The sequence below is a fragment of the Pan troglodytes genome, chromosome 1 (genome assembly GCF_028858775.2).
Source record: "Pan troglodytes isolate AG18354 chromosome 1, NHGRI_mPanTro3-v2.0_pri, whole genome shotgun sequence".
Taxonomy (NCBI): domain Eukaryota; kingdom Metazoa; phylum Chordata; class Mammalia; order Primates; family Hominidae; genus Pan; species Pan troglodytes.
The window spans coordinates 24,806,798-24,928,693 of NC_072398.2; the positions used below are offsets into that span (position 1 = coordinate 24,806,798).

At 40.7% G+C, this 121,896-nt stretch overlaps 2 protein-coding genes and 1 non-coding gene across 10 annotated transcripts; 2 read left to right on the plus strand and 1 right to left on the minus strand.

The window, feature by feature from the left end:
* Positions 1-43,845: 43,845 nt before the first annotated feature.
* WDR26 (WD repeat domain 26) lies at positions 43,846-92,940 on the plus strand. 6 transcript variants are annotated; one of them, XM_054659338.2, is made up of 14 exons: positions 43,846-44,650; positions 46,553-46,652; positions 46,753-46,857; positions 53,672-53,808; positions 58,717-58,814; positions 59,916-60,072; positions 66,761-66,899; positions 73,739-73,879; positions 77,252-77,371; positions 79,286-79,431; positions 79,727-79,805; positions 80,094-80,223; positions 84,291-84,476; positions 88,459-92,940. In XM_054659338.2, exons 1-14 carry the CDS (start codon positions 44,229-44,231, stop codon positions 88,482-88,484), a joined length of 1,986 nt encoding a protein of 661 aa, XP_054515313.1. In that variant the 5' UTR covers positions 43,846-44,228; the 3' UTR covers positions 88,485-92,940. The 6 variants fall into 6 exon arrangements, with proteins under 6 accessions (XP_054515313.1, XP_054515314.1, XP_063665841.1 ...); XM_054659339.2 differs by having other exon boundaries at positions 46,753-46,809; XM_063809771.1 differs by lacking the exon at positions 88,459-92,940 and adding an exon at positions 85,406-86,499 and having other exon boundaries at positions 46,753-46,809.
* Positions 79,989-80,101, plus strand: MIR4742 (microRNA mir-4742). The gene has a single exon (NR_106630.1). It is a non-coding gene; the product is annotated as a microRNA mir-4742 (primary transcript).
* Positions 92,941-101,967: 9,027 nt separating the features above from the next.
* On the minus strand, positions 101,968-121,355 carry CNIH4 (cornichon family AMPA receptor auxiliary protein 4). 3 transcript variants are annotated; one of them, XM_001136032.5, is made up of 5 exons: positions 120,986-121,355; positions 117,414-117,482; positions 111,987-112,099; positions 106,556-106,696; positions 101,968-102,166 (listed from the first exon to the last, which is right to left on the minus strand). In XM_001136032.5, exons 1-5 carry the CDS (start codon positions 121,052-121,054, stop codon positions 102,139-102,141), a joined length of 420 nt encoding a protein of 139 aa, XP_001136032.2. In that variant the 5' UTR covers positions 121,055-121,355; the 3' UTR covers positions 101,968-102,138. The 3 variants fall into 3 exon arrangements, with proteins under 3 accessions (XP_001136032.2, XP_009439837.2, XP_009439838.2); XM_009441562.3 differs by lacking the exon at positions 106,556-106,696; XM_009441563.3 differs by lacking the exon at positions 101,968-102,166 and having other exon boundaries at positions 106,556-106,649.
* Positions 121,356-121,896: the final 541 nt, after the last annotated feature.

Below are 121,896 nucleotides of genomic sequence, written 5' to 3' on the forward strand. Positions count from 1 at the left end.
AAAGGGCAAATCTAAGAGTTATTGGCCTTAAAGAGAAGGTAGAAAAAGAGATGGGGGTAGAAAGTTTATTCAAGATGATAATAACAGAGAACTTCCAAAACCTAGAGAAAGATAACAATATTCAAGTACAAAAAGGTTGTAGAAAACCAAGCATATTTAACCCAAAGAAGACTACATCAAGGCATTTAATAATCAAACTCCCAAAGGTCAAGGAAAAAGAAAGGATTCTAAAAGCAGCCAGAGAAAAGAAACAAATAACATACAATGGCAATATGTCTGGCAGCAGACTTTTCAGTGGAAACATTACAAGCCAGGAGAGAGTGGTATGACATATTTAAAGTGCTAAAGGGAAAAACTTTTACTCTAAAATAGTATATCTGGAAAAAAAAAATCCTTCAAACATAAAGGAGAAATAAAGACTTTCCCAGACAAACAAAAACTAAGGGATTTCATCAATACCAGACCCTTCCTACAAGAAATGCTAAAGGGAGTTCTGCAGTCTGAAAGGAAAAGACATTAATGAGCAATAAGAAATTATCTGAAGGTACAAAACTCTCTGGTAACAGTAAGCACACAGAAAAACACAGAATGTCATTAACACTGTAATTGTGGTATGTAAACTACTCATATCTTAAGTAGAAAGATGAAAAGATGAACTGATCAACAAAAATAACTAAAACAACTTTCATGACATAGACAGTATAATAAAATATAAACAAACAACAATAAGTTAAAATGCAGGAAGACAAAGTTAAAGTGTAGAGTTTTTATTAATTTTGGGGGTTTTGTTCATTTGTTTTTTGCTTATTTGTTTGTTTATGCAGGCAGCGTTGTCATCAGTTTAAAATAATGGGTTTGTGGGCATTTCAGTTACTCCATCTAAACTATAGGACTGGATTTGGGGTTCTCCAATATAAGCAGGCAGAAGAATCTCCTAAAGAATTTGTTTGAAATTCAGAATTTGACTTAGGAGATTAAGATGGTGGATACGAGGAAAGACTAGCTTGCGCGTCCCACTCAGATGGACAGAACAGCATGTGGAGACTCACATCGTGAACTTTTGCTCCAAGAACTACCATAGGAACATACCAAGAAAGCTGAAAGAATCCACACACCCTTTGAAGGAACTTCATCACCCCTACAGGCTCCCTGAGATGCCAAAAAACTGTGAGTCTGCTTGCTTTCTCAATGGGGAGGCTCATGGGGAGGCTGCTTGCTTTCTCAATGGGGCAAGTTCTCAGCCCTGGTCACCAGCTGCTTAGAAATAAACTTGGTGCTGTTGCAGGGGCATGGTGGGAGTAAGATCAGCTTTAGGACTGTGGGCTGCTTGGGAGCAGGGTGAGGCCTGTAACTGCCGGCTTTCCCCCAGTTCCCTAGCAACCTGTACCTCGTATCTCAAAACTAACATTGAATGTAAATGTCCCAAACACTCCACCTAAAAGACACAGAATGTTCTTTTTGCTTAGGATAGCTTTGGCTATTCCAGGTCTTTTGTGGTTTCATATAAATTTTAGGATTTTTTTTTCTATTTCTGTGAAGAATATCATTGGTATTTTGATAGGGATTGCATTGACTCTGTAGATTGCTTTGGGTGGTATGGACATTTTAATAATATTGATTCTTCCAGTCCATGAACATGGACTATCTTACCAGTTTTTGGTGTCTTCTTCAGTTTCTTGCATCAGTGTTTTATAGTTTTCATTGTAGAAATCTTTCACTTATTTGGTTAAATCCTAAGTATTTAACCCATTTCCTATTTAGACAAAAAAAGTGCAGCTCGCTGCCAGTGCTCATTTCTCAGGGCAAATGGGTAATGGGTTAAATTTATTTGTAGCTATTGTAAATGGTATTACTTTCTTGATTTCTTTTTCAGATTGTTCACTGTTGGCATATAGAAATGCTACTGATTTTTGTATGACGATTTTGTATCCTGAAACTTTACTAAATTTGTTTACCAGTTCTGATAGTTTTCTTAGTGGAGTCTTTAGGTTTTTCTGAATATTAGATGTATTATCTGCAAACAAGGCTAATTTGACTTCCTCCTTCAATTCTGATGTCCTTTATTTCTTTCTCTTGTCTGTTTGCTCCAGTTAGGACTTGAATAACAGTGGTGAAAGTGGGCATCCTTGTCTTGTTCCAGATATTTGAGGAAATGCTTTCAGTTTTCTACTTCAAGTATGATATTAGCTGTGGGTCTGTCCTAGATGGCTTTTATTGTATTGAGGTATGTTCCTTTAATACCCACTTTTTTGGAGGATTTTTATCATGAAGGGATGTTGAATTTTTTTGAATGCTTTTTCAGCATCAACTTAAATGATCGTATAGTTTTCGTCCTTCATTCTGTTGATATGATGTATCACACTGACTGATTTGCATATGTTGAAACATCCTTGCATCCCTGGGATAAACCCCACTTGGTAATGATGAATGCTTTTTTTAATGTGTTGTTGAATTTGGTTTTCCACTATTTTGTTGAGGATTTTTGCATCAATGTTCATGAGGAATATTGGCCTGTAGTTTTCTTTTATTGGTGAGGCTTTGTCTAGTTTACTGGTAATACTGGCCTCATAGTGCATAGTTTACAAGTATTAGGTTTACAAGTATTCCCTCTTCCTCTATTTTTTGGAATCATTTGAGCAGGGTTGGTATTATCAGTTTTAAAATATTTGGTAAAATTCAGCAGTGAAGCCATCAGGTTCCAGGCTTTTCTTTGCTGACGAAATTTTTATTATGGCTTCAATCTCATCACTTGTTATTTGCCTGTTCAGGTTTCGGATTTCTTCATGGTTCAGTCTTGGTAGGTTGTATGTGTCTAGGAATTTATCTGTTTCTTCTAGACTTTCCAATTTATTAGCATATAATTGCTCATAGCCACTAACCATCCTTTGAATTTGGCAGTATCCATTGTAATGTCTCCCTTGTCATCTCTGATTTTCTTTTTTTTTTTTTTTTTGAAATGGAGTCTCGCTCTGTCGCCCAGGCTGGACTGCAGTGGTGCAATCTCGGTTCACTGCAAGCTCCGCCTCCTGGGTTCATGCCCTTCTCCTGCCTCAGCCTCCCGAGTAGCTGGGACTACAGGCGCATGCAGCCACGACCAGCTAATTTTCTGTAGTTTTAGTAAAGACGGGGTTTCACCATGTTAGCCAGGATGGTCTTGATCTCCTGACCGTGATCCGCCCGCCTCTACCTTCCAAAGTGCTGGGATTACAGGCTGAGCCACCGCGCCCAGCCTCTGATTTTCTTTTTTTTTTTTTTTTCTTTTTTTTTGAGATGGAGTCTCCTTCCGTCGCCCAGGCTGGAGTGCAGTGGCGCGATCTCGACTCACTGCAAGCTCCGCCTCCCGGGTTCACGCCATTCTCCTGCCTCAGCCTCCCAAGTAGCTGGGACTACAGGTGCCCGCTGCCACGACCGGCTTTTTTTTATTTTTATTTTTTTGTATTTTTTAGTAGAGACGGGGTTTCACCATGTTAGTCAGGATGGTCTCGATCTCCTGACTTCGTGATCTGCCCGCCTTGGCCTCCCAAAGTGCTGGGATTACAGGCGTGAGCCACCGGCCCGGGCTCTGATTTTCCTTATTTGGGCCTTCTTTCTTTTTTTCTTAGTCTGGATAAAGGTTTGTCAATTTTATCTTTTCAGAAAACCAACTTTTTGTTTCATTGATCTTTTGTATTGTTTTCTTCATTTCAATCTCACTTATTTCTGCTCCGATCTTTATTATTTCTTTTCTTCTACTTATTTTGGGTTTGGTTTGCTCTTGCTTTTCTAATTCTTCAAGATACATCATTATATCGTTTATTTGAAGTTTTTCTTCTTTTTTGATGTAGGCACTGATACCCATAAACTTCCCTTTTTTGATGTATGTCATAGTTTTTGGTATGTTGTGTTTCCGCTATCATTTGTTTCAAGAAAACTTTTTCTTGAAAAACGTTTTTTTTTCTTTTGAGGCGAAGTTTTGCTCTTGCTGCCCAGGCTGTAATGCAATGGCACAATCTCGGCTCACCGCAACCTCTGCCTCCTGGGTGCAAGTGATTCTTCTGCCTCAGCCTCCCAAGTAGCTGGGACTACAGGCATGCGCCACCATGCCCAGCTAATTTTGTATTTTTAGTAGAGATAGGGTTTCTCCACGTTGGTCAGGCTGGTCTTGAACTCCTGACCTCACATGATCCGCCCACCTCGGCCTCCCAAAGTTCTGGGATTACAGGCATGAGCCACCATGCCTGGCCAAAACTTTCATTTTTTTATCTCTTCATTGACCCACTGGTCATTCAGGAGCATACTGTGTAATTTCCCTGTGTTTGTATAATTTCCAGAATTCCTCCTGTTATTGGTTTTTAGTTTTATTTTATTGTGGTCAGAGAAGATATTTGATATTATTTCCATTTTTTGAATGTTTTAAGACTTGTTTTGTACCCTAACATAGGCTCTTTCCTTGTGAATGATCCATGTGCCAAGGAAAAGAATGTGTGTTCTGCAGCCATTGGATGAAACGTTCTGTAAATATCTATTAGGTCCATTTGGTCTATAGTGCAGATTAAATCCAATGTTTCTTTGTTGATTTTCTGTCTAGGAGATGTGCTCAATGCTGGAAGTGGGGTGTTGAAGTTTCCAGCTATTATTGTCTCTCTCTCTCTCTCTTTAGCTCTGGTAATATTTCCTTTACATACCTGTGTGCTCTCATGTTGGATGCATATATATTGATAATTGTTATATCCTCTTGCTGAACTGACCTCTTTATATTATATAATGACCTTTTTGTCGCTTTTTATAGTTCTTGTATTGAAACCTATTTTGTGTGATATAAGTATAGCTACTCTTGCTCTTTTTAGGTTCCCATTTGCATAGAAGTGGTGAAGTGTATTTCTTTTAGGCATCAGATCACTGGGTCTTGTTTTGTTTTGTTTTGTTTTTAATCCATTCAGCCACTCTATGCCTTTTGATTGTTGAGTGTAGTCCATTACCAATTACTTATTATTATTGATAAGTAAGGACTTATTCCTGTCATTTTGTTGTTTCCTGGTTGTTTTATGGTCTTCTCTTATTTCCTTCCTTCCTGTCTTCCTTTTAGTGAAGGTGATGATTTTCTTGTGGTATGTTTTAATTTCTTGCTTTTTAATTTTTGTGTATCCATTGTACATTTTTTAATTTGAGGTTACCATGAGGATTGCAAATAATATCTTGCAAACCCATTATTTTATTTATTTTTTTAAATACAAACTAAGGCTTTTTCTTCAATTATCTCTATCATCCAGAGTAAAAGGAAATAAGTCACCTGCAACTGATGCCGAACCCTCCTGCCAATGAGAGATAAGCAGCTCTGGGTAATTTCACATAGCCCAACAAAGACAGTTTCCTTGAATTCTTATGAAAAATTGGCCCTAAAATCTATCAGGATGACTTATTCATGAGAATCATCTGAGATACCCATTACAAATATAGTTGTCCAGAATCTTAGGTGGTTGTGGGAGAGAAAAGCTCCTGTAATTCTGAATTTTGTGGTTTTTTATTTTTAATTTTTTTATTTCAATAGGACTTTTGGGGAATAGGTGGTGTCTGGTTACATGAATAAGTTCTGTAGTGGTGATTTCTGAGATTTTGGTGCACTCATCACCCTAGCAGTGTACACTGTGCCCAACGTGTAGTCTTTTATCCCTCACCATCCTCAATCCTTTTCCCCAGGTCCCCAAAGTCCAATGTATCATTCTTATGCCTTTGCGTCCTGATAGCTTAGCTCCCACATATTAGTAAGAACATATAATGTTTGGTTTGCCATTCCTGAGTTACTTCACTTAGAATAATAATTTCCAATTCCATCCAGGTTGCTGCAAATGCCATTATTTCTCTCCTTTTTATGGCTGAGTAGTATTCCATGATGTATACATATATACCATGTTTTCTTTATCCACTCATTGATTGATGGACATTTGGGCTGGTTCCATATGTTTGAAATTGTGAATTGTGCTGCTATAAACATGCATGTGCAAGTATCTTTTTTATATAATGACTTCTATTATCATATAGAAAATGTGATATCACTTAATTTTAAATGGTTTTTATGCAAAAGACAGGCAATAACAAATGCTGGTGAGGATGTAGAGAAAAGGGAATCCTTATACACTGCTGGTGGGAATGTAAATTAGTACAACCACTATGAAGAACAATTTGGAGGTTCCTCAAAAAAACAAAAATAGAGCTATCATATGATCCAGACATCCCATTGCTAGGGAAATACCCTCCCTCCCAAAAAAAGGAAATCAGTATATCGAAGAGATATCTGCACTTCCATGTTTACTGCAGCACTAGTGACAATAGCCAAGATTTGGAAGCAACCTAAGTGTCTATGAACAAATGAATGGATAAAGAAAATGTGGTACATATACACAATGGAGTACTATTCAGCTATAAAAAAAAGAATGAGAGGCCAGGCACGGTGGCTCACGCCTGTAATCCCAGCACTTTGGGAGGCCAAGGCTGGTGGATCATGAGGTCAGGAGTTCAAGACCAGCCTGGCCAAGATGGTGAAAGCCCGTCTCTACTAAAAATACAAAAAAATTAGCCAGGCATGGTGGCAGGTACCTGTAGTCCCAGCTACTCAGGAGGCTGCAGCAGAGAACTGCTTGAACCCAGGAGGCGTAGGTTGCGGTGAGCCAAGATCACGCCACTGCACTCCAGCCTGGGTGACAGAGCGAGACTCCATCTCAAAAAAAAAAAAAAGAGAGAGAATGAGATTCTGTCATTTGCAACAACATGAACGGAACTGGAGGAAGTTATGTTAAGGAAATAAGCTAGGCACTGAAAGACAAACTTTGCGTATTCTTACTTATTTGTAGGAGCTAAAAATTAAAACAACTAAACTCATGGAGATAGAGCATACAATGATGGTTACCAGAAGCTGGGAAGGGTAGTGGGGGAGTGGGGAGGAAGAGGGGATGGTTAATGAGTACAAAAAAATAGAATGAATGAATAAGACCTAGTATTTCTGCCAGGCACTGTGGTTCACGCCTGGAATCCCAGCACCTTGGGAGGCCACGGCGGGCAGATCACATGAGGTCAGGAGTTCTGGTCTCGAACTCCTGAACCTGTCTCTACTAAAAATATAAAACATGAGCTGGATGTGGTGGCGTGTGCCTGTAGTCCCAGCTACCTGGGAGGCTGAGGCAGGAGAATCACTCGAACCCAGCTTGCAGTGAGCTGAGATTGTGCCACTGCACTCCAGCCTGGGCAACAGAACGAGACCCCATCTAAAACAAACAAACAAACAAAAAACCTAGTATTTGCTAGCACAACGAGGTGACTATAGTAAAAAATAATTTAATTGTACACTTTTAAATAATTAAAAGAGTACAACTAGATTGTTTGTAACACAAACGATAAATTCTTGAGGTTATGGATATCTCATTTATCCTGATGTGATTATTACATATTGTATGTCTGTATCAAAATAGCTCATGTACACCATAAATATACATACCTACTATGTACCCCCAAAAAAGAAACAATGCAAGCAAGAAGACAATGGAACAACATCTTTAAAGAACTGAAAGAGATGGCCAGGCATGGTGGCTTGTGCCTGTAATCCCAGCGCTTTGGGAGACCGAAGTGGGAGGATCACTTGAGCCCAAGAGTTCAAAACATAGGCAGATCCCATTTTTACAAATAAACAAAAAACAATAACAACTGAAAGAGGGCTGGGTGTGGTGGCTCACACCTGTAATCCCAACACTTTGAAAGGCCGAGGCAGAAGGGTCACTTGAGGCCAGGAGCTGAAGACCAGCCTGGGCCAGACAAGGAGACCCTTGTCTCTACAAAAAAAGTTTTACAAAATTAGCTGGGCCTGGTGGCACACACCTGTAGCCCTAGGTACTTGAGAGGATGAGGCAGGAGAACCACTTGAGTCCAAGAAGGCTGCAGTGAGCTACAATCGTGCCACTGCACTCCATCCTGGGTGACAGAGTGAGACACTACCTCTTAAAAAAAAAAAAAAAAAAAAAAAAAAAAAGGCCGGGCACAGTGGCTCATGCCTGTAATCCCAACACTTCGGGAGGCCGAGGCAGGTAGATCACAAGGTCAGGAGATCGAGACTATCCTGGCTAACACGGTGAAACCCCCCGTCTCTACTAAAAATACAAAAAATTAGCCAGGCATGGTGGCGAGTGCCTGTAATCCCAGCTACTCAGGAGGCTGAGGCAGGAAAATGGCATGAACCCAGGAAGCGGAGCTTGCAGTGAGCCGAGATCGCGCCACTGAACTCCAGCCTGGGCAACAAAGCGAGACTCTGTCTCCAAAAAAAAAAAGAGAAGAAGAAGAAGAACTGAAAGAAAGAACTGCCAAGTTTAAATTATACACCCAGTTTTTTAAAAACCATATTTCAAAAATGAAAATAAAGATGTTTTCAGATTTTTTAAAAATCTGGCAGAATTCATCACTACCAGACTTTAAAAAATATTAAAGGAAGGCCTGAAAGTAGAAGGAAAATGATACCACATGGAAATATTGATCTAACCAAAGGAATGAAGAGTGTCAGAAATGGTTACCACACAGGTAAAATATGTAAGATGTTTTTCCTATTATTTATGTCTCTTTAAGAGATAATTGAGTCCTCAAAAAAATATTAATAAATTCAGCAATATCAAAAAAGAATTAGCCAGGAACGATGGCACATGCCTGTGTCCCAGCTACTTGGGAGGCTGAGGCGGAGGGATTGCTTGAGCCTGAAGTTTGAGATTACAATTAGCTATGATTTGCACCACTGCGCTCCAGCCTGGGTGACAGAGCAAGACTCTGTTGCTATAAAACAAATAAATAATAAAAAATTCTTTAAAATTATACATCATAACCAAGTTGGACTTATTACAGGTATGCAAGGCCAGTTCAATATTTGAAAATCAATCAATATAACCCATCATATCAACAGGCTAAAGAAGAAAAATCAGGCTGGGCAGAGTGGCTCACACCTGTAATCCCAGCAGTTTGGGAGGCCAAGGTGGAAGGATCATTTGAGTCCAGGAGTTCAAGACCAGCCTGGGCAATATAGCAAAACCCTGTCTCTACAAAAAAAATTAAAAATTAGCTGGGCACGGTGGCATGCACCTGAAGCTCCAGCTTCTCAAGAGGCTGAGGTGGGAGGATCACTTGAGGCCAGAAAGTAAAGGCTGCAGTGAGCCATGATTGCACCACTAAACTCCAGCCTGAGTGACAGAGCAAGACCCTGTCTAAAAAATAAAATAAAATAAAAAAGAAGAAAAGTCACATGACCATATTGATATAGAAAACGCATTTTACAAAATCCAGTCCCCATTCACATGCACAAAAAAAAAAAAAAGTTTCACAAACTAGGATTAGAGAGGAACTGACTCAACTTGATAGAGAGCATCTACCAAAAAACTACAGGTAACAGCGTAATTAGTGGTGAAAGACTGAAAGACTGAATGCTTTCCCCCTAATATCAGGAACATGGCATCACCATTCTTTCTTTTTTTTTTTTTTTTTTGAGACAGGGTCTCACTCTGTCACCCAGGCTGGAGTGCAATGGCAGTGGCATGATCATAGTTCACTGCAGCCTTTAACTCCTGGCCTCAAGTGATGCTCCCATCTTCTCCTCCCACAGACGTACTCTCATCATTCTTATTCAACACAGTACTGAAAGTTCTAGCCTATGCAATAAAGCAAGAAAAACAATAAATGCAGACAGATTGGAAAGAAAGAAATAAAATTGTCCCTATTTGCAGATGACAATTATCTACACAGAAAATCCTAATAAATCTATTTTTAACTGCAATTTTAAAAATTAATAAGGAAGGTCACTGGACACAAAATCAACACACAAAAATCAACAAACATGTAGAAACCGAAGCTGAAAACACAATACCATTTACAATTGCTACAAAGCAAATGAAATACTTAGTTATAAATCTAACAAAACATGTATAAGAGCTGTATGCTGAAAATTACAAAATGTTGATGAAAGAAATCACAGAAGACCTAAATAAATAGAGAGAAATACTGTGTTTATGACTTAGAAAACTCAACACTAAAAACATCAATTTTTCCCAAATTGATTTACATAATTCCTATCCAAATTCCAGCAAGGCTTTTTATAGATATAAATAACTTATTCTAAAATTTATATGGAAAGGTAAAGGACCTAAAATAGTTAAGACAATTTTGAAAAAGAAGAATATGATAAGAAGAATCATTCTACCCAATGTTAAGGCTTACTAAATAACTTCAGTAATCAAGACAGTAGGGTACTGGTGGAAGAATAAATATGTAGATCAATGAAATATAATAGAGGAAACAATAGAATCACAAAAGAATGTACAACTGATTTTTTTAAAGAAAAAAGGTACAAACATGATTTAATAGAGGAAGGACGGCCCTTTCAACAATTGGTGAAGAAAAAAAAAAAGTCTGTAGGCCAAGAAAAAAAAAAGAAGAGCCTCATACCTTTTACAAAAATTAACTTAAAATGAATCATTGATTTAAACATACCATGTAAAACTATGAAACTTTTGGGAAAAAAAAAAAAAAAAAACAGGAGGAAATCTTCAAAACCTACGGCTGGGAGAACAGTACTTCGACTTGATATCAAAACTATGATCCCAGCCAGGCACAGTGGCTCACGCCTGTAATCCCAGCAATATGGGAGGCCGAAGTGAGTGGATCACCTGAGGTCAGGAGTTCGAGACCAGCCTGGCCAATATGGTGAAACCCCGTCTCTACTAAAAATACAAAAATTAGCCGGGCGTGGTGGCACCTGCCTGTAATCCCAGCTACTCAGGACGCTGAGGCAGGAGAATTGCTTGAACCCAGGAGGCAGAGGTTGCAGTGAGCTGAGATCGCACTATTGCACTCCAGCCTAGGCAATGAGAGCAAAACAAAAACAAACAAACAAACAAACAAAAACTATGATCCAGGAAAACTTGATAAATTGGACCTCTTAAGAATTAGAAAATTTTGCTCTGTGAAAGCTCCTGTTAAGAGAATGAAAAGGGCCAGGCATAGTGGTTCACGCCTGTATTCACAGCACTTGGGGAGGCAGAGGTGGGCATATGGCTTGAGTCTAGCAGTTCAAGATCAGCCTCGGCAACATTTCCAGCGGTTCAAGAAATGCCTCTACAAAAAACAGAAAAAATTAGCTGGGTATGGTGGCACACACCTGTAGTCCCAGCCACGTGAGAGGCTGGGGTGGGATGATCACTTGAGCCCAGGAGGTCAAGGCTGCAATGAGCCATGATCACACCACTGCACTCCAGCATGGGTAACAGAGTGAAACCCTGTCTCAAGAGAATGAAAAGATAAATTACAGACTGGGAGAAAATATTTGCAAGCCAAATATCCAACAAAGGATTTATTATCTAGAATATAAAGAATTTCCAAAACTCAACAGTAGAAAAGCAAACAATATAATTAGCAAATGTACTAAAAACATTTCACTGAGGAGTAGATACAGGTAACAAGCTAATAAAAAGATGTTCAACCTCAGTGATTAGGGCAATCTAAGTTAAAACCACAGTGCAGTATCACTACATGCCTATCAGAGTGATAAAATAAAAAATGTCAAATTCTGGCAAGGATATGGGAAAAACTGGATCACTCTTACATGGCTGGCAGGAATGTAGAATGGGATAGCTACTCTGGAAAATATTTTGGCATTTTCTTTTAAAACTAAAAGTGTACTTACCATACAACCCAGCAATTGCACCCTTGGGCATTTATCCCAGGCAAATGAAAACCTATATGCGCTCTGCAATCTATACATGAATGTTGATAACAACTCTATTTGTAATAGCCAAGAACTAGATACCACCCAAATGTCCTTCAATGTATAAATGGTTGAAGAAACTGTAGTACATCCATACCACAGATACTACTCTGCAACATAAAGGAAAAAACTACTGATAGAATTAGGCCTGGGCTGGTTCTCAAGGGAATTATGCTGATTGATTTTTTTAAAAAGCTACACACTGTATGACACTACATAAGTGATTCCATTTACGTAATGTATTTGAATAACAATATTAAAAGATGGAGAACAGACGAGTGGCTGCTGGGGTTATGGACTGGGGAGAAAGAAGGTAGATGTGACTATAAAGGCATCAGGGAGGCTTATGGTGATGAAATGGGTCTGTATCTTGATTGTGGTGGCAATTACACAAAGCTACACGTATGATAAAACTGCATAGAACTACATACACACACAAATGAGTGCATGTGTAACTGGTAAAATCTGACTAAACCCTGTGGATTGTACTAATGCCAATTTCCGGGTTTTTGTTTTTCGTTTTTTGTGTTTTTTTGAGAAGGAGTTTCATTCTCATCACCCAGGCTGGAGTGCAATGGCGAGATCTCAGCTCACTACAACCTCTGCCTCCCAGGCTCAAGCGATTCTCCTGCCTCAGCCTCCCGAGTAGCTGAGATTACAGGCGCCCACCACCATGCCCGGCTCATTTTTGTATTTTTAGTGGAGATGGAGTTTCACTATGTTGGCCAGGCTGGTCTCAAACTCCTGACATCAGGTGATCCGCCAGCCTCAGCCTCCCAAAGTGCTGTGGTTACAGGCGTGAGCCACAGCACCCGCCCAATTTCCTGGTTTTGATATGGTATGTAGTTATGCAAAATGTCAACATTGAGGGAGGAGGGGTGAAGGATGCACAGGACCTTTCTATACATTTATTTGCAACATCCTGTTTATAATTATTTCAAAATAAAACATCTAAAAAAGAAAACTGGCTGTTCAAGCAAAAATACTACTATAGACTGTGGTTTATAACAAATGTGTAAGTAAAACATATGACAACAACAGCATAAAAGCTAGGAGGAGGGAAACAAAGGTAGACTCCTGTAAACTTATGTTATGTGTGAAGTGATACAATATAACTTGAAGGTAGACTGTGATGAGTTAAAGATAATTCTAACCAGCCAGGCATGGTGGGTCACACCTGTAATCCTAGCACTTTGGGAGGCCAAGGGGGGCGGATGACCTGAGGTCGGGAGTTCGAGACCAGCCTGACCAACCCGTCTCTACTGAAAATACAAAATCAGTCAGGTGTGGTGGCGCATGCCTGTAATCCCAGCTACTTGGGAGGCTGAGGCAGGAGAATCGCTTGAATCCAGGAGGTGGAGGTTGCGGTGAGCCAAGATTGTGCCATTGCACTCCAGCCTGGGCAACAAGAGCGAAACTCCATCTCAAAAAAAAAAAAAAAAAAGATAATTCTAACCATCTTGGCTGGGTGCCTCAGCTTACGTCTCTAATCTCAGCACTTTAGGTGGCTAAAGTGGGAGGGTCGCTCAAGTCCAGAAGTTTCGGACCAGCCTGGGAAACATGGTGAGACTGTTTCTACAAAAAATCAAAAAATTAACTGGGCCTAGTGGTACACACCTGTGGGCCCAGCTACATGGGAGGCTGAGGTGAGAGTATCACTTGAGCCCAAGAATTAATGACTGCAGTGAGCTGTGATCACACCACTGCACTTCAGCCTGGGCAATAGAGCAAGACCCTGTCTCTAAATAAAATAAAATAAAATAAAATAAAATAAAATCTTTAAAAAAAAGAATAATACAGCTGGAAGACTTATGCTACCTGACTTCAAGATTTATTTAAAAGCTACAGGAATCAAAACAGTGTGGTTTGGTATAAATAAGGAAAATAGATAAATGGAACAGAATATGGAAATCAGAAATAGATCCATACATAAATGGAGAACTAATTTTTTACAAAGGTGCCAAGGCAATCCAATGGAGAAAGGAGAGTTTTTTCAAGAAATAGTTCTGGAACAATTGGATATCCACATGCAAAAAAAGAAAGAAATGAACTTTGATCCATAACTCACACCATACATAAAAATTAGCTTAAAGCCAGGCACGGAAAAGTATTACCTATTCAAAAATTAAACTAACTAGCTGGGTGCAGTAGCACATGCCTGTAGTCCCAGCTACCTGGGAGGCTGAGGCAGGAGGATCCCTTGAGCCTAGGAATTTAAGAACAGCCTGGGCAACATAGAGAGACCCCATCTCAAAAAAAAAAAATCAATTCAAAATAGAGCATTGACCTAAATGAATAACCTAAAACTTCTAGAAGAAAACACTGGAGAAAAATTTTGTGGCCTTGGGGCAAAGATTGCTTAGACATGACACCAAGAGCATAACCCATAAAAAATAAATATAAAGTGAACTCCATCAAAATTTAAAGGTTAAGCTCTTCAAAAGATACTCCGAAAAGAATGAAGACAATCCAGGTCGGGCACGGTGGCTCATACCTGTAATCCCAGCACTTTGGGAGGCTGAGGTGGGCGGATCACAAGATCGGGAGTTCGAGACAAGCCTGGCCAATATGGTGAAACCCCGTCTCTACTAAAAACACAAAAATTAGCCAGGTATGGTGGCACGTGCCTGTAGTCCCAGCTACTCGGCAGGCTGAGGCAGGAGAATGGCTTGAACCCAGGAGGCAGAGGTTGCAGTAAACCGAGATCGTGCCACTGCACTCCAGCCTGGGCGACACAGCGAGACTCCCTCTCAAAAAAAAAAAAAAAAAAAAAAAAAAAAGAATGAGGACAATTCATAAGCTGGGAGAAAAATCATCACGAAGCACATATCTGATAAAAGACTTGTATCAGGCCGGGCACGGTGGCTCACACCTATAATCCCAGCACTTTGGGAGGCTGAGGCAGGCGGATCATCTGAGGTTGGGAGTTCGAGACCAGCCTAACCAACATGGAGAAACCTCGTTTCAATTAAAAAATACAAAATTAGCCGGGCATGGTGGCACATGCCTAACCCCGGCTACTCGGGAGGCTGAGGCAAAAGCATCACTTGAACCTGGGAGGCGGAGGTTGCTGTGAGCAGAGACCATGCCATTGCACTCCAGCCTGGGCAACAAGAGTGAAGCTCCGCCTCAAAAAAAAAAAAAAAGACTTGTATTCATGCTAATAACTCTAAAAATTAATAACGAGAAAACAACACAATTTTTTAAATGGCCAAAGGATTTTTAACAAAACATTTTAACAAAAGACTGACCATCCCAAGAGTCAGCAAGGATATGAAGAAACCGGACTCTCACACATCATTGGGAATGGAAAACGGTACAAGCACTTTGTAAAACATTTTGGTAGCTTCTTAAAAAGTTAAACAGGCCAGGCACAGTGCCTCATGCCTGTAATCCCAACACTTTGGGAGGCCAAGGCCGGTGGATCACGAGGTCAAGAGATCGAGACCATCCTGGCCAACATGATGAAACCCCGTCTCTACTAAAAATACAAAAATTAGCTGGGTGTGGTGGCACACGCCTGTAGTCCCAGCTACTCGGGAGGCTGAGGCAGAATTGCTTGAACCCAGGAGGTGCAGGTTGCAGTGAGCCGAGATTGCGCCACTGCACTCCAGCCTGGTGACAGAGCAAGACTGTCTGAAAAAAAAAAAAAAAAAAAAAAAAGTTACACATATTTTGGGAAACCAAGGCAGGAATATCACTTGAGCCTAGGTGTTTTGAGACCAGCCCATGTCTACAATAAAAATACAAAAAATTAGCCAGGTGTGGTGGTGCGTGCCTGCAGACCCAGCTACTCGGGAGGCTGAGGTGAGAGGATCACCTGAGCCTGGGAGGTCGAGGCTCTGGTGAGCCATGATCACACCACCACCCTTCAGCCAGGTGACAGAATGAGACCCTATCTCCAAAAAAAAAAAAAAAAATTGGGTCCAGACCCAGTGGTTCACACCTGTAATCCCAGCATTTTGGGAGGCCAAGGCGGGCGGATTGCTTGAGGCCAGGATTTCGAGACCAGCCTGGCCAACATGGCAAAACCCCATCTCTACTAAAAATACAAAAATTAGCCAGGCGTGGTGGTGGGCGCCTGTAATCCCAGCTACTCAGGAGGCTGAGACAGGAGAGTTGCTTGAGCATGGGAGGCAGAGGTTGCAGTGACCCAAGATGGGGCCACTGCACTCCAACCTGGGTGACAGGGCAAGACTGTTTCAAAAAACAAAAAAAATTTAAACGTAACAGGATTTTTAGGGCAGGGAAACTACTCTGTACAACACTACGATGGTGGATACATGTCATCATTAAAGGTTTGTCCAAACCCATAGAATGTACAACACCATATGAACCCTACATTAGGGTAAGAGTGAACCAACCCTACTGTAAACTATGGACTGAGTGATAGTGATGTCAATGTAGGTTCATTGATGGTAACAAATACACCAACCGTGCGGATGGTGATAATAGGGGAGGGTTTACATGGAGCAGGGCAGGGTGTATATGAGAACACCCTGTACTTTCAGCTCAATTTTGCTGTGAACCTACAACAGCTCTAAAAAGTAAAGTCTATTTTTTTAAAAAAAGGAAAGAAGTACTGATAAATGCTACAATGTGGATGAACATTGAAAACACCGTGCTAAGTGAAAGAAGCCAGTCACAAAAAACTATATACTGTATGACTCCATTTATATATGTCCAGAATAAGTAAATATATAGAAAAAGAAAGTACATGATTAGTGGCCTACAACTGAGGCATATGGAGGAGACAATGGGAAATGACTGCTAATTGATATGGGTTTTCTTTTGGGGTGAAATATTCTAAACTTAGATTGTGGTGTTGGTTGCACAACTTTGTTAATCTACTAAAAACCAATGAATTGTGTACACTTTAAATGGGTGAATTTTGTAGTATGTTAAAATCTTAATAAAGATGTTTTAAAACTGTTTAAATCACTATGGTAACTGAAAAAAGAAATCATTTATGTAAGGTATATGCATGTGAGGAAGAGACATATACTCAGAAGTAAATACATATGTCCATAGATTCAATAAATTCCTTTTAGTTATGATCTTAAATCAGAGGTAAGCAAAGGGAAGCAAGTGTGCCTTGTGTGCTGATACTATCCTATAGAATACTGGTGTGCTTATCTCCCCTTAAAGAAAGGGGAGTAAAAGCCATACTGGCTATAAACTCATATTGTTTAAAATGTATAATGAATCAAAAATAAGTCTGTATTAAACATCCTTTGTTTAAAATATACAATGGAGGCCGGGCACAGTGGCTCATGCCTGTAATCCAAGCACTTTGGGAGGCAAAGGTGGGTGGGTCACTTGAGGTCACGTGTTCGAGACCAGCTTGGCCAACATGGAAAAATCCCGTCTCTACTAAAAATACAAAAATTAGCTGGGTGTGGTGGCGGGCGCCTGTAGTCCCAGCTATTCGGGAAGGCAACGCACAAGAATTTCTTGAACTCAGGAGGTGGAGGTTGCAGTGAGCTGAGCTCGCCCCACTGCACTCCAGCCTGGGTGACAGAGTGAGACTCCATCTCAAAAAACAAAAGAAAAAATTAAATTTAAATAAAATATACAATGAATTAAGGGTAAAGTCATAATAAAAACAACTGGCTGGATGCAGTGGCTGTCGCCTGTAATCCCGGCTACTCACAGCTACTCAGTAGGCTGAGGTGGGAGGATTGTTTGTGCCCAGGAGTTTAAGGCCATAGTGAGCCATAGTCACGCAATTGCACTCCTGCCTGAGTGACCGAATGAGACCACATATCTAAAAAAAAAAAAAACCCAAAAAACCTACCACATGATCTAGCATTCTACTGCTGGATATATACCCAAGAATAACACAAAGGCACATACACAAATGTTCGGAGTAGCTTTATTTTAATAGCCAAATATTGGAAGTGATCCAAATGTCCATCAACAGGTGAATGGATTAAACAAACTGTACAGATGTGGTATATCCATACAATGGAATGTTATTCATCAATAAAAAGAAAAGAATTGACACACACAAGACACAAGAATCTAAAAAATAATTATGCTGCGTGAAAGAAGACAGACAAAAGAAGAGCACGTACTCTATGATTCCACTTATATAAAACTTAAGAAAATGCAAACGAATCTGCAGGGACAGAAAGCAGTTCAGTGGCTGCCAGAGGGAGGGTTTTCTCAGGGGGAAGAGGCCTGAGAAAACTTTTGTGGGTGATGGATATGATCCCCCTGTTGATTGTGGTGACAGTTTCACAGATGTAAACATATGGCAAAACTTATCAAATTATCCACTTTAAATATAAGCAGTGTATTGTATATCAATTATACCTCATTGTGGCTGTTTTAAAAAGATGACTCCAAGCTTAAGAAAGATAAACCAGGAGGGGTGGATCATGCCTGTAATCCTAGCACCCTGGGAGGCCGACGTGGGTGGATCACTTGAGCAACCTGGTCTTAAGCTCAGGAGTTCGAGAGCAGCCGTGGGTGGATCACTTGAGCAACCTGGTCTTAAGCTCAGGAGTTCGAGAGCAGCCTGGGCGATATGACAAAACCCTGTCTCTACAAAAAGTACAAAAGTTAGCCAGGTGTAGTGGCATGGGGCTGTAGCTCCAGCAACTCCGGGGGCTGAGGCAGGAAGATCGCTTGAGCCCAGGAAGTTGAGGCTGCAGTGAGCTGTGCACATACCTCTGCACTCTGGCTGGGTGACCAAGCGAGACCCGGTCAAAAAAAAAAAAAAAAAATAGGGGTTCCATGACTCTAACAACCCCTCCCCACCCAGGGTGTGCAGGGGAACTGAACCAAGAGCCTCAATCCTGGCCTTGCTTTTTCTGAGCTCAGGCCCAGGGCTTTGCACAAGCTCAAATGTGCATTTTACAAAGGCAATCAGAGCAGCCTGTCTCTCCTCTCCGATACTTCTGGGCCCTCCACATCGCTACCCCCATATTTAAACGGAAGCTAAGAGACACTACTATCTATGTGCTTATGAAACCCCAGCTTCACTCCACCCCCACCCTGGGAAAGACTTCAAATTCAATAATTCTAAGGAGAAAGATAAGCACAAACAGATCTATTTTATTCTGTGTACAAAGTTCTACCAGAAGAAATGCCTCGCCCAAGATACAAGTTGTTATTTCTTTCTTTACTGAGAGGTATTTGCCCCTTTGCCATAGTATAGATGAGAACAGGAAAATACTTGGATATCGCTGAGGGTCACGTTATCTGTTATAATGAGGTTTGGCTCCATGGAATAGAAAAGTTGTTTTCATACTGCAAGGATTTCTTTTCATCACTTTGTTAAAGACCCGGAATAAACAGTCAGGAACTGTTTTGGCAGCTCTGTGAAGTCATCAGGGTTTCGGCCTTCTGTTTCCTCCAGCATGTGACATCCATCCTCAAGGTCACATGATGTCTGCTGAAGACTTGATCTAAGCAGTAGGAGGAAGGAAGAGGGGAAGGCAAAGAGAGGGGCCCTGGATGTCCTAGAAGATAAAAGCCAGGCTACCAGAGAGGAAGTCAGGTGTTTGGCCATTTGGAGTCAAACAGATAATAGACACTGGAACCAATCCTGGGATGGCATTTAGGCACCTTGGAGGGTGTGCCCTAAGAGAGATGATCACTGGAGCTGAACAGGGCCTCTGGGTACAAGGACTACATAACAGTATGGTGCTTAAATTTTCCCCTTTTCTTGAAAAGTTGCTGCAAAGCGCTCCCCTCCTAAGTTCTGGCCCCGTCTTTCCGGGACTGTATTAGAAGTGCAAGCAGGGCCTCTCCTAACTGTGGACCAAACAGGCACTGGGAGACCCCACTGACACTTTCCCTGAATACCTCGCATCTTCCTCTGAGCACTCAGCTACCCAGTGTGTCTGATACCCATGGTGAGTTGGGTACGTGGGTGGATCCAAGCAAGACAAAAGTTTGCTGTTCCTGAACACACACTTGAAAAGTGGTAAGGTCTCAACAAATTCATAAAAGTGAGTTCAGTATGTTATCATTAGGGGGAGTAGTAGGAAAGTGGTAGGAGGTCTGTTCAACAGTGGAAGGTTGGAATCAGACAGTAACAGCCACAGAGAAGGTAGTCAAAGGGTGGTTGCTGTCATCAGACCAGGCTCTCCTGCCCACCAACCGCAGGCCACAATCCCAGCCCTTCTCTCTGATGTCAGGAGCTGGGGAGCATCTGCCTTGCCAAGCCTTGTGCGATCGGCTCCTGGCAGCCTCACACCTGGTAGGATGAGGGACTGGGAGTGAGCCAGAGCCCCTCTGCTAAGCATAACTTTGGTAAGTGGGCAGCCTGCCCCTGAAGAATCAATACTGACAGAGCACTGCTGCCTTCCCTGCTGACCACACAGGGACTACGGGACCTTTCTCGGCTTTGGCACCCTAGCCACACGATGCCCCAGAACCAGTTTCTACTCAGCTCTGAGCTCTCCCACCACTGTCAGTGAATGAGATCAGAGTGAATCCAGCCGTACGTCACTCCTTAATACATTCAAAAGCACAGAGGACGTCCCTGGATGCAAAACCAGGAGAGGGTAGGAGCCCTGGAAGGGAATATCCTGCCCAAGTGCAGTACTTCACTATAATTATTACAGTAATACACTATTTCTGTTTAAGACCATCTCAAAGGGCACTAACTGGCATAAAGTAAAATAAGTCTGCTTCCTCCCCACACCTAGCTGCACTCCCTAGGGACCACCATCTATAGCTTCTGGTATACCTTTCAGAAATTTTCTATCCTAGTGTATTCTGTTGAATGCATGTGCAAGGATTTTACTTATAGATCATTCAACTAACAATAATCACTAATTTATAAAATGCATATTATTGACACTGACATTGGAGGTGGAAAAACAACTAAAAATGATAAAAGTGAACGTTTAATTCTTCCAGAGTGCAGTTTTTGAAATGACCACCAGGTGTCAGAGTTATCAACAGTAATCCCCAAATTACGACTGGAAAGTTACAAGAACAGAAAAGTGCCTGGCTGGAAATGAGACCGCGAGATTCCTCCCTTAACAGGATTCCTTGGCCCTTTGGCCCAATATTTCGTCTACTTAGTGTTGCAGGGAGGGAGGAAGGGAAGCTACAGACAAAAAAAAAAAAAAAAAAAAAATCCCCAGACCACAGATTCCCATTCAGTTGGGTACCCTTTGATCTTTAGAGAAGCTCTGTGAAAGCACTGTTAAATTTTACATGGGAAACGTAAAGGCTAGGCAGAGTCAGTCCTCCTACAGCTGCAAGGCTACTTTTGGAAGCCAGAGCTATGTCCTTTCTTCAGTAGGGGCGGAGAACAGAAGAGGACATGGACACACACACACACACACACACACACACACACACACACGAGAGGAGGGCTCAGCTACGGCCATCCTTGTTTTAAAAGGGAAAATCCAATTCTGTTTGTAGGAGCACCTCCTAGTTTACCACCACCATCTCTTACTCACTTCCCACTGACTCCTCACATGCACTTCCTCTACCAGGCCTGACCTGCCTGCTGTCCTGAGCTGCTGACCTAGAAACATTCGACCTCCATGCTTGAGAGCAGGGTGTGGACCGTCTCCCCTCGCCACATCCAGGCTGTCGTCCAGGGGCAGTTACACCACCCTTCCTCCAGGGCAGAGGCCTGAGCGGGGTGGCCTTGCTGCTCCCACGCCCTGGCACCACATGCCCAGCTCTTGTAGAGCCAACATACCATGGAGGGCTCCAGGCGACTCCCACACAAGCCTCTTCCTGTATCTTCTTGGATCACTGATATCTGCACTGGCAGACCAGGAGAGTGAAGCAGTTACGACAAGGCCTTGTGCAAGGAGGGCACGAGAATGGCACAAGTGGCTGCAGAGTGAGCTAATGTCTTCCCTGGGAGGGCACAGCTGAAGAGTGTCAAAAAGACAGGGGAATCTTTGGCCGGGCACAGTGGCTCATGCCTGTAATCCCGGCACTTTTGGAGGCCGAGGTGGGAGGATCTCATCAGGCCAGGGGTTTGAGACCAGCCTGAGCAACACGGTACAATCCTATCTCTACAAAAAATACAAAAATTAGCTGGGTGTGGTGGCACGCACTTATAGTCCCAACTGCTTGGGAAGCTGAGGTGGGAGGATGGCTCGAGCCCGGGAGGTCCAGGCTACTGTGAGCCGTGACTGCACCACCGCACTCCAGCCCAGGCAACAAAGTGAGACCCTGTCTCCAAAAAACACTTAAAGAAAGAAAAGAAAGGGGAATCTTTACATGTCCCATTGGCACTTGTCTAGGCTGCTCCCTGGACCACATCTCATGTCTGAGCTATGGGGCTAGGGAAGGGATCAGACAGGATTCAGACCCCCTACACACTGGAGCTTTTTGTGGATGGAACGTTGCTATGCAGAACAATGCAGAGCTTGTGAAAAGAAGCAGGAGGTGGTGTGAGGAGAGGGGAGCAGGGAAGAAAAGAGTGCCCTCTTCATGGACCATATTATGCATGTTTCAATCCTACTTGAGATGTGACTTCCACGATTTCTGACAGATTAAGGTGACCTTTTTATGTGAGTTGAGTAACCACATCTGCTAAACTGGCACATCCCATATTCACCACATGAAGCAACAGTAATTACTTTAGTCACTATACACTTTAAATGCTATATAGAGAGAATTTAAAATGATACACCTGTGGTGCCACAAATATAATGTCAGTTATTATTAAAACACTGTAGTATTCATATTCAATATGACAATACACTATGTTTGATGTTTCAAACATAAGGTTCAAGCCAAATGCTTCATATAAAAATATCAAGGGGTAAAACAATGTTTATATCTGGACCACCATTCATTTACCATGACTGATATAGTAACTGTTGCTTTAATGTGGCCAACACAGGTTTTGCAACTGAGATTTTCCTCCATTATCTTATAACACATAAGGGATACAGAACAGAAAGAACCTCTCATAATGCTATTCCTATTATATCCCCTTCCTGAGTAGGGTCAGACTAAGCTTTGGGCAGGGACCACCCAGCATCACCCTCATCTACACTGGGTGTGTCTACCTCAAGGAAGGGTTAATAATGGGCCTCCTCTCTGGGCACTGAACTCACTGTTTGGTGACATTTGGATAATCCTGGGTCTACTAGATTCCTGGTAAGTCAAAGAACATTCCAAACCTCTCCAAAGTCTTCCTATCAGTCACAAGTTCTACTTCATTAGGCCATTCAGATGGTAAGGGTTTCACAAGGCCAAGACAGACTTCACTGGTCTATGTGTATCTTGAGGATGGGGTGGTGAGAGGAGGAGGAGGGTGGATTCAGGCCCCCACCTCACTCATTCAAATACAGATGGTCCCTGACCTATGATGGTTCAGCTTACAATTTTTCAACTTTATGATGGTGTGAAAGCAATACACATTCAGTAGAAACCATACTTTGAGTACCCATACAACCATTCTGTTTTTTTACTTTCTGTACAGTATTCAATTACATAATATTCAACATTATTATATAATAGGCTTTGTGTTAGATGATTTTGCCCAACTGTAGGCTACTGTAGTGTTCTGAGCACGTTTAAGGTAGGCTAGGCTAAGCTATGAAGTTCTGTAGGTTAGGTGGATTAAATGCATTTTCAACTTACAATATTTTCTACTTACAATGGGTTTATTGAGATACAAACCTACTGAAAGTCAAGGAGCATCTCTGTACCTGCTTGCCACCACCCCCTCCAGGTTATTCATGCTTTAAGTAGGTGAGTCAGAGGAGGTGGGTGGTTATATTTGGTTTTGCCATGTGTATGGTATCCTAATGACAGTGACTCCTCCCTCTAGTTAATCCTTCCACAAGCGACTCCACCTCCAAGCCCTGCACTCAGCCAGGTAAAATGCCTAACTGAAAATCTCCGGTCTCTTCACCAGTACCAGAGGCCAATTCTCTTCTAGAAAGCAAGGAAGGAAATCATTGATGTGAACACAGAAGCAGAAGACTTTCTGAGCCAGTCACGAGCTTGGGTGCAGAGTGAGGCCAAGCTCAGACAGGTCACTGACCATAATTATCCCTCCCATAAGGGCAGCCTTCCTCACCTGCAGCCACGCAGCTTCTGAGGCAGTGACAAATAGCTGTGCCTGTCGAAACTACAGAGGAAACATTCCTCACCAGGTCTCTCAGTCCAAGCTTCAGGGACGGGACCAGAAATGTAAACAGACTACATCAATAGAAACAAGACAGAACTGGTTCTCCTGCTCTCTGGATGGTTTATGACATTTCAATTATGTTCAACACAATATAGTTGAATTATTTTTAACCTTACCAAGCCTCCTAGCTTTGCAAAAGAAATATTAGTTGATAGAGTGGAAGGACAGCTAGAAGCAGAGATCTGAAAAAAAAAAAAAAAACTTACTAGTAGAAATGAGCCTGTAAATGATACTACTCACAATATTGGGTAGATAAAGCATAGCACCTTTTACTCAAGGAACCATGAGTGAGGGACATTTTGGGTGTTGCTTATTTGTAATTTACTTCTTAGAATAATATAGTGCGTTTTCTTCAAGCAGTTTTGCTGTTATTTCAGCAAATGGAAGAGAGGAAACCTCAGTTCTAATTTCCCCAGTAGCTGTGCTGTCATGATTACCATCCTACTAGAACAGTTCAAGATAATTCTGCCTAAAGTTAAGACAGAGATTCTTAATGCGCAATCTTTTGGACAATATGACTCAGTGTCTAAACAAACTGATCTCGGGTTTTAATAGTTCTGTTGAGGGGAGGGAGGATAAAGAAGGGTCCCATTTCTTCTCTTTGTTTCACTTTTCTTCTCCCCTCAATGCTATGAAAATCTTTCAAAACTTGTCAAAGGTAGCAGGGCACCTGTAGTCCCAGCCATGAAGGAGGCTGAGGCAGAAGGATGGCTTGAGCCCACAATTTTGAGGCTGTAGTACACTTTGATCATGCCTATGAATAGCCTGCACTCTGCACTCCAGTCTGGGCAATATAACAAGAACCCATCTCTAAAAATTAAAAAAAAAAAAATCCCACCTTGTCAAAGGCATGCAACAACCTCACAGTGAAATATCCAAAGTTCTTCTGATTATGGTGTTAGAACTTAGCATAAGAGTTGCAACTTCCAGTGACTACAGGTGCCAAATAGATTTGTTTCATAGTATCATGAAGCCAGGTAGAGTGGCTCACGTCTGTAACCCCAACACTTTGGGAGGCCAAAGTGGGAGGATCACTTGAGCCTAGGAGTTCAAGACTAGCCTGGGCAACACTGTGAGAAACCGTTTCTACAAGAAAAAAGAAAAAAGAAAAAAGAAAAAATGGCCAGGCATGGTGGCTCATGTCTGTGGACCCAGCTACTCAGGAGGGCGAAGCTGGAAGGACTGGAAGATGGGTTGAGCCCAGGAAGTCGAGGCTGCAGTGAGCCATGATCACACCACTGCACTCCAGCCTGGATGACAGAGACAGACTGTCTCTCTAAAATAAAAATATATATACACACAATATATATATTATATGTGTATATAATACATATAATTTTTTTTGAGACGGAGTCTCTTTCTGTTGCCCAGGGTGGAGTGCAATGGCGTGATCTCAGCTCACTGCAACCTCTGCCTCCTGGGTTCAAGTGATTCTCCTGCCTTAGCCTTCCCAAGTAGCTGGGATTACAGGCATGCGCCACCAAAACCGGCTAATTTTGTATTTTTAGTAGAGACGGGGTTTCTCCATATTGGTCAGGCTGGTCTTGAACTCCTGACCTCAGGTCATCTGCCCGCCTCAGCCTCCCAAAGTGCTGGGATTACAGGCATGAGCCACCGCACCTGGCCATAATCTTAAGCTATCTTCTTTTGGCCCTGAAACACTTTTTTTTTTTTTTTTTTTTTGAGACAGAGTTTCGCTCTGTTGCCCAGGCTGGAGTGCAGTGGCACCATCTCGGCTCACTGCAAGCTCTGCCTCCCAGGTTCATGCCATTCTCCTGCCTCAGCCTCCCGAGTAGCTGGGACTACAGGTGACCATCACCACACCTGGCTAATGTTTTTGTATTTTTAGTAGAGACGGTGTTTCACCGTGTTAGCCAGGATGGTCTCAATCTCCTGACCTTGTGATCCGCCCACCTTGGCCTCCCAAAGTGCTGGGATTACAGGTGTGAGCCACCGTGCCCGGCCAACACTTTACTTTTTAAAATATCCATTTCTTCTTGAAATACAGCCCACTTTGCTGGGCACAGTGGCTCACACCTATAATCCCAGCACTTTGTAAGGCTGAAGTGGGTGGATCACTTGAGGTCAGGAGTTTGAGACCAGCCTGCCCAACATGGTGAAACCCTGTCCCTACTAAAAATACAAAAATTAGCCGGGCATGGTGGCACGCGCCTATAATCCCAGCTACTTGGGAGGCTGAGGCAGGAGAATTGCTTGAACCCGGGAGGTGAAGGTTGCAGTGAACCGAGATCGCGCCACCGCACACCAGCCTAGGCAACAGAGTGAGACTCCATCTTAAAAAAAAAAAAAAAAAAAAGACATTGGTAAAGGAAATAGTTCACTTTCGTCTTAATTCTACTATTAGAAAAATAATAGTGCAACATGGAGGAATTTCAAAAGTAAAAATAAATACAAGTGGCAGCTGACAGTCAACCTCAGTATCTGGGAGGCAATAGGAAAGCGTGGCGACTCTGGTAATTTGAAAAGCACATAACCTGTATAGAAGCAGAAGCCACTATGAACGCCAACCATCTGTTTTTCAGAAGTGTGGATCCAAGTCTTTGAAGAGAAACCAGAAGTCCAGATTCCTATGTGTAATCTGTCAATTTTTAAATATGGACTATTAGCTTAAAAGAAGTCATCGGGTCACCACTTTGCTACCCCCCTTTACGAACCAGAAGCAATCTGACTGGGGATAGAACTGTTCTGGAAGTCAGGGAGCCAAGACTGTTAAAGCCAGCTGACACCAACCTATTTTCTTCCCCTGGGCCAAAGATCTAATCATTCTGGGCCTCAGTTGCCTTGTCTGAAAAGTTTAGAGGTCCAAAATTCCTTTCAATCCTAAAATATGGCATATGGGTGAATAAGTTTTCTAGATAGTCAATACTCACAAGAATAACCAGGAACATAATTAAATGAAAAATAAAACTAGATCATTGTGCCATAGCAGGCTCTATTACATTGTCTAGACACAGCCTTGGTGTGACCAAGCTATTCGGTTAACATAACCACAAGAATGGGAACACGTTTATCAGAACCGATCTAGTTTCCAATATCTACCCACCCACTGGGGAGAGAAAAAAAGTATGGATCTCTAGTACATCATGACTCTGGCAGGAGCACCCCTCTATGAAACAGAACTCTTGGGTCTTTTGAACCCAAACCCAGCGTTTCAAGGGAATAATTCTGAGTCAGAACAAAGCTGACCAAGAGGCTGCCCCGAGCCACAGCTCTTGCTTGGCAAGTTCATGCTCAGCCTACCTGCGATGAGCTTTGTAGTTGCCACATCATGGTCTCCTGCAGGAGCCAACTGCACTAGGAACAGCTCTTGTTACATAACCCTCGGCCATACCCCATGACTGTGCACGAGGACATGGCTTTGCCCTGCACAAAGGCACACAGGATTTTAGACATGGCATCTTGTTTTTCAGGGAGCACAGAAAGGAAATAGAAAATATGAGGCTGGAAAATAATAAGGAATAGATAAATTAAGGGCCTTTCCCACTGTAAAGGTTAAAAGCATATTTCAGAACAAATAAAAGTGTTCACATTCTTGTGGTTATATTAACTGTGTGCCTTGGGCAAAGTGAAGGCCCAAAGAATAATGGAAACCCACATGAACTATAACTGGTGGCTCTTCACACAGGCCATCTTGACACAGACTGCATGGCTCCAAGTGAAATGTGGAGGGGGTGTCTGCTCCCTACATTCCTAAGTACTTTTGTGCATCAGTTGTGAACAACAGGACCTTTTTTATTTTGCTATTAGCAGCTGCCAATAAGTATCTAGTACATCTTAAAGAATAATTTACCTTAGGCTCCACAACCAGCTATGATCTCCCTTCGGTTCTATCTCCCTTAGAGGCATTTTCTTCATTGTGTCCTTTTAATGCCCTGGCTTTAGCTAACCAGGGTGTTTATTCTAAAAGTCAGTTCGTTCTTACCCTAAGTCCTTTGTATTATCTGTTCCCTCTGCCTGGAATGCTTTTTACCCTGATCTTCACTAGAGTAGTTCATTCAGATCTCAGCCTCAAGGGTACCCCTGAGAGAGGCCCTCCCTGGCCATTCAGTAGACAGGGTCTTCCCACGCACTATGTCATGTGGTCCTTCTTTAATTCTCTGCCTAGCACGTCATACCATCATACCGTCACACCACCTGATACATTTCCTGTTTCTTTCTTTTTGATGCATTTCCTGTTTATTTATTTCTTTTTGCTGGTCTTCCCTAGGAGACACAATACAAGACTAGAATATAAGTTTGTGTAAGCTTATAAGAATATAAGCTCCATGGAAGTAAAGATTTTGTGTCTTGTTCACTGCATATTTCTAGCACCTTGAAGTGTCTTGCATATAGCAAGTGCTCAAAAAATATTTGGTGAGGGAGTCTCTGAACCTATTCTGGCTCAGGGGGCTTCCCAATAATATATACATATATGTATGTGTGTGCGTGTGTGTGTGTGTGTGTATAATGTGTGTATGTGTGTATATACGTGTGTGTGTGTTGAAAGAATGAATGGATGGTTTGGATGAATGGAAGAATCCATTCAGCAAATATCCACAACTGAAAGCAGGCCACAGGTTCCAGGAGCCCCAAGAGGTCTGGAGTGACTGGAGCCACAGGTGAGGGACTTGAGGGAGACTGGGCCTCCAAAGACAGGTATTGGCCAGTTCTTAAGAAGCCATGCAGACCAGTACCTGGACATTAGATTTTATCATGTAAGCAATGAGGGCCACTGAAATCATTTTACATAGTTTTAAGTAGGGAAGTGACATAATGGTTTCATGCTTTATAAAGAAAATTTTGTAGCCGGGGGTGGTGGTGCGTGCCTGTAGTCCCAGCTCAGGAGGCTGAGGTGGGAGGATCACTTGAGCCTGGGAATTCAAGCCAGCAGTGAGCTATGATTGCCCCACTGCACTCCAGCCTGGGTGACACGGCAAGACCCCCTCTCTTGGAAAAAAATAATAGTAATTTTGGTAGCAGTGACGGCAACAAATTAGAGAAAGGAACAAAACATTTAGGAGGCTACTGTCTAATCCAGGTAGAATAAAAAGATGTAAACCCAAACTATTAGTGGCAATGGAGATGCAAGAGAGGAGACAGATTAAAAGCTATGAAAAGGGTAGGATCAATAGAGTTTAGTGACACAGGAGATGCGGGAGGTGAAAGAATGGATGGGGTTAAAGAGAATCCCAGTTTCTGGCCGGGTGCGGTGGCTCACACCTGTAATCCCAGCACTTTGGGAGGCCAAGGCAGGCGGATCACGAGGTCAAGAGATCGAGACCATCCTGGCCAATATGGTGAAACCCCATCTCTACTAAAAATACAAAAAATTAGCAGGTCATGGTGTCAGGCACCTGTAATCCCAGCTACTTGGGAGGCTGAGGCAGGAGAATCACTTGAACCTGAGAGGCGGAGGTTGCAGTGAGCCAAGATCATGCCATTGCACTCCAGCCTGGGCAAAAAGAACGAAACTCCATCTCAAAAAAAAAAAAAAAAAAAAAAGAATCCCAGCTTCTGATTCGTGTCAGTGGGAGAAATTGTGACATTCTTCATGGAAATGAATAGCTCTCAGGCAGGCACGAGGCCTCTGGAGCTCTAAATTCACTCTGCCTGTGAGGTGACTGAATCTGAGTTGGCTTGCTTGCATGAGCTCATGGATACTTGCCCAAGTGGCTATCTATGGTCTTAGCATAAATATGAGTTTATCTGCTGAATAAGTAAATGCATACAGAAGTCCCTCTGGTGTGGGTACATGAAATGTGCAGTGCTGGTGATTTATCTGTTCATAACGATACACGTGGGATTGCACTGCACGGCCATTTTGGGAGGCACACACTGATCCATCACCACGGACGCATGACTATTGGTCTAAATATAGATGTGCCTGTCACCTCAGAGAAAGAACAGACCAGAAGTCATGATCCCACTTACTCCAAGAAAACTTTAAGGTGACAAACTTGAAAACATCAATGAATGTAATGTTTCTTAAGTCTGAATCTGATCTAAAGACCAAATTATAATTACCTCCCCTGTTTCATTTTTCTTGACTTTAATTGCTAATTTAACCCCAGCCTCTTCCAAAGTAGCCCCACTTCCATTCCAAGATAATTCTGACAGTCCTCAAGGGACATCTCACAGGTACTCAAAAGCAAGTACAGTCAGCTATCTATCAAGATGCTCTGTGAGGATCTCCAGTTTATTTCTGATGTTTTTTTGTGTGTTTTTTGGGAGACAGGATCTTGCTCTGTCGTCCAGGCTGGAGTACGGTGGCACGATCACAGCTCATTGCAGCCTCAACCTCCTGGGCTCAAGCAATCCTCCCACTTCAGCCTCCCAAGCAGCTGGGACTGCAGGCATCCACCACCATGCCTGGCTGAGTTTATCCATTTTCTCCTCCTCCAGCCCCCATCTGCTGCTGCCACTTGAAAGACTATATAATGTTAACAGCATGGGCTCTAGTGACTGCCAGCTTAGGTTGGAATCCTGGCTTTGCCCTTGACGAGCTGTGTGACCCTGGGCAAATTATGTAGCCCCTCTGTGCCTTAGTTTCCACCCTTGTAAAAATAATAATAATGTTATTATTTTCATTAACTAACCTCTAGCCTACCTTGTGGAGGTGCTTGTGATGATTAAATGGGTTAATATTTATAAAGTACTTAGAATAGTGCCTAAAGCAGAGCAGGCACTGAATAAATGCCAGCTATTATTTCTACACCTTCACTCCTACTGGCCATGGGGACACCTCTGGTGGTCCTGCCATAAGTTGCCAAAGCAATGGGGGTTTATTACAAGGTAAGGGACAATGCCCTCTTTGTAATATGACATCAAAGGCAGGTACAGCTTATGTCCAGTGTTTTCTGAAATTACCATTGTGATGGTTAATTTTAGGTGCCAACTTGACTGGATTAAGGAATAGAGAACTGGTGAAGCACTGTTCCTGGGTGTGTCTGCCAGGGTTTCCACAGGAGACTGGTGTGTGAGTCAGTGGACTGAGTGGGGAAGACCCACCCTCAATGTGGGCGGGCACCGTCCAACTGGCTGGGGGCCCAGATAGAACAAAAAAAGGAGAGAAAAGGATTTCCTCTCTCCTGGAGCTGGGACACTCTCCTACTCCTGCCCTCAGTCATCAGAACTCCCGGCTCTCTGGCCTTGAGACTCCAGGACTTACACCAGCAGCCCCCTAGGTTCTTGGGCCTTTGACTTCAGTTTGAGAAGTACACCATCAGCTTCCCTAGTTCTAGGGCTTTCAGACTTGGACTGAGCCACACTACCAGCATCCCAGGGGCTCCCGCTTGCAGATGCACCCTACTGAGGGGCTTCTCAGCCTCCAGAATCCAGTGAGCCAATTCCCTAATAAACCCTCTCTCATATATCTATAGATCTAGATCTATCCTATTGGTTCTGTCTCTCGGGAGACCCCTAACACAATTCCTAAAAGTTCTTTACATTTTTACTCGCAGCCCTCCCTTCTTATACCATCCTCCAAAGGACTGAGATGAGCTATGAGTCCATGGGCACCCAGGCTAGAAGGCAAGTGAGTGACCGACACCATCTACCCTCCCTCCCTCAGGGTTTTGTTACGGGCTCAGCTGGGTCCAGTCTGGCTCCAGCTCCCTTAGGATGAGTTCTGCCCAGGAGACTCTTTCCTTCCTCACCTAGATAGACTTCTTTGAATCCCCCTCTTCCCAGTGCTTCCAAAGGGGGAATTTAAATCTGATTCTTTAAAAATAATGAAACACCAGCTGTATCATTAAATTATTTCTAAGTGGAATTCAGACTTAATTTGAGTCTTTTAACAGTAGACTTTTAAATGAAGCTCCTTAACTCAAGACTAAATACTACTACTGATGTGGGCGTTCATCTTTGATGATGAAGTCCCTGTTGATAGTCTTAACATTAGGACAGGAAGAGAAAAATGAAATTTTAAACATACCATTTACGTTAGCATCAAAAAACATCCGATACCTAGGAAAAAGATGTACAAGACTTCTACACAGAAAACCATGAAACATTACTAAGAAAAATTAAAGACTTAAAGAACTATGTAAGTAGAGAAACATGCCATATTCCTAGACACAAAGATTCAATGTTATAAAGATGTCTGTTCTCCCCAAATATTTAATGCAGTTCCAATCAAAATTTGACAAATTGTTTTGTGGAAATTGATGAGTCTATACTTTATATGAAATGCAAAGGGCCCAGAATAGCCAAGACAATACTGACAAAAAAAAAAAAAAAAACAAAGTTGAAATAATTATACTACCAAATGGCAAACTTACTATAAAATTACAGCAGCAAGTAAGTCAGTACGGTATTAGCACAAACTTTTGCCAGTTAAAACATAAAGATATGTGAATACAGCAATTGAGCAGAGAGTTTAGAAACACATCCACACATATACAGTGCTCTAATTTATAACAACACCACTGCAAGATAGAGGGGAAAGGATTTTCTTTACCCTGTGGTGTGGGTCAACTGGACATTCACATGGAAAAACAATGAACCGTGGCCCCTACCTCACACCAGTCAGAAAACTAAACTACAGAATGGTTGTAGACATAAACATGAAAGGCAAAACATTGAAACTTCCAGAGGATATAACACAGAAGAATATATTTATGCCCTTGAGGACAAGAAATGACTTCTAAAGTAAAACACAAAAAGCACAAACCATAAAGAGAACTGATGAACTGGATTTCATTAAGAACTTCTGTTCATCAAGACAACATTAAGAAAGCAAAAGCAAACCACACAGAGGGAAAATAAATTTGCAGTACATACATCCTACAAAGGACTCACATCCAGAATATACACAGAATTCCACAAATCAATAATAGAAAGGCAACACAATCTTTTTTTTTTTTTTTTTTTTTTTAAGCAGAGTCCCACTCTGTCACCCAAGTTGGAATGCAGTGGCATGATCTCAGCTCATTGCAACCTCCACCTCCCAGGTTCAAGCGACTCTCCTGCCTCAGACTCCCAAGTAGCTGGGATTACAGGCATGCGCCACCACGCCCGGCTAATTTTCGTATTTTTAGTAGAGACAGGGTTTCACCATGTTGGCCAGGCTGATTTCGAACTCCTGACCTCAGGTGACCCACCCACCTTGGCCTTCCAAAGTGCTGAGATTATAGGTGTGAGCCACCACACCTGGCCAAAAGGCAACACAATCTTAAAAGAGGAGGAACAAGCAAAAGATTTGAAAAGGCACTTCACAAAAGAAAACATCCAAATAGCAAAAAATGTATATAGACATACATATATGTAGGACTATACATACACTTACTTATGTATTTATATACACACACCATTAGTCATCAGAGAAATGCAAATTAAAACTACAATAAGATACTATTGGGGTCCTGGTAATGTTCTATTTCATGACCTGGGTGATGGTTTCACGGGTACGTTCACTAGAAAAAACTGAGTTGTACAATTAAGGATGTATATACTCCTTTCTACATATTATACTTTAATAAAGATGTTTACTAAAAAAAAAAAAAAAAAAGGGCCAGGCGTGGTGGCTTATGCCTGTAATCCCAGCACTTTGGGAGGCCAAGGTGGGCGGATCACGAGGTCAGGAGTTTGAGACCAGCCTGACCAACATGGTGAAACCTCATCTATACTAAAAATACAAAAATTAGCCGGGCGTGGTGGCGCACACCTGTAATCCCATCCATTCAAAAGGCTGAGGCAGGAGAATTGCTTGAACCCGGGAGTCGAAGGTTGCAGTGAGCCGAGATCGCGCTACTGCACTCCAGCCTGGGTGACAGAGCAAGATTCTGTCTAAAAAAAAAAAGAAACCAGCCGGGCGCGGTGGCTCATGCCTGTAATCTCGGCACTTTGGAAGGCCAAGGAGGGTGGATCACACGGTCAGGAGTTTGAGACCAGCCTGGCCAATATGGTGAAACCCCGCCTCTACTGAAAATGCAAAAATTAGCTGGGCATGGTGGCACAAGCCAGCTGCTCGGGAGGCTGAGGCAGGAGAATCACTTGAACCCAGAAGGCAGAGGTTGCAGTGAGCCACTGCACTCCAGCCTAGGCAACAGAGCGAGACTCTGTCTCAAAAATAAAAATAAAAATAAAAATAAAAAAAACCAAATGCCACATGTGGGCCTTTTTTAGATCCTGCTTCATACAAGCCAACTGTTAAAAGAAATTCTGAGACAGTTGGAAAATTTTGAGATTAATTGCATATCTGATGACAATATTAATTTTTTAGGTGTGATGATGGTATTAAGGCAATATTTTCAAAAGGAGGTTTTATCTTTTAGAGCTATATACTGAAGTATAAGTAAATATATTATAAATAAATAATATCCTGGATTTACTTCAAAATAATCAGGAGAGAGGACAGATAACACAAGCATAGATGATAGCTATCATAGCTGGATGGTGGGGACATGGGAATTGCTACACCATTTCTTTACCTTTATGTATGTTTAAAATACTGCATAATAAAACTTTTTAAAAATCTAGAACAAATCCAAGGTTTTATACTGTTTGCCTATTTATGACTCTTGTCTTCTGCCCCTACCTGGGCTAATCAGATAAGATTATGTAGTAGCAATGCAGCTTCCATAAACACTTAATCCCTAGGCTATAGGGACCTCAAGAAATCATCTTGGCTATCCCCTCACTATCAGGCAGTCTCTGAAACAGAGGACATCCCAAACCACATCTGCACACTGACCAGCACAGGCGACAGTGTCTCTACTCTCAGAGAAGCAGCCTAAAAAAAAAAAAAAATATATATATATATATATATATAAAATTGGGCAGAGCAATCATTTACCTATATTCTTTGGGGTGTATGCCAAGGTAAGGTCTCTAGGTAGCCCGGTTGCTTTGTCTAAAACAGAAGACTCTTAAAAGAAGCTCCTGTATTCTCCCTGAGCTGACCTTTCCTGTCTTGTCCCTCGATATTAAGCTTATGCTATCGAGCCTCATCTCAGTTAGATATCTGTGGCTTCCTTTGCCAGCTGAGCTAGCTGGAGCTGCTAATGGAGTAATCAAGTATGAATTCCTGTATAAATCAAGTCTGGCTCTTATTCCAGGGATCTAGACTACTACAGGCCTACACAGTTTAGAAACCCTCATTAGATAGATGCAAGTAGTTGTAAATATAAACCTAGCTAGGGCCTTCTGACTTAATGTGTCTCCCAGGAAGCCCTCCAGGTTTGGAAGCCTTCTCAGTTCACAGGGAAAGAAAATTCATTTCCTCCTTCTCGCCTTCCTTTGCCATTTCAAGATGAAGTGTCCTAAATTGATAAATCTCCAAGTTAACGCCTAGCTTAGTGTGCTATCCCTACTGGACATAATGTCTGTTTCAACAAGGATTTCTTGGAGAAATGAACTCTACCTTTGGTACAAAGCATTCAGGTACCCCTTGTGATAGCTTCTGGAGGAAAGAAAATCTTTTAGTGTCCCTAATGGGCTTACTTACCTACTACTAATTAGGTTAATGAAATGATACAGGCTTCAAAGGTGAGGAGCCGAAGTTTCATATACCCAAAAAGGGAAAAGTTCAAAAATGAACATATAGGACTTGCTCCATTTTTTCTTTTAACCCCTAAGGAATTTAAACAGTGGCTACTTTTCGGACTAACACAAGCCGTCTCCAAAAAGTCATGTAATGAAGGTGTTGAGAACACAGCTCTGGAGCCACGCACCAGCTATATGACCTCAAGTTTTCTGTGCATCAGTTTCTCACCTGTAAAATGTGGCTAATGAAAATACAGCCTTCATAAGGTTGATGGGAAGATTAAAAGAGTACAATATATGTAAAGCACTTACAACCTTGTCTTCCTAGTGTTAGCTCTATTATTTCATTATCACAGAAGCCCTGCTGTGGACATGCGCCATCACAGGGAAAAAAAAGGCTAAGAATGGAACAACTGGGCACTAGGAAACAAAATGAAAAGAACAGTGTTGTTGACACTCTGGCTAAATCTTAAAAACACATCTACTTCTATGCCACAGTATTTGTCAATAATCTGGGGACAGAGAAAAAGACATTCTGAAATAAGGGGTCAGAGCTGTAGCAGAAAATGTACATCCTTATTTTTCAGGAATTTATAGAGAAAGGCTACTGTTATGTGTGATGATACAAACCCCAGTAAGAGAGGCCAGGCTCTTGCCTATAATCCCAGCACTTTGGGAAGCTGAGGCGGGAGAATTATTTGAGCCCAGGAGTTCAAGACCAGCCTGGGCAACATGGGGAGACCCTGTCTCTACAAAAAGTTAGCCAGGTGTGGTAGTGCATGCCTGTGGTCCCAGCTACTCGGGAGGCTGAGGTGGGAGGATTGCTTGAGCCCACCTCAAGGTGGGTGCAGTGAGCCATGATCGTGCCACTGCACTCCTGCCTGAGCTACGAAGGAAGACCCTGTCTCAAAAAAAAAAAAAAAAAAAAAAATTAAGGGAATCAACAAATCTCCCAAACTCTGTTAGTCCTGAGTTGGCTAAGCACCCCTCCACTAGCCACAAGAAGCTAAGAGTTATTGTTTTGCTTTTTGTTGTTAATGACTGACATTCATGGTCTTTCATTCAATAAATTTTTTAAAATTTAGGCTATTATAATATTTCATGTTTGCCTATACATTTAGTATTATTTAGTAAAGAGCATAATTTTAAAAAATAATAATTAACTGAAGAAGCCTCGAGATCTCTTCAATAATTTTTTAAACTTTATGAATAATCTACTACAGTCTTTAAAATTTTTCTGTTTTAAATGCCTAGTTACTGGTCCATTACATCTACAGGGGATGCATACACATATTCAGTAACATTTTCTTATGATAATTAGAATTTGTTGTTAACAGTCATAATTGTGTTTTACCATTGATTATTGTGATTATCATAATGTCAGAGGGATGAACAACACATTCGAAACTGAGAAGAAGGAAGACTGCCCAAAGGGCCTGTTGTTAGAGTCTATGCAGGGACTCCTGGGGCTATTAATTATTTATCTACTTTTCAAAGTTAATAAATAGGAATGCGTTTTTGCCCTTTATTCCCCAGAAGAACTTAACCAAATGAGAGATGGGGTGGGTGTGTGCAGAGATGGCAGTCTGAGAATATAAGAGGTATGGGTAATGAGAAGGAGATTTTAGAAAAACAAATACTTACTGTCAAATATACTTAATAACATTGCCTTATCTGGCATGTTTTTATTATGAACATTTTGATGTTTTTTGAGTGTTCTTTTAAAAACGTGTGCTTTAGAAGCATAACATTAATTAAAAAGACAGAAAAATTATATACAATCTCACAACCCAAATAACCCCTTGGCACTTTTTAAAAATACTTCATACTGGCCGGGCACGGTGGCTCACGCCTGTAATCCTAACACTTTGGGAGGCCCAGGTGGGCGGATCATGAGGTCAGGAGATTGAGACCATCCTGGCTAACACGGTGAAACCCTGTTTCTACTAAAAATACAAAAAATTAGCTGGGCATGGTGGCAGACACCTGTAGTCCCAGCTACTCGGGAGGCTGAGGCAGGAGAATGGTGTGAACCCGGGAGGCAGAGCTTGCAGTGAGCCGAGATCGTGCCACTGCACTCCAGCCTGGGCGACAGAGCGAGACTCCGTCTCAAAAAAAAAAAAAACTTAATACTGTATACAGCTGTAAAATTCAAACACCAAGGAGTAGTATTAAATGGAAAAATAAGAACTTCTCCCCTCACTACCCCACTCCATCCATCAAAGAGAAACCCTGTTTATGCTTTTCTTTCCTACCTGAGAAAACAATATGTGCATATATACATAAATTTATTTACCAAAATGCATCACATTATGCACACTGTTTTGTAACATGCATTATTCACTTAATAACATATCTTGGTACTATATCCATATCAGTACATGGTGATTACCACTTTCTTTTTGCTCTTAATGCTTCAGGCCAGAAGCGGTTGCTTATGTCTGTAATCCCAGAACTTTGGGAGGCAAAGGCAGGAGGATTGCTTGAGCCCAGGAGTTCAAGATCAGCCTTGGCAACATAGGGTGACCCTGCCTCTAGACAAAAAATAAAAAATTAGCCAGGTGGTGTGCACCTGTAGTTCCAGCTACTCAAAAGGCTGGGGCAGAAAGACCACTTGAACTTTGGAGGTTGAGGCTGCAGTGAGCTATGACTGCACCACTGTACTCCAGCCTGGACAACAGAGCAAGACCCTGACTCAAAATAAAATAATAATAATAATAATAATGCAGCCAGGTGTAGTGGCCCATGCCTGTAATCCCAGCACTTTGGGAGGCCGAGGCAGGCGGACCATGAGGTCAAGAGATCGAGACCATCCTGGTCAACATGGTGAAACCCCATCTCTACTAAAAATACCAAAATTGGCTAGGCGCAGTGGCTCACGCCTGTAATCCCAGCACTTTGGGAGGCCGAGGCGGGCAGATCACGAGGTCAGGAGATGGAGACCATCCTGGTTAACACGGTGAAACCCCGCCTCTACTAAAAATACAAAAAATTAGCCGGGTGTGGTGGTGGGTGCCTGTAGTCCCAGCTACTCTGGAGGCTGAGGCGGGAGAATGGCATGAACCCAGGAGGCGGAGCTTGCAGTGAGCCGAGATTGCGCCACTGCACTCCAGCCTGGGTGACAGAGCGAGACTCCATCTCAAAAAACAAAACAAAACAAAAACCAAAATTACCTGGGGATGGTGGTGCACGCCTGTAGTCCCAGCTACTTGGGAGGCTGAGGTAGGAGAATCACTTGAACCTGGGAGGCTGAGGTTGCAGTGAGCCGAGATTGCGCCACTGCACTCCAGCCTGGCGACAGAGCGAGACTCCATCTCAAAAATAAATATATAAACAAAAGTAAAAAATAATGTTTCAGTGACTATCTTTGTACCCATAGCTGAGTGTTAAATGTTTTTTTTTTTAATATGACCCATACTGCAAAAGTGCTGCAAGTACAAACTAAGCAGTCTAATCCCAGCTGTGTGGTAGGAAAAGAACGATCTCATTTCTATGGTTCATTTCAGTTCCTTCAGGAAATTTCCTGCAACATTGTTATTTATATCAAATGGGTCTCAAGAACATGAGAGGGCTACTGAGAAGAGGACTGTTTTCCACCTAGAGGAAGGTGAATATGTCTAACTGTTCACTGCTGGCTGTAAAGGCGCCTGTGGCAAAGCAGTCGTCCTGTCTTTGCGCTTAAATCCACCTGGTGTGCCGCCCCTACCCTTGCTTACAGGACTGTACTGAATGCCCATGGCATGAATGGAATGTTTGCAGAAGGGGAAAATAAGCAAGCGCTGGAGAGACATGCATAGAACAGCAGGTAAAACTGCCAGATGACTATGCCCTTCACCCACTCATGGAAGGCCAATTTGAAGCCGTGTTCAGAGTCGTCTGCCCAGAGCTACAGAGGAATACAGCTGAGTGGCAGGGCTGAGTAAGAAAGTGACTACAGAGTCACAGCTCAGAAACAATCCTAACCAAAAAACCATCTTACACCTCTGCATTTAGCTGCCTCAAATCCTTTCTAAATGAAGAGGGATTTAAATTTTATTTTAAAATATTTCAACATAGTACTTTTCCAAATATTTGTTATATTCGTTATCTCATGACCCACACATTAACTCTAGCAAGCAGGTATGCCAATGTCATTATCCCCACTTAAACATGACATGCCTGAGGAGCTGCGAAAGTTAAATGACTTGCCTAGAGTCAATCAGCTGACCAACTGTTCTGGCCCAAGAACTGTGCTCTCCTGAATTCTCCCAATCCCACCCAGGCCCAACAAGTCCAGCTGGACAATTTTAGCGTTCCAAAGAAAAGCTAGGAATGAAGCTGGAGATATAAATATAAAAATATTCCTTCCCAAAGACACCTGAGATCTGAAAACACCTCTTCCTAACAAAAATTTAACAAATTAAATATCAATGTTGCTAAGTGCCAAGTTGATATACCACACTTATATCTGGACAGAACAACTACAGTCTCTACTAGTTACAAAGACTTGTGAGAAATGTTGGTTTTATGTTTTATTATAAACATTTATACTATCTCAGCTTTTTAAAATATGGTAGAGTTTAATTTTTACAGTTAAGATATTGTCTTGGGGTCAGGAGCGGTAGCTCACACCTGTAATCCTAACACTTTGGGAGGCCAAGACGGGAGGATTGCTCGAGCTCAAGAGTTTGAGACCAGCCTGGGCAACATAATGAGACTGTGTCTGTATTTAAAAAAAAAAAAAGGCCAGCATGGTGGCTCACACCTGTAATCCCAGCATTTTGGGAGGCTGAGGTGGGCAGATCACGAGGTCAGGAGATCGAGACCATCTTGGCTAACACGGTGAAACCCCGTCTCTACTAAAAATAATAATAATAATACAAAAAATTAGCCGGGTGTGGTGGTGGTTGCCTGTAGTCCCAGCTACTCGAGAGGCTGAAGCAGGAGAATGGCGTGAACCCAGGAGGCGGAGCTTGCAGTGAGCCAAGATCGCGCCACTGCACTCCAGCCTAGGCGACAGAGCGAAACTCTGTCTCCAAAAAAAAAAAAAAATAGTTGCCGTGGGCAGTACTAGTGATTTGTTAATTATATATCCAACACCTATTTCTTGAGTTGCCTTCTAGTCTAGTCTGGACTGGCTTATAGGAACGTTTTTCAAACTTTTTTGACTATGGCCTACAGAAGAAATATATTTTACTTTGTAAAGCATAGACATGTGTCTGTCATTGAAACAAAAATTTCACAAAATAATAATCACCCCTCTTTTGAGTGATTCACTTGGACATCTTCTATGCTTTTATACTTTGCCACCTTATTTTTTAAAATAGAAATTATGGCCCACTAAATGGATTTCATGACTTACAAATGGGTCACAACCCAAAAGCTGAAAAATACTGGCTTATATGAACAATACACAGATCGTGCCCTCAAGGAATTTATACATTAGTTGGGAGTCTCATACAGTTCACAGACCTCTTACAGTTGGAAAGGCCTGGAGGTCAATTAGTTCGACTACCTACTCGATATTTGATTCTACAGCATCCCTGAAAAAAGGTGAGAAATGTGAAAAAGGGTTGTTTGCTATTTCAAGGACAAGAAGTTACCTCTTATTTGGAACCTAACACAGGATGGGTCAAATAGAGACCTGTTTTTAACAGGTCTCTATTTAAAACAGTATAGAAGCAAATACAAATCAATCAAGTATCAAAATACACACTTGATTTCTTTTTTCTAAAGGATAACTTGGACCTTTGTTCCTAAACCCATCTTAGTCCTTTTTAGGAGGAGGGTGAAAAGGGGAAGGTAAATCAGGGGGACAGAGGTCTAGAAAGCCTTCTCTCTGATGACCTGCAGAAGGGGTCTTAGCAAGTTACATCACAAGCAGCCTTTGTGATTGAGGAGCCTAATAAATGACACTCACAATGACGGCTAGGAGAGTGGAAGTCAGGAAAGGCTCCCCTGAGGAGGTTTGAAATGAGCTGAGTCTTGAAAGACTGACTGGCATGAGACAGGTGAAGAAAAGATGGGAGAGTGTAGTCAAAGACTCTCAAGGAGAAATGAGCCAGTACATTTGGCGGACAGTAGACAGGTCCCTGAAGAGGAGCAATAAGAGATGAAGCCAAAAAGAAAGACTAAAACCAACCTGTGGTGAGCAAGACAGAATTTGGATTTTATTCTGTAGGTAATGTGGTGTTACTGAAGGTTCCTCAGTGTGTAGAGTGGTATTTCAGAATTGTTCATCTGCACATAGACCTGAAACTTGGCTTTAGAAAGACCTAAAGACCCAGAGTTCAGATAACAGATTCTCAAGCTGTGTTTTAGTACAGAGAAAAATGTTCTGTAAGGGACTTTATAAATTCAGAATTCTAACACGAGCAGTGTTGGTTACCTAAAAATTAGAAAAACTGGAATACAGAGTTTAGATAGCAATGGAATCCAATTTATTTTTCATCATTTTACTTTTGTTAATGAAGTGTGAGCTTTGTCTGTAGCTGCCACGAAGTGACTGATTTCCTTTATAAAACCTACAGTCTTTATTCAGAAGCAAGTCTTCAATGTTGCTATGGGCCTAATAAATTACTATAAACCATTTTGCAAAAATTAAATTTTGCCTAAACAACACTTTTAATAATAAGGTTGTCTAAAGTTAATAAACAAACAGGGCTCTCTGAGGGTGTTAACTATCTAGTAATTCAGGCTCTGCTGGATACAGTGTCAGAGCTCTATGAACCTCAACTAGAACTCAGGTCGGCCTCAGGTGAATATAAACACTGTATGTGAGTCACCTTGCAATTACAGCTGCCACCTGGAAGCAAATTTAAGCAGTAAGAACTACAAAACCAAATCCCTGTGAGATCCTGCATTGACCTTCCTCTTACTTCTTCCTGTCTGAGGATCCATAAACCTCAGGATTCTTTACTAATTTCTCATCAGCATCATTTTTTATTGTATTTCCAAATTTAAAAACGACTGTCTCCAAAGGCCTCAAAATTACTTTCAGTTATTACTATAATAAATATCAGCGATGTATGATGTATTAATTAGAAACTAAGGTGTTTTTTTTCCCCTCCCCACAGGAAAACTACTTCAGAGAAAGACTTTAAATTTCTGAGAAAATCTTTGTACATATTGAGTATAGATGCTATCAACCACATACATGAAAATAATTGTTTGGGGATAATGCACACCATTTGCCAATGATTAAGATTCAGCCCAGTCTTTGTCGCTGCATTTCTACATTCACATAAATTGGTAAGTCATGATGACACAGAAGGCTCACATGCCACGTAAAAATTTCAAGCCTGGATCTGAATCGGTGCCTGAATCCTTCTCAGAATGCGTATTTTGGAGGCAACTGTTTGGTTTATGTTACTGCTCCCTAAACTGGGCAGTGACTCAAGAGGCAGCTGGAAGAGAGAAGGAGGTGCTGGGCAAGTGCTAAAAAAGAGTGAAGCCTCAACAGCAGAGTCCCTCCCCTTCTCTACACACCACACAGCCTTTTTGTGACTTCTTGTCCCCATCAGATATGCTCCTCTAGACTAACTCACCTTCCCAGGGTGGAGCAGAGTCTCACCGGTTCATTATCTCACAGCTCCCGGGATGGCCCCGGGTACAGCAACTGTGTGGCACTTGGCTGTGGAAATTCAAGTTTTTCCACCCTAAAACAAGTAGGTTGTGAAACCCGATTTCGGTCCTGGTTACCATTGAGAGGGGCCTACCACAGCCCTGTGCCTGGAAGTTCCTGCCTGTCGAAGCTCCTAGCCCCCTGCCCCATCCTCACCTTCTGCACCTGATGGAGAAGGTGCAGTCCCTCCGCGCACCTTACATGCCCATGCCACACTGGTGGACTCAAGCACGCACGCCAACTCTGCCATCCCATGCACGCCCGGCTTCGGAGGGCGGCTACGAACTTACTGCTCGTCGAGCCAGCCGAGCCAGGGCGCAAGGGGAAAGGCCCGAGCGGAGCCGGGGATAGGATCGGATAGGAGTCGGGGTCGTGGTTGGGGTCGGGGCGGACCCCGCCGGCCCGCTGGCCTCCCTCCCCTGACCCCCGGGACAGCCCCCGACGCACGTGCTGGGTGACAGGCCCCCTATAGGTTCCATACCTGCCACCGGAAGTGAGTGAGGAGGGCAGTATAGGCATTTCCTGTGACGCGAGCGCCTGGACTCCATTAGGCAGCAGCTGGGGGAAGAATCAACACACCAGGGAGCAGAGCGGAGCGGATCCGAGGACAGAGGCGGCAGCTGCCTCCGCTGCCGCCCGCCGCCGCCGCCGCCGCCGCAGCCACTGCCGGGGCTCAGCCCAGCGGCGGGCCCCGCGCCCCCGCAGCCGCCCCGCGGCGCCCCCCGGCGCGACCCCCGGGCCGCGCACCCCGAGCTGCCTCCGGGAGGGGGGGGGGAAAGGGCCCGGATCCTCCTTCTCCCCCTCCTCCTCCTCCCCCTCCTCTCACCCTCACCCTCCTACCCTGACCCCCTCCCCGCCTCCCCGGCCCCCCTCACCCCGACCCTCTCCCCGGCCCCCGCCTCCCCTCCCCCGCCTCGCCCCACCGGCTTCCCACCACGGCCTCTCTCGGCGAGGAAACTCTGGCCTCCGCTTCCTCCTCCTCCGACTCGGACACCGGCGGAGCCTCCCCGCCCCCGCGGAAGAAACCCCGAGCCTCGGCGGCGGAGGGAGTAGGAGAGCCCGGGGCTTCGGCAGGCAGAGCAGGCCTCTCCCCTCCGTCCTCGTCGTCCTCGTCCTCCTCCTCCTCCTCCTCCTCCTCCTCCGTGGTGGTAGTGGTGGGACTTCCCCCGGCTGCTGCCCCTCCCGCCGCCGCTGCTGTCCCCCACCGAAGTAGCGGCCACAGCCTGGTCAGCGGCAGCATCATGCAGGCCAATGGGGCAGGAGGAGGAGGAGGAGGTGGCGGCGGCGGCGGTGGAGGAGGAGGGGGCGGCGGGGGCCAGGGACAGACCCCGGAACTCGCCTGCTTGTCGGCCCAGAACGGGGAGTCGTCCCCCTCGTCGTCGTCGTCCGCGGGGGACCTGGCCCACGCCAATGGGCTCCTGCCTTCCGCCCCCTCCGCCGCCAGCAACAATAGCAACAGCCTGAATGTCAATAACGGGGTTCCCGGCGGGGCGGCCGCCGCATCCTCAGCCACCGTCGCAGCTGCCTCCGCCACCACCGCCGCCTCCTCTTCCTTGGCCACCCCAGAACTGGGCAGCAGCCTCAAGAAGAAGAAGCGGCTCTCCCAGTCAGATGAGGATGTCATTAGGCTAATAGGACAGCACTTGAATGGCTTAGGGCTCAAGTAAGTATCCCTTACCGGCAGCTGGTGATGGACAGACCGAGGGACGGAGGCGCCAGGGGGGTAGGGGAAGGGGCGGAGGGGGGAGGGGGGCTTGAAAGAGCTCGGTCAAAGAGAATGAGTGCTGGGCACGCAGGACCCAGTACACAGGAGGACGCGGCTCAGGGCGACCGGGGAGGAGGAGCGGACCTGAAAGGAAATAGGGGAAAATCAGTCAGTCTGACAAATTGTGAGACGAGACAGGCGTTGAGGGGTTAGGAAGGGTTAGGAGAAACCCAAAGAATGACTTCTCCCCACGCACCTTCAGAGCTTAATTGTCTGTCAATAAAGACAGATGCGGGAGTGTGTTTCTGTATGTGTTGGGGGAGGGGTGGATTAGAGCTGGTGGAAATAATGAACCTTGGAGGATTTGTTTTTCAAGTGTATCTTGGAGGCATCTTTGTGGGACACCTCCCCACCCCCAACCGTGGCAGACAACAACCCAAGCAAACTACCAATCAGGAAAGACAATCACCTACAAGTGTTTATGGGAACGGAGGGGCTGGGATCATTTGGAAAGAGGTTGTTGAATAAATCTGATGGGAATAATGAAGATACAATGTTGATGTCGTTTAAAGGCCCTTGTGTGTGTGTACAAGAGGCCTAACCCTAACTAGTCTGAAATCTCAGTTTAATACCAAGAAGATGATCGCCTCTGAAAAGGGGACATCTGATCTGGTGAACCATTTGTTTTCAAATACAATTTAGGTGGCCTTGTATACCTAACATAGGGTGAAGGTAGACAGCGACCTTGGACAAAAACCACCGTTTTGTATACACACAAAGAAAAACTAAGGGGGTGGAAGGTAGGATTGGTGGGAGTGCCTGATGAAGGAGGTGCAAGAGACAGAGTCAGAATGAAATGAAGGGGGGAGGACGTGCAGCAGCAGTCAGTTTCCTACATTCAGAGTGTAGATTAAGCTCTCAGGCTAGCCGATGTGTACTTCTGCATTTATGGATTTCTTGGGGAGTGGGGAGGAGAACAGAACTTTTTAAAAGTGGCACAAGTATTTCGGTTTTCAGGCAGATCATTGCACTGTTTAGCTAAAAATTAAGTTTTAAAGCTGAATAAGAAAGCATTGAAACATAAGCACAAAAAATAGACTGATAAATGAAGGTTCTTAGATACCAGAATACATGAGGGAAGAAAATACAGTTGATGAATCTTTTAAGTGCTCAAAGACAAATATGTGGTAGGAAGAATTCACTTTATTCCCTAGGGAAAAGGATTAGTATGAAAACAGATTTTGTAAATGCTAACAGAACATATTACTGAGACAAGAAGCAAGCTGACAGCAGCAGGAGGAAATAACTCGTGACTGTTTGGAACCTACACCATAGTAAATTTGCTATTTTTAGTATAGAGAGAAAGGGAATGATTTTTGATGCTGGATTTATTTTAATTTTAAAGATTGACCTAGTAGAATTTCTATGCAATATAAACCTGGATATATAAGCTCTTAACTGATACGGGTCATCTCTGTTAACCTTGTGTGAAGCTAATAATTTTTATCTTTCAAAATGTAATGTAGTATGTTGATTCTGGTTTTTCATTTATTTGACTAGTTGGTTACAGCACATTTTTAGAAATTTTATACTTTATGCATTAAATTGAGGCATTAAATGGCAAACTAGGAAGAACTTACATTGATTCTGGTTTCAAGAAAGGTTTTTAACTTGACTAGGAAAAAATGTAGGTGTCAGTTTTAAATAAAGTTTGTTTAACCAGGCACATGAAAGCTATTTTTTTCTTCATCATGAGGCTAGCTTAAAAACTTTGCATCTGTTTTCATGGACATTAGTTTATTTGAAGGATTAAAACCCTAAAATTGGTCAGGTCTGTTTTACACTGTATCTTTCCTGCAGCCAGACTGTTGATCTCCTCATGCAAGAGTCAGGATGTCGTTTAGAACATCCTTCTGCTACCAAATTCCGAAATCATGTCATGGAAGGAGACTGGGATAAGGTAAAGTAGGGCATATAGAGCTGTGTGACTGCTGCTAAAATTACAGATTTGATGTGCATTTTGTGACATTTCTGTTTTTCTTTTATACCAATTTTTACAGGCAGAAAATGACCTGAATGAACTAAAGCCTTTAGTGCATTCTCCTCATGCTATTGTGGTAAGAGGCGCACTTGAAATCTCTCAAACGTTGTTGGGAATAATTGTGGTAAATACACTTTTGTTCTTAGTTTCACATTTATGCTTATTTTAATAGGTTATTGATAACTCTAGGCTTCTGCCTCTTATAAAAAAATAAGGCCTAAAAGTAGTTAAATTTCATATAATTTGTAAACTAGGATGAGTATAATGTTTTAAAGTATGAGTTTTATATCTTTAAAATCATACTTAGTAAATGTGTCGTTTGAACTTTATAAATTAAGCTCTACAAAAAATATATTGAAAGCTCTTCATGCTTTCAGTGCTACTAATAGAGGTTTTATATTTATAGAGTTAAAGATAAATTATACTTTTATTATGTTACTTAAAATACTGAATGTGCTGGTTAAAGAGAAAATGTGTTTGGGTGTGTGTATATCCATACAGCCTTAAGAAGCTGATACATTATCTTTTTTTTAATCTTTGGGAATTACAGTTAATTCAAGCCAACTCCATTGGTGTGCTGGCCATTTTCCATTCTTGCATTCCAGTTGTGTGAATTGACAGTGTCAAAGTTTGTATAATAACGTATCACTCTGGTGGAGGGTTTGTGTGCAGATTTGACCATTTGGCCCTGCTTACTGGCCTTATTTCCCTGACAAGATCAATTTAGTAGTTTAACCTGTTAGCCGCTTTCATAAATCTTAATGAATCTTTTAGACTTATGGGCTTTAATTCTTCAGTAGATGGTGGTGAGGGAGAGAGGAAATAAGTTTTTTCTAAATGCTGGAGTTTGGAAACCATGAAGAATCAGCTGCTAGCTGCTGGCTTTTTAACTTCTAGCTGATTCATTTGTTGTCAAAAGCAGTTTCCTGTCTGGGGGTGGGGAGAGAAAGAAGGCAAATAGGAAGTGAAGTAGGGAAACCAGCTGTTTGTTAAATATTAGTAAATGACTATTACATTTTGATTTTTTTAAAATTGAGTCAAACATTAATCTTTTCTGCCTTTTTCTATAAAAATAAGGCCTTGTGTTTTTTTCTTTTGAAATCTTATTACAAAAGAGTTTTCAAACTCAGTATAATTCTACACAATAATATAATCCTAGAGAAATGGGCTTCAGGTGAATTAAAGGTGCAAACAAGCAAGAACAAATGCAAATTCATTTAAATTGATGATGTAGTGTATTATTTTTATTCTTTCATTAAATACTTAAAATATTAAAAATTTTAAACTACTGTTGACTAAGATGATTGGTAATAAGTTAACTTATAAAATAATTCTGTAGTAAAATTGAAAAATAAAAACAGAAGTTAAAATAGTTAAACATCTATATTCAAAGGGATTGGAAATTTTTCGTTAACTAAAGTTTCCTCAGTTGGTGTGTTTGGGGTTTAAAAAAAAAATACCCAAGTACATTTTATTGAGCAGTTCTGCATAAATTTTTGCTTCTGACTGAATGAGCTAAAATAAAAACAGTTAGATGGCCAAAAGAAGAATTAAGGTTGCTTTCCCATTGGGCAAGTTAGCACTACTTGTGTGTTGACAATAAAGAACTTGCCTGTGGACTGGTTTAAAATGTGTGTGATTTCTTGGAGGTTGTTTAAGCTTCGCCCAAATTATATCTGTAATTTAGTAGTAAAAAATTTAATAGGCTTACTTCCTATTTTTTTCTTATTTGTTTATAGTAATTTGAGAGTTCTGTATTGGATTTCGATTATGACTATCTCATTAGAAACCTTCATTAGAGGCAGCATGTAAACTGAAGAAAGGTAGTTATAGATAATAAGGAGGAATCCTTTCTTTTTACAGCCTGTTCAGTCTGTAGAACATTCTAGGATCTAATAAAAGATGAAGATTAAATCTCTGGCTGAGCCTCATGCCATCAAACTGTTTAGGTATTTATAAAAAGAAAAGGGTTCCAACTTTTATCTCACTTTAAGCATTGATGAATCAATTGCTTTTAAAGATTAGTTTCAGCATTTTTTGAAGTTGCTCTTCACCTCTCTAATTGTGTGTAAATTTACTTTTCTCATTCATCCCATCTCCAGAAGAAGAGAATCTAATATAAGCTTAAATTTGTAATAATTATCTTAGAAGACAACTATTAGGGTTTCTTTAAACGTAATTATTTTAATTGTATACCCAGACACATTTGATGGCTTAGTCTAGACTAAAATTGTACTTTATTTTTTAAGCCTGAATGTTTTCATTGACCCAATCCACTCTCTCTACAGCCTACTCCCTTTGTTTTTTTTTGTTTGTTTGTTTGTTTTGTTTTGTTTTTTTGAGATGGAGTCTCGCTCTGTCGCCCAGGCGGGAGTGCAGTGGCGCGATCTCGGCTCACTGCAACCTTGCCTCCCAGGTTCAAGCGATTCCACTGCCTCAGCCTCCGAAGTAGCTGGGACTACAGGCACATGCCACCATGCCCGGCTAATTTTTGTATTTTTAGTGCAGATGGGGTTTCACCATATTGGCCAAGCTGGTCCCGAACTCCTGACCTTGTGATCCGCCCGCCTCAGCCTTCCAAAGTGCTGGGATTACAGGTGTGAACCACTGCACCAGCTGTTTAAATGGTTTCCGATTAAATGGTACTAGGAATGGCAGAAGTTGCTTTCATGAATCAGCATTTTTTTTTTTTTGAGATGGAGTTTCTCTTATTGCCCAGACTGGTGTGCAATGGCGCAATCTTGGTTCACTGCGACCTCTGCCTCTGGGGTTCAAGAGATTCTCCTGCCTCAGCCTCCCAAGTAGTTGGAATTACAGGTGTCCATCACCAAGCCTGGCTAATTTTTTTTTTTTGTATTTTTAGTAGAGTTGGGGTTTCACCATGTTGGTCAGGCTGGTCTCGAACTCCTGACCTCAGGTGATCCACCCGCCTCAGCCTCGCAGAGTGCTGGGATTATAGGCGTGAGCCACCGTGCCAGGCCAAATCAGCATTTTTTAGTTTGGGTTCAAATATACTTCGCCATTTTTGGGCAATTTGGATGGGTATACGAGACCAATAATAGAAAACTTTTTTTATGTCTAGAAATATTTGGTTATTTTTTAATATAATGGAAATATGCTTAACAAAAATTGGCATCTATAATTAACTAGTATATTTTAAAGTCAAATAGGAGTTCTGAGCGCCAAGTTTAGATATAATTTATTTCCCCTTTTCTCTGAGAAATCATGATTTAATTGATAAGATTTGGTTATGACCTTACTCCAGAGTTAGAACCACTACTGAATTACCTAGGAGGCCGCCCTTGAGAACCAAACTTTCTAAGTATCGTAATTTCTGGGTTTTTCTTTCATGTTGAGTTCAGTTTAATAATATGGGAGCAAAGGAAGGAATAAAGCAATTCAGTATTGGGTGGACTAGGGGAGCAACAGCAGAATTTACAACGTGAAACTATCATTCAAGCTATCCTAGTCACTTAACAATTTCAAATTTATTAGATATTAAAATGGAGAAGGAGATCTTGCTGGGCCCAGAGATGGTCAAAAATCATTAGAGACCAGAAATAATCTCTTAAGAGGTCTAGTTGGGAGTTGGGGAAAGACATAAAGGAGAGTTCATTTTCCTAATCTTTTTTTGTCTTTATTTCTTCAAGATTTTTTAAAAAATATAAACATTAGTAGAGCCCTGTCCCCATCTCAGCAAGCTTTAATTTTGTCTGATTTTTACAATGTTTTCAGTAAATATTTAACATTATTTGTTAATTAAAGGGTCTTTGCTTTCTCGAGGTTATATTTACATTTTTGTGCTTTAAATTTTGGGAGGTAAAATACAGTTTTACTCCCCACCCTTATCGTATGTGTCAAATACTTCAACTGATTTTTTGGAGAATAAACATTTTCTTTCAAACAAATCTCTAGCTGTGCTTGGCCAGCAGCATGTTAGTTGCCATGCACAATACCAGGATTTGATATCTGTTTGAGAATATTCTTGGTCTTGATCTGGATAAAATGACTCATAGAGAAATGCTCTTGTGCTACTTTTATAGCATTCCCTGTATGTACAGAAATATGTGTTTATATTGGCTTCTCTCAGAGTTTTAGTCAGCCTTTCTCTGCTCTCCTGCCCCACCTCTGCCCCATAGAAAAAGAGTAACATGTTGTATCAAGATCTTGGTGGGAAAATAAGGGAGAAATAGCGCTTTGGGCACTGTCCCTGCACACATTGGAATGGGGGAGGGGTGGGCATAGGAGCCTAATGATTGATACCAAAAAAATATAAATATTAAGTAAATAAAAAACTTGCCCTGAAATTTTTTTTAAGCCCCTCAATTCCCAATTACTAAGAAAATTTAGTGGAGAAATTACATCTCATGCTCTGGCCAGTTCCATGTGACATTTAAATGAAAAAGTTCTGCAACTGAATAAGATTTTCAAGTTTGAATTTAAAAAATACCACAAAATGGAATGAAACTTTTTTTTTTTTTTTTTTTTTTGAGACAGAGTTTTGCTCTCGTTGCCCAGGCTAGAGTGCAGTGGCACAATCTCGGCTCACTGCAACCTCCGCCTTCCAGTTTCAATCGATTCTCCTGCCTCAGCCTCCGAAGTAGCTGGGATTACAGGCACCCGCCGCCACACCCAGCTAATTTTTTTGTATTTTTTTTTTAGTAGAGACAGGGTTTCACCATGTTTGTCAGGCTGGTCTCGAACTGCTGATCTCGTGATCCACCCGCCTCAGCCTCCCAAAGTGCTGGGATTACAGGTGTGAGCCACCACGCCCGGTGGAATGAAACTTTTAACATTATATTGATAAATGAAAATATATGAGGTCTTCATTTCATAGTTGCATTTTTTTCAGAAGCTAAAATGGTGCGAATTCCAGAATAACTTCAAATATAAAATTCTTTTATTTTTAGATTTTTTTTTTTTTTTTGCATTGTTTAGTTTTTGGTTTCTGTGACCTGATGAATGACAAAGTTTTTTCATTTAACATAGAAAGGTTAACTTCAGGCTGTATGTACAGTAATGTACTTTTCAGAGCATCTTGGTAATTAATGTATTTCTGAAACATTCATTAGTCATTCTAAATTTATATGTAAAATTTGATAAGTGTAATTTTCCCAGAGTTACAGGAGTGTCTCAGTTTGAATTTTTTTCTGTTCCTTAGCCATATATTTAAGATGAGATTTGTATCAAGCAAAAGCAATGTATCTTATAAATTTAAATACATGCCTAACTTATATGAGAGGGTTTATTATTGCTTACTTTCTCTAGAAACCACTTTTATAAGCTTACAGTTTATATCTCTCTTCTAAATACTCCTTGATAGAAAATCTTGTAGAGCAGTTTATTATACTGTTAATTCTGCAAATAAATGGTAATTTCTCCACAGCATTTCGTGACAGCAGTGTATTTTTTTATGGTTTTAAAGTAAGCATTTTGGGCCGGGTGCGGTGTCTCATGCCTGTAATCCCAGCACTTTGGGAGGCCAAGGTGGGCAGATCACTTGAGGTCAGGAGTTCAAGACCAGCCTGGCCAACATGGCAAAACCCTGTCTCTACTAAAAATACAAAAATTAGCTGGGTGTGGTGGCGGGTGCCTGTAATCCCAGCTACTTAGGAGGCTGAGGCAGGAGAATCGCGTGAACCCAGGAGGCAGAGGTTGTAGTAAGCCAAGATCACGCCACTGCACTCTAGCCTGGGCCACAGTGAGACTCTGTCTCAAAAAAAAAAAAAGAAGAAAAGCATCTTACGAAGAAGAAAACTTGTACTTTAAGTTTTAATTTTAAGTGGACTTGAGATCTTTACCGCTGTATTCCTTGGAGTCTCTAAATATGACTAACATTTCCTACCTACTGACGTCTCTGTTTACATCAATTGGCTTGCTCAAGCTCCACAAGTAGCAACTATGATGAAAAGGTCCCTCCAAGCTGTGGTCCTTAATTAGGTTTAAGGTTTAAAAGAAGTTTCAAAATGATATTTATAAACATCCCTTTTCTCTTGTAAAAAACTGCTAAGATTGTGACCACATGGTTTCAAGTTAAAAGTAAAATAAGTAGCATTTAAAAGTATTAAAGTCAAAAACACAGTTCAGGAAAAAACTAAATGTGAAAGTGTCTCACAGCTGGAAAGTGGTTTATTGGTTTAGGGGAGAAAAGAGCGAATAATAATTTCCTGTGCTTCACTTCTAAATGCATCAGTGATCAGATTGTCAGAAATACACAAGTACAAATATTGAATCTTTTTAAAAACCTTTAAGTTCAGCCATCTAACGTAGACATCCCTTAATAGCCGCCTAGAAGAGAGTGAGTGCATCAAGCTTATGCTTGTCCACGTTAGTTGTAGGAAATTCAATACTTTGCACACCAACTTGTAGTACATTTGTTGGACAGCTCTTAACTTTTGATAAGCCAAAATATACTTTTCTCCTTCTCCTGAGTGTGTCTAGTTCTGATTTCTGGTCTACTTATTCCCTCTTTCACATTGTGACTTAAATAGTTCATTTGCTATTTTTTTCTCTAATCTTTTCAAAACTTGTTGCATAAAACCCCCCAGTGCCCTAGTTATAAAGTCATACTTTTTAAAAAGCAAATTTCAAGTACTTGGAATAGTTCTAAATTTTTATACAAGAACTACAATTGTAGGAGATTGCTTTGAGAGAAGAATTCATTTTTTCCAAGGCTGATGCCTCAGTCACTAATGATCTAGTCTGATTTGAGATTATTTGTTCAAAGCAGAGTTTTAGTAAGATGTGGAATTGAGCAAAGTCACATTTAATCTACTGTGGCTCTACTAAACTAAAATATTTTGAGTCATCTTGAAGCTTTATAAAAAGTTATTTCAAAGGGCATAGTAGAATGGTTTCTACTGTTCTGTTTAGGCACAAACATTTTCTGAAACTTCCATCAACTTTTTTCCCCTGACTGCTGCTTTCTGTCATGTCAGAGGATGAAGTTTTTGCTGCTGCAGCAGAAGTACCTAGAATACCTGGAGGATGGCAAGGTCCTGGAGGCACTTCAAGTTCTACGCTGTGAATTGACGCCGCTGAAATACAATACAGAGCGCATTCATGTTCTTAGTGGGTAAGGAAACTGAGTTCTTGAACTCAGGTTAACGGAGGGCCAAAGTTATATTTCTTTAACATTTTTCCAAAATATAAAATCTTGATTATTGCTAAATTCTTAGATATTTGTCTAGGTAAACTCACTCCTGTGTGGATCAACTATTTTGGTCATTCTAGGAAACTGTTCAGATTAGGATAGAGATATATTTAAGTGGGTGAAAGGGAGAAGAAAATATGTATTGCCTGTGAAATGCTATTTTAGAATGTTCTATGAAAACCCTATTACATTCCAAGGACAGCTTTTGTAGTTAAAAACAAAATAAAAATCATATGATATGGATCACAGTAAACAATGACATTTCCAGTATTGGTGCACACTAACTTTTTTAAGTGAATACTTGTCATGTGCCAGGCCCTTGCTAAGCTTTTCACATAAACAGCCTCATTTAATCCTCACATCAACATCAGTCCTTTTTTGGGGGGTGAAGGGTAGAGACAGGGTCTTACTGTGTTGTCCAGTGTGATCTCAAACTCCTGTGATCTTCCCAGAGTGCAGGGATTACAGGCATGAGTCACTGTACCTCGCCACATTAATCCTTAAAATGTTAGAGTACCCAAAGGTTTGATCCTGGGCCTCTTTATTCTCTATCTACATACTCTTTTTAGGTAATCTCATTCTATACCCTGCCTTCACATACTATCTGTATACCAGTGGCTCTTAAATTTAGCTTCTCATCTGAACTCCCAATATGTATATCTACTGGCATACCTGACATTCTCCACTTGGATGTTTAATAGATGTCTCAGTTGTATGAGGCTGGTGTGCAGTGGCACAATCATAGATCACTGCCACCTCTAGTTTCTGGGCTCAAGCCATCCTCCTGCCTCACCCTCCTAAGTAGGTAGGATTTCAGGCATGTACCACCACATGTGGCTAATTTTTTCATTTTTTGTAGAGACAGGTCTCGCTATGTTGCCCAGGCTGGCCTTGAACTCCTCCTAACCTTAAGCAATCCACTTGCTTCGGCCTCCCAAGGTGCTGGGTTAATAGGCATGAGCCACTGCACCCAGCCTCAAAACAAAATTCTGGATTCACCCCTTCATGATAAATACACTCAACAAACTAGGAATAGAAAGGAACTTCCTTGACCGAATAAAGGGCATTAATGAAAACTCACAGGGCTGGCAGTGAAAGACTGAAACCTCTCTTCTTGTGATCAAGAATAGGACAATAATGTCTACTCTTGCTACGTCTGTTCAACATTGTATTGGAGGTTCTAGCCGAGGAAATTAGGCAAGAAAAACGAATAAAAGATTGAAAAGGAAAAACTATCTCTGTTCAAAGATGTCATGATTTTATATAAAGAAAATTTAAGGAATCCACTAAACTCTTAGAACTAATAGGCAAGTTCAGCAAGGTTGTAGGATACAAGGTCAATACACAAGAATAATGGTATTTCTATAATCTAGCAATGAATAATTCAGAAAATGGAATTAAGAAAACAGTTTTATTTACACTAGTATAAAAAAGAATAATTTAGGAATAAATTTAACCTCTACAGACCTGTGCCACTTCCAGTATATCGCAAGATCTTCAACCCAGTTGCTTAAGGGAAGAACTTAAGCCTCATATTGCTTTTTCTTTGTCTTTTAACTTTGACATGTATGGCCTAATTCTAAAAAATCTAAAATTTTCATTTCTCTGAATCTCCACAGTTTCTAGCCTAGTTAAGCCATGGACATCTCTCCTAGAATATTATAGTAGCTTCCCACCTAGTTACATTGTCTTCACTCTTAATTTCTTTCTTTTTTTTTTTTTTTTGAGACAGAGTTTCACTATTGTCACCCAGGCTGGGGTGCAATGGTGCAATCTCAGCTCACTGCAGCCTTCGCCTCCCGGGTTCAAGTGATGTTTCAGCCTTGCCTCCTGAGTAGCTGGGATTATAGGCATGCGCCACCACACCCGGCTAATTTTGTATTTTTAGTAGAGATGGGGGTCTCACCACATTGGCCAGGCTGGTCTCGAACTTCTGACCTCAGGTGATCCACCTGCCTCAGCCTTCCAAAGTGCTGGGATTATAGGCGTGAGCCACTGTACCAGGCTTCACTCTTAATTTCTTAACAATGCATATTTCACACAGCAGCCAGACAAGTAAGCAAAACCATAAATGAAGTCTTTACTCCCTTGCCACTGGCTCTCCAGCAGTCTTAAAACCCAAAATCTCTGTGCAAGGCCACAAAATCCCTGATCCTTTTCTGCCATCTTTTCTTTATTCATTACTCTAGTGACACTCATGCTCTTTCTGTTCCTTAACTTGCCACCCCTTAAGGCATTTGCACTGCTTGTCCCCTCCATCTGAAATGTATGTCCCCCAGTCTTTGCATAGCTGGGTACTCCTTGTTCAGCTCCCAGCCCAAGCATCATCATCTCCCAAGATTACCCACTGGGTATTCTCATGACATCACTCTGTTTTTATGTTTTTTCTTTATAGCATTTTTCACTATATGATATGGCTCCAGCATCGAGAACAAATATGTGACACACGAGTTTGTAAATACAAAATGATGGACAAAAGAATGGGCCCAAGATAAGGGCCCATTCCTTGCAGATAAGGAAACTGAGCCTCAAAGAAGTTAAGTAGCCAGCACAATATAAAGCTAATAATTCAGAAAGCAGGACTCAAAGCCTGGTTTGACTGATTCCAAAGTCATTGGTCTTACCCACTACCACATCTTGAAACAATAAATTCTACAGGTTTTTTTCTCGTTGTTTGAGATGGAGTCTGGCTATGTTGCTTAGACTGGTCTTGAACTCCTGTGCTCAAGCAGTCCTCCCATCTTGGCTTCCCAAAGTGCTAGGTTTACAGGCACAAGCCACCACACCTGGCCTGCTAGATGTTTTGATATGGTAGCTGACAAATTTCTTGTTCCGATTACCTTTTTTTTTGAGACAGAGTCTCTCTCCATTATCCATGCTGCAGTGCAGTGGCGCAATCTCGGCTCACTGCAACCTCCACCTCCTGGGTTCAAGCAATTCCCCTGCCTCAGCCTCCCAAGTAGCTGGGATTACAGGCATGCGCCACCACGCCCAGTTAATTTTTTTTCTGTATTTTTAGTAGAGACGGGGTTTCGCCATGTTGGCCAGGCTAGTCTCGGACTCCTGACCTCAGGTGATCCTCCTGCCTCATCTCCCAAAGTGCTGGGATTACAGGCGTGCTGATTACCTTTTTAATGCGGTATCTGATTTCTTTGTCATCGGAATATCATTCACATGATGATTTTTTTCCTGCTCTTGTGTCAGAACATATAATTAGTCATATGGGTTTTATTCTGAAGCACACCATGAGTTTTTCACCTAAGGAAATGGCCCAAAGGTGGTGAGATGTGGAACTGGGATCAGAACCCAGGGTTTCTCCTTCTCAGTCCAATGTCCTTTTAGTTGTACCATGTGACTTTCTGTAAACAGAAATTCATTTAAAACTTTAAGATTTAATATGTATTTTCACAAGGACATAGAAGCAATTCTAAGTCACTTTTGTAAAATTCTAAAAATGAACATTTTAAAATATAATTATTGATAATAAACTTTGCCCAAGAAAAGTTGTTTTAGAAACAAAATATTCACAATGGCCAACTTCTGGCCGGGCACGGTGGCACACGCCTGTAATCTCAGCACTTTGGGAGGCCGAGGCGGGCGGATCACGAGGTCAGGAGATCGAGACCATCCTGGCTAACATGGTGAAACCCTGTCTCTACTAAAAATACAAAAAAACACAATAGCTAACTTCCTATAGCATATTTTGAGTATAATTACTTACATTATTAAATAAGTTTTTTTGATCAGTTAAAGCACTATTTATGTACTAAAAATCAAGAGGAAAAGTAGTTTTGCTGTTTGGGAAGAGACTATTAAATCATTTAGATTCTAAACGAAATATGCTTTATGCAGTTAAGAAAGGGAGGGAGTGATGATACTCATGTTAACTGAGAGGTATAGCAGGTCATAGACTAAGTACTTAAAATGCTTCATCTTCAAGAATCCTCATTACCCTATTTAATATTCTTTTTACAAGTGAGAGAAACAGATTTGTCTGGCAGAGCATGAGACAGAATAGCAGGAGAGTTACTTGCCAGGTCTAATCTCCATGTTTGAATAATACCTTCACTTCTTTTACTTTCAAAGCCCATTCTTCTGAGAAGAACCAAAACCAGGTCAGGGTCACGCTCCCAGCAGGGGCCCCTCATGTATTCTCCAGAATCTGTGAACTTTAGCATTTATCCCACCTTCTGTACATACAGTGAGCAATAAAACAGTTCCCCAATTTTGTGCTCTGGGATCTCAATATCTTTCACAAGATGACACAAGGATGATTATCCAGTTATACTATTTTTTGAATGATGTTTATTATAAAGTCTTGAAGATATGTTCTTTGAGTTTTATTTTACTATTCAGAAGTAGTTAAGTTAGCCTAGTGGTTAAGAGCAAGTTCTACAGCTGGAATGCCTGAGTTTATATACCTACTTAGCCTCTTAACCCTAGGCCAGTTACTTAAGCTTTCTGTGCCTTGGTTTCCTCATTTATAAAAATAGAATAATAATAGTGCTTACAGGGTTGTTATAAACATTAAAGGAAGTAATATGTGTTGAGTGCTATAACAGAACCTGCACAATAAGAGCCATATATATAATATATAACAATAACATAAGAATGTGTTCTGTTAATAGGTAATATATATTTAGGTATTGTTACTTTACATTTAAGTAATTATATGCAGGTGCCATATTATATTAATGAATTGAGTCCACTGTAGAAATTTCTTGACATGTATTAGTAAGAAGCAGATAGCCAGATGGTCAGTACTTTTCAATTACATTTATTACAAAGAAATGGGTTTAATATTGGTTGCTTTCTCTGTTGTATTTTTAGGTATCTGATGTGTAGCCATGCAGAAGACCTACGTGCAAAAGCAGAATGGGAAGGCAAAGGGACAGCTTCCCGATCTAAACTATTGGATAAACTTCAGAGTAAGAGTCTTAATTTTTTATGTTGCTGTGTTTTCTCTTAGATTACAAATGGATACAGTGATCAATTAGGAAGACAGATGGGGAATATCTGGACATACTTTTATTGAGTGCTTAGAAGAGGGAGAATCCATTTTTTCAGACTCTGTCATGGAGTCTAAGAAGCTAACCTCAGGAGTCAGTGAAAGGGCACTGGTTCCAGAGCAGCCCTTCTTTCATTTGTATTATGTGATGATGTTCCCCCTTAAGATTTTGTTTGGGGGAAAAGTACTGTGTTTAGAGAAAAAAATATGTAAACCACAGTTTTAAGTCACAAGTGCTTTAAAGATTTTGTTGATTTCAATAGTAAGGTCCAGGTTTCTTTAGGTAAATTGTTTTATTCTTCCCCAACCATGTTATGTTTATTCTAGATTGTAATGCAGGTTTCATTTTTGCTGTATTTTTATGTAAAAGATGTTCTCTCTGAAAATTATATGATTCTATAATTTTGATGTTGAGATGACAGTGACGATCCTAAGAATCGCAAAGCCGTGCAGTTGGGGAGGTATAAGGGATTCAAGGATTGCAGTAGGTTGGTATGGATATCAAAACACCAGTTACTCCCTGAATTCACACAGTATCTTTGGCATTTGGAGCAATTTGTACTTGGTCTTAGCCAAAAGGCCAAGAGGCGATTTTTAGAGCAGTTTGATGGGAACTAGAACTTAACCTATTGCAACATTTGCCAAAATTTTGCTATTTGTTAAGTGGAGATTTTACTTACACCTGGTCTCCTGGTACACAATAATATCTAATATTCTTTTCATTGTTGTCTTCTTTTTCTTCATTTTGTTGTTGTTATTCCTCACTTATCCTCCCTGCCCCTAGAAAATCCACATATAAAGTAAACCCCTCCCACCAAATATATCCAATTTTATGAGCAACATAGCTATTGCTGCTGACAAATATTCGTAAAGCTCACGTATCGCATAACCCAGAACTTCTCTATTTAAGGAATAGATACTATTGGGGTAGGAACAAGTACAGCAGAAGATGAGCAAATGTCTTAAATAAAAGTTTACAGTTTATTATTATTTCTCTTTTTTAAAATATCTTCTATTAAAGCCTATTTACCACCATCAGTGATGCTTCCCCCACGGCGTTTACAGACTCTCCTGCGGCAGGCGGTGGAACTACAAAGGGATCGGTGCCTATATCACAATACCAAACTTGATAATAATCTAGATTCTGTGTCTCTGCTTATAGACCATGTTTGTAGTAGGTAAGAGGAAAACTTCCTATATTCTGAAACAGCCTAACATTTTACAAAATTTTAGTTTTCTTTTTTAGAGTCTTATCCTGTAGCTATATAACAGTTCATGTCTGATTTAGCATTTGTTCACGAGTAAAGCTGGAACTATGAAAATTGAAAATTATGAGAAATTTCTGTATGTTTACTTAGTAACCATACCTTGAGAACTGAAGTTGGGAAGCCAGTTTTTCGTTATCTATAGGTTTGGTTACTTGTTTTCTGTGTCTGACAATTTAACTATGTCCCAAATTATTTACTGCACATAAAGATCATGGTAATACTTTTTTCTTAATGAAAGTTCTGCTTTTTAGTAGAAGACAGGCTCTAAAAATGGCTAGGACAACAGCTATTAACTTATGGTTTGGGTTTTTTTTTACCATGTGTACCCATGTCCATAATTTAACTTGTAAGAATTCAGGCTTCTCTTTCGACATTAGGAGTATTTTGAGTAAAAATATACCTACTATTTTAATGGTCTCTAAAATTAAAGTATAGCTTTATTTTGTTCTTGATGTTTTTGTTGGTTTCTTTTTTAGACACAGCCTCTCTGTTGCCCAGGATAGAGTGCAGTGGCATGATCATAGGCTACTATATAGCCTTAGGCTCAAGTGATCCACTCACCTCAGCCTTCTGAGTAGCTAGGACTGTATAGGCATGCACTACCATGCCTGGCTAATTCTTCAGTTTTTTTGTAGAGATGGGGTCTCTTGCCCCAGCTGGTCTTGAACTTCTGGTCTCAAGCAATCGATACTTCTGCCTTGGCCTCCCAAAGCACTGGGATTACAGGCGTGAGCCTCCATGCTGGGCCTAAAGCATAGCTTTAATTTTAAGATATCAAATAACAAATTGTGAAATATTTCAGACTTCAAGAATGAAATAATTTGAATCTGGTGAACCAAACAAAAAGGAGAATAGAGAATAGCTGCAATGCATGTGCTCAGTTGCTTTTACCACTGATATCAAAGAACTAATGAAAGTAACATAAATAAGGACAAAAACATATTAAGTATGAGGGCTTTGGAATAACGAGGAACTTCTGAATAACCGTAAAAATTGTCTATATATGCATATCTCTACTGTGATATAAAATAATTTTTTACATGTGTATAAACCACTTTTGTACCTATTGAGTTTTTAACCTCACTCTCCCTACTTGAAGTACAAAAATAATAATTGTTTGAGATATTGGCCTTACATTACTTTATCTTAAAATATTAGATTATTACTTGGTACATATCTTAAATATTCTACAAGGAAGTGATTAGAAATTTTTTCCCCTATCCCTTTTAAACTCTTTAATAATGTTCATTGAGCTGCTTCTGAGGATTTAAAAATCTTTTTGTATAAAATTGAATAGCGATAGGAAGAGATAATAGATTAAAAGACTACATAGTTTCATGGTTCATAGCTCCATTCGCAGATTTGAGAACAGTGTTAAAATTAAGACGCTTGTGAACCCAAATCTTTTTTTGGTTCATAAATTTAAATATTTTGAAAGGTGGTGACTAGACATAATGGTTCAAGAGGTATCAGTACGTTAAGAGCTTGCCCTCCTGTTTGGAAACTGGAATCTATGGGAACATGACCAAAGTGTTTTAACATCTACATCAGTACCTATGAAACTAAGTGATGAAAAATACTTAATCTAACTTTTTCCAACCCTCAGGTCAGGGACCAAGCTCTCATAAGCCTGTGTAGAAAAGCAGTCCAGGCTGGGTGTGGTGGCTCACGCCTGTAATCCCAGCACTATGGGAGGCTGAGGTGGGCGGATCACGAGGTCAGGAGATTGAGACCATCCTGGCTAACACGGTGAAACCCTGTCTCTTCTAAAAAATACAAAAATTAGCCGGGCGTGGTGGTAGGCGCCTGTAGTCCCAGCTACTCGGGAGGCTGAGGCAGGAGAATGGTGTGAACCCAGGAGGCGGCGCTTGCAATGAGCTGAGATCACACCACTGCACTCTAGCCTGGGCGACAGAGTGAGACTCCATCTCAGAAAAAAAAAGAAAGAAAAAAGCAGTTTAGAGTTTTACAGAGGAATGAAAGCATCCTTTTTCTTCTGAAATAACCACTGATTAGAAGGTCTTCTCTGTAATCTTAAAACAAAACCTTCACTCTATGCTCCTACTTACCTCTCTTTCTCTCTCCCCCTCCACTTTAGAGCTGACTTCTTGAAATCATTGCCTACTACACATTCGCAATGTCTTTGTCCTTACTTTTCCTTCACTCTTCATATTTCTTTAGTATTAGGACCTGTGTAGCTAACATAATACCAGAATTGTAGATGTTGGTGAGAATACCTCTTTCACATTCAGTGGATATTTTCTAGCCTATATCTTCACCTTACTATAGCACTGTACTACTCTACTTTGAAACTTTTCCTTTGACTTCTAAAACATTCTAGATTCTTAGTTTAACTCCTGGCTACTCCTTAGGCTCTTCTTCTTTACCTGTCCCTTTAAGAAATACATGTTCCAGGCCGGGTGCAGTGGCTCACGCCTGTAATCCCAGTATTTGGGAGGCCGAGGCGAGTGGATCACGAGGTCGGGAGATCAAGACCATCCTGGCTAAAATGGTGTAATCCTGTCTCTACTAAAAATACAAAAAAAATAGCCGGGCATGGCGGCACACGCCTGTAGTCCCAGCTACTCAGGAGGCTGAGGCAGGAGAATCACTTGAACCTGGGAGGCAGAGGTTGCAGTGAGTAGAGATCACGCCACTGCACTCCAGCTTGGGCGACAGAGCAAGACTCCGTCTCAAAAAAAAAAAAGAAAGAAATACGTGTTCCAGAATTGTTTCTTCCCTCATCCTTAGTTATACTTCCATGGTTCTAATGACAACTAGATACAGGCCAGAGCTACAGAATTTACCTCCTGAGCCTTAGACCTTAATACCACAATTTGGGTTCTCAAGTACATTAAACACAGCATGTCCGAAACAGAACTTCCTTTCCCTCTCACCTATTTTTGCAAAATCTGCTTTTTCTTAAATTCCCTACCTCAGTGAAAAGCAACCATCTACCCAGTTTTCCCAAACCAGAAAACTTGGAGTCAGCCTTAGCTTTTTACTGTAGAGATTTTAAAGTCACTAAGAGAATAATGTCAGACATTACGTTATATACACAGTCTTGAGAGTGAGTTATGCCCTTTATTGCTAAACTGCAAAAATAGAACCTGAATTTACCTAGTTATTTTTTAATTTAAAAAATGTTTTTATTCAACACATGATCTTGCCCTGTAGCCCAAGTTGGAGTGCAGTGGTGCAATTATAGTTCACAGCAGCCTTGAACTCCCGTCTCAGCCTGAGCAGCTGGGGCTTCAGGTGTGGACCACCACACAGCTAATTTCAAAAAAAACTTTTTTGCTTTGTTTTTGTGTTTTCGTTGTTGTTTTGTGGTTTCTTTTTTTTTGGAGATGGGGTTGCTCACTGTGTTACCCAGGCCAATCTCAAACTCCTGGCCTCAGGTGATCCTCCCACCTTGTCCTTCCAAAGTGCTAGGGTTACAGGTATGAGCCACCATGCTGGGTCTGAACCTAAATTTAATTCCTATTATTTATCTAAAAGTCTTCAAAAGAAAAGTTGCTAATTTTTATTACCTTCTTTACTCTTTTAGAAACTAGATTTTAGCATTGGAACTAGAAAACTATTTTCAGAAATTAAATCTTAGCTTTGAAATTAAATACCAGCTTTTTTCTGGAGAATAAAGAATTATGAATAAATGAATTATTCTGATTAAAATTATTCTGATTAAAATGAATTATTCTGAATAAAAAATCCTGATGTACATTGAAAAGGTTTATTAGATTGTATACAATTTCTAGGCAGGGCATGGTGGCTCACACCTGTAATCCCAGCACTTTGGGAGGCCGAGGTGGGGAGATCACTTGAGCCCAGGAGTTTGAGACCAGCCTGGGCAACATGGCAAGACCCTGCCTCTACTAAAAATACAAAAATTAGCCGGGTGTGGTGGTGGGTGCCTGTAATCCCAGCTGCTCGGGAGGCTGAAGCAGGAGAATTGCTTGAACCCGGGAGGTAGAGATTGCAGTGAGCCGAGATCGTGCCACTGCATTCCAGCCTGGGCAACAAGCGAAACTCAGTCTCAAAAAAAAAAAACAGGCCGGGCGTGGTGGCTCACGCCTGTAATCCCAGCACTTTGAGAGGCCAAAGTGGCTGGATCACGTGAGGTCAGGAGTTTGAGACCAGCCTGGCCAACTTGATGAAACCCTGTCTCTACTAAAAATACAAAAAAATCAGCCAGGTGTAGTGGTGCGCACCTGTAATCCCAGCTGCTGGGGAGGCTGAGGCAGGAGAATCACTTGAACCCAGGAGGTGGAGGTTGCAGTGAGCAGAGATCGCACCACTGCACTCCATCCTGAGCAACAGAGCGAGACTCCATCTCAAAAAAACAAACAAAGATAAACATTAGAGGAGGAAAAAACTATTTCTGATACTGAAATTGCTTATTTGATTGGAATTTTGTCCAGCAGTGCCTTGAAAAATATGATTTTAAAATGGTATTTGGAAAGAAAACTGGTCTTGGAGTCAACCATAGGTCCAAATCTTAGTACAATTACTTATCAGTTTTATAACATCTGGTAAATTATTTGTCCTCTTTGAGCCTCATGAAAATGGGGATAATAGTACTTCCATGAGCAATATTATATGTGAAGTGTCTAAAGCAGCATTTGGCACCTAGTAATTGCTTAATAAATGTCAGCTAGTATTGATTATTTTATCTAAAATCACACATGTATAGTAGTAATATTAAAGCAATTTAATTTAAAAATCTGAAAGTTTAAAACAGCCTGCAAATACCCATCTGCTAAGGTAGATTGCCATGTGTACCAAATAAAGAATGTTAATTTATTTTTAAATGTATATTTTGTTTCAGACTGGTGAATTGACAAAATGTAATTCTAAATTATTGATTGGGAAAAGAAGCAAGGAAGACCGTGTTTCAAGATACACTTAAAGGTGTATCCATTAATGTTTAAATAACGTTTTTTTTTGGGGGGGGGGGTTTGTTGTTGTTGTTTGAGACTGTCTCACTCTGTCACCCAGGCTGGAGTGGAGTGGCATGATCTTGGCTCACTGCAACCTCCACCTCCCGCATTCAAGCGATTCTCCTGCCTCAGCTTCTTGAGTAGCTGAGAGTACAGGCATGTGTCACCACACCCGACTAATTTTTGTATTTTTAGTAGAGATGAGGTTTCACCATGTTGGCCAGGCCAGTCTTGAACTCCTGACCTCTGATCCGTCTGCCTTGGCCTCCCAAAGTGCTGGGATTACACGTGTGAGCCACCATGCCCAGCCTACTCAAATAACATTTTTTATAATACAGAGAATTTATAAGGTAGAGCTGTTCTGTCTAAACAGTAGCCACTAACTACATGTGTCCATTTAAATTCAAATGTAAAATAATTCAAATTAAATAAATCAAGTTCCTCCAGCTTACTGGCCACATTTCAAGTGTTCAATAGCCACTTGTAGTGAGGGCTACCATATTAGATAACACAGGTATATAGCATTTCCACTGTCACAGAAAGTTCTGTTGGACAGTTGATATAGAGGTTGGAAAAGAATGATTTTTTTTTAAATGAGTGCTTAATGAAAATAGTCATTTAAGTTGGTAAACCGGATCATAAATCACAAAATTCTTTGCCCTTGATATATAATATTAGCTGCCATTTATGAGGTACTAGCTAAGTGTCAGATTCAGTCTAAATGGTTTATAGTCATTTTCTCTTCCTCTTATTTCATCCTTGGGTAAGGAATTCTGTAAGGCAGATACTTTAATCTTTGTTTGATAGTTGGAAAAATTGAGATTTAGAGAGGTTAATTTAATATCTCAGAATCATAGCTAAGTGACTGAGCCAAGATTTAAATCTAAGTCTGTCAGACTACTGCTCCCATTCTTAAGGCTTTGCTCTTAACTACTGTACTCCTTGCCATATATTGCACTTCTCCTGTGCATCCCCCCAAATATTATTAATCACATTTGAGTATCTCTTACATTCCAGAAATTTTAAATGTATTTCTAATTCTTACGAGAATTCTAAGAACCCTGTTAGGTAGATACTAATCTCCTTTTGTAGATGTGGGAACTCAGGCTAAGAGTTGTTAAATAACTTGCCAAAGACATTAAAGCTTGTGAGTGAGAAGGACCTAAACTCATTATCTGGAGCCTATTCTGATTTTGGTTTTGGTTTGTTTGTTTTTTGAAATGATCTCACTCCATCACCCAGGCTGGAGTGCAGTGGTGCAGTCATAACTCACTGCAGCCTCTTAACTCCCAGGCTCAAGCAATACTTCCCCCTCAGCCTCCCCAGTAGCAAGTAAAAAAAAACATGTAGCTGGGCCTGGTGTCACAGGTCTGTGGTCCCAGCTACTCAGGAAGCTGAGGTGGGAGAGTTTCTTGACCCCAGGCGGTCAGGGCTACAGTGATCTATGATTGTGCTACTGTACAACAGTACAGAGCCTGGGCAACAGAGAGACCCTGTCTCAAAAAAAAAAAAAAAAAAAGATTTACAAATGCATTCACTTCTCATTTTTAAAGTTAGTGATGTGATCTTCAAAGAAGTTTTGTCAGTTATTTAACCTTTTTTATTATTATTACTCTAATCTGTTTTGAAAGAATAATTTGTGGACCTCTTTGTTTTAGGAGGCAGTTCCCATGTTATACGCAGCAGATACTTACGGAGCATTGTAATGAAGTGTGGTTCTGTAAATTCTCTAATGATGGCACTAAACTAGCAACAGGATCAAAAGATACAACAGTTATCATATGGCAAGTTGATCCGGTATGTACCCCAATATGAGTGTTTATATTACAAAAGGGGATAATTTTGAATCTAATTCATTGATTACATATTTTTAAGTATATATGTATCAATAGTATTCTTTTCCAAGAGCATTTTTTATCATTTTTGTTACATCTTCATGTGTTGTATAGATAATATATGTAAGTTAATATTATCAACATTGTTGAGTGTTTATGTGCTAACGATAATGTTAAATCTGTGTATGCATTATCTAATTTAATATTCTGAAAAACTCTGTGAGGTGCTAACATCTCCTGCAGTCAGATGAGGAAACTGAGGTAGAAGTTAAATGCTTTGACTCTCACAGTTAGTACGTGACAAAGTTTGACTCAAATCCCGGAATACCTTGACTCCAAACCCACTGCTATTAACGTATCTGCCAATTTATATCTTTGTTATACTTGGTTGAAAGATTAGGCCAGGCACGGTGGCTCATGCCTGTAATCCCAGCACTTTGGGAAGCCGAGGCAGGAGGATCACTTGAGCTCAGGAGTTCAAGAGCAGCCTGGACAACATAGAGGAGAGTCTGTCACTACAAAAAATTAGCCAGGCATGATGGTACACACCAGTCGTCCCAGCTATTCGAGAGGATGAAGTGGGAGGATCACTTGAGCCCGGGAGGTGGAGGCTACAGTGAGCTGTGACCTTGATACTGCACACTCAAGGCTGGGCAACAGAGTGAGACCCTGTCTCAAAAAAAAAAAAAGAAAGAAAGATTAATACAATGTCCATTCTGTCCCAACCACAAGTTAGAAAAGACTCATTACTCTTTTGCCTTCTGAAGCCCATCATTATCTTGTATAATTTGTGGACCTTGTTGTGTAATCCTTTCCCCCTTTGTTTTCCCATTGATATATATGAAAAGTATTTTATTCTGGATTTAAAATTCTAAGTTCCCTCTAAAATCAGATAAGTGTTCGTTTATAACCAGATGACCTATGGATTTGTTGTGGGTAATAAGTATTTTCATTTATTTCAACTAATTGAACATTTATCAAGTGATCAAAGGAACACATGACTCCGGATAGGTTAAGGAACTATATTTGGTTTAGGAGTCATTCACCTAAAATAAACTTCTTTTCTTTTCTTTTCCTCTTTTTTTTTTTTTGAGACAAAGTCTCGCTCTTGTCCCCCAGGCTGGAGTGCAATGGTGCGATCTTGGCTCACTGCAACCTCCACCTCCTGGGTTCAAGGGATTCTCCTGCCTCAGCCTCCCGAGTAGCTGGGATTACAAGCGCTTGCCACCACGCCTGGCTAATTTTTGTATTTTTAGTAGAGATGGGGTTTCACCATGTTGGCCAGACTGGTCTCAAACTCCTGACCTCAGGTGATCTGCCCGCCTCGGCCTCCCAAAGTGCTGGGATTACAGGCGTGAGCCACTACGTCCGGCCAAATAACTTATTTTGAAGTTTAGAATTAAAATATGCTATTAGCTCAGGATAAAGTTTTGGGCTCCCGTGTTGAGAAAAATAGAAAAAGGGAGCCACAGATGGAAATAATTTTTTTTTCTTTTCTTTTTTTTCTCTGAGACAGTATCTCACTGTGTCCCCCAGGGTGTAGTGCAGTGGGGCAATCTTGGCTCGCTGCAACCTCTACCTCCCAGATTCAAGAGATTCTTATGCCTCAGCCTCCCAACTAGCTGGGACTACAGGCAGGCGCCACGGCGCCCAGCTAATTTTTTCATTTTTGAAGTAGAGACGGGGTTTCACCATGTTGGCCAGGCTGGTATCATATTCCTGACCTCAGCTGATCGCCCACCTCGACCTCCCAAAGTGCTGGGATTACTGGCGTGAGTCACCATTCCCAGCCTAACAGTTCTTTTTAGAAGAGAAGTGAATTTGAGAGCATACACCAATTCTTGCATACCTATGTATGCTACAAACAATGAAAGGTAAATAAGATACATTCTTTACCATAAAGCAGTGGTTCTTTACCTTTTTTTGGTACCACGTACCTCTTTGGCAGTTTGGCAAACCTATGGACTCTTTCTCAGAATATGTTTAAATGCATAAATCAAAGCACATAGCAAGGCCAAATATATGTTATGTATTCATTTCTAAGGAAAGCCAGCTATATTGATATATAGTTAACATAGTACAAAAACATTTTTTATTTTTATTTAATGCTTTATTAATGCATTAAATAATAAATTCTAGCAGCAGATATAAGTACCAGAATTTTGAAGTAGTGATGAGCATAAATATTTCAAAGTATCTGCAACAACTATAATATGATATGAAAAGATGTAAGATTTCTCTTGTTAATGGAGTCACCTAATACTACCTAATTTAGTATACTAGCTAGTATACTACCCACCACTACCTAATATACTACCCTGTGTAATTACTAATATACCCAGTACTGCCTAATACTACCTTGTTAATTGCCTGCATTTGAGAGTGAAGGAAACACCAAATTTCAGGCTGTGTTTAATAATAATAGAGTTGTGTCTTTTTCTCATTTAAATTCATAGACCCCTGATTCTATCCCTGGACCCATTCTTGTAGATCTCAGGTTTAAAATTCCTGTGTAAAAAATGTACCGTTTAAATGAAAACAAAATTCAATGAAATAAGCATGATACATAATAGATAATACATAAAGTATTATGAAAGCGCAGGGAAGCTTTACAAGTCGAAATACCTCTTGAGAGTCTTATTGTGCATCACACAGGTGGACAACAGGAAAGTGGCATTCTAGGAAGACAGGAAAACCTCTTGCCCTCCTGTCCAACTCCAAAAAAAAAAAAAAAAAAAAAAAGAATGGGATGAGTAATGGCAGAGTGGGAGATTAGACTAGAAAAAGAGTTTGGGATCAAATCATAGCCTTTGCATACTATTCTGAGTTCTGTTTTCATTCACCAGGCATTTATTTGCATGATATATGAAAAAGAAGGTAGTAATACCAAAACTGTGCTTTATTAGTTTTTCCTAGTAGCAGTGTATAAGAATCCCCTTCATTTAGCCAGTATTTATTAAACACCTGTTGTGTGCCAGGTCTTTTGCTGTAGACAGACTAAGCACATGATAATATACCGTAATTTATAGTGGGTGCTACAGGAGCTCATCAAAGAGAGCCTACTGGAACAGCAAAGCTAGGGAAAGTAAGAAAAGTAAATATTAGGTGAAGAAGAGGTAAAGAACTATTTGGGCAAAACTAGTTAGGATAGGCCCTTGGGCAAAAGAAAACGTAACATGGCATTTAGGTGGTTTGGGGGAAGAGTTTTAGGTAGACTAGAGTTGAGGTTAATTAAATAGCAGCCAGATCAAGGAGGAGCTTTTGTATTCTTTGCTAAGAAGTTTAGACTCTTATGCCAGTGTTTCCCAGAGTGTTTTTGCAGGAATAATGGGTATGCAGAATTAATAGGTGTTACATGCAAAGGGCTTTTGTTGCCAGATTAGCTTGGGAAATGCAGAGTTAATGCTTACATTCCAATATGAAACAGAGAGACTTTTAGAGACTGTAATTTTTAGATAGCTGTATTATAGTGAGTCCTCTGGGACTGTTTGGTTCTTTTGGTATGATGGTATTTTTGTTATGTCAAATACTGTCTGAAAAAATTATAAGAAAATATGTGTTCTTTTTGGCCGGGTGCGGTGGCTTACCGCTGTAATCTCAGCACTTTGGAAGGCCGAGGCAGGTGAGTCACCTGAGGTCAGAAGTTCAAGCCAACCTGGCCAACATGGTGAAACCCCATCTCTAGTAAAAATAAAAAAAATTAGTCTGGCATGGTAGTGCGTGCCTGTAGTCCCAGCTACTTTGGAGGCTGAGGCAGGAGAATTGCTTGAACCTGGGAAGCGGAGGGTGCAATGAATTGAGAGTGCGCCACTGCACTCCAGCCTAGGCGACAGAGCAAGACTCCATCTCAAAAAAAAAAAAAAAAAAATTTATATATGTATATATATATGCCCTTTTTGAACGTGTGTGTGTGTGTTTTAATGGAGAGAAAAAAGTACATTTAAGAGAGCCTTAAAATTTGAGTTGATGTGATTCCAATGCCTACTTTCCTTTAACAGTTTTTCTTTGCCTAAAAAAGATGAATTTTACCCATTCCCCGCAGAATCCAAGCAAAGTCATATAGGCTCCACAAACATGTTATTTCCACTTTGAATAAATTAGTATAAAGGCACTGTGCTAATGAAGATATAGTATTGTTTTTGTTTTCAACTTTATCTTTTATAGGATTATATTTTTTTCATTCATGTACATAAAACAGTTTTTGAGTTAAATATATATTTTATATATATATATATTTTTTTTTTTTTTTAAAGACAGGGTCTCGCTGTGTCGCCCAGGCTGGAGTGCAGTGGCGCAATCTTGGCTCACTGTAACCTTCACCTCCCGGGTTCAAGCAATTCTCCTGCCTCAGCCTCCCGAGCAGCTGGGATTACAGGCACCCACCACCACACCCGGCTAATTTTTGTATTTTTAGTAGAGACAGAGTTTCACCACATTGGCCAGGCTGGTCTGAAACTCCTGACCTCAAGCTGTTCGCCTGCCTCAACCTCCCAAAGTGCTGGGATTACAGGCATGAGCCACCACACCTGGCTGAGTTAAATATTTCTAAAGGAGTTTGTCTTCAGTTTAAAAGCAAATCTTTGTGTTGATCTGGGGCAGTACTGTGAATGAAAATTTGTTCCTGGAAGATCTTGAGCTAGTCAGGAAGACTTGACTTGCTTAGTAAATTATTTAAACCATTTTGACCTAATGATATTGCTGATCTAATACAAATACCTCTTACCCACTTCCCAAAGAAGAATCAGAAGTAGTCGCATTGTTAACTATTCAATTTTATCAAAACAATGGTGATTTGGACTAGATAATTGTATGAATGATAAACTTAGGGTTCAGTGAAGAAACAATAGTGTAAACATAATCCATTTTGCAATGACATTTCTTAGGAGGGGAGGAATCTCCAACCTAATTTTATCAGACTAGTTCCCAACTTTTTTCAACTGCTGGTGGGTCATCCCATTGGAATTTCCCCCCCACCCCCCCAGGCTCAAAGCTAAACTCAATAAATCTTAAGACTAAAGTCTAAAACTTATTGTTTCTTCCCACCTTTAGTCAAATTCTTACTTCCTCTATTTCTTGTAAACATCCATCCCTATCCCCTAAACCAGCAATCTGGAGGTTGTCTTTGAAGATTTTTTGTTATTTTCTGTCATGTCATTTTTATCTCCACAATATCTTTTTTTCTTTTTATAACAGGGATCTCCCTATGTTGTCCAGGTCGGTCTTGAACTCCTGGACTCAAGCAGTCCTCCAGCCTCAGCCTCTCAAAGTATGGGCATGAGCCATAGTGTCCAGCCCAAAATATCTTTTGATTCTGACCTCTTTTAGTCCTTAACATCTTACGTTAGGGCCTCATTTTTTGGGAACTGACTGTGAACTATGTATGGCTCATTATGGTTCCATTGTCCCTTTATGGTTTCCTTATCCTGTGTCTTTCTGATTCATCTTCCACATTGTTATCCTAGTTCTCTTCCTAAAGCCAAATATCACACTGTATATTCCCTAGCTTACAAATTTTAAGTGGCTTTTCACACATAGGGAAAATGTAACCCCTTAGCCTACAACAAACATGTCAACTCTTGCAGCCTTGTCACTTGCCACATCTACATTTGCACTTCACAGTTCAGCTTGCATAGCATACAATATGGGCTTTTAAGTGAGGCAGCCCAGATTCAAATCCCCATTGCACTACAAACAGGCATGTTTCTAACCTTTCTAAACTTTCGTTTCTTTCCCTATAATATGAGAGGGGGTAATATTCTAGATTTGTGAGAATTAAATGAAGTATTGTTTGTGAATAGTGCTAGTAGTGGTTAGCATTAATAAGTGGTAGCTTTGCTGGTAGGATTGTAAAATGGTGCAACCACTTGGAAAACAGTTTGGCAGTTTCTCAAAATGTTAAACAGAGTTAGCATACGACCCAGAAATTCCACTCCTATGTATATACCCAAGAGAAATGGAAACATATGTCTACACAAAAACTCATACATATTCATAACAGCATTATTCATAATAGCCAAAAAGTAGAGAAACAGTCCAAATGTTCATCACCTCATGAATGGATAAACAAAATAATTATACTGTTAAATATTATTCAGCAATAAAAAGAGATTAAATACTAATACATTCTATAACACGGATGAACCCTGAAAACATGCTAAGTGAAAGAAGCCAATTAAAAGAGACCACATCATGTATAAGCCTATTTATGTGAAACGTCCAGAATAGGCAAATCTATAGAGACAGAGACAGAAAGTAGTGGTTGCCAGGGGCTGCAGGGAGGGGTATGGCAGCTGCTGATGGGTAGGAGGTTTCTTTGGGAAATGATGAGAATGTTCTAAAAATTAGATGGTGTGATGGTTGCACAACTCTGAATATACTAAAATATACTGAGTTGTATACTTTAAAAGGATGAATTTTATGGTAAGTTATATCTCAAGTTGTTTAAAAATATGTAAGAGATAGCTCTTATTATACCCATCTGTTTTCAGTTGCTTTGAAAGCTTTCTAAGGTCAAATTCAATATATCTTTATACATATATTAAAAATGTTAATATATCTTTATATTTTCATCAAGTACACAATGACTTGTATATAGTAGATGCCTAATAGTGTAGTAGATGCTTAATAGATGTTGCAATGTGAATGAGTCTTTATGAAGCAAGCTGTTAAAGGGAAAATTGGTCTGAAAATTTCCTCAGATTAAATTATCAAAGTACATCTTTGTAGCTATTTAAGTTCTTACATTGGGAAACAATGACTTTAGTGATAGGGGTTAACTGAATTGTTTATTTTCCCTCCCAGGATACACACCTGCTAAAACTGCTTAAAACATTAGAAGGACATGCTTATGGCGTTTCTTATATTGCATGGAGTCCAGATGACAACTATCTTGTTGCTTGTGGCCCAGATGACTGCTCTGAGCTTTGGCTTTGGAATGTACAAGTGAGCGAGTTCCATCTTTGGTTGAGCTTTTAAGTACAGCATAGTCATAATGTACATATTCATTATAACTTTATTGATTTATATAATATAACCGTTCAACCTAAATTACTATACTGTATCTCTTAGTTATTCAAGTGGAACCCAAGTTTCCAGATTTATCAATTTAAGTATTATGCTCAGTAATATATTTTTGGAAGAATGATCAGTAAGTGTTTTCAGGATGTTTGGCTTTGTCCTATGGAATTTATGCTATTTACTGTGGTTCTTCAGAAAGAATTTTATAATGGTTTCATAGTTTCACAATTGTACATTACACCTACCTTTGAAATGTTAAAGGTCAGCATTAAACCAAATTTTCGATTCTGATGGCAGTTGCACTGTCTCCTTACCTATATTTAATATACTAAGCTAGTTTAGTGAGGCTAACTGATGTTTTCAGTACTTATTACTAAGGGCTTTATTGCTTGGTTTGTTCGTTTGTTTGTTTGTTTTTGAGACAGAGTCTCACTCTGTCGCCCAGGCTGGAGTGCGGTGGCGCAATCTCGGCTCACTGCAGCCTCCACCTCCTGGGTTCAAGCGATTCTCCTGCCTCAGCCTCCAGAGTAGCTGGGATTACAGGCACCCGCCACAACGCCTGGCTAATTTTTGTATTTTCAGCACAGAAGAGGTTTCATCATGTTGGCCAGGCTAGTCTCGAACTCTTCACCTAAAGTGATCCGCCTGCCTCGGCCTCCCAAAGTGTTAGGATTACAGGCGTGAGCCACCGTGCCCGGTCCATTGCTGTTTATATATGAAAATTTGAATTTTATGCAGGGTCCCATTTTAGGAAAAGTCGGCATTAGGTTCAGTTTGTTATTTACAGTTCATGTTTTAGAAACCCTGTAGTTATAATAGTAAGACTGCCTTGCTGGTCAGTCATTTCCTTGTTTCAACTCCAGCTTTTTATTAAGAAAATTTTCAAATATTAAGAAAAGTCGAAATAGGACAATGATGATCTATGTGCCCACCACTGTAGATTCAATAATTGTTAACATTTTGTGATATTTTATTTGTACATACATGCATAGAAACATGCATTTGTGGCCGGGCACGGTGGCTCACGCCTATAATCCCAGCACTTGGGGAGGCCGAGGTGGGTAAATCACGAGGTCAGGAGTTCAAGACCAGCCTGGCCAAGATGGTGAAACCCCGTCTCTACTAAAACTACAAAAATTAGCAGGTGCAGTGGCAGGTGCCTGTAATCCCAGCTACTCGGGAGGCTGAGGCAGGAGAATCGCTTGAACCCAGGAGGCAGGCTGGGATCGTGCCACTGCACTCCAGCCTGGGCAACAGAGTCAGACTCCATCTCAAAAAAAAAAAAAAAAAAAAAAGAAATGTGCATTTGTACTTACATATATATTACATATATATACATATCTAAAATATTTGAAAGTAAATTAGATATCTTACCTTAAATACTTAAGCATGTATCTTTTAAAAAATAACGTTCTACCTATTCAAACATTATGATATCTAAGAACATTAACTATAATTCTCTAATATCTAGTACTCATGATCAAAATCCACAATTGTTCCCAAAATGTGTTTTATGCCATTTTTGTCAAATCAGCATTTAATCAATGCTGTATTTGTGATTGGGTTCAGGGAGGTGGCAAAACATAGAGTAGAATATTAAAATTGCTTTCTCTCAGTAAAACAGAGCTCGCAGTGAGTCTGACCTAGAAGATCAAAGAAAACTTTTTTCCATTAAAGCTTTCTTTCCACCTTCCAAAGGAGAAAGTATGTTGTCTTAATCCTGTAACAGAAATTTAATGTAGAGTGCCTTTGTAGTCTTCCTTTGACCAATTAAACTGTGTTCTAACATAACTTTCATTGTGTAGTACTTTATATACTTAAAATTTCTTCTAAAAGGGTGATCTAATCAGTTTTCAGATTTCTTTAATCATTTCTTAAATTAGAAAAATCCTTTCTAATCTAATAACCTCATGTACTCACTATTTAGAGCATAATAAGAGAAGACAAACCATTTCTGCCTTCAGAATTTAGTGTGTTAATGTATTTGTCAATGGAAAATGCCAAGAATTTAGCTATTGCTTGTGTATTTGTGCTCTAAACTTTCAACTGTTTATATCAGTCAACCCAAAAGAGTAAATAGGGGAGAGTAGTTAACAATTTGGGGGAAGGATTTATATTGCTGAACACTTTTTTTCCAGTGTAAGGGAAACCTGGTTTTCTGTTTTTGTGCCCTCTTTTAGTACTTGGCCCCATTTCCTAATCATACCCTTTGTTTTCACTCTTTTATTTCTACTTTTGATTACCCATTTCTCACAGGAAAACTATCCCCATGTACCTTTTATTATTATACCAAGGGCAGCTATTATCTCTCAGATCCTGTTTCTAATCCATGAACAAAATGGAATCAAGACTAGATTAAATGGTATGTGTATACCTTCTAAGTTGAGTAATTCAGAAAATGTAACAGGAGGATACCTGAGGGTTGTAACCACTAAATATTCTTACTTAGAAATGCCATGGAATGGCTATGTTAAACAGTACACAGGTTCCTCTTTCTAGTGCTTTTCATTGAAATAAGGTTGTGTATCAGAAAAATGTTTTTTTCTCTCTTTCTACCTTTCCTACTATATTGTGAGCATTTGAATATGAAATTTAACATAATTTATGTAGACTGCCCTTTGCCTACTTTATGGGCATAGTTTTTCTCTTTTTTTTTCTTCTTTTTTCTTTTTTTTTTTTTTTTTTTTTTTTTTTGAGACAGTCTCACTCTGTCACCCAGGTTGGAGTGCAGTGGCATGATCTCAGCTCACTGCAACCTCCACCGCCTGGGTTCAAGTGATTCTCGTGCCTAAGCCTCTTGAATAGCTGGGATTATAGGCATGCACCACCACGTATGGGTACAGTTTTTTACTCATTAATCATGTTCTTGAGGAATTGCTAATTGCATTAACTGCAGTTTTAGAATAAAATTTATAAAAAACTTTGGACTGAGAAGTGGAAGCTCAGAAGGAATAGGTATGTAGTCTTGGGCTTTTCATTATCTTGCTTGGGAAAAATTACATGTTTTAGTTTATGCATATAATTGATTTGCGATGAGAGATTTATTGAAGTTTATCTCATCATATCTACTCTTTGGGTTACCTGTGCCAGACATTGTTCAACTGCTGGGTTTTTCTTCAAGTTCTTAATTTCTCTTCTGAGTGCTGTTGTCTCTTTTTTGTAGGGTCACTTAATTCATTACTCTACTTAGAATGAACTGGGAAACCAGCCAGACATCCCAGTTATTTTTTTTTTTCTCACATATTTCCTTTAGAGGGGTATCTTGAAGGTCTCATTTACAGTTTTATTTGCTTATAGACAGGAGAACTAAGGACAAAAATGAGCCAGTCTCATGAAGACAGTTTGACAAGTGTGGCTTGGAATCCAGATGGGAAGCGCTTTGTGACTGGAGGTCAGCGTGGGCAGTTCTATCAGTGTGTAAGTATTCAGTGCCCCCTTCCCAGTATCTGTTGGTTTAAAAGCAAATGTACTTTTGTTTAAACAATTTCCTTGACTCAGTATCTTACAAAGTATACTCTGTGGGCCAGGCATGGAGGCTCACACCTGTAATCCCAGCACTTTGGGAGGCCGAGGCAGGTGGATCACCTGAGATCAGGAGTTCAAGACCAGTCTGGCCAACATGGTGAAACCCTGTCTCTACTAAAAATACAAAAATTAGCTGGGCATGGTGGTGGGCACCTGTAATCCCAGCTACTTGGGAGGCTGAGGCAGGAGAATTGCTTGAACTCAGGAGGCGGAGATTGCAGTGGGCCAAGATCGCGCCATTGCACTCCAGCCTGGGCAACAAGAGTGAAACTCTGTCTCAAAAAAATACATAAATAAAACAAAATATACTCTATGAACACCTACTTTGCTGTCGTCGTAGACAAGCGCTGTCCAATAGAATTTTCTGGGTCATTTTTTCCTTTCTTTTAAACATTTCAAATGTTTGTACAAAGTATAGACTTTGGATTTAGTAGAACAAAAAAATGTGTTTTGCTAAACATTTTTGTTTTTATGAGCAAGTTTCTAATTTATAAGAATTGAAAAGATTTTTTAAATTTCTTTTGAGATTTTTGTAACCAAAAAAAAAAAATACTGAATTTTATGAGTAGACTCCCTTTAATATTTGAATAATAAAAGTGGTGACAGGTGCTACCAGAGTACTTTTCAATCTTTGTGTCAGCTTCTAATAAGTAGCTGCCCTAATTATTTTGAATTGTTGGAATGATAAAAATAAGTTTTATGGCAAGGTAAACTTTATATCATAAGTATCATTTATATCATAAATCATAGTTTACCTTGCCATGAAACTTTCTCTGTTACTTGCAGTGTAGTCTAGATTCTGTGTCTCATATTACAGACTCACATGGTTCCAGTATGCATGTCCAGATTTTTTTTGTTGTTTTTTAAGAGACAGGGTCTTGCTCTCTGCCACCCATGCTAGAGTACAGTGGTGTGATCATGGCTCACTGCAGCCTCAAACTTCTGGGCTCAAATGATCCTCCCGCCTTGGCCTCCCAACGTGCTGGGATTATAGGCATGAGCTACCACACCCGACCCCAGATCAATTTTTTAAACTAAAACAAGATAATAAATCATTTAATTTAGCTAAAACAGGTTATCAGTTTCTTTTATTAAGCTCGTTTGGAGCACATGGATTTTGGTGTTATATTATCTCAATATGGTTATGAATTGTTCTTAATTCCCTGCGTGCAAGATGATCATGTATGTTTCTGCTGAGTTTGCTGTCCTATACTGTGTTAAGGCATCAAGATACAGGATTATCTAACTTATAAAATGGGAAGGGTTGTTCCTCTCAGAACTTTGGATATTCAATGAGATAATGACTATAAGAGCTTTGATCTGTAGAGCACATTACAAATTTGGTAAATTTTTGAAAAATGTCATTAACAGATTCCTCCAGTCTGTATGAAGCTGTAAAATGTTTTAGAATCTTTTTCCATTTCACAACTCCTAAATATTAGGACAAATTCCAGTATAGTGAATTTTAAAGGAACGTTTAAATTGTTTTTGAATAAAAGTAAGACCTTACTTGGAACTTAGGGACTGTTTCTTTCTTTGTGTTATTTATGCATGGTGAGTTATTGAAGGGAAGATAGAGCTACAAAGTGTCTCTCTGCTTTCCCTTAAGTATGGTTGTAATGAAATTTGAACTATATTCAAATTTTCATGGTTAAAAACACTTCTAGAACAATTGGGTTGAGATCAGTCTCAGGAAAAAAAAAAAACCTGTTACTAAAAGATATTGTGAAGGGAATCTTTTGGTTCTTTATTTGCTTTCTGAGTGCTGTTGAGTAATGAAGTTAATAGTAGTTTTTTCTTACTCAGGACTTAGATGGTAATCTCCTTGACTCCTGGGAAGGGGTAAGAGTGCAATGCCTTTGGTGCTTGAGTGATGGAAAGACTGTTCTGGCATCAGATACACACCAGCGAATTCGGGGCTATAACTTCGAGGACCTTACAGATAGGAACATGTAACTATTTTTTGTTTCCATTAAACAACAATTACCTGATTTATATTCAAATGTGTAGTGGAACTTCCCTTTTCACAGTTTTTATGTTTTTCGTTTTGGTTTGCGTGGTAATTTGGATTGAAGGTCACATGGTACTTAGTAATCAGTAACTCAGATTCTTCTCAATTGAAGTATAGTATGTAATAGTGATTGCAGGCAAAATTGTCATACTTAAGCTAGCACATCTTATGTATTGATAATTTGAATGCCTTGACTGTTAATATGTTGTTTTTGACAAATTATTTTCTGGTTCCAGAGTACAAGAAGATCATCCTATTATGTCTTTTACTATTTCAAAAAATGGCCGATTAGCTTTGTTAAATGTAGCAACTCAGGTATGTTTATTAGTATAATTTTCTGAAAAATTTGGCTTAGTACAAGTTTTATTTTAACTGTTATTTTCAGTGTATTTATATTAACAAAATTTTCTACTTACCCTTAAATTTGATTGCATGTGATTGATCCTTAAATGTGTATAATCAACCATAAAGTTGTCAGAATGTTGGTATTTTGCATAATAGAAAATGAAGATATTTCATCAGGCAAAGGGATATTTACAGATACTTTTTAAAATTTGTTTGAGTTGAGGCAGAGTAAATATCTGTATTCTCCTTTGCCTGCAGGGAGTTCATTTATGGGACTTGCAAGACAGAGTTTTAGTAAGAAAGTATCAAGGTGTTACACAAGGGTTTTATACAATTCATTCATGTTTTGGAGGCCATAATGAAGACTTCATCGCTAGTGGCAGTGAAGGTAAATTGTGTCCTTATCAGTTTACATATGTTGATATTAAAGTCTGTAAATCTCAATTTATGAAGGCAGTCATGTCTCCAAGAAAATTCAGGGTAGTAAGTTAAAATTCTTTCATTTATCCAATACACGGTTAATTTCTCTCTGTAATGACCTAAGCCCCTGTATTATCACAAATTGTCACATGCTGTCATGTATTACTTTCTCCTTTTCTGTAATGACCTAAGCCCTCCATATTGTCATGTATTGTCACGGATCAGCAGTGCTTATTCTGACCACGTAGCAGTGTGTTTGGTGCATGTGTCGAATCAAGATTTAGTTAAATTATTATACTTTCATATGTTGACTTGTATTTTCATGGGACTGATGGTTTTTAAGGGTTGGTAGTATCTGAAAAATCAAGGTTAATTATGATGTTCTACCTGAACTTGGACAGATTTGACTATAATTAGTTCTTCAGTATTTCTTCAGCGGTCACCAGAGTTATAATTGAGTTTGATAATTCTTAAGATTTTAGGAAAGCTGAAATTATTCTTCCTACTACTACCCTTTTGAATAAACTTGTTCTCTAATCTAAAAGTGTCAGTATTCCAGACAGGAATATGCCTAAAGTCACTCTAATTTAAAGTGTGAATTGTTTAGAAGATGCAAGCACAAATAAGTGAGGCAGTAATAAAATTTAGTGTACTTTTTAAGGCGATAGGAACTTAACTAGTGGCAAATTATTGCAAGTTTTTATTCAACACATTTTTCTTCAATACCCACTGTACATTTCTAGGTACTATAAAAGCAAATTATTTAAGTCACTTTTTTTGGCCGGGCATGATGGCTTACACCTGTAATCTCAACACTCTGGGAGGCCTAGATGGGAGTACTGCTTGAGGCCACGAGTTCCAGACCAACCTGGGCAACGTGGCTAGACACTGTCTCTACAAAAAGTAAAAAAATATACACTGAATCTGGTTTTATAAGATAGACCAAGGAATTAGATTATGTTATGTTCCATTTATTGTATAAGATGTTTACTATCCCTATCTTGACAAAAAACTGATCTTGGTAGATAAGAGGATCATAAAGTGCACATGAGGTTTACCTTTAAGAATAAGGCATATTTAAGGATTGGGACAAAGAGAGACATTTAAAGATTTAGATTTTAACATCAAGCATATAAATTCATCTATTCCTTTTCTTTTCTTTTCTTTTTTTGAGTGCAATGGCACGATCTTGATGCAACCTCCACCTCCTGGGCTCAAGCAGTCCTTCCTTCCTCAGCCCCTCAAGTAGCCCCAACAAATTTTTGTAGAGATGGGGTTTCACCGAGTTACCCAGGCTGGTCTTGAATTCCTGAGCTCAAGCAGTCTACCTGCCTCAGCCTCCTGAAGTGCTGGGATTACAGGCATGAGCCACCGCGCCCAGCCTGAATTCATCAATTCTTTCTTTCTACCGAAAATCAGCGTCGGATGAGATTGGGAGGAAAGAAGAGTGGTTAGGTAGCAATTGGGAATTTACTTTTTTCCAGTCAGGAAATTTAGTTTTTTCCACTACTTCTAGATTCTCTATTGGCTTTTTGTTTTGTTTTGTCTGTCTGTTTTTAATATATCGCGGGAGATAATAGACATTAGTTTCTAATTAAATTTTCCTGTGGTCTAAATATGTTAAGCCTTCTTGCTTTTAAATTCCTCCTGTTTATAAGATGTCTTCTTCCATGGTCTATTCAATCCTGCTTCTGGTAGGTTTTCTTTCTCTTAATTATGCCTGAGAATCCCTTACAGCTCTTTCTGTGTACCCTAGAGGTACTTAAAATTATGTATGGCTACCATTATCCCTAGAAAAGCCAAACTTTTTTTAAGCCCAAACTAACTTAGAAACAACGATGAATACTATAATTAAACCACATTATCTTCTGGTTTAGGGCTACAAATTAGACCACTGTCAAGTACAGAGATTAGTCTTCTCATGACTCAAGTGATTTAGAATGGTTTTGAAAATGTTTTGAACATCAATCAGATATAGCGAGTATATTATCTCCCAGGATGACCACAGTAATCCATTTGCCATTTATTTGTAAGGAATATATTTCAATGACCCTCCAAATCCCCAAATATATAAGTGCCAGTATAAAATAGAGCAATTAAGAAACCGTTTCCCAAAAAAGTTATACCACTACTCAAGCCTTTTCATTGTGCTGGCAATATGTAGAAAAACTGGACTTTTTTACCTTTGCATAAACAATAGATTTCTCAGATTGATACAGCAAACAGAGCTTGATGATAAAGCCTGTCATTTTGACCTTGATTACTTCAAACCCGGTTTTTCCTGCCTTTCACCAAATGTGCTCCTTGAATATATATTCACAAAAACATTTTCCACCAAATAGAGAAATATTCAATTGCATTCACACTTTAACCCTGTGATCCTTCTCCTTGTGGACCTCTTCAGTTTAGGAAGGAAATACAGCTAACCTGTCTTTACTTTTTTTTTTTTTCCTAATTTCATTTCATGTAAGAAAAAATTATTTTCAAAAATTATTGAGCAGCAGATACTTCTAAGAAGATAAATTCAGTTTTTTAATTGGTGCCTTTTAGCTTTTGCTTCACACATACACACACAAAAAGTTCAGATACAGTTCCAGCTTTTTATCTTCATGTCAGAAATTTTGAAGCTAAGGCACATCCTCTAAGGTTTCCTCAACTGGCACTACACCCACTGACAGTTTGCACATTGGCCATACTTAACTGATATATCATTAAGTTATACACCTTTCTAATTTGCCCTGGGATTCTGCCCTCTGTTCAAGAACCATCACCTGTACTTAATCTCGTCACAGTAGTAAATGGTGTTTATTCCAAACACCTTTCCACATACAAATATATTTAATCCTTATAACAGCATGATATGAGGTTAGTATCCCCATTTACAGGTGAAGGGTTGTAAAGAGTAATTTGCCCAAAGTTGCTCAGCTAGTCAGTGTTGGAGGAAGGATACAATGTTGAGTAGTCTGATTCCAGAGCCCATACTCTCAACCAATACTCTCTATACTATGTGGCTAGTTTTTTGAAGATTCGTTTATTACAAAGAAAGCTGTAGGGGATTTTGATTGTTGTGGTCACTTCATGAGATTATAGTCTACAAAGCCATATCATGATGCAGATAAGGGACCATTGTCTACTCTCACTAGTAAGCTCTTGAGCAGGGCTGCCTGGATTTGAATCCCAACTTTACCATTTACTAGCTGTTAACCATAAGCAGACCACTTAACCATAACCTATGTTTCAATCACCATTAAGAGGATAAGCAGGCGGGGCGCAGTAGCTCATGCCTGTAATCCCAGCACTTTGGGAGGCTGAGATGGGCGGATCACGAGGTCAGGAGATGGAGACCATCGTGGCTAAACCCCATCTCTACTAAAAATACAAAAAATTAGCCGGGCATGGTCACACACGCCTGTAATCCCAGCTACTCGGGAGGCTGAGGCAGGAGAATCACTTGAACCCGGGAGGTGGAGGTTGCAGTCAGCCGAGATCTTGCCACTGCACTCCAGCCTGGGCAACAGAGTGAGACTCCGTCTCAAAAAAAAAGGATAAGCAGAATACCCATTTTATGGGGTAGTGATGAAGATTAAATAATATGCATTAAGTACTTGATACCTAGTACTTTGTAAGCACCCAATAAAGGTTTAGCTGTCATCTTCATTTTTGCTTCAGTATTCAATTTGGATACATTGCTTTTCTGTCACTTCCCATTTCCATAGAATTTATCACTATCTCTATCCTGGATTTGTTTATGTTCAAAGGCCTTGATTTATAATTCTTCATTACTCATGTATTGACAGAATATTGCAGATAGTTTTTTTGTGTGTGACTTGATGAGAGCTGATCACCTTTAACAGGAAAAAAGTGTATATTTGATTTAAACATTTTTTCATAAGGTAACATGTTAAACTATTCATGGTATATTTATTTTCCCTTTAAGTTCTAGTAAAGAGTCCTGTGTGTAGTGAATGATAAATTTAAGATCAGTTAGTTGGTTTTATTAATGTAAAACTTTTTTCTGAATTACTATATGTTCAGATCACAAGGTTTACATCTGGCACAAACGTAGTGAACTGCCAATTGCGGAGCTGACAGGGCACACACGTACAGTAAACTGTGTGAGCTGGAACCCACAGATTCCATCCATGATGGCCAGCGCCTCAGATGATGGCACTGTTAGAATATGGGGACCAGCACCTTTTATAGACCACCAGAATATTGAAGGTAATACCTTTGTATAATGTTACTATGTTTTGTCCAAATGAAACATCGCTCGGCTTATTATGAACTTAAAGCAGTTTTAAGCAAGTTTATTTAAAGTGTGGTATATGATTTCTCTCTTTTACATATTGTACCCTATCTCAGGCCACAGAATGAGTTTAAGTAGTCTAAGAGCCAATAATGTAGTGGTTGTTTTGGGGGGCACAGTGAAAAGAATAAGCTGGAATATGATACCTCATTGACATCCAGTTAGCTATTTAGTAGTTTCACTTTAAAAATGTTACTGAAAATCTTGCTTCGTCATGCTACCTAAATGTAATATTGTAGGAAGAATTTTATACACATGAAACTAACCATACAAAATATTAACAACTTTAGATATTAAATATCTTGATTATAGATTTTACTCTTTAAAAAAAAGTAAACGTCTGTTTGCACCATGCATCATACTAACATGAGTTGTGTTTAATGGATAGGGAAGGAGAAGAGAGAACTAAAATTGATCATGTACCTGTGTGCCAAGCAGCATGCTAATCCCTTTACATATACTGTCTTGCATAAAGTCTTCATAGTCCTATAAGGGAAGTATTTTTATCTTTATTTTTAGAGGTAAGGAAACTGCAGCATGGCAAAACTAATTCACTTGTTGAGTGCCATCAGGTCTTCAAGTCTAAGTCTGAAAGGTTTTTTCCACCACTTTGAGATACTTGGGGATGAAGAAAGGCCAAAATATAAGGCTAACAGTTAAAGCCAAAAACTTAATTGAACATGATATATCAGTACTACAGCAAAGAGATAATGAGAAACTTCATGTAAATGACTCTCTCTTAAATAGAGCACGTAAAATGTTTGGTTTGCTTAGAATGAAGCAGTTTATATATAAACAGATTTTTTGTTAAGCATGTCCCACCTAAATTTTTTTTTTTTTTTAGTGAGAAAGATGACTAATTGCTCTCAGTTAAGTGATTCTCTGTGGAGGAGGGTTATCGGAGTAGCATGTATGGTTTGAAAAAGTATATTCCCTACACTTTTATCTTTGTGGTACAGACTGTAGAAGGCTTGGCCACATCTTACTGGCGGGTAAGGATATGCAATCAGAGATGAGAATACAAAACACGAAGAGCACACGAGTCAAAAAGTTTGAGAACTACTGTTCATTTGCCCAGAACCTTGAAGGGTCTTTTTGTATTTATAGATCACTACCTGACATTCTAACATTCCTCTAGGAAATCAACTAAGACCAGAAATCTTTACCTTCTTGTGTTGTCCTGTTTGGGTTTCAACCAAAGGCCTACAAACCCAAAGTCTTTATAGATCTGCAACTGTGATTCAATCTGTGCTTTTCTCATTTTATTAGTCATTTGGGAGTTATTTCTTCAAATAAACATACTTGGTTTAAAGAAGTAGGAAAATACTAGGTATGTAGTAACAGATTTACCCCAGAAGAGGATATGTTTTCTGTTCTTTTTTTTTTTGAGACGGAGTCTCATGCTCTCTCCCAGTGTACAGTGGTGCGATCTCGGCTCACTGCAAGCTCCGCCTCCTGGGTTCACGCCACTCTCCTGCCTCAGCCTCCCGAGTAGCTGGGACTACAGGCACCCACCACCACGCCCAGCTAATTTTTTGTATTTTTAGTAGAGATGGGGTTTCACTGTGTTAGCCAGGATGGTCTCGATCTCCTGACCTCGTGATCCACCCGCCTCGGCCTCCCAAAGTGCTGGGATTACAGGCATGAGCCACCGCGACCAGCCAGAAGAGGATATATTTTATGCCTCCATAGCAGTGGAATAAGAGTGTGCTGCTATTTGGTGAATCTGACTAATGTAGATCCTCACTTTGGTGAGTGAGCCAAATTTTGGCTAATTTGTAGGATCTGGGTCCAGTTCAGCAACTCTCCATTGTGCTTTGGCAACATGGGTATAGCCCTAAAATGATTTTCATTTTCACCTGAAATAGAAAAAACAGTACTTGTATAACCAGATGTTTGGCTATAATGTCCTTTTCACAAGTTATTTTCTGGAGTATTCCCCCTCCACCCCCAAAACACTTTTTCTAATTAAAGTAATACCTATTTAGAATAGAACTTACGAAAAATATAGATGAGGCTAAAGAAATCAATATTAAAAAAATCAAAATACAGCCAGGCATGATGGCTTGGCGCCTGTAATCCTAGCTACTTGGAAGGCTGAGGCAGGAGGATCCCTTGAGTCCAGGAGTTTGAGGCTTCAGTGAGCTACGATCATGCCACTGCACTCCAGCCTAGGTGACAGAATGAGACCCTGTCTCTGAAGGAAACAAAAAAGGAAAAATGTAGCACAGTAAAATACTATAAGTCATTTAAATAAAAATGTTTCACTCAACTCCATTTCAAAAGGGAAAAATTTTAACAGTAGAATTATGGACTGTAAATAAAATAAAATTTTAACAGTAGAATTAAGGTTTTTTTTGTTTTTTTTTTTTGTTTTTTTTTTTTTTGAGACGGAGTTTTGCTCTTGTTGCCCAGGCTGGAGTGCAATGGCGCAATCTCGGCTCACCACAACCTCCGCCTCCTGGATTCAAGCAATTCTGCCTCAGCCTCCTGAGTAGCTGGGATTACAGGCATGCATCACCACGCCCGGCTAATTTTGTATTTTTAGTCAAGATGGGGTTTTTCCATGTTGGTCAGGCTGGTCTCGAACTCCCGACTTCAGGTGAAGTCGGCCTGTCTTGGCCTCCCAAAGTACTGGGATTACAGGCATGATATTTTTTTTTTTAAGGATGCATAAAATGGAATAGAAGGAAGTACCGATGCATGCTACAGTATGAATGGACCTTGAAAACAATATGCTAAGTGAAAGAAGCAGGACACAAGACCACATATTGTGATTCCATTTATATGAAATAGTCTAGAATAGACAGATCTATAGACAACATAGATATAGTGATTACTTAGGGCTTGGGGAAGTGTTTGACTGCTAATGAATGTTGAAAATGTTCTAAAATTGATTGTTAATGATTGCATAATTCTGTGGGTACACTAAAAACCATTGATTTTCCACTTTTGTTTTTTTTGTTTTTGTGTTTGTTTCTGTTTTGAGATGGAGTCTCACTCTGTCGCCCAGGCTGAAGTGCAGTGGTGCAATCTCGGCTCACTGCAACCTCCGCCTCCCGGGTTCAAAGTGTACACTTTAAATGGTTGCTTTGTACAGATTATGAATTATATCTCAAAGCTGTTATACACCCCCCCAAAAAAATGGAGTAGGATGATACTGTAGAATTTCAAACAGAGCAACCAAAAGGAAAATTAACAACTCCATAGTTATAACACATTATTCTACCTTAGACTGCCAGATCTTTCTTTCCTCTTTACTATTGTAGCTATCATAAAAATTTATCTATTCTGCTAACTATTTCAAGGTTAATTTTAAAAGTATGAGATTCTGAGGCTAGGCACGGTGGCCAGTGCCTGTAATCCCAACATTTTGGGAGGCCAAGGCAGGCAGATTGCTTGAGCTCAGGAGTTCAAGACCAGCCTGGGCAACATGGCGAAACCCTGTCTCTACAAAAAATACAAAAAGTAGCCAGGCATGGTGGCATGTGCCTGTAATCCTGGCTACTCAGGAGGCAGAGGTGGAAGGATCACTTGAGCCAAGGAGGCAGAGGTTGCAGTGAGCCCAAATTACATCACCAGCCTGAGCAGCAGAGTGGGATCCTGTCTCAAAAAAATAAAAGCATGAGATTCTAACATGATTATTCACTTGGGTTTCTTCAGTATTCAAAATCATGAATTTAGATCATAATATATGGTCTAAGACATGATATAGACATTGTTTTAATGAGTATGATGAAAGTATCAAGAATTTGCTTTGATTTTTTAATGTTAGTATAATTTTGTAATGTCATAATGCTAATTTTGAAACTTTCTAACTGGTAATTTTTTTCTCTCCTTCCCCTCTTCCCCCCCCCCCGCCCGCCCCCCCATACATTTCATCTTGTCTTCATTCAGAGGAATGCAGTAGCATGGATAGTTGATGGTGAATTTGGAGCAGACGACTTCTGTTTAACTTAAAATTAGTCGTATTTTAATGGCTTGGGATTTGGTGCAAACAAACATGATTGATAGCTGGACAGACATGCTCGTCATGAAAAAAGAACCATTTCTGAAGCCCGATTGGGGCCAAACATTTACACCTTGCTTCATAGTAACCAGTTGAGATGAAGCACGTCGTTAGAACGTTGTTGGACACCATGTTGAATTATCCCCCCATCGGTTGTGAAGAACTGTGCTACATTCAGGCTTACCCATTGAACTCAGTATATATATTTTTTTCCTTCCTGTCTTTTGTCTGGCAGGATACCATTCTTGTTGCTCTTCTGTGTAATGAAGTTTAAATGCTTGTTTGGAAAACTTTATTTAACAGTTTAGAAGGCTTGATAGAAAGAGTGCATTAGTCTGAAGAGTATACATTGGATAGGAAAGAATTTCCTTCTTTTGTTTCTCCAAATCTTTCCGCCTTATTTAGCTTGAGATCTTTGCAGCTTGGTTCATGGATTCTAGCCTTGCCCGTTGCGCAGTATATACTGATCCAGATGATAAACCAGTGAACTATGTCAAAAGCACTCTCAATATTACATTTGACAAAAAGTTTTGTACTTTTCACATAGCTTGTTGCCCCGTAAAAGGGTTAACAGCACAATTTTTTAAAAATAAATTAAGAAGTATTTATAGGATTAAAGTGACTTCATTTGTATACATTTGGAATCTAAACCAGCTTAAAAACAGTTTCCTCAATGACTTAGATACACAGTATAACTGATGCTCTTCTGGAATACCACATGAGACATGGTCAGAAACAGTGCTTGGAAGGACATTACACAAGAAATTCAGAGTAATGCTTTGAAGATTTCCCCCCTTTTGTTTTATTCCTGAAGGAACATCAGTACCTGATCTTGAAGAAATTCAAGATTCAAAAAGAATTTTAAATACACCAACATGAGACATCAGTAGTCAGTTGGTTTTCAGTAAAGCTTGTTCCAAGTTGTTCTCAACTTAGGAAGTAATTTTGGTGTGATCTAGCAAAAGAGTAGGAATCAGCGATACAACCACTTTGGAAGTTTATAGTATAATTGAAATTATTAGAAGAATTCAGCAGGTTACAGACATACTTAAACTGGGATTAAAACCTCATAGTCATTTTTCTTAATTGCCCTTAATATTTTGACATATAGGGATACATAAATTTAAAGAATTTTTTTTCTCAGTTTTTTCAGATATTGCCATACTGAACCTCATTCTAAACTGGTGCTGTGGATAGTCTTTCCCTCTCCCCTCCTGTTTTAGTTTAAGGAAAGGTTTCCTTCGTGGAAAAGCACTTTTAATTTTGAGAATTTCACATTTAAAATAAGCCAAAAGCCTGATGTTCACATTGTGCTTTTAAACTCCGTAACAGCTGAATACAACATAACATAGTCTCCCTTGAAATTCCCTCCCTTTTTCAGTAGAGGATAAATAGGGTGACTCCAGCTGTTGGAATGAGAATGGGGATACCCCCAAAATAAGATTCTGGTGAAGAAAAAGTCTTGTACTAAGTTCCCCTTTAGGCGTAGCCAAGTCTATAATATAATTATGATCATGAATAGACTCCAGAATCCACAAAGAGAAGAGGGCTTGGATGTCAAAAATTCTTCCATTGTGGGGTAGGTGGTTGGGGATGGGAGAAAGGGAAAAGTCAGGGAAGGGGAGAAGAAAGAAAAACACATTTGGCCTTAAAATAGCATGCATTCTCCCAGAAGCCCATAGTAAAGAAAATGACAGATCGTGGTCAGCAGACTCTTATCAAATTGGTATGTAAAAGATTTCTTCAAGCTCCATTTTGCAGAGACCACCACTTAGAGAATCAAAAAATTCCTGTTTTGATACTTCTAAGTTAAAATATATGTTACAGTTTATCTGGTACTTCATTTTTCTTAACTAAAATTACTTTTTACTTTAAGCTTGAATAAAAATCTTCATTGGTAACTGTATGTAATTAAGTGGCAACTTCTCTTTACCTCAGTATAGTTAAAAACCATTCATATTTTAAGTGATTCATGTATACCCTGAAGCCGTTAATACACCCCAGTCTCTATGGTAACATCACTAAATGTGGGCATAGAAACTCCACAGCTGTTTACAAATTTGGTTGCAGTGTGCTATGGTGCATTTGTAACACTCAGATTTGTGCCCATTCAGGGGCAATTTGGCACTCAGATTCTACTCTACTTCACCTCACCACCCCTAGATCTGAGTTTTCAGAGTGCTTCTGAAGTACAGTTTAAAAACACTTTTTAAAAAGTGGAGTAAAAGTGAGGCACATTTTACAAGAACATAACTCCTATTAAAACGGAGTAACAACTATGCAAAGGTTTCTATAACAGCTAGGTGAGTTTGTTTTCCGGGTCTGTCTTAACTGGCAGCTTCCTGTACATACTGGTACTTTGCTGTGCCAATTTGCTGTAAACGTCTGTTTCATACATTTGCCATGCAGTGACTGTGCTAGAAAGGTGAAATAAATGGTAAAGAAGCCTAGGATTTTATGGTATAAGAAACTGATCGCAGGATTTTCTGATCCATAGCTATTAATTGAAAACTTCTGATAGTGCTGTAGGCTCTATAGTATGCTTAAGAGTGAGTCTTATACTATGAAGCCAGCCACAAGATACTAACAAATGTATAAATTGAAAAGTACCAATACTTTTTGCACATAGATCAAAATAGAGTGGAGAATTTGGGCTCCAAAAATCAGGTTAGTAGGCTCATTTCCATGTGCTTAAAAATGTTTTTGTTGTTATGCATTGATTAAGGGCTAGAGCAAATATAAAATTAAATGTCTTTTTCCTCCAAATAATTGGTTATTAATGGTAAAATGTTGGACTTGGGGATTACTGAGATTAGTATGTGGGTAGTAAAGAATTGGAGTGGGAGTTAGTGGGGAGGGATGACAAAGCTTCAGCTTTGGTTTTTGTATTTTTTTAGTCTTCATAACAGCTACATTTCTGTTGCTCTTATTGGCCAGATAAATGTGTTATATTAAACCAGGTAAGTATTTTAAACAGAGAACATTTTATTTGCATATATCCCTACAAATTGGCCCATTTTATTGGGTGGGGGGATAAAAAAGGGATTCCCTAACTTTAAATAATCAGAATATCCTGCAATTGAAAGGAGAAAAAAATCCAATTTTGTCAGTATTTTCTTAGTCTGAAAAAAACAGCAGTAGTAATCTGGTGAATGTTATTATTAGGAGTGTTCTGCCTCTACAGTGGCATATTCCATGACATTAATAGAAAACCCTTCTTTCCCACCCCTCCCCATCTTGACATTTTCTTTTTTAGGATGTTGGTTCCTGCAAACAAGAACTGACCCTATCACCTCTGCCTCACAGTGGGTAAATATATCATACATCTCTTGAAAGGGAAAATATCCATGTCAGTTTCTTTCACAGTAGAAGAATGGCTGCTTTTGAATGGGGAGGAAAGAAGACATTTTTCTTAATATCCTTTTTGTCCCATCTCTAAAATGTATAAATATTTTGATTTGGTTTTACTTTAATTTCTCATTCATAATTTAGCAACTGTCCTTTTGGGTTGCCCTCCAACACATTACTTCCATTTCAGAAACCATATCTGATTTAATATAAACTGCTAACTTAAGAAGAGGTGAATTTGCATTTACACTTAGACACTTTCTAAAAACAGGGTGAACTTAATTGAAATTTTTCAGTGTTGTTAAGCTATTGTTATAGTAGCTGCCCTATAGTTACAAAAATAAAAACTATAAAAACCCATCCCCTATCTACTTAATCCAGATAGCCTGGATTTAACAAAACTAATAGTATAAAAATGTGTGTGTGTGTTCTGTGTGTGTGTGTGAGAGAGAGAGTACTTGATTCATTAAAAAGTCCTGGAAACAACTGTTCTAGGATCTTGTCATTTTTACTAAAAGTCTCGTGCACATGTGAAGTGCCCTCTGAGTTTAAGGTTTGGTTAATACTGGTATATTTTTATAAGATTGAAATTGTGTCCCCATCTTTAACTTAAACATTTTCATTATCAGGGTCAATGTGCTAGGACTGAATTGTAACATTTTTAGGCACAGATGGAAAAAAATGTTATTGGCTCCTTGAAAATGTGTGTGTGTGGCGAGGGGAATAGATCCACAAAAGCATGTATGTACTTACAAACCAAGCTGTAGAGATCAAGAAAAGAACTTAAGTGTTGATCTCAAGATTTCTAAATTGTCAAGATTTACATGGCATTGTGGTGGAACTAGTTAACACTTAGAGCTTTTGGTATGTAATAACTATTTGCTATGGACTGATTAAATGTTTCAAAAGATTGTGTTCTTCAATTTTGGTGGGTTTTGATTTTTGTTTTTTTAACTGCCTCTCAGATTATATTTACTTAGTTTAAATTTCTTTGCTTTATTCATTAAAGTATAAAAACTTCAGGTCTCTGATATTTATTTTCACTTGTTTACTAATTATTTACAAAACACCCTTTGTTGACTTTTATTTTATAAATGTGTAATGTATTAAACGTCTTTAAATTTTTGTTCAACTGAAACTACATTAACTTTGATTTGCTTTACTGGGATTTTTTTTAAAGACACTTTTTCCATGTCAGTGCGCAGCACTTAACCAGTCATTTGTATTCCCTTTCTTTCAATCCAATAAACAGAATGAATACCTAAATAATTCTTGGTGTGTTACATCTCCTAATATCCATTCATCTGAATGTTTAAGTAGTACTCTTTTTGCCTAAAACATTTGCTGATTTTTTATGTATTTTAGAGAGAGTCTCACTGTGTTGCCCAGACTGGACTTGAACTGCTGAGCTCAAAATATCCTCCTGACTCAGCCTCTCAAAAGTGCTGAAATAACAGACACAAACCATCATGCCTGGCTATGATTTGCTGAATTTGCCTTCCATATATGTACCTAGAGTTTGTGAGTGATAGCTAAAGAAGCAGTGGTTAGTCTGTTGGGATCATCTTTTTTTTTTGAGACGGAGTCTTGCCCTGTCGCCCAGGCTGGAGTGCAGTCGTGCGATCTCGGCTCAGTGCAACCTCTGCCTCCCGGGTTCAAGTGATTCTTCTGCCTCAGCTTCCCGAGTAGATGGGACTACAGGCGCCCGCCACCACGCCCAGCTAATTGTTGTATTTTTAGTAGAGACGGGGTTTCACCATATTGGCCAGGCTGGTCTCGAATTCCTGACCTCGTGATCCACCTGCCTCGGCCTCCCAAAGTGCTGGGATTACAGACGTGAGCCACCGCGCCTGGCCTGGGATCGTCTTTTTAAGGGCCATTGTGCATTCATGGATAAACTTAGAAAAATTTTAGGAGTATTTGCATTTCAAAGGAATTGCATGCCCTATTTTGTTCAAAAATAAAGTTCAAATGTGAAAAATATTTGGCAGCCGACTAATGGTGAGTGTAGCTGTGAGAGGTATTGCTTCCGTAGCTCACGGCTTAGAAAATCATGGTTTGCAGCTTCCTCTGATTAACAGGAAAGAGAAGGAAGAAGTTTTTCTACTTGTTTTCTTTAAATACAGCTATACCTTAACAGCAGATTTAGCTAATTTAGTCAGTTTATTCATCTACATTTAGAGTTCCATGCCAATTCCCAGGACCAGGTATAGAAATTTTCTCAGTCTTAACAAATCTAAGAGTACAGATTTTTTTTTTTTTAAATACAATCTGGCCGGGCACAGTGGCTCACGCCTGTAATCCCAACACTTTGGGAGGCTGAGGCAGACAGATCACCTGAGGTCAGGAGTTGAAGACCAGCCTGACCAACATGGCAAAACCCTGTCTCCACTAAAAATACAAAAATGAGCTGGGCGTGGTGGCCGGCGCCTGTAGTCTCAGCTACTCAAGAGGCTGAGGCAAGAGAATCGCTTGGACCTGGAAGGCGGAGGTTGCAGTGAGCCAAGCTCGCGCCATTGCACTCCAGCCTGAGTGACAGTGCAAGACTCCATCTCAAAAATAATAATAAAATACAATCTAATTCTCTTCCACTTAAGCAAAAGAAAAACTGGTATTTTATTACATCATTTAATGACTTCTCTTTTCCAGAAAAATCTAAAACTTAAGATTCAACAAACAGAAGTATTCCCCTCATCATATCACATCGTTCAAGAATCTTTGTTGTTGGTTTTGTGGCAGTAGGCTCTTCTCCCTCAAACTTGATTAGCCTACTTAAATGAGCTTGCTATATACGAAACATTCTAGTCAGGTACTTAAAGTTATTAAATCAGCATGTAATTATAGCTAATGTGGGAATCAAAAGGACAAATAGCAAATTTTCAATCAAGTTTATTTTGTTGTGTTTTGTTTCTTGTTCTCAGATGAGACAAGTTTTAACTTCCCTTTCTGATGTAAGGAGTAGTGGCTTCCTTGGTCATGATATTAAAGTTGGTGCAACTTTATGTACATTCGTCCTTCCTGTATGATTTAAGACTTTAGAATTCTTTCATACGCTCAGGAAAGACATTTAAGACAATTAGCCATGGTGATAGAACAGATCTGGAATAAAAGTGATTTCACTGCAACTTTAGCTTATTTTTAAAAACATAAGAAAATGCCTGTGTGGCTTTTTTCCCTACTGTTTTGAATATAAGAAATAGAGCTACACATTGGATTGGAAATTGTATTCCAGGTAGTTTCCAAATGTTGAATAATTTTCCCTCATCCCCCATAGCTGAAGAATATCAGTTTGTGTCCTAAGCTTTCAGAAAAGGGATCCCTGATTTTATTAACATCAACAAAACTTTTTAAAAATCTTTTTTAAAGAACAGGCAGATGCACTTCTGATATGAAACAAAATATATTTTGGATCTATATGCTATATTCTGTAAAAGAAAATTAACTGTAGATGAACATGCCTGAACCTTTCACAGGTAAGTATGTTTAAGTGGGCTTTTTTGTCCCATTAATGGATTTGCATGAAAAGACCTTTTCAGTAAGTTTCTGTTAACTTGTACACAAACTAAACAACTAACTTGGTTTTCCTTTTTCTTTCTGTTCTTCCTCTTAGTAAAAGTAGACAATTGGAGTGCCTGTTAGATGCCAGGCACTAAGCTAAGCATTTCACATACATTATTTAACTGTCTACTGTAAACAAGTATTACTGCCCACTATTTTCCAGGTGATAAGCTTGAAGATATAACCTGTTATTCCAAAGCCTGCAATTTTAACCTCTAAATCCAAATGCATGTGAGTCAGTTGGGGGCTTTTCTAAGTTTCAGATTTCTGAGGCACCTTTCAGATCTCAAATCAAAAGGGAGATCTGGAATTTGTGTGTGTGAACACTCCAGGTAATTTTATTTTTAAGTTTTTTTATGTAGAGACGGGTAGGGGGAGCGTCTCACTTTGTTGCCAAGGCTGGTCTCGAACTCCTGGCCTTATGCAGTCCTCCCACCTTGGCCTCCCAAAGTGCTGGGATTATAGGTGTGAGTCACTGCTCAAGACAAGGTAATTTTATGCTGTCAGCCTGGTACCAATTCATTTGTTGGTGTTTGAAAACCACAAGACCATAATGCTATGTTACATCAGTGAAAAGAACAAAAAGCAGGAGCAAGAAGGGCATTCGGAGGAACTAACCACATTAATTTTACACCTATTTCACATACACCTATTTGGTTATTGAGCAACAAGTATTCATTTGGGTGCTTACTGTAGGCCAATCACTATGAGTGTGAGCCATTCATATATATTCTCATTTAAATATCAAAGTAGCTTTGTGGGGCAGATATGCTAATTCTTATTTTACAAATGAGGGAAATAGGCTTTAAAAGGTATATGTATGAAGGAGCTGGGACTCAAACCTAGGTGCCTCTGAGCTCATGTTTTTAGTCACTACACCATATAATATTTCTTTGGTGTCTATAGATGGCCACTTACCTTGGAAAAATTGACTGTTAAAACTTGTCAAAGATAGATGAAAAGTTTAAGGCCCCACTTTGATTCTAGTGAACTCCTTAACTGACAGAAGGAAATGACACTTGAAATTCAGGAGACTCCTTCATATTGATTGCTTCGGGGTTTTTTGTTTTTTTGTTTTTTAAGTCTCGCTCTGTCACCCAGGCTGGAGTGCAGTGGTGGATCTCAGCTCACTGCAACCTCTGCCTCCCAGGTTCAAGCGATTATATCACGTCTCAGCCTCCAAGTAGCTGGGACTAGACACGCACCACCATGTCCGGCTAATTTTTGTTTATTTTTTATTTTTATTTTTTTGAGATGGAGTCTCGCTGTGTTGCCCAGGCTGGAGTGCAGTGGTGCGATCTCGGCTCACTGCAACCTCTGCCTCCCAGGTTCAAATGATTCTCCTGCCTCAGCCTCCCAAGTAGCTGGGATTACAGGCACCCGCCATAACGCCTGGCTAATTTTTGTATTTTTAGTAGAGACGGGGTTTCACCATGTTGGTCAGGCTGGTCTGGAATTCCTAACCTTGTGATCCACCCGCCTCGGCCTCCCAAAGTGCTGGGATTACAGGTGTGAGCCACCGTGCCCCATTTTTGTATTTTTAGTAGAGATGAAGTTTCACCATGTTGGCCAGGGTGGTCTTGAACCCCTGCCCTCAAGTGATCTGCCTGCCTTGGCCTCCTAAAGTGCTGGGATTACAGGCATGAGCCACCGCACCCGGCCTGATTGCTCTAATTGTAAAACAGACTCAAGTTTTGTAGAGGGAAACCTCCACAACAAATTTTAATCTTTTTTCAAGAGACAGGGTCTTGCTCTGTTACCCAGGCTAGAGTACAGAGATGTGATCATAGCTCTCTGTAACCTTGAACTCCTGGGCTCAAGCCATCCCTCCACGTCAGCCTCCCAAGTAGCTAGGACTGTATAGGTGCCTATATCGGCTAATTTTTTTTTAAGAGATGGGGTCTCACTATTTTGCCTAGGGGTGTCTCGACCTCCTGGCCTCAAGTGATCCTCCCACCTTGGCTTTCCAAAGTGCTGGGATTACAGGCATGAGCCACTGTGCTTGGCCTAGATACTTAATTCTAAGGAATTGCCAGTTTGTGTGACACTGCTCCTCTAGTCGCATGTGTTTTAAGAACCCTTATCTTACAGAGAAACATACTAAAATATGACAGATGTAACAAGGTCTGGGATTTGCTTCAAAATGGAGGGCAGTGGAGGGCAAAGAAGGTGGTAGGTAATGGATAAAAGAAGAATGACTGTAAGTTTATTTTTTTTTTTTCTCTGCTGTTTGTTTGAATCAGCAAGTATGACCGTAAGTTGATTATTGTACCTGGTAAAATAGAAAATTACCAACTAACACGGGTAAATCCTATGACTCTGTCCCAGAAAGTTGGCAAATTTATATAAAGCTACCCCAGAGGATTCAACCTGCTCCACAGGTCTCTTTCTGATAGATACCAGTGGCAGTCAAATGTGTTACTTTTAATTAAGCAACACCAGAGGTTCAATTCTCACCCAGTTTGCATCCAACCTGTGAAATAAGATCTAGAAAACAGGAATTAAAGTGTATGTTCAACTAACTCACATTCTAACTAGGTGCTAACGTTTAATGGGAACTGATACAGATGAAACCAAGATTGCTCCATAACGGATGTAGCAAACCAAATATACAGCAGAGGAAGCCACAGGCAAACCACTGAGTTCTCTCTCAGCCTGCTGATTCCGACCACCCACCCACTCACTCTTCTCCACCCAGCTTCAGAGGGAAGCAATTAAAAATAAAAGCAGCCTTTACCCAAGAACTTATTAAAGAGCACCTGAGCTCAGAACCAAGTTAGCTCAGTGAACAGTCCCTTCAGCATGTCCAGACCATGATTATTGTGATTACTGTAGTGAAGAATGATAACCCGAAAGCTTTGAATGACCTTCAGTCATTAGACTGTATTTAACTGAAGCAAAAAAAAGTTACCTTTTCAAAAATTCATGAAAAATATGGCTTAGATCCAAAAGGCTTCATTTACCAAGAATATTTCAATCTTTGCTATACTACATAGTAAAATAGTATATTTGGTTTAAAGTACATAAACTCAGGTGACAAAGATCCAGATATTGTAGAATTTCAAACTTACCTTCTCTATCTTGCTGCCCTTTTCCATATATTAGAACAAGTTTATTTAGATTTTGGGGACAACTAATTAGTATATAATATTTCTCACTACTTGACAAAGTATTACCTGTTAGCAAAGCTGATTTCTCCAGTCTCAAGTGAACCAATTATAGCCATTTCCTAGCCTAGCATGTCAGAATATTTCATAATGTGACTGTCTTGAAAACAAAGATGGTCAACTTTGATTATGTTGCTCCATTGCTGCTTCTCTGACTTAAAGGCCATCAGTTTGACTTCTTGCTGAAAAAGCAATAGAACACCACAATCAGGTTTACTTATTCACTCAACAATCATTTATTGTTTGTGTGCAAGGCACTGTGTTAGGTGCCAAGAGCAGAAGGAAGAAGATACAAATATGAATGGGCATACTCTGCCCTCCAGGAACATACAATCTAAGAGTGATTAATTGCATACAAATAACTGTAATACCAGATAGAATGTGGTAAGTGCCATGGGAGATACTACTATAGGAAGCTTTCTTAGCTCTTAACTTCAAAGACCAGGTCAGGTTTTGTTCTACTGTAGTCTGTGGCAGGCATGAAAAGGCAGCTGAGGGGACCTGCTAGGCTTTGATGAACTGAGCTGCATCTTGGATTTCGCTTCCTCTGCTTTCTCAGCTGAGGTTACGGTGATTAGCAAGGGCAGTTGCTACCACTGAAAGGATAGAAGGAAAAAGGCAAGGGAAAATGATACGTACTAAGATGCACATAGGAGCACTCGATAGTAGTCTATGGACTGGGCCCTGGGTACTGCCATTATAGAGGGATGGGGAAGAGGAGTGGTAAGGGAGAAAGAACACTGGACTAAGCATCAGCATTCAGATGTTCATAGTTACAACACCTTGAACGATCTCTAGGCCTCAGTTTATCTTTGGGATGAGGGAGTTAGACAAAATGATCTCTAAGGTCCTCTACAACTCTCCAATCAATGAAAAGGGGAGAACATTTATAGCATCTTAAACATGGCTTTTTAAAGTCAGTGCTTTTATCCCCCTTTCATGATTTGTACAAGTGCCCCTAAAAAAATTGTTTTTGAGCTGGGCGTAGTGGCTCACACCAGTAATCCCAACATCTGGGAGGCCGAGGCAGGAGAATCGCTTGAGGCCAGTAATTTGATACCAGCCTAGGCAACATAGCAAGACCTCTGTCTACAAAAAATTCGCTGGGCATGGTGGTGTGCACCTACTCCCAACTACTTGGGAAGCTGAGGCAGGAGGATTGCTTGAGTCCACGAGCTCAAGGCTGCAGTGTGCCACGATTGCGCCAGTGCACTCCAGCTTGGGCGACAGGGCAAGACTCTGTCTCTAATTTAAAAAAAAAAAATTTAACTACAGTGATCCCCCACTTTCCTGGCTTTGATAGACAAGCAATACAAGAAGGAAGAGTTTTTGTTTTTAACCACAGCTAATGTTTCAGAAGTAAGGAGCTTCGACCTTTGTTATAAACATGGCACCTTTCTGATTTGCTTAGCCTCAGCAAGCCTGATGTACTGTAAACTGACAGCCCAAAGGCTCTCTCAACTGCATGAGTCACTATTTTGGTTACTAAGAATATCTGAATGAGAAGGTGAAACATTTTGGTCAAAAGTCCTCTATATGGCCAGGCGCAGTGGCTCACACCTATAATCCCAGCACTTTGGGAGACCAAGGCAGGCAGATCGTTTGAGGTCAGGAGTTTGAGACCAGCCTGGCCAACATGGTGAAACCCCATCTCTACTAAAAATACAAAAATTAGCCAGGAGTAGCTAGCTGTAATCCCAGCTACTTGGGAGGCTGAGGCAGGAGAATCGCTTGAACCCAGAAAGCAGAGGTTGCAGTGAGCTGAGATCACACCACTGCACTCCAGCCTGGGCGACACAGCAAGACCCCATCTCAAAAAAAAAAAAAAAAAGATCTCTACCACCTTTAAGTAGCTTATCTCTCAGTTGCAAGGATTTAAGTTCTCCAACAGCTTCGTTGCTTTAAAAAGCTTGAGCAGAACATGAAGAGGCACAGGAAGTTAGGAGGAAAGGCAGAGTGAAGGGACTGTTTTCTAAGCAAAAGCTGCCTCAGAGGGAAAAGGTATGAAAAAGAGATGCAAGCAAAGTAATGTCTGTTACACAGCTTCTTGGCCCTGTGCCTGACAGAAATATAAGATTACCACAAGGAGCAATTTCTGTGACCCCAAAGAGGCCAACAGAGCCAAGTTCACTTTGCCTACCATTTCATCGTTCCTTTTGTGTGTTGCCAGGGCACTACTTCCAGCCTTGAAACATGGTCTGTCTGCACAGGGAGTTTGGCTTAGTGGCTCCCTTGCTTCTGCCAAGGCTAGACCTAGTCCAGGACTAAAAGGACATGTAACATTTAATCTTTTGGGTACCACACACCCTGTTTAGCCACCCAATTCTATCTCAACTAGAGTGAATAATGCCTTTGGATTCTCCCATAGAACACAGTCATGTTTTGCCCAAATGCCAGTGCTTAAGATAGCAACATTAAACCACAAACTAGGACTGAGGATAAATTGCCAGGTTTATTTTACCCTGTAAGAGCTGGCAAACAGAGCTAAGGAGGTGAACTGCTCTCCCACCTGCAAGAGTTTACAATATAACTCCAAGGAACAGAGTTTGGTTGTATATTGCTATGTCCATGAAATGGCTTGTATTTGGTCTCCCAGTTCACAACGTGGTCAGTGCAGAGGGATAGAAGTGTTGATCTGGCACCACGTGGCGCACCAAAAGGCTCAATTTCACAGACAGCAAATAACTATTCCTGCTTCTAATCTGATTAGCATCTTCTACCCAAACCCATGAATATACGTTATCAGGGAGATCAAATACAATTGGAATAACTGCAATACGAAAACCAGACTGGCAAGAGCCAGTGGGGATTTTCTGGGTTTGGGGGTGATTGTGGAGGTAGTAGCTTTTAAATGAAAGCTCTTGACAAAATATTTCCTTTCTATCAGCAGGAACTACATTGTACCTGGGGAAAATGGCTTATAAGGTTTCACAAATTGTGCAAAGAAATATATATATTTTGAGATGCCATTCTCTGTTGACATTCTTGTGAAAAGACTTTTAGCTGACAGTCTCATAAATCTTTAAACCATATTAAATGAAGTTGTCACAACACAAGCAAAAAGGGTAATTTTTCTTCTTTTGTCCAGATCAACAGTGTTGTTTTGTACTCTAACTTTTCAGTAGACCTGAAGGGCACCTTTGCTCGCTCATCTCTTCAGTTTGCCCTTTAAAGTGTGTTCTTTATTTCTTTGGCATGCAAAGCTGGGATGACAGTCCTGTTCCTACATACAAATAACCACCTTCAACATACAGAGGATGAAAAACACCTTCGAGTGTTGGCGTTCAGGCTAAAGTTGAGAACTAGAAATCTACAGAAACTCAATTCATGTTTTTTAAATACTTTATATGGTAAAAATACAGCAAAAATAGTTTTTTGTTCCAAGAGGAAAATATATACTGCTATGGTCACGGTTCTAAGGATGATTTAAGAAGTCTCTGGCTCCTCAACTGTGCACTGTAGTGTAGGCTGACTTCAACCACGGCTTCTCCAGCTTCAGTCATTTATCAAAGCTAAGATCATACTGTGGAAAGAAGAAATGAATGTCACTAATGTTTTCTCAGGAATGTTCCTACAGAACCTGGTTTGTCCAGACTTGCGTCCCTAAGGTTCACAAAGGAACAATCATTTGAGTAAAAGACAATCATTCATACCCAAAGGAAAGAATATATTAGGATCTTTCATGTCCAAACTTTTTCACTAAAAAAGAGTGACTGGGGGTGGGGAGTTGGGGGGAGTACAACTTAAAACCTATGTTAGGCTATAGTTAAAAAAATAAAAACAAAACAAAACAAAAAAAACCTAGCTCAGTTTAAAAAAAACAACAAAACAAAAAACACCTATGTCCAGAAAAAAAACCTTTAAATTCTCTAGCCAGATACATACTGTTCTATGCCTGGAACCTCTTCTCCCCATCCCACCACTCCATCAAAGCAGTAACTTCTTACTCAGGTTTTGTGATTGGCTCTAGGGCACCTCGTTGGGGAAGCTGGCCTCTCAGCCCAGGGCAGTTGCACAGCCTCCTTCCACAGCTCTTCTTCCTGCTGCTGTGGCTTACATGTTGTCTCTACCACTGGACTATGAGCAACTCTTGAGATGAAAGCAGGGCCCAAGCATTACCACTTTCATGTTCTACTAGCACCCGAGCCTGCAATTACCAAGTTCCAAGTTTTTACTGTAGGGGTTCTGTGCTGCTCCTCTGTGTCACTTGCAATGTTGTACACAATGTCTGACACACGGCAGTCACCCAATAAATGCTACGCCACTAAAATTGACACAGTTAACAATAATAAAACCATCCTTTCCTTTGAAATACTGGGATCAGCCTTGCTCTGCTGAAATGAAATGCCTAAAATACACAAAAATATCCTTACATCACTTATGGTATAAATAATTGTCCAAATTCAACCATACTAAATGTACTCAATGCACAGTAAAAATTAATGATAGCAGCTAATATTTTTTAAAGATTTTTGAGAGTTTACTATGGGTCAGCATAAACAAGTGTCTTACATGTATTATCTCAGTCCACATTAAAATGTGATGAGGTAGGTACTATTAATATCATTAATATCCCCTTTTCAGATCAGAAACTGAGGCTCAGACAGGTTAAGAAACTTGCCCCAGGCCGGGTGTGGTGGCTCACGCCTGTAATCCCAGCACTTTGGGAGGCCGAGGTGGGTGGATCACCTGACCAACAATGGTGAAACCCTGACTCTACTAAAGATACAAAAATTAGCCGGACATGGTGGCGTGCGCCTATAATCCCAGCTACATGGGAGGCTGAAGCAAGAGAATCCCTGGAACCTGGGAGGCGGAGGCTGCAGTGAGCTGAGATCATGCCACTGCACTCCAGCCTGGGGGACAGAGTGTGAGAATCCATCTCAAAAGAAAAAAAAAAAAAGAAACGAAACTTGCCCCAGGCCACAGTGTAAGTGGTAGAGCCCACATTCCACTAGGCTAGCACCCAATCAAAAAACCAAAAGCATAGATTCCCCCATTCTCTAAAGAAGATGAGCATTTTTTCAAAACTTTAACTCCATTCAACAAGTCCTGAAATGTCAACTAGGTCCAAGGTATTAGGCAAGGCGTGGCAGATGTTAGATACAAAGACAAGTAGCATAAAATCTCTGCAATCAAAAGCTAATGACTTGGTAGTAATAGCAAAACCACTGTTTAAAAACAGCAACCAAAAACCAAGAGAAAAGTGCTACAAGGACATCTTCTGACCCTCTGAACTATATGTAACACCAAAGGGTAACGTAATAGCAATGTGGCTGAAAATGACAGGCTGATAGGGAAGGGAAAGGAAGGGAAGAGAGAAAAGAAAACTGTACAGCCAGTGAAGTACACAGCTGCTCAGGCAAACCAGTTACATGAGTTGCCTATCTTTTATTTAGTTATAAAGAACAATATCTTAAACCTGCCCCAAAATTACATCTTAATTCCTCCAGTCCAACTCCCCACCACTTTATTTTTTCTTTTTTTTTGAGACGGAGCCTTACTCTGTCACCCAGGCGGCAGTGCAGTGGCATGATATTGGCTCACCGCAACCTCCACCTCCCGGGTTCAAGCGATTCTCCTGCCTCAGCCTCCCGAGTAGCTGGGATTACAGGCGCCCGCCACCACACCTGGCTAATTTTTGTATATTTAGTAGAGACGGGGTTTCACCATTTGGACCAGGCTGGTCTTGAACTCCTGACCTTGTGATCCACCCACCTCAGCCTCCCAAAGTACTGGGATTACAGGCATGAGCCACCGAGCCCAGCCACTCCCCACCACTTTAAATTCTACGACTAAGAGTTCAGAAACTCATGTACATTTTTAAATCCTAAGACTTTGAGTCTACTAAGCAAGATACCTCCAAGCCTAAATTTACTCCGCAAAGCATGACTACGTGGGCTGTACCTACAGCACCGCCCCCAGGAGATGCCTGCTCTAGTTTACTTTCCAACAGCATGAAACCGCAGGGGTGGGGAGGATGAAGAAAGGATAACCTTAGCTAAGCCAATTGCAGCTTGTTTTTTGTCTCTTCAGAAACAAATATAAGGGAACATATATGACAGGAAAGATACAAAAGTATTAAAAACAAGAATAGGTGCATCATTATGTTCTCATCATTAACTTTTTTTGCTCCTTATTCATCATCTTTGATACTTGGATTAAGAACTAAGCATATTAGTAATGAGGTAGGGTATGAGAATCAGAAACTGATACCAGTGTGCTTTTTCTGATCTAGTTTTTAAGATACAGAAAAGCAAATAAGATGAATGGTGAAAAGAAAACTATCTAAACTCCAATTTTAATCTAATCCACTAATGGGTGGATTTAGCACAGTGAAGGGATTTTAGGAAGCCTGCTTTGTCAGGAAGAGGCTAAAATGGTTCTGACTTCTAAACTACTTCAAAAAAATAGCAATTTTTAAAAACTGCTATCTTGGCCGGGCACGGTGGCTCATGCCTGTAATCCCAGCACTTTGGGAGGCCGAGGTGGGCGGATCATGAGGTCAGGAGATTGAGACCATCCTGAAACCCCATCTCTACTAAAAATAGAAAAAAAAAAAAAAAAAAATTAGCCAGGCGTGGTGGCACGCACCCGTAGTCCCAGCTACTTGGAAGGCTGAGGCAGGAGAATCGCTTGAACCTGGGAGGCGGAGGTTGCAGTGAGCCGAGACTGTGCCACTGTACTCCACCCTGGGTGACACAGCGAGACTCTGTCTCGAAAAACAAAACAAAACAAACAAAAAAAAACCCCTGCTATCTCTATACAGTTTCTAATCAAGAATTTTCTGAGTGGTGGAAGTTTACTTCAACATAAGTTTTTCCTAATAGTCCTTATGCCTATGTGAAAAATTAAACTCTACCTAGGGGAAAAAATAAAAATGATCTAATTAAAGCTTTGATACAAAGGTTAAGCCTGACTTCTAGCTTTTCAAAGGTTTAATCAAATCGTATACACAGGAATTTTTTTTTTCTCCTTTGCTCTATTCTATGCATCTATGATGGATAAAGGAAAAGGTGGCATGTTCACCTCTAAAACACACAGGAATAATTTAAAACAGGACTATATAAGGCTTCCAATGTCTGACAGCCAATCTATCATATTAATTCTTACTTCCAGTGTGTTATAACTAGAAGACTGATACAACTTTACCATAATAGACATTTAGCATGCTGGAGAATGAGCATCACACCTAAATTACTTATTGCCAAGAAAGATCAGCACAATTTGGATAAAAGTTGCTGAGAGCTGCTGCTAGTGGTGTGATCCCCCAAAGACCATGAGTGGGATGGTCGCTGAGGCACATATATTAATGCTTATAACAGGCAGTGGAACTCCACAGCTGTATACTACTAGGGAAGGAAAAAAATATGAAAGACAGTTTTTTTTTTTTGAGACAGAGTTTCACTCTTGTTGCCCAGGCTGGAGTGCAATGGCGCGATCCTGGCTCACCACAACCTCTGCTTCCCAGGTTCAAGTGATTCTCCTGCCTCAGCCTCCCAAGTAGCTGGGATTACAGGCATGTGCCACCACGCCCAGCTAATTTTGTATTTTTAGTAGAGTCGGTGTTTCTCCATGTTGGTCAGGCTGGTCTCGAACTCCCGACCTCAGGTGATCTGCCCTCCTCAGCCTCCCAAAGTGCTGGGATTACAGGCGTAAGTCACCGTGCCCTGTTTTAAGCATGTGGATAGCCTCAAAGCTAAGGCATAACTAAGATGCAACAGGGTAGATCTACTGTAGTTCAGACAGAAAGCTGATTCAATGACATACATAAATAATCTACACAGCCACAAGGAATTTACATAATCCCTGAAAGTTCCACAATGTCAATGCAAAATCCTATAGTATAGTAATATCTCACCCTTCAAAAACAAATATGGCATCTAGGAAAATACCAGGACTTTAAACTCACCTATAAAGATACATGAAGAAGCAGAGCAAGTGGAAACCAAGCTTGATCATGGCTTCTTTCATGTGTGACTTCAGCTGCCCTCGATTGTGTATTTCTGTTGGATCAAACACTCCCATGTTACCACTCGGCACCATAATGTATCTGATAAATTAAAGGATACACACATTAGAAGGATAATCAAATCATAGGCATAAGTATTCAAATATAAGTAGCCAATAATAATCGACTTTTAAAAGTGAACCAATTAGGCCCAGTACTGTGGCTCATGCCGGTAATCCCAGCACTTTGGCAGGCCAAGGCAGGTGGATCACCTGAGGTCAGGAGTTCAAGACCAGCTTGACCAACATGGTGAAACCCTGTCTCTACTAAAAATACAAAAATTAGCTGGGCATGGTGGCAGGCAACTGGAATTCCAGCTACTCGAGAAGCTGAGGCAGGATAATCACCTGAACCCGGAAGGCAGAGGTTGCAGTGAACCAAGATCGTGCCATTGAGCCCCAGCCTGGGTGACAGAGCAGAACTCCATCTCAAAAAAAAAAAAAAAAAGTGAGCCAATCATAGCAGCCTTAAATTCATACCACATATGGACAGAGTAGTATGATAATGTCATGGGCTGCCACTTAGTTTCCTTTTGAAAGTTATAATACTGTTAATCTTCTGCCCTGTAAAATAAATACAGTAACATTCCAGAAAAGGATATTTTATGCACTGAAACCCTTTTACTCATCTGTAGAAAACTACCATACCAGTCACATCTACAGCCCTTTTCCATTAGACAAAGGTTAAAGAAGGCTTCAAACCCAAACCAATTTTATTAAGTTCTTAGAAACTTCATTATGGAAACAGGGAAATTAAGGAAGTTAGGTTACTTTGAGAGGATCAATGAATTTAAGTGTCTGGGCTTCAACATCCAGACTGTGTCATCTGTGTAACATATATGTCCTAACCTAGCACTGTCCATGAATTCTTCCTGCTCTCACGTCTAAGCTTCTTCTAGTACAACCTTAGTTGTCACACAGCTTCTCAATTATCACTTCTTTGAAATGCAAAGGACTCTCTGAGTTCCACAAATCTGAAATTCTCCCTTAAAACCCCAGTAGCCCGACTATAGCTGAATAGAGGGTATTTTCATTTGAATATCCAGATAACATCTCATCCTTGTCTAATTTCTAGGTTATCTAATAAGAGTGTCACCATTTTCTTGGTAGTCCTTAAAAACTTCCTCTTACCCAACTGGGACTTCTCTCTTCCTCATCTTTCATAGCCAGTCCATCAAACCCTTGTCCAGTCTTTCTTCCTACCACCACTTACTTAGCTGTCTTTTTTTTCCTTTTTGTATTTTTGTTTTATTTTTAATTTTTGTGGGTACATAGTAGGTATATATATTTATGGGTTACATGAGAGATTTTGATACAGGCATGCAATGTGTACTAATCCCATCAGGGTAAGGCTGGGCACAGTGGCTCACACCTGTAATCCCAGCACTCCAGGAGGCCGAGGCGGGAGGATTGCCTGAGGTTGAGTTCAAGACCAACTTGACCAACATGGAGAAATCCCATTGCTACTAAAAATACAAAATTAGCCAGGCGTGGTGGCGCATGCCTGTAATCCCACCTACTCAGGAGTCTGAGGCAGGAGAATCGCTTGGACCCGGGAGGCGGAGGTTGCAATGAGCCAAGATTGCGGCATCACACTCCAGCCTGGGCAACAAGAGCAAAACTCCGTCTCAAAAAAAAAAAAAAAAATCACATCAGGGTAAACGGGGTATCCATTACCTCAAGCATTTATCCTTTGTGTTACAAACGATCCAATTATACTTTTTTAGTTTATTATTATTATTATTTTTAGACGTAATCTCGCTCTGTTGCCCAGGCTGGAGTGTAGTGGCAAGATCTCGGCTCAGCGCAACCTCCTCCTCCTGGATTCAAGCAATTCTCCTGCCTCAGGCTGCCGAGTAGCTGGGATTACAGGTGCCCAACACCACCACGCCCAGCTAATTTTTGTATTTTTAGTAGAGATGGGGTCTCCCCGTGTTGGCCAAGATGGTCCTGAACTCCTGACCTCAGGTGATCCTCCCACCTCGGCCTCCCAAAGTGCTAGGATTACAGGAGTGAGCCACTGCGCTCATCTCTAAAACACACAGGAATAATTTAAAACAGGACTATATAAGGCTTCCAGTGTCTGACAGCCAATCTTTCATATTAATTCTTACTTCCAGTGCGTTATAACTAGAAGACTGATACAACTTTACCATAATAGACCATTCAGCATGCTGGAGAATGAGCATCACACCTAAATTACTTATTGCCAAGAAAGATCAGCACAATTTGGATAAAAGTTGCTGAGAGCTGTGGTATGATTCCCCAAAGACCATGAGTGGGATGGTCACTGAGGCACATATATTAATGCTTATAACAGGCAGTGGAACTCCACAGCTGTATACTACTAGGGCAGGAAAAAAATATCAAAGACAATTTTTGGTATTTTTTTGATATCAAAAAAAAAAAAGACACACACAGTAAAAAGTGTTGGCAAGGATGTAGAGAAAATGGAACCCCCAATACACAGTTGATGGGAATGTCAAATAGTGCAGCTGTGGCTGGGCACACTGGCTCACACCTGTAATCCCAACACGTTGGGTGGCTGAGGTGGGAGGATCGCTTGAGCCCAGGAGGTCGAGGCTGTAGTAAGCAAACATCATGCCACTGCACTCCAACCTAGGCAACAGAGTGAGACTCTATCTCGAAAAAAAAAAAAAAAGTGCAGCTGCTTCTGAAAACACTCAGGCAGTCCCTCAAAAGGTAAAATATAGAGTTACTATATGACTCAGTGATTCCACTCCTAGGTATTTTGCCTCTTTGTCCTGTGGACTACTGTACTTCATCTCCAACAGCATAAAGTATAGTGGTCTGAAAATAGCAAATAATCTATCTGTTGATTTTTTAAACCTTTTTAAATAGAAGGTAAACTTGTGACCAGCAGACAGCCAACCTGTCACTGCAGTTACTAGGGCAATAAATATACATGATCTTTGTCTTTATTTTATAATTATATTTTAAAAAGAATCTCCGGTGTTTCTGTTTGTTTTTTTGAGGCTGGGTCTCGCTCTGTTTCCCCAGGCTGGAGTGCAGTGGTGCAATCTCGGCTCACTGCAACCTCCGCCTTCCAGGTTCAAGTGATTCTCCTGCCTCAGCCTCCCAAGTAGCTGGGACTACAAGCGCATGCCACCACGCCCAGCTAATTTTTGTATTTTTAGTAGAGATGCAGTTTCTCCACGTTAGCCAGGGCTGGTCTCGAACTCCTGACCTCAGGTAATCCATCCACCTCAGCCTCTTAAAGTGCTGGGATTATAGGCATGGGCCAACACGCCCAGCCTAAAAAAAGCATCTTTGGACTTGACTTCATAGAACCTTTTACCACTATCTACAAAGAAGCCATGCCAAAGCTGGCTCTTCTAGCAGGTTTTCATTTCTAGTAGAGATGACTGACAGTATGGTCTGGTATAACATTAAGATCCTCATTCTCAAAGATTCGAGTCCCCATTCTCACTCCCAAAGTTGTGTTTCACTTAAGTGAAACTACAGGTAGACTTAGCTGTGCTAAAAGTCTGTCTGGGACTAGCCCGCAGCAGAAGTGCAAGTAATCTGTGTTCCCAGCTCAGAGCTCACTTTAGGGCGTTGGTCTATGGAACTGATCATGGGAGAGAACTACTAAGCTTGAAAGAGGCCAGGTGCGGTGGTGTGCACCTGCAGTCCCAACTGCCCAGGAGGCTGAGGTGGGAAGATCGCTTCAGCCCAGGAGTTCAAGGCTGTAGTGCACTATATCACGCCTGTGAATAGCCATTGCATTCCAGCCTGAGCAACACAGCAAGACTTCATCTCTTAAAAAAAAAAAAAAAATTCAGAACCCATGTTCAGTATATTAAAAAATGAAAAAGAAAACAAAAAATTCTACCCCAGGGTACCCACCCTCTAGAAAAGAGACACAGATATTTTAAAGCTTTTCCCTCACTCAGATTCTAGTTTCATGACCCTTATAAAATCATTCCCCCATATCCACTCCTTCCCTCATCTCTACTGCTGCCATTATCTTTTCATGTGCATCCCATCTTCCTCCAAACCCTACTTTATTTTTTTCTGTTCTTTTTATTCTAACTGCACTTTACAACATCATACTTAAAAAACAGCCAATGAATGGTCCTGTCCCAAAAAACTAGACATAAATAAAAATGAAATAAAACCTAAAAATGTAGTAGAGCAGCAACCCACTAATATAACAATTACAGGCTTGTCAAGATTATCCCAGCGGTCTTCACAAGAAAGTATGCTATGTCTAATAACCCAACTATAAAATTATATACGTCAGGGTTTCCATCGAGCTCATTTTGAACAAACTTCCTAAATTTATTAAATAAAAAATTTTGATTAGTTACCTAATTTGCAGCTTTTTTTTTTTTTTTTCTTGAGACGGAGTCTCGCTCTGTCGCCCAGGCTGGTTGCAGTGGCGTGACCTCAGCTCACTTCAAGCTCCGCCTCCCGGCTTCACGCCATTCTCCCGCCTCAGCCTCCCAAGTAGCTGGGACTACAGGTGCACGCCACCATGCCCGGCTAATTTTTTTTTGTATTTTTAGTAGAGATGGGGTTTCACCGTGTTAGCCAGGATGGTCTCGATCTCCTGACCTCATGATCCACCCACCTCAGCCTCCCAAAGTGCTGGGATTACAGGCGTGAGCCACTGTACCCAGCCCTAATTTGCAGCTTTTAAATGTACTTCCAGCCCGGCGCTGTGGCTCACACCTGTAATCCCAGCACTTTGAGAGGCTAAGGTGGGCGGATCACTTGAGGTCAGGAGTTTGAGACCAGCCTGACCAACATGGTGAAACCCTGTCTACTAAAAATACAAAAATTAGCCAGGCACTGTGGCAGGCACCTGAATCCTAGCTACTCAGGAGGCTGAGACAGGAGAATGGCTTGAACCCAGGAGGTGGAGGTTGCAGTGAGCTGAGATCAAGCCACTGTACTCCAGCCTGGGCGACAGAGTGAGACTCCATCTCCAAAAAAAAAGAAAAAAAGCTCTTAAACACCTTTTTTGGCTCACACCTATAAATAATCCCAGCCCTTTGGGAGGCCGAGACCAGCAGATCACCTGAGGTCAGGAGTTCAAGACCAGCCGGGCCAACATGGTGAAACCCTGTCTCTAGTAAAAATACAAAAATTAGCCAGGCGTGGTGGTGCACGCCTGTAGTCCCAGCTACTTGGGAGGCTGAAGTGGGAGAATCGCTTAAACTGAGGAGGCAGAAATTGCAGTGAGCTGAGATCACACCACTGCACTCCAGCCTGGGTAACAGAGTAAGATCCTGTCTTGAAAAAAACACATCTTTTAAAAATTTTTTTTAACTACCTTGACACCAAAGTAAACAAACTATACTCACCGATATATATTCCAAGTGGCAACAGGTAAGTTGAGAAGGAAGATGAACCAGTGCAATGAAATGAGCAGTAATACAGTGACAATGGTATGGCCAATCAATTCTGGAATTACCCACTGCAATGGAAGAACACAGTATTACATCTCACTGCTATGTCCTTCCTGACTGTACATGTTATTTGAAACTAAATCAATGAACGTACAGAGAATTTACAAGCTACTGTTTCAAGATTATTTTTAGACTCCCATGTCCCAGATTTGCATACTGCTATAACTTTGTATCCCATGCAAATATATCAGGGCACAGCTTAAAAATAAAGCACTTAAATTTCAATTACTTTTTATCCTAAGCAAAGGCTTAGGTTCATTCATTAAGCAGATTTGAATGAGAACTAGAGAAAAAAAGAGTATTGTTTAGTTCCTATTCTAGTATCTATGCCAAAGCCCCTAGCTCTAATTTGGGATGTCTGATATCCACACACATGTTGCCTTTCAAGTCAGAATAGCAACGTTAAACATTTTCCAATCTCCAGAATCCCGAGGAAACCATTTCATACTCAGAGAAAAAGAAAAAATAATAAGAATGTAAAAGCTTACAATAATAGCTCAAAGTTGACCAAATATGATAATGAAGCAGAATGCCAGAATCCTGGCCTATCGGCTTTACAGAGCTCCATGCCCTTCCCTATGCTCTTTGTTGACTGTGTAATGTTCTAGTTCTCATGCATCAACAGCTTTTGTGGCAGGGTTCTCAATTCACCAACAGCTTTCCCTTCCTATGAGTACAGATTTTTAATTAAAGTTAACTTCTTTTAGTGGAAGTTAATATTTAATGAAAGAAACTGGCATGCCTCACTTTCAGAAATGAGGAAAACAAAACTCAGAGTGGTTAGGTAAATTGCCTAAGGTTACACAGCTAAATAATGGCACAGCAATATAGTGTAAGCCCAGGCACAATGACCTCAGACCTCTTGCATTTAGATTTTGGATAATTTTTTGGTAAATAAAGAAGTAGAGATTTTTCTGGGCCATAAACCTAATTTGCAATCAACTTGGTTATACTTTTTTTTTTTTTCGCTCTGTCGCCAGGCTGGAGTGCAGTGGCATGATCTTGGCTCACTGAAACCTCCGCCTCCCGGGTTCAACCAATTCTCCTGCCTCAACCTCCCGAGTAGCTGGGACTACAGGCGCCCGCCACCATGCCAGCTAATTTTTGTATTTTTTAGTAGAGACGGGGTTTCACCATGTTGGCCAGGATGGTCTCAATCTCTCAACCTTGTGATCCACCCGCCTCAGCCTCCCAAAGTGCTGGGATTACAGGCGTGAGCCACCGCGCCCTGCCGGCTATACTTTTTAAAATGCTATTACATATTGGAAAGTTCTAGTTGATTGCATAATTCTTACAAGTATGAGCTACAAAGTCAAACAAACCTGGAATGGAACTCATGCTATGTCCTATTTATTAGCTGTGCAATCTTGGGAAAAGTTACCCTCTCTAAGCCACAATGTTTTCATCTGTAAAATACACACAATACCTACCTCACGAAGTTGTTGTAGAGAATTAGATGAAATAACATGTAAGCCACATGCAAAGTAGGCACTCAATAAAATGTCAGCTGATGTTATACTAATACTCTCCGATCCATATCAGATCCCTAAAGCTATAGCCTTCAGTCTCTGGATTTCTTACTGTAGGCTGCAATCATCTTTGTATTACACAGACACAGACCTGAAACATGTTTCTTTTTTTTTTTCCTTTTGTTTTATTTTTGTAGAGAGGAAGTCTCCCTATGTTACCAGAGCTGGTCTCGAACCCCTGGGCTCAAGTGATTCTCCCTCCTCGGCCTCCCAAAGTACTGGGGACAGGTGTCAGCCACTGCAACTGGCCTGAAATATGTTTCAGGAAACAAGACTTCACCTTATTATGCTTGGTTTACTGACTTTCAACCAAGTCCTCTGTTTTTTGTCTCTTCCCTCCTTAATGATATGCCCTTCCCCGAATTTGTTCTCAGCACACTGGCACTAGACTCATATCCTCCATGAAGGAACTTGGAGGATTTTTCTCTAAAGTAAATGACTCGAAAAAACACCTACCAAAACACCGCCATTTCAGGTACCCCAACAAAAGTCCAGGTAGATAACAATTACCCTACAGGGAAGTCTACCAGTCAACAAATCTAGACCATCCAAAGAGCTTTCAATGAGTATTTTAGTGCTTTACCCTTAAATATGAATAGGCAGTCATATATCAGAAATTTGAAGAAAACCTCCAAAATCAAAGACAGATGGGGGGAAAAAAAGAAAGGAAAAGAACTGGATGGAAACAGATATAATATTGGAAGCAGAAGAAAATTTCAAAAATACTATAATCAGCCAGGCATGGTGGTGCACATCTGCAGTCCCAGCTACTTGGGACACTAAGGCGGGAGGATTGCTTGAGCCTAGAAATTCAAGGCTGCAATGAAATATGATTGTGCCACTGTACTTCGGCCTGGATGAGAGAAAAAGACCCTATCTTTAATAAAAAATAGAAAAATACTATAATCAGTATTCTCAGAGAACTAGGAGTCAAACATGAACCAAGAGAATAAAAACCTCTTAAAAATCATCATTTTAGCATAAATGCTACATTTGTTAGAAAATTCAAAAGAAGGCTGGGTGCAGTGGCTCATGCCTGTAATCCCAGCACTTTGGGAGGCCGAGGAGAGCGGATCACCTGAGGTCAGGAGTCGGAGACCAGCCTGGCCAACGTGGCGAGACTTCATCTCTATTAAAAATACAAAAATTAGCCAGCATGGTGGCACACCCCTGTAATCCCAGCTACTCGGGAGGCTGAGGCACAAGAATTGTTTAAACCCAGGAGCTGGAGGTGTCAGTGAGCCGAGATAGCACCACTGCACTCCAGCCTAGACAACAAGTGCAAAACTCCATCTCAAAAAGAAAGAAAAAAGAAAAAAAGAAAATTCAGAAGAAAAAGCAAGGGAAATAATAAAAACAGCAGAAAAAAAATCAGAGATAAAACTAAGAAAAAGGAAAAATTGGCAGATCAATCCAGCAGATCAATTGTCTAGTTAGTGGATGTTGTAGGAAGAGAAGGAGGGAAAAAAAGATGGGGAAGAAACATCAAAGAAAGAATACAAGAAAATTTCCCATATTGAAAGAGCCTATCAGATGTCCAAAACAAACAAGAAAGGCCTTTTAAAAAGTACACAGGCCAGGCACAGTGGCTCACGCCTGTAATCCCAGCACTTTGGGCAGATTACGAGGTCAGGAGACCAAGACCATCCTGGCTAACATGGTGAAACCCTGTCTCTATTAAAAATACAAAAACAAAATTAGCCAGGCATGGTGGCAGGCGCCTGTAGTCCCAGCTACTCGGGAGGCTGAAGCGGGAGAATGGCGTGAACCGGGGAGGTAGAGCTTGCAGTGAGCTGAGATCACACCACTGCAATCTAGTCTGGGCCACAGAGCAAGACTCCGTCTCAAAAAAAAAAAAAAAAGTACACAGCGATACAGCACTGTAAAATTTCAAAACACCAAGGATAAAGATTCTAAAACTTTCCCATAGAGGACAGGAAAAGAGAGAAAGAGAGAGAGAGAGAGAGAATGAGAATGAGAATCATATAGAATAGATGAGAAATTCTTTGGGAGGCTGAGGCGGGCAGATCATGAGGTCAGGAGATTGAGACCATCCTGGCTAACACGGTGAAACCCCGTCTCCACTAAAAAATACAAGAAAATTAGCCGGGCGTGGTGGTGGGCGCCTGTAGTCCCAGCTACTTGGGAGGCTGAGGCAGGAGAATAGCGTGAACCCGGGAGGCAGAGCTTGCAGTGAGCCAAGATCGCACCACTGCACTCCAGCTTGGGCAACAGAGTGAGACTCCGTCTCAAAAAAAAAAAAAAAAACGGCATGGTACTTCCCAACTTGAACCACTGGAAGTCAGAAGACCACCAAGGGGTGTCTTTAAAATTCTGAAAGAAAAATCTTTTCCAGCCTAGAACCCTGTACTCTGACAACTATGAATCAAGTGTAAAGATGAGACATTTTCAAACATGGAAGGCCTCAAAATTTAATTGGCAGTTACCTTATCTCAAGAAGCTACATGAGGCTGGGCGCAGTGGCTCACAACTGTAATCCTAACACTTTGGGAGGCCAAAGAGGGCAGATCGCTTGAGCCTAGGAATTTCAGACCAGCCTGGGCAACATAGTGAAACCCTGTCTCTACAAAAAAATTTTAAAAATCAGCCAGGTATGGTGGCACACACCTGTAGTCCCACCTACATGGGAGGCTGAGGTGGAAGGATCGCTTGAGCCTAGGAGGTCAAGGCTGCAGTGAGCCATGATCGCATCACTGCACTCCAGCCTGGGCAACAGAGTGAGACTCTGCCTCAAACAATCAAACAAAATTTATGAAAAAATTTAAAATATGGAGCTTAGGCCAGGCATGGTGGCTGACACCTGTAATCCCAGCACTTTGCCAAGACAGCAGGATTGCTTAAGGCCAGGAGTTCAAAGCCAGTCTAGATCACATAGCAAGACCCAGTCTACAAAAAAATTTAAAAATTAGCCAGGTGGCTGGGCACGGTGGCTCACGCCTATAATCCTAACACTTTGGGAGGCTGAGGCAGGCGAATCACTTGAGGTCAGGAGTTTGAAACCAGCCTGGCCAACATGGTGAAACCCCATCTCTATGAAAAATACAAAAGAAATTAGCCAGGTGTGGTGGCAGTGCCTGTAATCCCAGCTACTTGGGAGGCTGAGGCAGGAGAAACGCTTGAACCTGGGAGGCAGAGGCTGCAGTGAGTCCAGATCACACCACTGTACTCCGGCCTGGGTGACAGAGTGAGACTCCATCTCAAAAAAAAAAAAAAAAAAAAATTAGCCAGGCATGGTGGCATGCGCCTGTAGTCCCAGCTACTCAGAAGTCCGAGGCAGATCACTTGAGCCTAGGAATTCAAGAATAGCCTGATCACCACTGCAAGAAACCTTCTCGCTCAATAAATAAATAAATAAATAAAGAGTCATACATTAAAAAAAAAATTATTTTCTCGGTAAACTACACAAGAAAGGTCTTCTTTCATTCAACCAAAGACAGACTTGAGCTTTTTTCCGTGAGTGGGAGGAGGGAGTTCCGACGCAGAAGACAAAAACAATTACCCTCATAATGAACATTTCCCTACTCTGAGTAAAGATGCTATCCACTGTAAACAAGAGACAAGCAACATGTAAAGAAACAAAATTTCAAGTCAGATCTTCTAGCATAATTTCATGATCTAAAATATTGTAAAACACAGCAGTTCCATCAAATTTCCAAAGAATAAGAGACAACATGTACTCTAAAATCAAAAATACATCTGTTATCTCTAATAATCTTAAGTATGGAAAATGACCTGGCTTCAATGCCAGAGAATGAGCAAAGAAATGTCTTACCTTGTTTAATTTTGAGCAACATGATCTAGCATTAATGTAATCACATTCTAAATCAGACAATGTAATTATCTGATGATCAAGATAAGGAATTATTATATTTCTTTTATAATAACTAAGTATTTAAGTTTCAGAAAGCTATCCCAGTTACAAGGCAGAATTAGATTTGACTTGAAAAAAATGAGTTGTTTCCTAAAGTTTGCTCATTAGACAACTCAATTTTCCCATTCATGTTCCTTCAACAAATTATTTTACCAAATAATCCTATTTTGCTCAAATCTAATCTGACCCAACCAGAACATTTAGTTTGAGTTCTTCAAATGTAAAACAATGGCTATTAAAAAAAAAAAATGGGAAATATCCCAGCACTTTGGGAAGCTGAGGCAGGAGGATCGCCTGAAGCAGGAGTTCAAGATCAGCATAGGCAACATAGCAAGCCTCCATCTCTGTCACCCAGGCTGTAGTGCAGTGGCGCAATTCCAACGCACTGCTACCCCTGCCTCCTGGGTTCAAGCAATTCTTGTGCCTCAGCCTTCCAAGTAGCTGGAACTATAGGTGCGCGCCACCACCACACCCAGCTAATTTTTTGTATTTTTAGTAGAGACGGGGTTTCACTATGTTAGCCAGGCTGGTCTCGAACTCCTGGCTTCAAGTGATTCACTCACCTCACTCCCATCTCTACAAATTTTTTCTTTTTTTTTCATTAGCCGGGCATGAGCACCTGTAATGCTAGCTATTAGTAGCAGTAGTGCTAAGGTGAGGCAGCAAAATGCCTAGAGCCCAGGATTCACGTTACACTGAGCTATAATCACACCAGTGCGCTCCAGTCTGAGCAGCAGATTTGGTAGGCACTTGTAGTCTCAGTTACTTGAGAGGCTGAGGCAGGAGAATCGCTTGAACCCAGGAGGTGGAGGCAGCAGTAAGCCAAGATTGCGCCACTGCACTCCAGCCTGGGTGACACAGTGAGACTCTGTCTCAAAAATAAACATGAAAATAAAATAAAGTCAAACTCATCACTTTCTCCACAGATTGATCTTCCTCCAATTTGTTTTATTTCTGTTACTGACACAAGTATCATTTGCCCAGGATCAAAATATGGAAAGCTATCTCTGCCTTCTGTTTCATATATCATAATCACTCACTTGTAGGTCCTAGCAATCATTTCTTCTAAATACTACTCACATATTCCCTCCTTTCACCTGCCCACAACCAGCACTCTATTTGAAATCCAGACAACCCTATCCAGTTGGTTTATCTTCCAATCCTTCTTGTTTCCAACCCACTCGGCAGATTCATCTTCCTAATAAACTACCGAAAATAAAAATTTTCAATGGCTCTCTATTGCCTGCAGGATAAAAGTGAAAGACTTCCCTCCCACCCTTAACATTCAAGCCCTCCAAAATCTGATGTAATCCTGCCTTTCCAACTTAGCCTTCTACTGACGCCAAAATCAACCATGTGCTCCAGATGGTCTATTCGTTAACCATAGCCCAGAAATCCACGAACATACCTGTCTCTGCACCTTCGCTCTTGCCAGTGTCTGATTTGGAATATTCACCTCTTCCCCTTCCTGTAGATTTTGTCCACAGTTCAAAGTCCAAGAAAACTCTTATATCCTATATGAAGTCTACCGTGACCATTTTCCACCTCCTATCCCTAAGTTAGTGCAACTATTCTAAAATACAGAATATGCTGAATTTCATCAAAACACCCCCGAATGTATTTTAATGTAATGTCTAAGTCAAACATTCCACCTACCATTTCTCTAAATGCATAAATTGGTGTAAACCAGGGCTATTTAAAATTATCAAGCCTGGTTTTCCAAACTGCAAAAAGAAAAAACCCAGCTACATTTCTGAGCGTAAGCTCTAGTTCAGCGGTGTCCAATCTTTTGGCTTCCCTGGGCCACATTGGAAGAAGAATTGCCTTGGGCCACACATAAAATATACTAAAACTAATGATAGCTGATGAGCTTTAAAAAAAAATCACCAAAAAAGAATCATAATGTTTTAAGAAAGTTTACAAATTTGTGTTGGGCCACATTCAAAGCTGTCCTGGACCACATGCAGCCCGTGGGCCGTGGGTTGGACAAGCTTGCTCTAGTTCCTTATATCACAAGAGGGGCATAGAGGTCATCAAAACTTAGGCAAGTGATGCTGCCCTTTCAATCAGCTCCCCAAACCTACTAAAACTCAGAAATCTTGTCGTTAGATATCATCAAAGTAAAAACTGCTGCTCAATTGGGGAGGGTGGGGACACGAAGGCAGAGCAATATTTACTGAACACTAGCTATGGGGCAGGCACTGTGCTAGGGTGCTCAGCACCATTCTCATTGTGCATATCTAGGAAATAAACATTTCCTATTTTAAAGATCAGAAAACTGAGGCTTAGGGAAATAATGTGCATAGCAAAGAGCTAGCTGAGCAGGAAACCTGATTCCAAATTTTGTCCCTTTCCACTACAACAGGATGCCAGTCTACAATGAAAAATGAAGCTGCACTGAACATACACTCTGTACGACTATCCTAAAGCCCGCATGCTCTAGCAAACAAATGGTTTAATCCGATCAGAAACAGGTACATGTGATTTCCAAGAAAGGAAGCTGAAATGCGGAGTTCCTCATACGTTTTTTCTTATATTTAATTACTTAAACCTGGATGGTGCAATACAACATTGGGCAACAACTAAGCCTAGATGCTTTGTCAAGAGCTGGGAAGAGTTGTAGCCGACATGGCTACTGCAGTGCTAAATTCAACCACCATTTATTGCTCTGGAAAACAGTTTGAATACTGCAACTTCAGTTTTAACATGGATCGACAGAAAAATTTAAAAGCTGAGAAACGATTGGGAGCTACAGCAGGTGTAGTTATTGAATTTACAGATCTGCAACCACCGGGGACAACCAAAATAATCACTTTGTAGATAGTTGTTAAAACAACTCCTTTCCAACACTCACTACAAAACGGCACAGTGAAGGAAGCAACTTCGCTCCTTTGGCGAATGAGTCAACTCCTGGATGTGAAAGGTCCCTGCAAGTACTAACACCCGCCAGAACAAAGGGGCGGGTGCCGGGGGTGTTGCGTGGGGAACAGGAGGAGGCAAATGGCCCGCACTTATCCCGGCACCCGACTGTCGCAAGCGACCGCCCTTGGGACCCCCAATATCCGACGAAGAGCACGGCGCAGGGCCTCTCCCAGAAAAACGGCGACGCTTCTCTCCCGAGGGCGGCCGTGGCTCAGGCAGGGCTGGTCCGGGCGCCGCGGGGACGAGCGGAGAGCAGGCGGGCAGGCCGAGACGGGGCGCGCCCGGAGAGGCCCACTCGGACCCGAGTGAGGGGCGGCCAGCAGCCCAGGCAGGGCAAGTGCGTGCAGGGCAGCAGGGCCCGTCGGGTAGGGCAACCAGCCTCTCCTACCCGCTCCGGGGCCCGCGCCACCGCCCCGGCCAGGCCAGCTCCCAGGGAGCCCATGCCCGCCGCCGGGCGCCTCCCTAGTCCCACACACCTGCCCGGGTGCCCAACTGGCCCACCCTCAGCCGTGTCCCCCGGCAAGGCGTCCGCCTGCCTCAGGCAAGGATACGAAGTAGACCGAGAGGAAGATGAGCGCGCAACAATCGAGGAGAGAGAAGACGAACACCACCGCCTCCATCCTCCTCCTCCTCCTCCTCCGTCGCCGCCGCTCCTTCCGTCAAACCCGCTCGGATGCCCCGACCCACCCCTGATAGGCCCTTGCCGGGGCTGGCTGAGGCGTGTGGTCCTCGAATCCGGGTGCGGCATGCCGGGAGTTGTAGTCCATATTTTAAAAAACTCTACGGCCCTAATTCTGACGCATGCTGGGAATTGTAGTTCATTAGTACAAGTCCATATCAAAGAGGTGGGCAGGGCCTCCTTCATAAATCCGATTATTTCCAGAAATGGAATTAATCAACAAGTATTTACTCAACGCTTTTCTTTTAAAGAGCTGGGGTCTTGCTCTGTCATCCAGGCTGGAGTGCAGTGGCGTGATAGAGCTCACTATGACCTCGAATTCCTGGGCTCAAGCAATCCTTCCACCTCAGCTTCCCGACATGCCCAGCTAATTTTATTTTATTATTTCTTATTTTATTTTTTGAGACAGGGTCTCACTCTGTCGCCCAGGCTGGAGTGCAGTGGCATGGTCACAGCTCACTGCAGCCTCTACCTCCTGGCCTCAGGTGATCCTCCCACCTCCGCCTCCTGAGTACCTGGGATTACAGGAATGTACCACCATGCCTGGCTAATTTTTTGTATTTTTAATAGAGATGGGGTTTTTGCCATGTTGCCCAGGCTGGTCTCGAATTCCTGAGCTCAAGCGATCTGCCTGCCTCAGTCTCCCACAGTGCTGGAATTACAGGCCTGAGCCACTGCACCAGTCCCTACTGAACGCTTTTAATCTGGATATCCAGTAGGATGTATTTCCCATGTGTGAAATTTTCTTTAGAGTTGGCTCTAGAACCATTGCATTCCCTGACT

Bases quoted from the DNA above. Each gene is read 5' to 3' on its own strand.
- WDR26 (XM_063809787.1), top strand. From the start codon at position 44,229: ATGCAGGCCAATGGGGCAGGAGGAGGAGGAGGAGGTGGCGGCGGCGGC. The intron at 79,806-80,093 runs GTATGTTTATTA...CTTTGCCTGCAG, and splicing joins TGTTAAATGTAGCAACTCAG to GGAGTTCATTTATGGGACTT. The intron at 80,224-84,290 runs GTAAATTGTGTC...CTATATGTTCAG, and splicing joins CATCGCTAGTGGCAGTGAAG to ATCACAAGGTTTACATCTGG.
- CNIH4 (XM_001136032.5), bottom strand. From the start codon at position 121,054: ATGGAGGCGGTGGTGTTCGTCTTCTCTCTCCTCGATTGTTGCGCGCTC. The intron at 112,100-117,413 runs GTAAGACATTTC...CTTCCATTGCAG, and splicing joins GTTGCTCAAAATTAAACAAG to TGGGTAATTCCAGAATTGAT. The intron at 106,697-111,986 runs GTGAGTATAGTT...TTAATTTATCAG, and splicing joins GCCACTTGGAATATATATCG to ATACATTATGGTGCCGAGTG.